At 43.4% G+C, this 144,179-nt stretch overlaps 1 protein-coding gene across 4 annotated transcripts; it reads left to right on the plus strand.

Annotated features, from left to right (window-relative positions):
* Positions 1-4,394: 4,394 nt before the first annotated feature.
* LOC137332320 (prolyl 4-hydroxylase subunit alpha-2-like) lies at positions 4,395-120,982 on the plus strand. 4 transcript variants are annotated; one of them, XM_067996064.1, is made up of 16 exons: positions 4,406-4,570; positions 39,410-39,513; positions 47,610-47,706; positions 48,438-48,589; positions 52,178-52,315; positions 61,697-61,936; positions 69,694-69,878; positions 73,388-73,564; positions 78,536-78,606; positions 88,052-88,151; positions 90,091-90,144; positions 98,714-98,773; positions 98,848-98,913; positions 110,130-110,198; positions 113,462-113,558; positions 116,058-120,982. In XM_067996064.1, the coding sequence occupies exons 2-16, from the start codon at positions 39,432-39,434 to the stop codon at positions 116,126-116,128; spliced, it is 1,659 nt and encodes a 552-aa protein (XP_067852165.1). In that variant the 5' UTR covers positions 4,406-4,570; positions 39,410-39,431; the 3' UTR covers positions 116,129-120,982. The 4 variants fall into 4 exon arrangements, with proteins under 4 accessions (XP_067852163.1, XP_067852162.1, XP_067852165.1 ...); XM_067996062.1 differs by lacking the exons at positions 78,536-78,606; positions 98,714-98,773 and adding an exon at positions 78,290-78,360 and having other exon boundaries at positions 4,395-4,570; XM_067996061.1 differs by lacking the exon at positions 98,714-98,773 and having other exon boundaries at positions 4,395-4,570.
* The last annotated feature ends 23,197 nt before the right edge of the window (positions 120,983-144,179 follow it).

A 144,179-nucleotide genomic window follows, 5' to 3' on the forward strand; every position in this document is an offset into this window, starting at 1 on the left:
ACAGCCATATCACCCAGACATCCTTCAGGACACTCACCGACATACTTCTCACTCTCTTGCAGGAGAAGGTAGCGCATAACAGGAGGCAACAAGTGGGAATGGTATTTAGCCCCACGAGCCTGTTCCGCCATTCGATGAGATCATGTTGATCTGTGACCTAACTCCATATACCCACCTTAGCCCCATATCCTTTAATACCCTTGGTTCACAGAAATCTATCAATCTCAGATTTAAAATTAATAATTGAGCTCGCATCAACTGCTGTTTGCAGAAGAGCGTTCCAAACTTCTGCCACCCTTTGCATGTAGAAGCGTTTCCTAACTTCACTCCTGCAAGTCCTGGTTCTAAATGTTAGGCTATGTCCCCTCGTCCTAATATTCAAGTGTAGGAAACCTCCAAAAACAGGTACAAATGCATTAACAGCCAAAAGCAATAATCCATCAACTAGCCTGCAAATCCTGCATGGTCCCTTTAAATAACGCTGGTGGGGGTCCTCCAGGCCGTCTAAGACATGGTCAGTTGTTCGTGGTTAAGACAATTTGTTGAGTGGAGCGTTAAGTGTCAAAATGGGTCTATCACTTTAAATCAGCTTTGCACACTGATCAAATGCATATTCTCCCTACTTTACATGCTGCCGGCGTTTGTTATCTGTGCAAGTGCAAACCCTTTACTAAGATGGCGTCCGGAGCACGTAATGTTAGAAGCATGCATGCGCATTCCTGTCGCCATTTTGGAACTTCGGGAGGCCACGTAGTGCCGAAACAACGGGCGCTACATGGCCCAATTTCTAGCCCAATGTGTTCACTTATGTAAGTGATGTCAGTGTCAGGATCAAACATTAGTGGGTCATTTGTAGTACATCTAGATTTGAGTTAAACTCCCACTACACTTTTCCAACCTTAGAACATCTTCCTTAACCACACCAGTGTGAATTTTTTGCTTTCCTACACCAGCCTTTCTTGTAGTCCATCTGAGTCAGGTTGATAATTTAGGACCAATTTGGGGTGAATTATGGGCAGATTGCATTGTGGGACTGTGCTCACAATTTGTTGAGTTAGAATTGTCCAAATTCTTTTCATTTAAGACTTTTAGACAAAGTAAAAAGAGGAAATCTCCATCCCTTCACTGTGGGCTGGATTCAAATCCAAATCCCAAAGGATAATGTGCTAACCTATGCCCACTGACTGCCTACTCTCTGACCATAACTTTAACAGTTTTCTTGATTTAAGTACATAAGAACATAAGAAATAGGAGCAGGAGTAGGCCATACGGACCTTCGAGCCTGCTCCGCCATTCAATCAGATCATGGCTGATCTTCGACCTCAACTCCACTTTCCTGCCCGATCCCTGTATCCCTTGATTCCCCTAGAGTCCAAAAATCTATCTATCTGAGCCTTGAATATATGCTAAAAGTAGTTCCACCTCTCATGGCATGACCCAGATCAACCTTTATAAATGCACCTATCCAACAGGTCCAAGTGCAGGTCCAACTTACTGAAAAACCAAATCTGCATTCAAAGAACTTAAAAAGCATGTCTCAAACCATCATGGAATCAAGGTCCCAACCAAACTGCAAGTATACAGGGTTCTTATTATCATCATCCTTCAATATGGATGTGAGTCCTGTACTTGTTACCATTGAAATGTCCTCCAGCTTGAAAAGATCCACCTCCAACACTTGAGCTCTGTCATATGCATCAAGTAGCAGGACAGAATTACAAAATATGAGATCCTTGAGCATATCAAGATCATCAACATTGAGGCAAATCTGTTAAGAATATAGATGTGCTGACCAGGACACATTTGAATACCAAAATGGAACTTGTAGAGAGAGTTGATACAGAACCAGCAGAAGCAGGGAGACAGTAAAAGAGATACGAGGTCATGCTCAAACATATCCTGCATACATCAATGTCAACAGATGCGACTGATTATATGAGTTGCTGAGCAGTGATACACAGCAGTGGTCAAACCGGTACAAACACCAGCTGTTGAGCTCCTGAAGGAGAAGCAACAATCATGGATACATGAAGAGCAGTGGCCTGTTAACCCCAGGTAAGCTGTTTGTGTCCGTGAAGTATGCAGGAGAGCTTCTCTCTCTCTCTTTCACTGGACTTAATTATCATCAGTGCAATCATCATCACAAGGGAGGGAACTTTACTCTGCATTTAACCATACTACACCTGACCAGGAAGAATGCTTGATGCTGATTGCTTAACATGGAAAGTGTTTCATTCCACAGCACGAATATTTTGATGAGAATCGGTATTTTTACCTTGATGAGCACAAAATTCACACAAAAAGTGCAGTATATGTTAAAGAGGTGTTATCACCTTCTGAGAGAACTTTTGAGCAGATTCAATATCTGAAACTGCCAGGAACAGCCTATCTGTAAATCTCAGCTGTAGTACTGCCACATTGGAAGTCACAGTAAGTTCCCAGTGCAGGGGAGGCTATATCTGCATTAAGTGAATAATTCATCACATCAGTGATTGTGTCACAACACCCTCCTCTCTTTCCAATAAACAGTCCTAATAAACAAGACTCTTGTGGAGTGAAATTGTTTTCACCAAATATCATATGACATTCCTATGTCAGCTAATTTGACACATTCATTAAGCCATTTAAAGAAATAGGTTCATTAAAGTGCACAGAAAAAAATCAATTGTAAACAATTTTACAACACCAAGTTATAGTCCAGCAATTTTATTTGAAATTCACAAGCTTTCGGAGGCTTCCTCCTTCCTCAGGTGAATGTGGATATGAAATCATACAAGCATAAATCATACTCAGAAAAAAATCATACAAGCATTTATTATAAATATTGGTCCAAGCAATTTCATCCCCTTGACCTCCTAATCTAGTACCTTTAAGATACTTCACACACTAAAACAACCCAAAGAGGCAAAGAAAGAAAATATTTATTTTTTTGTCCTAAGTTCATTGTTTTTTTTGCCCTCTCATCAGCTGAGACAGCGGACAGACAACCTACACTAAGACATCTCCTACATATGTGAGAGAGAATGGCTGAAGTAAAGGGTTCTCACCTGATAGTAAAGACTTTGGAAAGACCAAGCAGAAACTGTCATTCAGCTTTCTCTTGTGATTGGGGGCGGGGGGAATGCAGACACTAGCCCGTGTCTTAACTTTCCTTAGCAAAGTTCATTAGGACACCACGCTACATGGTCTTAAACTTTACACCCCAGGCTCAGCTGCTTAAGGCAGGCCAGGAAGGTGCCAGGTTCAATCCATGGCCCTTACTTAACTGATCTTAGCTGGTGAGGCAATAGGAGCAACATTTGGCCTCAGGGAGGTGAAAATCAGTCAGGGTTTCTGCTACTGATCGCTTATCAAATGACCTCTGGGTTAACTTGCCAATTATCGCTTTCTAGATTGACGTGGCCAATGTAGCAGAGGGTGATAATTGGCAGGGAAAAAACAAAATTGTTGAAGTTAATAAAAGAAAATTGCTAAAGCTGGAAAACAGAAATAGAAATTGGAAAGACAGAACAGATTGACCAGTATGTAAAAGAGAAAGGTTTACATTTAGGCTGGGACCCTTTAAAAGAACTGAGGGTTCTAATGATGGGTTCCAGACTAAATACGAAACTGTTTTTTCTACTTTAGATGAGGTTTTGCTGTGTAATTCTAGCATTTTCTGTTTTATGTATATATATATATATATATATAGATGGACTGCTGCTGATTAAAATACATTCAGCTGCTAAAGTTGTTGTTTACCTTTAAGAGTAAGTATAATGTAATACTCCAATAAAGATTAACAAGGACGCTGAATATGGACCTGATGCTCTTCCCCCATTGCTAGCCAGTGCTAATGCACGATTCAATGTCAGGATAATGAATGGATCAGCTTACTGGTACCGTAATTTATCAAAACAAACAGATCATGTCACGTAATGCTCTGATTTCTGTGATTGAAAAAACAGTAGTAGAAAAAGAATCGGAAAAGTATCTGGAGAATCTGGAGAAACCTTTTCCTCAATATCAGGATGAGCAATTATAGTTAGCAGTGTTTAATTTTTACTTCTTCTGCATTTTAAGAGGTCTAAGGCAAAATTGGTAGAAAATACATGGGATCTGAGAGATCATTAACAGCCCCGATGTATTTGCTTGTATTTGTCACCAACTGTATTATAGAATATTTTGTTTAATGTGATTGTATGTGAGAGTATAATTTTCTATTAACCTACTTTTTAAAAAAAATACATAAATGCATTATTTCAAATACGTGCTGAGTTGGGTAATGGAATGAATCTGGCAGACTTTATTCTGGTTTCACTTAATTATAAACCCCGGGATGTTTCGTACGTGCCAGGGAGAGGATTGGTCGGTTTCTCTCTCTCTCTCTCTCTGCTTTCCAGCTGAATCCTGAGGCGGTGGTTTTAAGAGGAACGTGGTATTCGGGGGCAGATCACTACGTGGCAGCAGACGGAGATTTCAGAAGATCTGGGAATCAGGAGAAGAAAAGCAAAGGAGAGAGAGAGAGAGAGGAAGGAAGGAACCCAGGACTGCAACGGACCGGCAAGCAGCACACAGCATCCCGTTGGAGGTGAGGTGTTCCCAGGGTTGAGGGAGGGACTGGGGATGTCCTGGAGAGTTTATCCGTGGAGAGAGCCACTGATTGAAGAATCAGCCTGAAATCTCAGCCCAGGCTCCGCCGCAATCAGAAATCAGGGAGAGAGACCGATCGCGGTGGATGGATCCACTCATCCAGCTCTGTCCTCTCTCTCTCTCTCTCTTGCCCTTTGGTCCCGTCTTACGTTCAGTGTGTCTTCAGGAGACCTGCAGCATGCAGAAACCCCCACTCCTCCTCCCTCTCCAAACGTTGCCCGCAGCTCCCACAGAGCTGTGCCTGAAGTTAGATGAGAAGATGTTTTAGTCATCTTGCAGAATGTTCCAGGGATTTCCTTTTTCACCTCTCTGTCGTGTTCAGTTACAAAGTGATAAGTTTGTAAACATTTCTGGCGGTGGAAATCGGCATTTAATGTTTATGTTCTTCCCATTAAATAAAATAATAATTGCAGCAAAACATGTGCCGCAGTATTGGACTGGCGTTTTGACTGTAGCTCTGAGTGTGTGGGTTTTGATCCCCTTGGTATTTCGTGATCCTTTCGGTTTCGAGGAGGCTCGTGTGGAGCGTGAACACCGGCATAGACCAGTTGGGATGACTGGCCTGTTTCCGTGCTGTAATTCTATGTATAGTGAAGACTGCTACCAGGCTTGGAGATGAGGGTTATGTTTCAGCACAAGGGGAGTTAGCGAGTCGGACAGTTACGGGGAGTGGAGTGGAGTGAGGGGGGAACATGGTGTGGTGGAGAGAGCTTCAGAACCCAAAACTTTCAGACAGACCCTGGGTGAGGAAGATTCTAGGCAAAACAGCCCATGAGTTATTGTGGGAGCTAAGGTTGGTGAGGGCAGGAGTTATGGCAATGAGGAGTGGACCAATCCTGTGAGAATCCAAGGGGTTGGGCTGCGAGGTCCCTCACACCTCATAGCAAGGACTGCTGTTGGCAGTAAATTTGAGAACTAACCAATGGGTGAGGACTTGGGTATGTGACAATCAGAAAGTCAAATACCTCAAGCCTCCTCCTGAACATTTGGCGAACTGGTAACACTAAAGCTGTGGAACTTTAGCAGAACGATAGCTCCTTTTCATATACCGGAATGTGACCCTATCCTGGTTTTCTTCCTCTTCCAGTTTTCTCCTTCCTCTTCTCTCAGCTCAGGCTGGAGTACAGGTCCATGGGTGTCAGTGCCTCAACCTTCCTTCATGCGTAAGCCTAGACAGTGAGCACTGATATGCTAAATAACAATAGGGAGCATCGCTGCTGTGCAAGATTCCGCCTGCTTTTCCAGCAGGAGTCAGCAGATAGCGAGCAGGAGTGGGAACGCTGGCCTTCCCTTCCCTATCCTAGGATGCTGCGGGTATCTGTCATGTATTAAACAAGTTTCCTTATAAATTAGGGAGGATTTTGATTTTCAAAGAAATGTTGTTGCCAGGGAGAGGGGGATTAACCGGAAGGAAGGAAATATTTACATTTAATTAGCACCTTTCACGACCTCAGGGCGTCCCAAAACACTTTACAGCCAGTGATGTACTTTTGAAGTGTAGTCACTGTTGTAATGTAGGAAATGCCACAGCCAACTTGCGCACAGCAAGCTTTCACGTACAGCAATGTAATTAATGATCCAATATTCTGTTTTAGGTATTGGTTGAAGGGTAAATATTGGCCAGTACACAAGGGAGAACTCCTCCCATGCTCTTCGTCAGATGCTGCCATTGGATCTTTAATGTACGCCTGTGAGAGCAGTTGGGACCTTGGTTTAACATCTCATTTGAAAGACTGCACCTCTGACAGTGCAGCACTGCACTGGGAATGTCAGCTTAGGTTATGTTCTCAAGTCCCTGGAGTGGAGCTTGAACCCATAACCTTCTGACTCAGAGGCAAGAGTGCTACCCAAAGAGCCATGGTTGACATCTATGAGCGAGAGAGAGGCTGAGAGATTACCCTCAGTCTGCAATGGCTGCAGATTCCCCTTTATTGCCAAACAGTAGGAGCTCCTGCAACATCATGACCATTGCCCCTCAGGCTCTGCTGTCTCCTGTTTTCTTCCCATGTCCCAAGATACTGTACTCATTTCATTCACTTGGCAGGATGCAAAGGTGAAGTTAACCTTATCAGGTTAACTGTCTGGTCTTGTGCCTGGCACGCAACCAAATGAGCTATTTGACCGCAACATCCAGAAGAACTGCGTGCCCTTTTTATTGCCTCAATGGTGCCACCAGACAGTCCCACGCGATGACACGTTTCAGATCTAGCGATGTGTCTTGTTGCAGCTTGTATCAAAGTGGTGCATGTGTGTTTAACAAACAAAATGATTCCTGGAACACTTTTGTAGAAGGACGCCGCTTCTTAAGTAGAATCATATGGTCTGTGGGTGTACGCTGCAGTGAAGTAGACTATTAAAAGAAAAAGTGACCTAATATTTTGAGGCACTTGAAAAGAAATTGCTGCTCATGAAGAAAGCTAAATTGGAGCAATTATAAATGGTTATAATTGTGCCAAATGCTGGTTATGTTGAACTGGGAGGTGTGGCAACTGAAGTGCCATCTGGTTACAAGACAAGACCTAACAGATTGTATGCAGCTGTAGAGCAAACTTGAGACAAAAGTTCCAGTATTCCCAAAACGTAGTCAGGTAGTTTTGTAATCTCGCTGAAACTCTTTTGAGGACTGCGGTAATGTTTTGGCTCAAAACGTGGGCATTTACGAGGTTACATTTCAGTTAAGGGTGTCTGACGAATCTGTAAATAGTTTACGAAGGTCAGCAGAATTCTGAGACTCCTGTGTGAAATTGCAGATTGCAAAATATCCCTTCCTCTCAGTTTATTTCCCTACCTTTCTTGTAAGCACTCTGGTACTTCACAAAAGAAAAGAAAGACTTGCATGTATAGCACCTTTCATGACCTCAGGATGTCCCAAAATGCTTTACTGCCAATGGAGTACTTTTTGAAGCGTAGCCACTGTTGTAGGGGAATGCGACAGCCAATTTACGCACAGCAAGGTCCCACAAACAGCAATGTGATAATGACCAGATCATCTGTTTTTTAGTGATTTTGGTTGAAGGATAAATATTGGCCAGGATAACAGGGAGAACTCCCCATCTCTTCTTCGAAATAGTGCCATGGGATTTTTTACATCCACCTGAGAGGGCGGATGGTATAACGTCTCATCTGAAAGATGGCACCTCCGACTGTGCAGCACTCCCTCAGTACTGCACTGGAGTGTCACATGATTACTAATCCCATGAATCTTACTGATAAAGCAATCAGGAGTCCAAACTCTGGCTGATTTTTTTTGTTTCCCTCCTCCCTAGTCCAGGGGCACTGAGACCAATTGCATTGTCCATGTTGCCCCAGTTAAAGTCTGCAAAATGATCACAATCCAGGGATCAGACTTGGGGCTTTGCTGACACCAGTGGCTCACGGTGGCACCCGGCAAAGCATTTAAACACTGAGCCATCAGAGGAGCTCTCAAAGCTGTGGTGTACACTTGGTAGCTTATGTTTCTCACAAGTAACCATCAGATTCTTTTTAATGGAAACATTGGTGTAGTGTGAGAAGGCAGGCAATGGCAAAGCAGTTTTAAAACAAAATTCAGTTAGGTCATGACTGCATTAACATGGAATATAATTATACCACAGATTAAAGGCAAGTGTGCCTGGAACAAGCCAAAGTAGAATGATTGATTTTCAAATCTCAAGCATTACTTTTTATTCATGTTAATACATAACTAGACGAACATTGTAGATCACTGGTTTGTGGAAATGAAAATATTTGCACCACACTGACACAACCCTCGAGCACCAGAGGGGAAGACGAGTTCTGCATCATGCTGATATATTTTCTGTAAACCTCCAGTCTCTGATGTGTGTCCTTTATGTAACTCTCTCTTCTTGAGCACTTTTTTTAAAAAACAAATACTCACTGCAGCTTCCTCAAAGTCGGTACATTGAGTAACTTGAGTCATACAAACCAGGAAGGTTTCTGAAGTGAATTAGCTGTAATCAGCCGGGGCAGCAGTCATGTAGCTTATTGGAAGGGCGCATCATTGTTGGGTGAAATCGGGGTCAGGCCCAGCTGAGATGACCCTTCATGGTGAATAGTCAAGAATCCCAGAAGGATAGTGGCCACTTGGGTGAGGCTCTGAAGAGCAACTAGTGCCCATGGGACTGTATCCCTTAAGGAGTTGATGGCTTCAGAAGAGAAGAGGCACCGAATTGCTGAGAAGAGAGGGGGGTGAAACAGATACATGCTTATGATTTCAAATGGAGGAAATTTAGTTTTCATAATTTGTACCAATACAGCTGGACTAACAGCGTGAGAATTGTAAAGAGAACATCAGGTGGAACTAGTTGGTGGAACCACTTGCTTGATTTAGATTCCAAAATAATTATACAGTGTGAGTGCAGTATACCCGGCATAGCATTGGGCTATAGTGGGTTGCAGGCTTAGGTATGGTCTGGAGTTAGCTTGGGGCCATGAATGGCCAAGCTGTGAATACAGAAAAAAGCTCCAAACCAATGAGGAGTTAAGGAATCAACAATCACTTCCTGACTGTTGATTGTACAAAGTAAACGGGACTTTTCCTTGTATGTGTGTTTAACCTGTGTATCTTAATTTTCTCCTCTTTCCTCCCCCTGCCCCTTTTAATTGGGCCAGCTCTTTTGTTCTGGGAGGGGATTCTGCTGGGATTTAAACGCAAGCGGCAGGAATTTCCTCTGGGGTTCTCCCGATTGGCTGCCGAAACCATTCAGCACTGTTTTGGGTATTCGTTATTCATCGATAATGAATAATGATGGATGTGTGGTATCACAGGCATCAAAGGGTGAAATGGCAAATGGCGCCTGTGTTTGTTTGGCTTTGAGGAGCTGATTTCCACTGGTGCTTCCAAACCCCAATCATACTTTGTAGGTTTAAATGCTATCGCTAAGATGTTACTGAGTTATAAGGTATGTGTGTGTGTGATAATGTCCCAATGCACTTGCAGGTATTGGGTAAATCCACCAGTAATTCAAATGATTCCCTACATTATCCTAGAAGGACAGCTAATTGTTTAAAGATTTTTGCTTAAATTTGAAAATTTACCTGCCTTGCTGACAAAGCTCTAGCCGTGCTCCACTGTGCATGATTAAATCTAAATTGCAGAAAACGACATTTACAGTACGATCCAGGATGAGGGTTGCCAATCCTATAGGATTGTCCTGGAGTCTCCAGGAATTCAAGATTAATCTCCTGGACACTGCTGTGAGTAACCCACGAGAAAGAAACTTAGTGTTTTTTTTTCATTTTCTTTGAACGCTTCAGTTTATTAGTTAAAATATTAGAGATGGGGGAAAAAAAGGCTGTTTGAGTGGGTGGCACGGTTGGAGGTGGGAGGTCATGTGATGAAGCCTCCAGAAATATGTCCAACTGGAGTTGGCAACCCTATCCAGGATCTGTGGTTCAGGTGTGAAACCAGCAGCTCCTGGGAAGCCCCCGTTTGAGATCACTGGGCTCAATCTCTGTTACATACAAACTTCAGCATTGCAATGCCTTCAGCAAGAATTTTCTTGTGGAGGGTTCTCCCAATCCATTGACACAAACCCCATTAATGCATCTGTCCGAAGTTTCTGTCAAAGTTACGATGGCTGATCGGGAGAACCCTCCAGGAAATTTCTGGTTTAAATCCCAGTAGACTCCCTTGCCAGAACAATTAAAGAGGGCAGGGGGTGGGGGAAGTAAGGGGAAGCATTGGTGGTGGCTCCATAGGGAATCTCACAGATCTGCTTCCTTAACCTTGGATTCCGATTGGGAGCCATCTGTACTGAGGAGATTCAGTAACAGCTGGGGTACGCAGAATATTTTCCCTTGACTAATCCATTTGTTTAAAGTTGGATCTGATCGTTGTTTGCCTGTTACAAGTGTGAATCAGAAGAAAGGCATCAAACTTGGATCATGAACATGTAGTGGGAGGAAGAACAAATCCAATCCAAGAGGTTTGTAGCTCTCTTGTTTCGTGAGATTTTGCTGTACAGGTTTGAGGACGTTCTGCTGTCCTGGGGTTAGAATCTCGGAATTGCTTTTTAAGCTCGGGTGGGTGAGGGAGGAAATACCAAATCCTCAAAGATTGGAGCCTTCTGGTGCTGATGCTTGAAATTTCAATTCAAACAATGCCTGTTTCCACGGCAGCCGGTTTTATCTGATTATGCTTTTGTGAAATGCCTTGGGATGTTAAATGTTACATTCTATGTTAAAAGCACTATATAAATGCAAGCTGTTGATGTTGTATTAATATAACATATTGGTGTGATTTGTAAGTGTTTTGGTCAAGAGCTCCAAGTTCCTGGACATGTTTTAATGATCAAGAGCAATATCCTTGTCTCCGTGCTGAAGTACTGAAAAGGTTTCTTTCTAAGTTGGACATCTTTTGTACCAAAGAAAAAATTCTTGGCAAACGCACAGGGTTAAAATACACTAATAGACAGGTGTGCTGCAGTTCAGAGACTATTGAAAAGAAATGCCACAGTAGTATGGGGGCCTGGGAATTTATCAGCCAGAACCTGGTCTTGTCTTTAAAAGTAGTAATTATAATGTTGGATGCAGCTGGTGGAATCACCTCTGCATATTCATTAGTTATAATGTATGATGCAAGCAGGGTGCTTTGATCCATTCGCACACAGTTGTCCTTAGTCAATGCTGCTCCAATATACTACTGTCGTACACGTGACTCTGTGTACTTCGCTAATGCGCTCTCCTGTTAGTTTGGGAATGTTGGATATTTCTGAAGTGAAAGAATGTGGTAGCTTGTCTGAACTGGATGGACTAACTGTCCAAATATCTTCACTTTTCCATATGTGTTGCTGAAGCAAGATGACCCTAACAAAATGAACCGGGGGGAAAAATAAATCATTAGTTTTGAGACTCTGAGAACTATTTACTCAGTGTAGGAGATGCATTTAAAGTAACTTCATTCCATGCTTTGAGGTAGGTTTCCGCTTTAAAAGTCTGATGTTCCACAATAATATGGCCACATAGGAAAAGTGTCCTGAACACTTCGGGCTGGATACCCCTTGCTAATAAAGGTGGATGAAGGGTTAAATTCCTCAGATGTTGGAGCTACTATTTAATGACATACTTGTTGAGGAATGCGTTGTTATTTCTGCACAAATCCATCAGTTTGGGAACTGAAGTGGACGAGAACTAATTAACAAAACCCTATCTGCAGTACTTTTGGTTGCGCAAACTCAGATTGAGGTTTGCATGCTGTGCCATTCACATAACAAGTGAAGTCCATTCCGTTCATTCAACAAGGTTTGTTTATCCAACCACCGTAACCAAGGATTTGTGTCTTCTGATGGAACGGATGAATGAAGGGGTAGGTAGAAGTTTTAATATTTAAAGAAAAAATTCTTGTTGAATGGGAATGGAAGTTCAGCATTTGAAAAAAAAACATTTTTTGTAAGTCAAAGTTTCTCCTCAGTGGATATAGATTGCATATACTGTGATTTTTAATTTTACTTCTACCCATTCCCTCTCCCGAATAAAAACATTTTCAGATTAAAATTGTGTTTGAAAAATCTTAAAATTGGTGTCGGCCGTGGCTCAGTTGGCAGCACTGTCAGCTCTGAGTCAGAAGATTGTGGGTTCAAGTCCCATTCCAGAGACTTGAGCACAAAATCTCGGCTGGCACTTCAGTGCAGTACTGAGGGAGTGCTGCACTGTCAAAAGTGCCGTCTTTCGGATGAGACATTTAAACCGAGGGCCCACCTGCCCTCTCAGGTAGATGTAAGAGATTCCATGGCACTATTTCTAAGAAGAGCAGGGGAATTCTCCCCGGTGTCCAGGCCAACATTTATCCCTCAACCAACATCACTAAAACAGATTATCTGATCATTATCTCATTACTGTTTGTGGGACCTTGCTGTGCACAAATTGGCTGCTGTGCTTCCTATATTACAACAGCAACTGCACTTCAAAAGTACTTCATTGGCTGTAAAGTGCTTTGTGACGTCCTGAGGTTGTGAAAGGCACTATATAAATGCTAGTTCTTTCTTTAACTAATCAACTATTTAAACTGACTGTGGCTTTTAAATGAGAATCAAATTGTAAGTGAATTAGCTCTAACCCATGCGATCCAGTCAGTTCCCAGTGTCTGCAGTGTGAGGCCTAAAGCATCATGCCCCATACTTAAATAATTATGTGCAACAAGCTGCAGGCCTAGGGTTCACACTGATTTGGCTTGCAATACAGCCAAAATATAAAGGGTTTGACCCAGTTGCATCTAAAATTTTCACTTCTGAAAGTTAGTGAATGGAAACCTGATCTGTTAAATAACAAAGTTAGATACTGTGACTGTTGCTAACAAGTCCGACGCCAGTACAACAGTCAACTCTTAACCAGGTAGTTGTGGGTTTGAGTTGCAGGAACTGCACTACAGTGTCAGCATAGATTATAGGCTCAAGTCCTGAGCTAACGCAGAGTGCTACTCAATGAGGAAGCTGACTTAACACAAAGATCTCTGTTCCACATGGCCCCACCCCATCCTATCATTCCATCTGCAGTACACTGCATGGTACAAACTCACTTTTGGATGGACCTGCAGGAAAAGCATATAAATAAAGTATGATTTTACTTGCACAATAATAACATTTTTATTATTCAGGTGAACGAACAGATATGTAAGCTGCTGAGCAACTGAATCTGGCTTTGTCACTGGAATTGCTAATACTATAATTTCACTGCTGAAGATAAGTACATCTTCAGAATTTATAATTAATTGCAAGCAGTAAAGTACTCCTGCCACCTTGCCAGTGCTGCTGTTTTTGCATGTTGGAGCAGACGGTAGTTGCATATTCCCCACGAGGCCTCAGCTGGATCCGTTTCCCAGGCATTACGTAGTAGGTTACGAACATGATGCTATTACACTTTTTACTTAAGCTGACTAGGAGGCAACAAAGATGTAGAAAGGCATACACAATGTAGGCAATGGTGTATAAATTTATTTCTGCATCTTGTTGGCAATGTGTTGAGGGGCAGAGAAGGGTCCGGACCATTGCTCGCTTGGTATGTTTTGTTCAGAGGACTGAAAGTAGTCTCTACGCTATCTGCAAGGTTGGTCTCTGTGTTTAAGTTCCAAGGACTCTCAACCCGGGGTGGGAGGAGTGAGGAGTACAACGACAACAACTTGCATTTGGATAGCGCCTTTAACATAATAAAACATAGTAAAACGTCCCAAGGCGTTTCACAGGAGCGTTATCAAAAAAAATTGTACAGAACTACAATTTACTAGTTAGGCCCCTGGGAATCGATTCCCTGTTAATTCAATTTTAAAAATATTTTGTAAAGAAGTAGCCTTAGAAAGAATGAGAGTGCATTAATTAAGTTATATTAAAAAAAATCATACACACAAAACACCTTTTTAAAAACAATTTACAACATCACAACTTTAAGGTGTTTGACTGAATTGTTTGTGTGGAGTGAAGTAATAACCTAGCTGAGCCAGACCCATAATTTGTTGGAACAAGTTCAGCTTTAATAGAACCGAGTGCATTCCAGTGTTATTCAGTTTAAGGTTACCATTGGAAATGCAGCCAGTGATTCAGCTGAGGTAATGGTGAAGTTATTCCACATGCCTCAAAGCACCAGGGATCAGCAAAGAACTACTGGGAGCTACTTGTTTTTTTTAAATCTGGCTCACAGGTACTTGGAATACAACCACTTGCAGCCCACTCTTCATATGTGGCTCTTGGCAAATCAGCTATTCCCACGGGCTCGTTTATATGTGAATTCACAGCCCACCAGTTGAGTTCTGGCATTAAAGAGAGGGAGAGCATTTTTTTTTAAACATTAGTGAAAATAAGCACATGGAGTTGTTTTATGGCAAGTCTACAAGAGTGTTCCTCAAATCAATTTACTGCTTAAGATTAAATAAGTTTGTGGCCCTTGAATACAAGTCAGGGAATCCTCCTGGTCCCTGTTTGTTCCAAGGTCAGTGATGCTTCGCCCCGTTTCTGTAACCTCAACCCCTAAATCTGCATGCTTGTTACAGTAACAAATATTACATGTTAAGCCTTTCAGATCAATTAGTGTTAAATATTGTGAGAGTTGTCTGGCTTAATTACGTTCCACGCTACAGTTTTAGAATATTGCAGCACAGTGAGGCCCTGTTCCATCTCGTTCTGAGGAATAGACCGAGTTGTTATGATCTGGAATGCACTGCCTGAAAGGGTGGTGGAAGCAGATTTAATAGCAACTTTCAAAAGGGAATTGGATAAATAGTTGAAGAGGAAAAATTTGCTGGGCTATGGGGAAAGATCAGGGGTGTGGGACTAATTGGATAGCTCGTCCAAAGAGCCAGCATTGGATAGCCATGTGGTGAAGGATAGAATGCTAGAGGCTGGTCTTTAGTTGTTTCCAAGCCTTCTTTCATAGAGATTCCCCTTACACACACACACACACACACACCCTAGATAAGCTCTCCTATAAAAAAGATACGAGAGTCCCCAATTGATAACCACCACCTGAATACAATTTAACACTTATTGAAATAAATCATACAATTAACAACAGGCATGATGGGCTGAACGGCCTCCTTCTGTGCTGTACCATTCTATGATTTATAAAGAAAAAACATTCCAGTTTGTAAACTGAGTAGGTAACAACAGTAACTATTATGGTAAAGAAATGAATCTTTTGTGACCGACTTTACATGTCCAATATCTAGCTTCGGGATCAACACAAAATTCTCATTACTGTATTTTAGTTACTGGATAAATCACGTGCCCTCACGTAATCTTCCTAAACTTCGGAAGTGGCTTTACTGGACTGTAACTTAAGCTATAAACTGCCAAACATATTTATTAACTAGTAATAAATCTGCTGTTTAGTGAACAGAAGTAATGACACAATATAAATCTGTATTGTAAAAGGAGATAGAAAATCACAAACAATTGTGTCTGCTGAGTTAAACTTCAGTGTAAACGGGACCAGGCCCCTGAATCTTGTGGAGGTTTGTTGCTGACTGTGAAGTATGTGGCCTATCTCATGGCTTCGGGCAGACTACCCAACTTTTACAAGACAGGCTGAGACATAGTTGACTGGAAGCAACAGAATTCAGATATGTGTCTCAAAGTCCAGGCGAGCTGTTAATTAAATACACACGCACACACTAAACCCTAGGAGATGCTTGTATTTGAATTGAAGGGCTTAGCTCCTTGCTCAGACACCTGGCCAGACATGATGGGGGGGGGGGGGGGGGTAATTTTTAAGTTTGGAGGGGGTGGAAAGCTGGTGGTACCAAATCTCAATAGCTAGGCAGAGTAGGGTGTGCTACATAGGAACAGGAGTAGGCCATTCAACCCCTCGAGCCTGTTCTGCCATTCATTGAGATCATGGCTGATCTGTATCTTAATAAAATCCACCCACCTTGGTTCCCTAACCCTTAATAACCTTACCCAACAAACAGGTGGTCGATCAGCTACCACCAGATTTCCACCCCAGCTGAAGTTGAAACTTACCCCCAATGTCTATATTTTGGAGCTGCAATATCAAAGCAAGGTGGGCCATTTTCTGTGAGTGAATCTGGTTTTAACCACATTTGACAGCATGACAGAGAGAAAGAAGCCAATGCCATAAAATCATAGCAGTTTAATGCAAAGGAGTAAGTGAGGGTGGGTGGGAGAGGCCATTTGGCCTGTTGAAATCGGCTGCTGAAACCCTCATCCCTGTCTTTGTTACTTCCAGACTCGACTATTCCAATGCTTTCCTGGCCAGCCTCCCACCTTCCAACCTCCATAAAATTCAACTCATCCAAAACTCTGCTACCCATATCCTAATTCACACCAAGTCCCGTTCACTCATCACCCCTGTACTCTCTGACCTACGTTAGTTCCCCGACTGGCAATGCCTTGAACTTAAAGTTCTCATCCTTGTTTTCAAATCCCTCCATGGCCTTGCCTCTGCCTATCTCTTTAACCTCCTACAACCCTCCGAGATCGTTGCGCTCCTCCAATTCTGGCCTCTTGCACATTCCAGATTTCCATCGCCCCACCATGGTCTTCAGCCAAGACCCTAAGTTGTGCAATTCCCTCCCTAATCCCCTCTACCTCTCTCTGTTCCTTTTAAGACGCTCCTTAAAACCATGACTAAACTTTTGGTCACCTGTCCTAATATTTCTTTGTGTGGTTCGGTGTCAAATTTTGTTTGATAATGCTCCTGTGAAGTGCCTTGGGACATTTTACTATGTTAAATGCGCTGTATAAATGCAAGTTGTTGTTGTGTTTCTGCTGGCTTTTTGCTGGAACAATCTGAAACTAATCCCTCTGCCCAGCTCTCTCCCTCTCTCTCTCTATCCCTGTTTCTTCCACTGCTTTCAATATATGTTCCTTTGCATGAAATATCTATCTCTGAATTACAGATAAAAATTGCTTCACTTGTGTCATGGTCTCCAGTAAGTCATTTAATTGTATTGATCTTTTAAGGTACAATATTCAACTATTTAAAATTACTGCTTCCTTTTCCTCCTCAGCATCATGGCCTGAGCCCCCTGGAGGCATTCAGGCAGCTTACTAGTACGAGGCCTAAACTGATCACTAGCTTTACCAAGCTCAGTCTTTGAAGTTTTTATCGTCAGCAATAAATCATTCTGTGAAGTGCCAAGGACACCAACTTCAATCCTTTTCTGTTTGATTTTGATTAGCATTGTACAGCTTGCACATTATCACTAGGCCAGTCAAAATACATATTTTGTATTGATGTAAAGTATCTTTGGCTTTTCATCGATGCAAACACTGCCGTATAACTTGGATGAGAAGCCCATGGAGTTGAATTTTGCCAAGTGGGGCGAGACAAACACTGGTCCAATAGATGAGGATACATTCTTCTGACTTGTGAAGGAGTAAGTTCATGGAAATAGGAGAATGGAAGATGATGGAGGAGTGGGAGTGGGAGTGTTCCTCTGGTCACTATATATAGCCATATTGTAAAGCATGTCTGTTGACTTCAATGTAAAAGAAAATCGGCAGGGTGTAAGATGAGCTGCTGAACTTCTATCACGCTTTTGCTCAACTGCCCAAGACCAATTTCACCTTTTTATGTTTGTCATTTTCCCTAAGTGAATGCCAATATACTCCCACAAAATGAGCAGGAGAGCTTTAACACTGAAGTACTTAAAATATCACAAAATCTTGACTATCCAACATGCACATGGGTAGGTTGCTCCTTTCTTTATGGTTACTGATAAGCTAAAAGGATGTTACAATAGCTTGGCACCAAATTGACAATTTCACTCAGGATGGCAGATGTGGGAAATGGAAAATGTTACTGTTTGCAGTAGAGATTCTCTTCTGTGGCTGGAGCAGGGTGAGAATGAAGAAAGAACTTGCATTTATATAGCGCCTTTCACAACCTCAGGACATCCCAAAGCACTTTACAACCAATTAAGTACTTTTGAATGTACTGTTGTAATGTAGGAAACATGGTAGCCAATTTGCGCACAGCAAGGTCCCATAAACAGCAGTGAGATAATGACCAGGTAATCTGTTTTTAGTGATATTGGTTGAGGGACAAATATTGGCCAGGACAGTACAGATAATGCCATGGGACTTTTTTACAGGGCTTTGGTTTAATGTCACATCTGAAAGACGACATCTCCGACAATGCAGCACTCCCTCAGTACTGCACTGGAGTATCAGCCTGGCTCATGTGCTCAAGTCTCTGGAGTGGGGCTATGAACCCACAACCTTCTGACTCAGGCGAGAGTGCTACCAACTGAGCTACGGCTGACATTAAAGGTCCCTCTACTTTAATCTGTTATCTAAGTGTACTGTCGTTGATCTAGGCATGCTTGATGCTGAGACTTGGTTCCCAATGTATGAACTGTTGCATTCCCCAGCATTGACCTCTCTTGCCTTGATGAGCACAAAATTCACAAAAATTGGAACAACAAACCCTCATAAAGCTGTCATTATCAAGCAAATGTGGAACATTTGCTCCTGACACTGTGCTGGCCGACCCTCCCTGCCAGTTAATGGGCAGGCTGCCACTTTAGAAGTCATTGGGAAAGTTGGAAGTAAAAGCAAATGAAGAGGGAAAAAAATATGTTCATGATTATTGGAACAAAGTGATTTATATTCGGCAGGAGTTCCACTAAATCGAGGTCTAAGAGCATCTTAATTTGGAGAATATCTTACTGTGTAATCCAGCTGATCAGTGGACAATAATGATGAATTGGAGTATTGCACATATCCACTACTAGAGCCTGCTACATAACTGCTTATTTCCTTCAGTAATAGAAATCAAATGCTGCAACTCTACAGCACTGAGCGCGAGTCGGAATATAGTCGACGTCCAGCTCTTAATCAGTCAAACCTTAACAACATGTTCCTATATGACCAGCTGGAAGTGGTTTGATTTGTTTGTGTGGACTGTCTTCACTGGGCGATGTTCTATTTATTGCTGGGTTGCAGTTGTTTTGTAACAGGATTATGAAAGCTTGTCTTGCTGCAGGCTAGGCCATGTGGAACTAATTTATTCAGGAATGCTGTGAGTGGTGGTGACTATGAAACAATTCACTAAACCAAATTGTTTTAATTATTCACAATTATTATTTGCAGTGCAAATAATACTCAGGTGTTAAATAATTGTAATTTGGATGAATTCAATGATTATAAGAGATTAATCACTTCATTGGCTGTAAAGTGTTTTGGATGTCCTGACGTCGTAAAAGGCACTATGTAAATGCAAGTGTTTCTTTCCTTTATGTTCATCCGAACAGGCAGATAAGGGCTTGGTTAATTAATCATCTGACAGATGGCATTTCTGACAGTGTAGCATTCCCTCAGTATTGTACTGAAGAATCAGCCTAGCTTATGCAATTCCTGGAGTGAGGCTTGAACCCAGAATCTTCTGACTCAGAGCCAAGCTGACACAAAAAAATCTCATAGTTGGTAACCTCATTGCATCTGTCCTTTACTTTTAATGATTGCTGTACCTAACGTTCATCGTACTTAGTAGAAATATATTCAATTTTTTTTAAACTTGTGTCGAACCTTAGTTGCACCACACTGGAGTACTGTGCACTGTTCTGGTCTCCATATTGTATAAAGGATATAGAAGCACTGGAGAAGGATGATGCCAGAACTGAGAATATACACTTATCAGGAAAGGCTGAATAGGCTGGGGCTCTTTCCTCTAGAAAAGAAAAGACTAAGGGGTGACCTGATAGATGTCTTTAAAATTATGAAGAGGTTTGATAGGGTAGACTTAGAGTAGATGTTTCCACTTGTGGGGGCGAACAAAACTAGGGGCCATAAATATAAGATAGTCACCAATAAATCCACTAGGGAATTCAGGAGAAACCTCTTTACCCAAAGAGTGGCAAGAATGTGGAACTCGCTACCTCAAGGAGTAGTTGAAGCGAATAGCACAGATGCAGTTAAAGGGGAAGCTTTTTTTTTATTCGTTCACGGGATGTGGGCGTCGCTGGCAAGGCCGGCATTTATTACCCATCCCGAATTGCCCTTGAGAAGGTGGTGGTGAGCCGCCTTCTTGAACCGCTGCAGTCCGTGTGGTGACGGTTCTCCCACAGTGCTGTTAGGAAGGGAGTTCCAGGATTTTGACCCAGCGACAATGAAGGAACGGCGATATATTTCCAAGTCGGGATGGTGTGTGACTTGGAGGGGAACGTGTAGGTGGTGTTGTTCCCATGCGCCTGCTGCCCTTGTCCTTCTAGGTGGTAGAGGTAGTGGGTTTGGGAGGTGCTGTCGAAGAAGCCTTGGCGAGTTGCTGCAGTGCATCCTGTGGATGGTGCACACTGCAGCCACTGTGCGCCGGTGGTGAAGGGAGTGAATGTTTAGGGTGGTGGATGGGGTGCCAATCAAGCGGGCTGCTTTATCTTGGATGGTGTCGAGCTTCTTGAGTGTTGTTGGAGCTGCACTCATCCAGGCAAGTGGGGAGTATTCCATCACACTCCTGACTTGTGCCTTGTAGATGGTGGAAAGGCTTTGGGGAGTCAGGAGGTGAGTCACTCGCCGCAGAATACCCAGCCTCTGACCTGCTCTCGTAGCCACAGTATTTATATAGCTGGTCCAGTTAAGTTTCTGGTCAATGGTGACCCCCAGGATGTTGATAGTGGGGGATTCGGTGATGGTAATGCCGTTGAATGTCAAGGGGAGGTGGTTAGACTCTCTCTTGTTGGAGATGGTCATTGCCTGGCACTTATCTGGCGCGAATGTTACTTGCCACTTGTGAGCCCAAGCCTGGATGTTGTCCAGGTCTTGCTGCATGCGGGCTCGGACTGCTTCATTATCTCAGGGGTTGCGAATGGAACTGAACACTGTGCAGTCATCAGCGAACATCCCCATTTCTGACCTTATGATGGAGGGAAGGTCATTGATGAAGCAGCTGAAGATGGTTGGGCCCAGGACACTGCCCTGAGGAACTCCTGCAGCAATGCCCTGGGACTGAGATGCTTGGCCTCCAACAACCACTACCATCTTCCTTTGTACTAGGTATGACTCCAGCCACTGGAGAGTTTTCCCCCTGATTCCCATTGACTTCAATTTTACTAGGGCTCCTTGGTGCCACACTCGGTCAAATGCTGCCTTGATGTCAAGGGCAGTCACTCTCACCTCACCTCTGGAATTCAGCTCTTTTGTCCATGTTTGGACCAAGGCTGTAATGAGGTCTGGAGCCGAGTGGTCCTGGCGGAACCCAAACTGAACATCGGTGAGCAGGTTATTGGTGAGTAAGTGCCGCTTGATAGCACTGTCGACGACACCTTCCATCACTTTGCTGATGATTGAGAGTAGACTGATGGGGCGGTAATTGGCCGGATTGGATTTGTCCTGCTTTTTGTGGACAGGACATACCTGGGCAATTTTCCACATTGTCGGGTGGATGCCAGTGTTGTAGCTGTACTGGAACAGCTTGGCTAGAGGCGCAGCTAGTTCTGGAGCACAAGTCTTCAGCACTACAGCTGGGATGTTGTCGGGGCCCATAGCCTTTGCTGTATCCAGTGCACTCAGCCGTTTCTTGATATCACGTGGAGTGAATCGAATTGGCCGAAGACTGGCTTCCGTGATGGTGGGGATATCGGGAGGAGGCTGAGATGGATTATCCACTCGGCACTTCTGGCTTAAGATGGTTGCAAACGCTTCAGCCTTGTCTTTTGCACTCACGTGCTGGACTCCGCCATCATTGAGAATGGGGATGTTTGCAGAGCCTCCTCCTCCCGTTAGTTGTTTAATTGTCCACCACCATTCATGACTGGATGTGGCAGGACTGCAGAGCTTTGATCTGATCCGTTGGTTGTGGAATCGCTTAGCTCTGTCTATAGCATGTTGCTTCCGCTGTTTAGCATGCATGTAGTCCTGAGTTGTAGCTTCACCAGGTTGGCACCTCATTTTTAGGTACGCCTGGTGCTGCTCCTGGCATGCTCTTCTACACTCCTCATTGAACCAGGGTAGATCCCCTGGCTTGTTGGTAATGGTAGAGTGAGGAATATGCCGGGCCATGAGGTTACAGATTGTGCTGGAATACAATTCTGCTGCTGCTGATGGCCCACAGCGCCTCATGGATGCCCAGTTTTGAGCTGCTAGATCTCTTCTGAATCTATCCCATTTAGCACGGTGGTAGTGCCACACAACACGTTGGATGGTGTCCTCAGTGCGAAGACGGGATTTCATCTCCACGAGGACTGTGCGGTGGTCATTCCTACCAATACTGTCATGGACAGATGCATTTGCGACAGGTAGATTGGTGAGGGTGAGGACGAGGTCAAGTAAGTTTTTCCCTCGTGTTGGTTCGCTCACCACCTGCCGCAGGCCCAGTCTAGCAGCTATGTCCTTCAGGACTCGGCCAGCTCGGTCAGCAGTGGTGCTACCGAGCCACTCTTGGTGATGGACATTGAAGTCTCCCACCCAGAGTACATTTCGTGCCCTTGCTACCCTCAGTGCTTCCTCCAAGTGGTGTTCAACATGGAGGAGGACTGATTCATCAGCTGAGGGAGGACGGTAGGTGGTAATCAGCAGGAGGTTTCCTTGCCCATGTTTGACCTGATGCCATGAGATTTCATGGGGTCCAGAGTCAATGTTGAGGACTCCCAGGGCTACTCCCTCCTGACTGTATATCACTGTACCGCTACCTCTGGTGGGTCTATCCTGCCGGTGGGACAGGACATATCCAGGGATGGTGATGGAAGAGTCTGGGACGTTGGCTGAAAGATATGATTCTGTGAGTATGGCTATGTCAGGCTGTTGCTTGACTAGTCTGTGGGACAGCTCTCCCAATTTTGGCACAAGTCCCCAGATGTTAGTAAGGAGGACCTTGCAGGGTCGACTGGGCTTGGTGTTTTGCCATTGTCGTGTCCGGTGCCTAGTGGTCCGATGCCGGGTGGTCCGTCCGGTTTTATTCTTCTTATGACTTTTCGTCGCGAGATTTTACAACTGAGTGGCTTGCTAGGCCATTTCAGAGGGCAATTAAGAATCAACCACATTGCTGTGGGTCTGGAGTCACACATAGGCCAGACCGGGTAAGGGCGGCAGGCTTCCTTCCCTAAAGGACATTAGTGAACCAGATGGGTTTTTACGACAATCCGGTAGTTTCATGGCCATCATTACTGATACTAGTATTTTAATTCCAGATTTTTAAAAATTTAATTAATTGAATTTAAATTCGCCAGCTGCCGTGGCGGGATTTGAACTCATGACTCTGGATTTTAGTCCAGGCCTCTGGATTACTAGCCCAGTAACATAACCACTATGCTACCGTACCCGAAGATAAGCACATGAGGGAGAAAGGAATAGAAGGTTATGTTTATAGGTTTGATGAAGAGGGGTGGGAGGAGCATCATGTGGAGCATAGACCAGTTGGGCCGAATGGTCTCCACCATTCTTTGATTCTATGTAATACTCTGTTTTCCTGCACCATGACAAATTCAAAAGTACACAGCTTATTCCTCCAACATAAGCAGGCAGCCACTGGGAGTTATATTAAGGATGAGCAAAGTTATATTGGTGATGAGCAAATGGCCTGTCATCAAATCCTAAATGTAATAAAATTGGTATTCTCGTGGGAAAATTGGCCGAGCTCCCAAGCTTCCGTTACACAACTGCAAGAAATAGTGTCAGCCACGAGCTTGTTGGAGCCACACTCTTAACAAAGTTCAAGCTTGTTTCTTCAGAATGACTCAAGTTTGTAGAAGCTAAGATTAAAACTCCAGATTTATATCCAATTCGAATCACACTGGCAGTTGTCCCATCAATTCTCAAACTCAACAGGTTCCTGTAAGCACAGCGGCAATGGAACGGTAAACAAAGAAAAGCCAAATCAAAACGCTATCAACAGCAAAGTATGTTTAAAAACAATCATGAGAAATAAATTACCACATGCTTGGAATTACATCTGTCTGTAATTCTATACTGAGTAAAATTACAGGACGCTGATGTAAATTTAGCTCTGCAGTCCTGATCTCTAGTCTGCTTTTTAGATAGCCAATATATGGCAAGAAGTTCAAGGGGAACTATTAAGCCAAAAATAGGGTCAATTTTGTGCCCTACAAGATGAAGGACAGGGAGTGGAACACATAGAATCATATAGCACAAAAGGAGGCCATTTGTCCCATCGTGTCTGCCGGCTCTTTGAAAGATCTATCCAATTAGTCCCACTCCCCTGCTCTTTCCCCACAGCCCTACAATTTTTTTCTTTTTCAAGTATTTATCCAATTCCCTCTTGAAAGTTACTATTGAATCCCCTTCGATCACCCTTTCAGGCAGTGCATTCCAGATCATAACAACTCACTACGTAAAAACATTTCTCTTCATCTCCCCCTCCTTTTTTGTCTTCTTTTATCACACAGTGTTAGGATACATCACTCCCAGGCCACATATAGGAGATCTTGAAACATTTGCCTGAGGAAGGAGAAAATCTCCGAAAGCTTGTGAATTTAAAATAAAATTGCTGGACTATAACTTGGTGTTGTAAAATTGTTTACAATTGTCAACCCCAGTCCATCACCGGCATCTCCACATCACATATAGCACAGCCAGCTACAGAGTAAAACTTATAGATCATAATACTACAGATGCTCGAAATCGAAAAGAAAAAAACAAGAATTCTGCAAACACTCAGCAAGTCGGACAGCATCTGTGGATAGAATAGACGGGTTGACTTTTTAGGCTTGGACTAAGTGTTTTGACAAAGGATCCGAACTCGAAGCATCAACTTGTCTGCCCACTCCGATACTGCCTGATCTGCTGAGTGTTTCTAATATTCTGGTGATGGTTACAGAGTAAAACTGTATTGATGCCAATTCCCAACAATATACCTCAGTCCCAACAGTGTACCTCAGAAGGGCGCTTCCTATTGTAACAGTGGGGTAAAATTTTCATCCGGTGGAGGGGGGTCTAATTATCACCCGCTGTTTCTCCGAGGTTTATCGGGGGAAACCCAGCAGAAATTTTACCTCTGTGAGTATTCTCACCTTTCCACACTGATTATTCTTTCAGAGTTTTGGAAAGCTCATGCCCACCGTAAAGTGGACTCAAACCTCCCAAATTTATTTCACATAGAGCTCTTAAAGTCAATAGATAGAGAAGACCTTAATTCAATTGGCTGGGGCTGGCTTATAACCCAAATTCCAGAAATAAAAGGACAATGTCTAACCCACTGTGCCACCTGAAATTACTGAACTGGAAAATTAAAATGTCAGTTTTGTAGGTTGACCTCAAGGTACATGTTTCTATCCCAATTCAACAGTGATAATGTAACACAATAATGTGGATAAGGAAAGCTGTGGTGCTTTCTTGACGTGACTGTAAAATAGCTATCTAGATACAGGGTCTGATTTTCCAGGCCTGCCCTCTGTGTGCTTGTATTTTCCATCCCAGGCCAGTTTCAGAACTGTTCAACTTTCCTTCCTCAATCATCAGGATGCTAAAACTGAAGTTTGGTTAGCCTAATTGCCAGTTCCTGAGTTTACCTTGTCGTTTGCTATTTTCAGCATTTTAATGTGCGATGAGTTTTGCGTCTTCATCTCAGTTTTTCTTTTATTCCTTTGTTACCTTTTAACGGGTAAGTTCCAGAGGGTCTGGAAATAAAAGCAGTCAGTTTCAATTTCAGTGTTTATTTGGACGTAACAGTGGCGATAAGAATAAATGACAATGCATTGAAAAAAGGATTGACTGTCGGACATCCTTGTTACTTAGGCTGTGGTCTACCTCGTCATTCAATTTTATTTTGTCATGTCGGCGTTCCTTGTAAAAATTGATGAGTACCAAATGGGGTCGAGCTGGAGTGAGTGTGTAGAAAGACTTAATTTTTATTTTGCGGCAAATGAGCTTGCAACAGACGTCAAAAAGAGAGGAGTGTTGCTCATTATCTGCAAAATATACATTGATTAAGAAATTGATCACTCCTGGTCCAAGTGGTCAAAGAACGTCTGAGCACGAAGCCGCTCGTTATTACGGAACAGTTCATGTTTAACCAGAGGAGGCAGAGACGCTGAACATGTTTCTCGGTTTATGGCAAAACTGAGGAAACTGTCTGAAACATGTGACTTTGGTGGGTATCTCGACGATGCAGTAAGAGTGCCTGTGGTTAGAAGGAAATGTCGATACAAAGGAAACTGTAGGGTGAAGATAGACTCCCATCTGTCAGAGCTCTCAAAATAGCACTTGGGATGGAGGCTGCAACCAGGCAAGCTAGCAAGTTACAGGTCACAGTGTCCAACAGCTCAGAGTGAACAAAGTCACTCAGCCATGTTGGAGGTGTGGAAAAAAATAATCATTCAGACTGATGTTTTTGTCAGAAATTAGAAGAATGTAGGACCCCATGTCATACCACAGCACTGTGAGGAATCAACAGAAGAAAAGACAAAAATCCCATTATATCGATACCAACGAGGCACCTGAGAAAGAAACTCTATCACAAGGTGAGATGGATGAAGTAGAGTCGCGTCTTCATGTATATTCCATAATGGAAAAGGAGCAACGTGAAATTGTACATCCCATCTGGATAGAAGGTATTAAATGTGAAGTTGAATTGGACACTGGGGCTGCGATAACTATTATGTCATCAAAAGTATATGAGGAAAAATTTGGGAAAATTGCCCTTTTTTTAAAAAAAACATTTTACTGAAACGTTATTCTGGACACCCATTGCCAGTCCATGGGAAAATAAGCATCCAAGTAAGATATGAAAATCAGTCGAATCGATTGTCAGTAATTGTAGTTAAGGGCAAACTACATTGATGGGTCGAGATTGGTTTCATAGCCTGAAGTTAAACTGGGCCAATACTAAGATGATCACCTCTCAAAGACCGGTGGATGTACAACTCCTTATTCAGTCTGAAACTTGCTACAGCAAAGGATGTCCAGGTGGTACTTAATGTGAAGGAGGGGTTGAAGCCGAATTTGTTACGCTCAGTGTGGGAACCTATGCTCTAAAGGAAAGGCTTATCAGTGGAATTAGATTTCATGGAACACGGGGGCATAATTAAGAATATCGACCACAGCGGTTGGGCAAGCCTGACTCTGCCTGTAGTAAAACCTGACAGTGGTATAAGAATTTGTGGTGACTATCGAATAGTTTGGATGTTGATTAATGTCCTCTGCTCAGGGCTGAAGAGTTGTTTGCTACTCTTGGTGGTGGCCAACAATTTTCTAAGTTGGATCTTTCCCAGGCTTACTTGCAATTAGAGATTACTTCTCCATCTGGACACTTGTGGTCAAATGGGGAAATTGAGCGGGTTGTACGCACGTTCAAAACTTCCCTAAAGAAGGTGTCACAAGATCCTGGCGCCACACATCAGGAATTAGCAGTATTTCTTTTGCGTTATCGTATGACACCTCGCATCTGCTGAGTTATTCACTGGAAGGAGGTTACAAAGTCGTTTTGTTATTTTTACACACAGAATCATATAGCACAGATTCGACTCTGGCGCTAAATTGGGTCATGTAGCGCCCGTTGTTTCCGCGCTACACGGCCTCTCCGACATCCAAGATGGCGTCTTGGATGCTCACGCACGTTTCCTGCGTGACGTGTGGCCGACGCCATCTTGGTATAGGAGTTAGCGCAGGCGCAGATAACAAACGCTGGAATCGTATAAAGTAGGGAGGAAATGGCTTCAATCAGTGTGCAACGCTGATTTAAAGTGATAAGTCCCAAAATGGTATCTAACGCTCAATTCAATGCACATTCTTAACCCCAACCATCTGAGCGTGTCTTGGAGTGCCTGGAGGACCCCCACCCCCCCCCCCCCCCCCGCCACCAGCGCTATTTAAAGGGACCATGCAGGATTTACAGGTTAGTGGCTGGATTATTGCCTCTGGCTGCTGAGACATTTGTAACTGTTTTGGGAGGTCTCCTAGAATTCAATACTAGGACACGGGGAAACAGCCTAACATTTAGAGCCAGGACGTGCGGGAGTGAAGTTAGGAAATGCTTCTACACACAAAGGGTGGGAGACGTTTGGAACGCTTTTCTGCAGACAGCAGTTGATGCTAGCTCACTTGTGAATGTTAAATCTGAAATTGATAGATTTCTGTGAACCGAGGGTATTGAGGGATATGGGGCTAAGACAGGAATATGGTGTTAGGTCACAGGTCCACCATGATCTCATTGAATGGTGGAACAGGCTCGAGGGGCTAAATGCCACTGCCACTTGCTGTCTCCTGAAATGCGCCACCTTCTCCTGCAAGAAAGCGGGACTTGTGCCTGGGTGATGTGCCTGTCATGGTTGAATAGCTGCCAGTGTGTGTGGCCTGTGAGTTGTGGGTGGGCGGCTTGAAACAGTGATAATGTGTAAGGGTGAGAGGAAGCATTTGATTGGAAGAGTTGCATATTGATGGAAAGAGTTTATTGGTATGGAGGGTGTAGTGTGTGGTGCATTTGGTAGGAGATGCCACTTGACAGTTGACCTCACTCACCTTGACCACTCATGTCAAAGCATTGAACTTCTTCCTGCACTGCATCCATGTTCATGATGCTGTGCACCTGGCATTGACTTCATCCCCCCCCCCCCCCCCCCCCCTGCTGCCTCCCACTGCCTTTTAAGTGTATGTCTGGAGGGCTTCTTTCCCCCCAATGCGGATATAGGATGTCCCTCCTTCTGTTCACCTCTTGCACCCAAAGTCTCCAGTGCATTAGCAGAGAACCTTGGTGCATGCACTCTCGCAGGCCTGGTACCTACTCTGATCGGCACATTGGTGAGGTCTGGCGTGCACATTGGAGGATGTGGGATTTAGTAGTGCGCAACCTTTATTCAATGTTTTAACATAACACATCTGTGTATAAACATAGGGATGGGATCGTGTGCGATGTCTGATCGCTGTTCGGACTCTATGCAGACTGTTATTTTCAGCAAATAACAGGTACCAGCTACCTTAAGAGATTTCTAAGAAACATCCTCCCTTCAAGAGATTGCGCTCCATCTGGTGGTTGAAAGTGCAAATTGCATTGATTCCACATGCAAGGCCTGGAAAGGAACGTCGATTGCAGGTAAGAGTGCTCCCTTTGGTCCAAACTTGCGTCTTGCCTGCCCAGGTCCGTCGGGCGCGGGCACTACCATCGCCCAGAACGGACCCTCATCCAATTTTCCCCCCATCGTATCCGCGCCGGCTCTTTGAAAAAGCTATCCAATTAGTCTCATTTCCCCTGCTATAGAATCATACAGCGCAGAAGGACTTAGACTGGACTTGACTTGGAAACTTGAGTGTTGAGAAGGAAATTTCATAATGCTGGGTCGGCAACTTTGAAGCAAGATCGCGTGGGAGAAAAAGCATTATGTCTTGATTTCAGTGGGAATGTGAGAAAATAGAGTGTTGGTGTTACTGAACAGAAGATTGGAGCTGTTATCATTTTAGTTTTGGTGGGTGATTCTGTTGTGGAGGTGTTGTGAGAATCAATTACGAGACCTGTATCGATTGACTGTCCTTAATATACCAAATGATGATGATGATGTGCGTGACCTACCACCAATGCCTATTCCATCTAAGGAAGTAGCTGCTACTGCTCATGTGTGGCGAACTAACCACCTCCCAGATCATTGTTCATACTCCAAATTCTGGTGTGAACTCCCCCAAGACCATCTCCGGAGAAAGTTGTGAACCCTGACAGTGTTGAAACCGAACCTAAAGAAGTTACCTTCTACCGCTCGTGTTATTAATCCCAGCTCACCCATTGTCAATCCTATCAAAGGTATCCACAAAGGCCAAAGAAACATCCATATCACTTGGAATTATAGATGAGTGTAGTGGTTTTCATAATGGTTCTAGTGTTGACATAACCCATCTTTCCTGCTTAATACCAAGAGAGTGCTATAGTTATTTGTTTTATCCCGTTGCTTTAAGACGTAGTTGCTGAATTTCTTTACTTAATGTTCTTTGCACTTGTTAACCAGGCTCCTTTTTAGAGATGATTGTTCTCACCTTGTAATTCTGAGGTGTGTGGGGGGTGGTGCAGTGATATGTGTGATACTTGCATATTGTTAATTGAACACTGGAAGGTCTCCTGATGGGAGTAAGCACATTGTTGCAGTTACACTTCTCTTGTATTCCTTGTTATTCTTTGATGAATGTAAGGAATCTTACAACACCAGGTTATAGTCCAACTGTTTTATTTGAAAATCACAAGCTTTCGGAGGCTTTCTCCTTCGTCAGGTGAGTGTGGGATTCGGATTCCATGGAAGGTTACCGCATTTATAGTCAGAGAACAATACCTGGTGATTACGGATAATCTTTCCAACTGCCCGTTGTCAAGGCAATCAAAGTGTTCAGACAGAGAGATGTTACCTACAGGACCACCGAATACACAAACGGCCAGAACAAAAGACAGAGAGAGAAACATCCGAAAGGAAGAGACTGAACCGTTGTATTAAAAACAGCTAACTTTTTTTCGCTGGTGGGGTTCTTTGATGAGAAAGTCCTAGAGGATTTAGAAAGAAAAGCAATTAGTTATTCCCACCAATTTGAATGTTTATTTGGACATAAAAGATAGTACCCCACCCTCTTCCTACCAGCACTATAATCATGAGGCTGAAAAGGACTAAATTCAGACTTCTACTCTAGCTATAATCTGGTTCGTAAAGCGACATTGTGTGTGGTTTGAAAACTCTAAACTTAGCGCTGAAAGGGTTTAATTGGATATGTGGTTTTCATTGTTTCATAATCTGTTTGGAGCCTGAGCAGTTAACACCATCCCTGTTTATATGTTGAGATGCGAGGTAGTGATATGTGGCAATGGTTGTGGCCCAAGTCTCATTGTGGTTTGCCAATACCGATGTGGTGTTTAGCTCTAGTCAATGTTACAGCTGGGATTCTAAAACTAGCATTGCCTTAGGACTCTCTCATTTGTCAAAAATGCAATCACAAAGGCATCTGGATGGAGAAAATTCTGCACTGCTGGTTCTCCACCACTAGATGTCAATAGCAGGCTTTGTAAATGTAGCAGAGAACTTACAATGTGCTGCTGAGATGGAGTCTATATTTTCCTCCCCTTTCCTAATTTTAGCAAAAAAAATTAGAATTTGGGGAATGACGCCTTACATTTACATCTAAAGGTAAATTCTCTGATCCTGTGCTCCCAGTGCAGATCCACCTCCGAAGGGAGCATAGGTTAGAGATAGGACTAAACACTGCAGCACTGATTGTCCAACCCACACTGCCTTTAGATATCAGCTCCCTATTGGGAGCATGGGACCAATTAATGTGCCCTTTACTTTCCGCGATAAATATATCTCTTCATAAGAAATAGAAGCAAGAGTAAGCTGTATGGCTCCTTGAGCCTGCTCTGCCATTTAATGAGATCATGGCTGATCTGATTTTTACCTCAACTCCACTTTCCCGCCTTTCCCCATATCCTTTGACTCCCATGCTAATCAAAAATTTGTCTAACTCAGCCTTGAATGTATTCAATGACTCAGCCTCCACAGCTTTTTGGGATAAAGAATTCCAAAGATTCATGACCCTCTGGGAGAAGAAATTCCTCCTCATTTCCATCTTAAAGGGGTGACCCCTTATTCTGAGACTATGCTCCCTAGTTTTAGATTTCCCCCATGAGTGGTAACATCCTCTCAGCATCTACCCTATCGAGTCCCCTCAGAATCTTGTATGTTTCAATAAGATCTCCGCTCATTCTTCAATGAGTATAGACCCAACCAGTTCAATCTTTCCTCATAAGACAACCCTTCCATACCCGGAATCAACCTAGTGAACCTTCTCTGAACTGCCTCCAATGCAAGTATGTCCTTCCTTAAATAAGAGCACCAGAACTGTACGCAGTACTCCAGGTATGGTCTCACCAGCACCCTGTACAGTTGTAGCATGACTTCCCTGCTTTTATACTCCATCCCCCTAGAAATAAAGGCCAATATTTCATTTGCCTTCAGGATTACCTGCTGCACCTGTATGTTGACTTTTTGTGTTTCATGTATAAGGACACCCAGATCACTCTGTACCGCAGAATTTTGTAGTATTTCTCCATTCAAATAATATTTTGCTTTTTTATTTTTCCTCCCAACGTGGATGACATCACATTTTCCCACATTATATTCCATCTGCCAAATTTTTGCCCATTCGCTTAACCTGTCAATATCCCTTTGCACTCACTTTGCGTCCTCATCGTAACTTGCTTTTCCACCTATCTTTGTATCATCAGCATATTTGGCCACAAGGCACTCTGTTCCTTCATCCAAGTCATTGATATATATTGTAAATAGTTGAGGCCCCAGCACTGATCCCTGCGGCACCCCACTAGTTACAGATTGCCATTCTGAAAAAGACCCTTTTATCCCGACTCTTTGTTTTCTATTAGTTAGCCAATCCTCTATCCATGCCAGTATATTACCCCCAACACCATGGGCTCTTATCTGTGCAGTAATCTTTTATGTGGCACCTTATCAAATGTCTTTTGGAAATCCAAATATACTGCATCCATTGGTTCCCCTTTATCCACCCTGCCCATTACTTCCTCAAAAAACTTTAATAAATTTGTCAGACTTGATTTTCCCTTCATAAAACCATGTTGACTCTCCTTGATTGTATTATGAGTCTCCAAATATCCTGCTACTACTTCCTTAATGATGGATTCTAGCATTTTCCCAATGACTGAACTTCTACCTCAACTCCACTTTCCTGCCCTATCCCCAAATCCCTTAGTGTCCAAATATCCAACGATCCCAGTCTTGAATAGACACAACGACTGAGCATCCACAGCCCTCTGGGGTAGAGAATTCCAAAGAATATGTGAGAACCACCATTTATAAATTGTGTGTGTTGTTTTAAACATTTAAGCTACTTTGTTCCTCATTGATTTTTTCTTAAATAACATGTTTTAGTTGTGCTCATCCATTAGATGATAGGTGCCAAAAATCAGTGGGAAACCTATTGCTGTTTTTCTAACACTGACTTTTGGAATGTCAGTTTTCACTGTCTCTCATTGGAGCCATAAATAATTCTTAGTGTTGCACAATACTATTAATCACAGTGGTGTCTGTTCCCTGAACTTAAAAAAAAATGTTAAAGTCTGGCCAAAAAAAACTACTCTCAAATACAGCAACGGACTTTATAACATAGAAAATAGGAGCAAGAGTAGGCCATTCGGCCCTTCAGGCCTGCTCCGCCATTCAAAATGATCATGGCTGATCGTCTAACTCAGCACCCTGTTCCTGCTTTTTCCCCATATCCCTTGATCCCTTTAGCATTAAGAAATATATCTATCTCCTTCTCGAATACATCTAATGACTTGGCCTCCACTGCCTTCTGTGGTAGAGAATTCCACAGGTTCACCACCCTCTGATTGAAGAAATTTCTCCTCATCTCGGTTCTAAATGGCATACCCCATATCCTGAGACTGACCCCTGGTTCTGGACTCCCCAGCCATCGGGAACATCCTCCCTGCATCTAGTCTGTCTAGTCCTGTTAGAATTTTATATGTTTCAATGAGATCACCTCTCATTCTTCTAAACTCTAGTCGACCCAATCTCTCCTCATAAGTCAGCCATGCCATCCCAGGAATCAGTCTGGTAAACCTTTGTTGCACTCCCTCCATGGCAAGGACATCCTTCCTCAGATAAGGAGACCAAAACTGCACACAAGACTCCAGATGTGGTCTCACCAAGGCCCTGTAAAACTGCAGTAAGACATCCCTGCTCCTGTACTCAAATCCTCTTGCAATGAAAGCCAACATACCATTCGCCTTCCTAACTGCTTGCTGCACCTGACTGCTCGCTTTCAGCAACTGGTGTACAAGGACACCCAGGCCTCGTTGCACCTCCCCTTTTCCCAATCTATCACCATTCAGATAATCTGTCTTTCTGTTTTTACAACCAAAGTGGATAACCTCACATTTATCCACGTTATACTGCATTTGCCATGCTCTTGCCCACTCACCCAACTTGTCTAAATCACATTGGAACCTCTTTGCATCCTCCTCACAGCTCACATTTCACCCCAGCTTTGTGCCGTCTGCAAACTTGGAAATGTTACATTTAGTTCCCTCATCCAAATCATTGATGTATGTATTGTGAATAGCTGGGGCCCAGTCATTGATCCCTGCGGTACCCCACTAGTCACTGCCTGCCACCTGGAAAAAGAACTGTTTATTCCTACTGTCTGTTTCCTGTCTGTCAACCAATTCTCAATCCATGTCAGTATATTCCCCCCAATCCCATTTGCTTTAATTTTATGCACTAACCTCTTATGTGGGACCTTATCAAAAGCCTTCTGAAAATCTAAATCCATAACATCCACTGGTTCTCCCCTATCTATCCTAGTAGTTATCTCCTCAAAAAAACTCCAGTAGATTTGTTAAGCATGATTTCCCTTTCATAAACCCAGACTTTGCTGCTGGCTCAGTGACTAAGGTTGTGGGTTCAAGTCCCACTCCAGAGACTTGAGTCCAATATCTCAGCTGACACTCCAGTGCAGTACTGAGAGAGTGCTGCACTGATGGAGGTACCGTCTTTTGGATGAGACGTTAAACCGTGGCCTCGTCTACCCTCTCGGTTAGATGTGAAAGATTCGAAGGCAATATTTCGAAGAAGAGCAGGGGAATTCTCTCTAGTGTCCTGGCCAATATCTATATCCTCAACCAACATCACTAGAACAGATTATCTGGTCATTTTTTCATTGCTGTTTGTGGGACCTTGCTGTGTGTAAATTAGCTGCTGTGTTTCTTACATTACAACAGTGACTACACTTCAGAAGTGCTTCATTGGCTGTAAAGTGTTTTGGGATGTCTTGAGGTCATGAAAGGCACTATTTAAATGCAAGTCTTTTTTTTAAATACACCACCTGCTATAATACTGAGCCTTACAGAATTGGAAGCTCCAAGGTTTGATCCATGGTCTGTGCTGAGGAGCACTGCAATTTACCTCCGTGTGATTGGGTTACAGATGGAGGAATCAGCTATCGTTCCCACCTTTTGGAGGATTGTCTAGTGACTCTGACTGGAAAGTGCACGTTTGTTTTTATTAGGCAAGAATAGGATTGGGCTCGACTGTCGAGCCTACCTCACTGTGGCAACACTCACTGTATAGCTTATGTATGAGGAATGGCCACTTGAACAAGTTACTGGAGGGCTGATGGAAACCTTGGAAAAGGGGGGAAAATTTGAGCAAAGAAGAAATAGAGTGCCAACTGAATTATCTGTTCAGCCCCCCCCCCCCCCAAAAAAAGCTTCAGCAGATGGTTAACTACACTGGTGGATTCCAAGCGACTTATTCAAAAACATTTAAGCAGGAGAAATACTTTCAGCACATTTTTGGGCACAGGATCTTTAACTAACATATTTCCCATTTTAAGCAGCTCCATGCAAAGCCAGCAGAAGCAATATAAAATATTTGTTAGATTCTGGATTTCTGCTTTCAGTTCATACACCGCACCTCGGGAAGGATATATTGGCCTGGGAGGGGGTGCAGCGCAGATTCACCAAAATGATACCAGGGTTAAATGGATTAAATTATGAGGACCAGTTGCATAGACTAGGCTTGTATTCCCTTGAGTGTCGAAGATTATGGGGTGATCTAATTGAGGTGTTTAAGATGATTAAAGGACTTGATAGAGTCGAGAGGGAGAAATTATTTCCTCTGGCGTGTGAATCCAGAACAAGGGGGCATAACCTTAAAATTAGAGCTAGGCTGTTCAAGGGGGATGTCAGGAAGTACTTCTTCATACAAAGGGTAGTGGAAATCTGGAACTCTTTTCCCCCAAAAAGCCACTGAGGGTAGGTCAATGGAATATTTCAAAAGTGAGATTGATAGATTTTTGTTCGATAAGGGTATTAAAGATATGGAACCAAGGTGGGTAAATGGAGTTAAGATACAGATCAGCCATTATCTAATTGAATGTTTTGTTAATGATCTTAAATTTATGCTCTCTAGTTACTGAGTCATCGATCCATGGATGGTATGGTTTTTCCCTATTTCCCTTATCAAAACCCTTTTTATAATTTTGAATACTGTATCAGATCTCGACTTTGACTGTGGTCTTATGAAAGACTCTCAATATCTGTGAGCTCATAGAATGATAGAAAGGTTACAGCATTGAAGGAGGCCATTCGGTCCATCGAGTCCATGCCGGCTCTATGCAAGAGCAATCCAGCTCCCTCTCCCACTCCCTCGCCCTATCCCCGTAGCCCTGCAAATTTTTTCCTTTCAAGTACTTATCCAGTTCCCTTTTGAAAGCTACAATTGAATGTGCCTCCACCACTTCCTCAGGCAGTGCATTCCAGATCGTTACCACTCGGGTAAAAAAAAGTTTTTCCTCACGTCACCTTTGGTTCGTTTGCCAATCAACTTAAATCTATGTCCTCTGGTTCTTGACCCTTCCGTCAATGGGATCATTTTCTCTCTATCTATTCTGTCTAGACCCTTCATGATTTTAAATACCTCTATCAAATGTCCTCTCAATCTTCTCTGCTCCAAGGAGAACAATCCGCTTCTCCATTCAATCCACTTAACTGAAGTCCCTCATCCCTGTATTCATTCTAGTAAATATTTTCTGCACCGTCTCTAAGGCCTTCACATCTTTCGTAAAGTGCAGTACCCAGAACTCCAGTTGTGGCCGAACCAGTGTTTTATAAAGGTTCATCCTGATTTCCTTGCTTTTGTACTCCATGCCTCTATTTATAATGCCCAGGATCCCGTATGCTTTTTTAACCGCTTTCTCAACCTGCCCTGCCACCTTCAACAATTTGTGCACATATACCAGGTGTCTCTGTACCCCTCTTAGAATTGTGCCCTCTAGTTTATATTGCCTCTCCTCGTTCTTCCTACTAAAATGTATCACTTCACACTTTCCTGCATTAAATTTCATCTGCCACGTGTCTGCTCATTTTACCAGCCTGTCTATAAGGCAACACGATTTGCCTTTAACAAATCCATGCCAGCTTTCCCTAATCAATGCACACTTGTCCAAGTGACTGTTAATTCTGTTCCAGATTATTGTTTTTAAAAGTTTCCCCACTACTGAGGTTAAACTGACTGGCCTATAGTTGCTGGGTTTAACCTTACACCCTTTTTTTGAACAAGGGTGTAACATTTGCAATTCTCCAGTCCTCTGACACCGCCCCCGTACCTAAGGATGTTTGGAAGATTATGACTCCGCAATTTCCACCCTTACTTCCCTCAGCAACCTAGGATGCATCCCATCCAGACCAGTGACTTAGCTGCTTTAAGTACTGTTAGCCTTTCTAGTACCTCCTCTATCAATTTTTAGCCCATCCAGATCTCAACTACATCTTCATTTACTGAGACTCTGGCAGCATCTTCTCCCTTGGTACATACAAGTGCAAAGTACTCATTTAGTACCTCAGCCATTCCCTCTGCCTCCATGAGTAGATCTCCTTTTTGGTCCCTGATTGGCCCTACCCCTCCTCTTACTACCTGTTTACTGTTTACATGCCTATAAGGCTTTTGGATTCCCTTTTTATGTTTGCTACCAGTCTATTCTCATACTCCTCTCTTTGCCCCTCTTATTTCCTTTTTCACTTCTGCTCTGAACTTTCTATATTCAGCCTAGTTCTCAACCTGACATCTATCATACGCCGTTTTTTTCTGCTTCATCTTACTCTCTATCTCTTTTGTCATCCAGGGAGCTCTCGCTTTAGTTGCCCTACCTTTCTCCCAAGTGGGAATGTACCTAGAGTGTACCTGAACCATCTCCTCTCTAAAGGAAGCCCATTGTTCAATTACAGTTTTGCCTGCCAGTCTTTGATTCCAATTTACCCGGGCCAGATCTGTTCTCATTCCACTGAAATCGGCCCTCCAATTGAGTATTTTTACTTTAGAGGGGCCCATGTCCATTTCCATAGCTATTCTAAACCTTATGATGCTATGATCGCTGTTCCCTAAATGTTCCCCCACTGACACTTGCTCCACTTGGCCCACCTTATTCCCTAGAACCAAATCCAGCAATACCTCCTTCCTCGTTGGGCCAGAAACATACTGGTCAAGAAAGTTCTCCTGAACACACTTCAAAAGTTCCTCCTCCTCTTTGCCCCTTATGTTATTACTATCCCAGTCTATATTATGGCAGTTGAAGTTCCCCCTTATCACACTCTATGGCCTTTGCACCTCTCTGTAATTTCCCTGCAAATTTGCTCTTCTATCTTCTTCCCACTAGTTGGTGGCCTATAGAATACATCCAGTAGTGTAATGGCACTTCTGTTGTTTAAGTTTAACCAAATAGGATGTCCTGGAGGGGTCAAGGACAGAATCTATCCCTCCAACACTGCAATATTCTCCTTAATCAATACCACCCCTCCTCCTTTCTTTCTTTCCCTATCTTTCCTGAACACCATGTATCCAGGAATATTTAGTACCCAATCCTGCCCTTTTTTGAGCCAGGTCTCTGTTATTGTCACATCATATTCCCACAAGGCTATTTGTACCTGCAGCTCTCCAACCTTGTTTACTACGCTTTGTGCGTTTACACACATGCACTGTAAACCTACCTTAGACTTTCTTGTACTCTTAGTCTGGTCCCATCTACTACCACAACCAACTAAAGCATCTCATCTCTGGTCTTAGAGAGGGTGGAATGAAGGTTCACTTGATATGTTCCTGGGATGAGAGGATTGTCCTATGAGGAGAGATTGAATAGAATGGGCCTATATTCTCTGGAGTTTAGAAGAATGTGAGGTGATCTCATTGAAATGTATAGAATTTTTTTAGAGGGCTTGACAGGGTAGATGCTGAGAGGCTGTTTCCCCTGGTTGGAGTCTAGAACTAGGGGTCATAATCTCAAGATAAGAGGTCAGCCATTTAAGACTGAGATGAGGAGGAATTTCTTCACTGAGTTATGAATCTTTGGAATTCTCTACCCCAGAGGGCTGCGGATGCTCAGCCATTCAGTATATTCAAAACTTCGGTCGATAGATTAAGGAACCAAGGGATATGGGGATAAGATGGGAAATTGGAATTGAGGTAGAAGATCAGCCATGATCTTATTGACTGGCGGAGCAGGCTCGAGGGGCTGAATGGCCTAATCCTGTTGGCAGCCAATTTGCGCTCAGCAAGGTCCCACAAACAGCAATGCGATAATGACCAGATAATCTCTTAGTGTTTTTGGCTGAGGGATAAATATTAGCGAGGAGAATGTTTGCTTATTGAAACAGCCTGGGGTATTTCCAAAAAAAAACTGACTACCTCCAGACCAGAATGCTACTGCTAATAGTTCTGGATCTGGAACCCATGCCCTTCCAGTTGGAAGCACACCATTTTGTTGCCAGAACTACCAGGCTTGCCCCATCATCTGATTTTAAAAGTGTCACTTCGATCTACATGTAGATATCTGGGTATTTGCCGAGTTTAATGGCAATTGCCTAATGATGCTGTGTTTTAATTCTTTAGGTCTCTTCCATACTCCTTGAACATGAAGCACTGGGCTCTCTTTCTTCTGTTGGCAAACTGGTGCTATGTCCAGGAAACACAGGCTGAATTCTTCACATCCATAGGTAAGACTTGTTGGAATGTTTATCTTTTTGGAGTAAAACAGAAAACTATTCATAACCCATGATACTGTGGCTAATTTCTGGAGCCTCTTCTGATGCGGACTCAAACCAGGAATGGTGGAAGCAATAAGCCTCAATGGTAAGATGTATCAATACTGGACCCTTGCCAGTCTTAATTACAACTCATTGTTTTAGTTGGCTTATTTTTGTTGATGGTTATAGACTCCTCTAGGTGAAGTACCTACCTTTGGCCTTCTCTTCTGCTGATTTAAAGAGAAGTGTTCTGGGTTTTGGAATCCCTGCCAGGTGTTCTCGAGAGGATCTCTCTAATTTGTTCCTCGGGCTTTACCATGAAACCGATGTGCTGTGGGCTCCAATCTGGCGCTCTCATGTAGGTCCTGGGAGGAAAATGGGAGGTGGGGGGGGGGGGGGGGTCAAGTGTGGGTCGGTAGCGGCCTGTAGTTTTACTGTGGAACCAGGCTGAGCACTCAAAGTGTACTTACCTTGTCTTCAATGGTCTCTACCAGTCCCTTTAAGGATCGCCGGTTAGGCCTTTTTAGAGCCTGAAAAACTAATTGGAGCTTGCACAGCCCAAGTTCTCCCTAGTTTTTAACCAATTTCAAAGCAGGGTCCAAAAACAGGCATTAGGCTTCTCAGTAGCATATGCAAGGGGCTGAATGCCTGTTTAAGGTGGCCACCAGGGACACCGGAATATCGCCCTAGTTAATATGGCACGAACCTATTTCTGGCGCCCTTGTGTGGGATATAACCCCATGAAATTAGTCATTATTGCCCCATATTATGCCCATAAAATGGGCAAAATAGGGTCCAATTTTCCTCTGCCTCTGTATCTCTCTCTCTTCTGCTGGTAACATTAGGCTCTATAGAGTGTTGCATCATGAGTAATGTGAAGTTGCTCTGCTGTTTTTCCGACTGCAATGAGACTAATGGGTACTGTGCCAAGTTCTAAAATAGCGTGCAGTGATAACGGTATTGACCTCGCACAGACCTGTCGATCTTGTTTGAGTTGCCCTTTTGGCCACTTTGTTAGAGAAAGCAGAGACTAATTCTTTCTCTTCCCCCCCCCCCCACCCCCCCCCCCCTCTCCCTCCCCAATTACTGCTTAGTACAGCAGTTCTGAAATGATGACCAGAATCTCTTCAGGGAGGCCGTTTGCCAAGAAAAGTCCAAAAACAAGATTGTTAAATGTGAGGACTTGGAAGTTTTTTTAATTGCTTTCAGAATCTGAGGAATAATCCTTTTGAAGGCATTTTGTTCTGCTAACCGAGTTGAAGCTGTCTGCCAGAACTTTCATTATCTAGGCAGTTATGTTTATTTCCAGATCTCCTTCATGAAAGAGTAACTGGTAACAACAAAAAGTGAATCATATTTGTCCATTTGTCAATGCTCTTATTTTCCAGCCAATAAAATTAGTGAGTTACTGCCACCTCCAGCTGTGGTGGAGGACACATTAATGAACACATGTGCCTTTTAACTATCGGAGATAATGAAAGCATGGATGAGGGTTTCAGTGATGGGAGAAGATGAAGTAGGTGCAGAGCTGGGCAATGCTGCAGAGGTGGAAGTTAAGAGATTGTGATTAGGATTGGGGGTTGAAACTTGCCTCCAAATTGAACAATGCATTGAGGTTGTGCGTCGTCTGGTTCAGCCTGACTGAACAGCAGGGAGGGAGATGGTATTGTGGGCAAGGGTACAGAGTTTTCGGGGAGAGCTGAATAAGATGGCTTTGGTCATTTGGAAGGAAATTCTGTCTCGTTCTTGACTTGATGCCAAGGAGTGGAGGATACTGGTGGAGAGGTAGACGAAGAGTTGTCAGCATACATGTGAAAACTGACCCAGTGCCTAACAAATCATGTCACTGAGGAGCAACATTTAAAGGAAGGGGACCAATGATGGAATTTTGGAGTATTCTGCGAGCAACCATGAGAGGGTGGGAGGAGAAACCTTCACTACAAATGTGCTGGATGCATTGCGACAAGTAGAAGTGGAACCACGCTAGGGCAGTCCTATGGAAGTGGACCACGGGAAAGGTAGTGGTGGAGGATGGAGGTGTCAGCTGCCATCAAAGGCTTTGCAAAAGTCAAGGAGGGATAAAAGCTTCACAGTCACAGTATGTCATTGGTGACTTTAAGCAGAATGGGCTCAGTGTTGTGAACACGACAGAAGCTGGACTGAAGGGATTAAAACAGGCAATTGTGGGTAGTGATGACTTGCTTGTGGACCTTTTAGAAAATGAAGACAGGTTATTTTTTGTGAAGGCAAAGTGAGTTTTTTTTGAGGTGATGAAGGCAGTTTCGAAGGGGAAACAAATAGTGCAAAGGGAGCCATTTACAAAGTTTTCAATACTCACGCAAGGAACTGTTCTCTTCCTCTTACCAAATTGCCTTGCAGCTTGTTGAAAGAGGGACAAGGTACATTGAGAGGATCAACTCCTAGCAAACCATAGCCAATATGTAGTTACTAGAGATCTCAGCCTAGAAATTCGATAGCGCCATGCCTGTTTATTGGGCACTAAGCACGCGCCTAAGCCTGCATTATGGCAGGCAGCAACCCATGCCCCTATTACAAGCTGAAAATGCATCATCCACTATATTGGTATAGGTTTAAAAAAAAGGCATCCAGGGCCCATGCCTGAAACTGGCATTAGGTCCTTTTGTACATGCAAAATTGGGTTGCTCTGAATGCAGTCGGCACCGGACTGGCTGTGTTCAGGAAAACCAAGTGTACATCCGGCCATAACCGGCAGTCCTTAAAGGGACCGTTGCAAGGTGCCACCAAAAAGGTAAGTTTGTAGAAAATACTTACCTCATGTACAGTTGGGAGGAGCGGGAGTGCTCTTCTTCTTGACCCCCCACATTAAAAACCACGAGCCGTTGTCACCACTTCAATCACCCCTCCTCCTAATTGGCGCCTCGACCACCTCCCAATCGCCACCTTGACCCCGTCTGGGTTTCCCGATCACCCCGGTGTCCCGGTCGCACCTCCTTCCCCTTGAAAGACCTACCTGAGGGCCGTTGCTGACGAGGCAGCAGCCCGAAATTCAAAGCCTCTTCACTCACGAGCTGCATATCGACTCCCATCAGGTGTCCGCAGCTCGCCGGTCCCACTTAAATAAAGCCCGAGGCCCAATATAGGGTGCATGTTGGGCCTACCTATTCAGGCGCAGGGATAATTGAAAACAGGGACCTCTCTAGCATTGTGAAAATCTGATGAATGCAATGATATTCTGGTGGGTTGATTTAATTTCTTACCTATCCCAAAGCACCACTTGTTGAAAAGATCCCTTGGGGGAAAATAACTGAAACCAGTCCAGATTCTTGGATAGATCATTCTTTATCTCATATCCGACAAACCTGGAGATTTTTTTTTAAATGAGAGGTATTTTTAGTCAAGCTAGGTTGTGGATCCAAACAAAATTTCTGCAGTCCCACTTAGAATCATAGAATGGTTACAGCAGGGAAGAAGGCCATTTGGCCCATCCAGCCCATGCCAGCCCTTTGTAAGAGCAATGCAGTTAGTCCCATTCCCCCGCTCTTTCCCCGTAGCCCTGCAAATTTTTTCTCCATGTGTTTATCCAGTTCGTTTTTGAAAGCCACGATTAAGTCCACCTCCACCACCCTTTCAGGCAGTGCATTCCAGATCATAACTACTCACTGCGTTTATAAAAAAAAGTTTTTCCTCAACGTCGCCTTTGGCAAAAGAACTAATCACAAATCTGTGTCCTCCGGTTCTCGACCCTTCCGCCAAGGGGAACAGTTTCTCTTTATTTACTTTATCTAAACTCTTCATGATTTTGAACACTTCTATCAAATCTCCACTCAACCTTCTCTGCTCTAAGGAGAACAACCCCAGCTTTTTCAGTCTATCCACGTAACTGAAGTCCCTCATCCCAGGAACCATTCTAGTAAATCTTTTCTGCACCCTCTCTAAAGCCTTAAGACATAATGGGAATAAATCCTAGTTTGCTGTAGACCTGTGGTTATTTTTCAGCTGAACCTTTTATTTCATTACTGAGGCAGGTATTGAATAGTTTCTGACGACAGCTCAGGCCCCTTCAATCCAGGATTAGAAGTTTTTAAAATTCTAGTGAGACCAATGTTGCCAGGGAAACAGTGGCCCATTGCATTGTGTTGTGCATTTCAAAAGCTGTGGGTAGTCAGAAAAGGATTTTGAACTTAGATCTTTTCTTCTTTATTATCTTGCAGTAGCATTAATTTGTAAAATCTCTCATTCTAAAGAATGTTAGGAATCCTCACCAATTTCCTACAAGATTCCACTGTCAAATTTCGTCCATTAAAAAGATCACAGTTAATCTCTCCTTCAGGCATTTTATTCTGGCATCAGTGTTCAAGATACAAGGCACTTTTACCTGGTGGGATAGGTTGTCCAACTTAGCACTCCAGATACTGAGCTTCACGCGGCAGTAGCACATATTGGGAATTTGGGTGGGGAGCTGAGCGCCCTCCCATGATTTCTCCATTCATCTTAATGGTCAGAAAATTGTCAAGCTGAACTCTAGATTTGTGCTCCTCATGCAGACATTGTATGACAGGAGCACTCATTCATAAAATCTGCCCGTGTATGGATGCTCCCAATGGAAGAAGATCGGAGCCTAGAAATTCGGGAGTGTCTCTTTTTGGGTTCTTGCCCTGCACATGAATGGTAAGGTCCAAGAAGCCCCGGGTATTGGGCCTCAGATCCCATTCCCATATGGAGGGTGCTGTGGGAGGAGGCCACGCAGGTAAGTGATGGAAGATCGGCCCACAGGTAGGTGATTGGTGGCCGGGGAGAGGTGGGGGGGTTCCCGGGCCTTGCAGGGGGTGGGGGGATTCACCTAAAAAGCAGGCGCTACGTGGCCCAATTTCTAGGCCCGGGTCTCCTCTGTGAAGCCATTGGTGATCTGGTGGGATAATTTTGGTTATGTCACAACGCAGAGAGCTGGTCATGTGCACGATGGTCGTCAGGACTCGGTACGAAAGTGGATCCCGGCTCCCCCAGTCTGGATGTAAAAGTGAGTGTGCAGCACCACTCCCCTGACATCAGGTGAGATTATGTGCAAATACAAATGCACTTATGCTGACAATAGGAATAAAAGGATGTGAAAAATTAAGTCATCAGCAATTGGAGGTTCCAGGTGAACAGGATTTGCCAGCAGGTTCACTCTACTGCAAGCACGTTTAAGTCTCCTGTTTTTTTTATTGGTGTGGTGTCAAAGCTCAGCATTGTCTAGAGTAATACAGGTCCCTCAGAACCACATTCGAAAATACAGACCTGGAACCCGTCTGGCTGGCAGGCTCTCCTTACTCCCAACAGGGAAATAAAAGAAGCTCATTGGTTTTACTTTTAAAAGCAGTCTGGATCCTTGTTCTTTCCATTAGCTTGGAGGGACGAGACCTTTGCACTGAAACATATTACTGACATTTTCCAGCTACCCCATTCAAGAATAGCTTGTACCATTGTACAGGACACCGACTCAAGAAGGCTGCCCACAGCTGAATGGGTTTCTTTGTGACAATAGAAATTGCTTTTCCGCTATAGAAGCGTGGCTGGCTCCAGATGTATGGGTCTCCCTCACAGCTCACTTATTGCAATGGCAGTGTTGTAGATGCAGTAAAATGTGGGTCTTTGATTCTGCCATGGGAGAATGGAGCTGCTTTTAGTAATGTAAAGTCGCACAAATTTGCTTTCTGTGGATCTCTATGAAATCAGAGTCCAGTACACCTACACAGACCGGTTCATCATTCTGAGTGTACACGAGCGGACGATGCATAGAGTCGTCAACTTTGGTTGGACGTATTCCTGGAGGTTTCAATCATCACGTGACCTCCCACCTCCAATTGTCCAGCCCAGTCAAGCAGCCTTTTTTCTCCCTCTCCAATATTTTTATAACTAATAAATTGAAGTAGTCAAAGAAAATGGAAAAAAAAACACAAATATTTTTAATGTCCCTATGATTATTCTCCTGGGTTGCTCGCAGCAATGTCCAAGAGATTAATCTTTGATTCCTGGAGGGTTGATAACCTTAGTGATTCACTGGCTCTCCTGAAGCTGGATGTAATGTCAAGCACAAGAATAAGATTGTCATTGAAAGGTTGAATTGGTAGTAATCACCCTTTAATTACGGAAAAGAAGCAAGTCACTGCAGCTACTTTCCAATTACTTGATTTTAATTTTTTAGGAACAACTCATGCACAGTTATGGTATATTTCCCTTCCCCCCCCCCCCCCCCCCCCCCCCCTCCTCATCCCCTTACCACTGTCAGGGAAAAATATCTTGCTCAAGTTAGTTCCAATTTGGGAATTGGCCATGAGCCAGAGTGCAATGTTTTCTTTTCCGAAAGTTTGAATTTCACTTCCCCAAGTTCGAACCTACACCAGGAAGGCCTGGTGCTTTGGAACATAGTTGTAGCAGGAATGCTGAGACATTGAGATCGCAGTGGTGTTCATAAGAAAATCAATGTGCTACAGCAGACCATGTGATTGTAACTGTTTAGAAACAATAGCTATTCCACAAGAAGCACTCCACCGCCCGCTAAGCAAGGAATTGGAGGAAAGTAGGGAGTGTCAGTTCAAGTGACCTGACCACACAGACAAGGTGAAGTCTGGTTTTATTTTTAACTTCTATTTGTCATATGACTGGATCTTGTTTTGATTGAAAGAAACATTATGCAGATGGCTGGGACTTGTTCCGAATTCCTCTCTGGTTTAGTTTATGTTCAGTGACCTGTAATGTATTGCAATCAATCTTAATTCTATCATTTCAAAACCACTGTATATATTGTAAAATGTTGAGGAATGTGACTTAGCCTATGATAAGACCTTTGTACTGCAATCCAATGGGCTCTTAATGCTTGAAAAGAAAGAAAGAAACTGATAACTTTTGCTGTGTTGTCACTGTCTCTCCTCCTTTTAAGACCTCCTCCTTAAAACCTACCTCTTGTCCAAGCTTTCGGTTACCTGTCATAATCTCTCCTTATGTGGCTTGGTGTCAAATTTTGTTTGATTTTGCTCCTGTGAAGCACCTTGGCACATTTCACTATGTTAAAGGCATTATGTAAATGCAAGTTGTTGTCATTTAGGAAATACGACAGTTAAAATGTGCACAGCAAGATCCACAAACAGCAGTGAGATAAATGACCAGATAATCTCTGTTTTAGTCATCTTGGTAGAGGGATAAATATTAGTCAGAACACCAGGGAGAACTCCCTTGCTCTTCTTTGAATAGTGCCATGGGATCTTTAACTTACACCTGAGAGGGCAAACTTGATTTAACATCTCCTCTGACAGACTGCACCTCTGACAGTGCAGCACTCCCTTGATATTGCACTTAAGTGTCTGCAACCACTTGTAGGGTTTCTGTTTGTCCAGTACAGAGTACACACTCTTGCCACAGGAACACATCCCATTAACCTAAGTCCAGAGAGCATGGGTGCAGATTGGCAGAGCCAAGTCTTAAGGCCCTAAGTGTTTAATCAGTTAAAACCAGGCCTTCAACACTGCGATTTGTCCAGGTAGGACCACCCCACCTTGAGGCATTAGCTTGCAGGATTATCTGGAGTTGAGTGGGATGAATCCTAGTCCCATAGTGACAGGTCTACCCCTCGATTTCTAGCTGACTGGTCAGTCATCAACAGCGTAATGGAATACTGCGGCGTTATTGGATTACTGAGTCTGACACAAATGCTTGACTTGGTCCTGAGATCCCAGTGTCATCTTGAAGCCACCTGATCTTCAAAGTGCTTCTGTTAAGGCAAATAAATTCTTAAAGGGCTTGTCACAACACTGGATATTAACCATGTGGCGTTCAAACGCAGTAAAGACTATTAGCGACTTTGTGCATGTCCAGGACTGTTCTTCCTTGTACAATTTTGTTAACTTCAAAATTGGTTAATGATCCTGCAAAATAAATAAAAGGAGCCAAAAATGATCTGAGTTTTATGATTGTGCTTTGCAGATGTGGGAAAATCTTGGCTTCTACCATTTAATGTTATCTTTGATAATATACATCCAAGAGTTTAATTGTTAGGGAATAGGCATTCTTGAATTAACTTTGTTTAAAATGTTTCCTCTTTCCTTCAGGTCAAATGACAGACTTAATTTACACAGAAAAAGACCTGGTCAAATCTCTGAAAGAATACATAAAAGCAGAAGAGACTAAATTAACAGCAATTAAAAGGTACTTATTGGCAATATGTTTAAACCCTATTCTAGTCACCTTAATGATTATGTGGCTACTTGCTTCCTTGCTGACGGTGATATCCCTTATTGGCACTCAATGTTATGAGAATAGATCCTGTGCCTCCAGTGGGAAGCCTGTGTGAGGTGAAGATAGGACCCACCATCCCAGTAAGCACTGTTCCTTGCTGGGGGTAAGGGATTGCAGCTTTCACCCTCCAGAACCAACATTTTGATGTATCCATAGCCATAACTTAAAGGCCCACTGAGATAGGTAATTTGAGGTTCAAGCTAGAATGCATTGTTGAAGCAGAGTAGAGGGAGTTTTACCCTGCATCTGAATGTGTCTTCCTCAGTTAGGTGTATTGGAGGTTGACACAAGCTGCCTAAAATGAGAACCTTTTTGTTCTTCAGCACTGTTTTCCCTCTCAATGTCGAGCACGTACTAGTCAACAACAGAAGTGACAATAGGACCAATACCTTACTGTAACTGTGTTACTTGCAAATGCTACTAGTAAATTATCCAGTCAGTGATATAGCGCAATTGATGGGCAGGTATTGAATAGTCCCCACTTTTACAAAGTATGATGATGAATGGCTACTCCAGCACAATGGAGCAACAGGGAGTCCTGTCTCTACTAAGATGTGTCAAAGTGGTCTTTTAGAGGATACAATTTTGGTGGAATTAAAATTTCCCATCCTAATATTAGTATCTTCTGCCACCTTTTATAGCTGGGCTGAAAAGCTGGATCAGCTGACACACACGTCAACCTCTGACCCGGAAGGATATCTGGGCCATCCAGTGAATGCGTACAAACTCATGAAACGGCTGAACACAGATTGGCTAAAACTAGAGAGCTTGGTTCTTCAGCATACTTCTGATGGTAAGTAACAAAAGTGATAGATAGCCACTGGGATTTCCATCTATTTAAAGGGGAAAGTAATGGCTGTATTATTTCTGCTGGCGTTCTCACCTGTGACGTGGAGTAATAACTTATAATTTCTATTGGGAATATGGTATTGGGGATTACTTTATGTAGTCAACCTGGTGTTTAACCCCAGGGCAGATCTTGACTTTGTGCAATAGTGTAAAACAGGTGCTAGCGAGTCACATCTCTCCCGATTTTTATTTCCATTGACATCAATGGGAGGATACTGAGAGGTGTAGAGGAACACAGGGACTTTGGAGTGCACGTCCATAGATCCCTGAAGGTACCAGGACAAGTAGACAAGGTGGTTAAAAAGGAATACGGGATACTTCCCTTTATTAGCCGAGGCATAGAATATCAGAGCAGGGAGGTTATGCTAGAATTGTATGAAACATTGTTAGGCCACAGCTTGAGTACTGTGTACAGCTCTGGTCATCACATTACAGGAAAGATGTGATTGCACTAGAGAGGGTACAGAGGAGATTTACGAGGATGTTGTCAGGGCTGGAGAATTTTAGCTATGAGAGATGATTGGATAGGCTTGGGTTGTTTTCTTTGGAACAAAGGAGGCTGAGGGGAGATTTAATTGAGGTATATAAAATTTATGATGGGACTAGATAGAATGGATAGGGAGGACCTTTTCCCTTGGAAGAGGAGTCAGTGACCAGGGGGCATAGATTTAAAGTAATTGGTAGAAGGATTGGAGGGGAGCTGAGGAGAAATTTTTTCACCCAGAGGGTGGTGGGGGTCTGGAACTCACTGCTTGAAAGGGTGGTAGAGGCAGAAACCCTTAACTCATTTAAAAAGTACTTGGATGTGCACATGAAGTGCCGTAAGCTACAGGGCTACTGATCAAGTGCTGGAAAGTGGGATTAAACTGGATAGCTCTTTTTCAGCCGGCACAGACACGATGGGCCGAATGGCTTCCTTCTGTGCCGTAACTTTCTATGATTCTATGATCAATATTTAAACGTTATGGTCCAACGCCCAGTGACTGATTCGCCAGTGAAACCTGGAGTCAGGCAGAATCATGGTCAGGAGAGGCCCAGGTATCTATGAATTTTTTTTAAAAAATTATTGAAGGTTTTCTTGTGGGCCGGGGGAGCAGAAGTGCTCTTCCAGGCCCCAGACGGAAACCTCGGACCTCCATCTCCCTCAGCTTTCCCTCCCCCTCCCCTGGCCGCAATCGCCTCAGAAAACGCTCCCCTCTCTTACGCAGTTACTGAATGCCTTGGCTCCCTGGCCGTGGCCTCCTCGTTATTCCCGACGGATTTGTTGGGAATCCAATTGAAATCATTTAAATGAGACCCTAGAGTTAAAATCTTCCGGGCCTCACACTGCAGTAGGCCGAATGAGTTGCCACCTGCCTTGGGTCCTCACACACTGCGCTTACACCTTCAGTTAAAATCGGTACTTGTGTGTCTAGGTGCTTTACAGAGAATAGGTGCACAGCCAATCGATTATAGTCATTGAACCAATTGGAGCCTGAATTAGAGATGGAAAAATAGAGAATGAGGAGATAGAGAACAGGAACGAGACAAGGATAGAGATAATGACAGAGCCATGGAGGGAGGGATTAGGACTGGTGACTGAAAGCTTATTTGAAGAGAAAGATTTTGAGAAGATTTTTAAAGCTGGAGAGTGAGAGAGAGGAGTTTCTAAACAATATAACTAATGTTAACATTTGAAAAACTAAATAATGGATGCACCCTATTCATGGTGTGTCATGGAGAAATACTATTATGTACTGGGATTTAAGAACATAAGAAAATAAGAAATAGGAGCAGGAGTAGACCATACGGTCCCTCGAGCCTGCTCCTCCATTCAATAAGATCATGGCTGATCTTCGACCTCAACTCCACTTTCCCACCCGATCCCCATATCCCTTGATTCCCTTAGAGTCCAAAAATGTATCGATCTCAATCTTGAATATACTCTACGACTGAGCACCCACAGCCCTCTGGGGTAGAAAATTCCAAAGATTCACAACTGAGTGAAGACATTTTTCCTCATATCTGTCCTAAATGGCTGACCTCTTATCTTGAGACTATGACCCCTATTCTAGACTCTCCAGCCAGGGGAAACAGCCTCTCAGCATCTACCCTGTCAAGCTCTCTGAAACGTATAAAATTCTTAATGAAATCACTTCTCATTCCTCTAAACTCCAGAGGATATAGGCCCATTCTACTCAATCTCTCGTCATGGGACAACCCTCCCATCCCAGGAATCAATCTAGTGAACCTTCATTGTACCCCCCTCTAAGGCAAAATGAGAGGGTTGGTATTCTGGCAGGTGGGAGTGGGTCCTTGTGGTTTGTAGATGTTTCTGAGGCTGCAGTGTTGTTTATTGGGTAACCCTTTACAAAACAAATGCCAAGTGTTTAACATGTACTTCCATGTCAGGACAGTAATATTTTATACCTTAGCTGAATATTCTCTTCATAATTTGGGTCTAGAACAGATTGATGGTAGCAGTGTGACAGGCGATTGAAGGATGCAGGTCACCACAGGCAAGAGTGTCCTTGTACAAAAGTGCTAATGTACTGTTGCTCTCAGATTGATGCAGAGGCTGCACCCAAGCTCATCAAACTTCTGATTGCATTCCAAGGCCTGGCTCTGTTATACTGAGCCCCAGATGTTCTTAATCGGAGATAATTTACACATCAGGATATTTATTTATGAAGTTCTATAACCTGTTTTTATTTTAAAAAAAGAAAAACATTCTTCCAAAGGTGGAATAACTATTGCAACATGGTGTCTGTGAGGCATTATTCAGTTTTGAATGTTTTTGGTTTCCTGTTAACTACAATATTTCTGACTAATTTTCCAAAAGTGGCAGATATAGATAGAAAGCAGATTGATCTCGTACTGTGCTGCTGGTGTTCCAGGACTAGCTCTGCTATTTATTTTGTCCATTGTTTTGTACACGTGCACAGGGCTTGGATGATGCAGTTTGACGGGAACCTGGATGATAGTTTATATCTTGTTTTTCTTTTCCTCCAAGCACAAAGTCTTGCTGCTGTACCATTGTACCCATACCTCTCAACTGCCCCATTTAATCAGGATGTCCCAAAATTAAATAGTGCGGCTGAGAAAGAACTATTGTGGTACTAAAGAATTCCAGGCTGGCGCAAGCTGCCGATCTCACACTATGTCCACATATGCTCTTTTCATCAGGGGTCACCTGATAGAAGTGAGAAGCAAGATGCTCATTTGAATTTTTTTTTTCTTTTTCTGTTCTCTAGTCCAGGGATACTGGGACCAACAATAGTGCTATAGCAACCCAAGCTGTACCCAAGCAGCAGTCAGTCAATTTAGCACAGACTGGTGATTGAATCTTAGGCCATCTTGGTTATTATGGCTCAATATTCATCAAGTGGTTCGCTCAGCTACCTTTTTGTAACAATTGGACAGCTCCACTTTCCGTTTTGAGGTTTGGCAAGCATTAGGGGGCGGTATTATGATCAATAAGACAATTTATGAAACGTATTGTTCACCCATTTGCAATTTCTCACAATTGCATTTCTTTTCCATTCCTGGGCAGGTTTCATTGCCAACCTCTCAATCCAACGACAGTATTTTCCAACAGATGAAGATGAGAATGGAGCAGCAAAGGCCCTCCTGCGATTGCAGGACACCTACAGACTGGATTCAGAAAGTATTTCCAAGGGCAGACTGCCAGGTACACAGAACAGTGGGATTCCGGCTACTGTTACTAAATTGTGGAAAACACAATGTGTATTGAGTTGCATCACTGCAGCTGCTTGGCTTCAATTTGCCCTTGCATCTGTGAGCTGGTGAAGAAGTGTCCATCTTGGGTAGCCTGGTGCTGCAATGCATTGACGTAACAATCCAAAAAAATGGCGAGCTCCCTGTCTCAGCAGTACCGGGGAGTTGGGAAGAGAACGTCAACAAATAAGGGGCTTTTTTTAGACAGAGAAAGAAAATTAGAAGGCAAGTTAATTTGTACCGCACTCTTAGTGGACCTCGAGCCTGCTCCGCCATTTAATAAGATCATGGCTGATCTTCTACCTCAACTACACTTTCCCGCCCAATCCTCATATCCCTTGATTCCCTTAGTGTCCAAAAATCTATCGATCTCAGTCTTGAATATACTCAACGACTGAGCATCCAGCCGTCTGGGGTAGAGAATTCCAAAGATTCACAATCCTCTGAGTGAAGAACTGTTTCCCCATCTCGGTCCTAAATGACCGACTCCTTAACTTGAGACTATGACCCCTAGTTTTAGACTCTCCAGTCAGGGGAAACAGTCTCTCATTATCTACCCTGTCAAGCCCTAAGAATGTTATTCATTTCAATGAGATCACCTCTCATTCATCTAAACCCATGGAATGTACAACACAGAAACAGGCCATTCGGCCCAACAGTTCCATGCTGGTGTTTATGCTCCACACGAGCCTCCTCCCTCCCTACTTCAGCGAACCCGATCAGCATATCCTTCTTCTATTCCTTTCTCACTCATATGTTTATCTTAGAACCATAAAAAAGATACAGCACAGAAGGGGGCCATTCGGCCCATCGTATCTGCGCCGGCTCGAAGAACAACCAGGTGCCCGTTCTAATCCCACCTTCCAGCACCCGGCCCATAGCCCTGCAGCTTACAGCACTTTAGGTGCAGGTCCAGGTACTTTTTAAAAGAGGCAGGGACCCTCAACTCTATCATCAATTCGGGCAGCGAATTCCATACACCCACCACCCTCTGGGTAAAAAAGTTTGTCCTCATGTCCCCTCTAATCCTTCCACCAATCAGCTTAAATCTATGTCCTCTAGTTCTTGAACTCTCTGCTAGGGGAAACAGATACTTCCTGTCTATTCTATCTGGGCCCCTCATAATTTTGTACACCTCAATCAAGTCACCTCTCAGCCTCCTCTGCTCCAAGGAAAACAACCCCAGCCTATCCAATCTCTCCCCGGAGCTGCAATTTTCAAGCCCTGGCAACATTCTTGTAAATCTTCTCTGCACTCTCTCCAGAGCAAATACGTCCTTCCTGTAATGTGGTGACCAGAACTGCGCACAATACTCCAGCTATGGCCTTACCAGCGTTTTATACAGTTCCATCATTACATCCCTGCTTTTGTATTCTATACCTCGACTAATAACGGAGAACATTCCGTATGCCTTCTGCACAACCTTATCTACCTGTACTGCCACCTTCAGGGACCTGTGCACATGCACTCCAAGATCTCTTACTTCCTCTACCCCTCTCAATATATTCCCGTTTACTGTGTATCCCCTTTTACTGTTTGCCCTCCCTAAGTGCATTACCTCACACTTCTCAAGGTTGAACTCCATTTGCCACTTTTCCGCCCACTCCACCAACCCATTGATATCTTCTTGGAGTCTACAGCTATCCTCTTCACTATCAACTACACGGCCAGTTTTTGTGTCATCTGCAAATTTGCAATCATGCCCCTACATTCAAGTCCAAATCATTTATACCACAAACAACAAGGGACCCAACACAGCCCTGTGGCACACCACTGGAAACAGATTTCCATTTGCAAAGACATCCATTGACTTTTATCCTTTGGTTCCTGTTACTGAGCCAATTTTGGATCCAATTCGCCACATTTCCCTGTATCCCATGGGCTTTTACCTTTCTGACCAGTCTGCCATGTGGGACCTTGTCAGATGCCTTACTAAAATCCATGTAGACAACATCCACTGCACTACCCTCATCAATCCTCCTTGTCACTTCCTTAAAGAATTTAATCAGATTTGTAAGGTATGACCTTCCCTGAACAAATCCATGCTGACTATCCCTGATTAAACCATGCCTTTCCAAGTGACATCTTGCTTTCCCTTAAATGCGTCTATGCTAGTCGCCTCAACTACTCTCTGTGGGGTAGCAAGTTCCACATTCTAAGCACTCACTGGGGGGCCTATACCACCATCAATGCTGCTTTGTTTTGTAATGTCTGGTATTTTTTCAGTTTCTTCAGGCAGTAAGCTAAAATATTAAGGCGATCACTAAGCTACAAGCCCCCAAAACAATTTTCTAACCTGAAATTGAATTAACCTATTTGAACCCATTTAAACTTGTACACAAATTGACCTTGGCTGTTGTATTTTTCCTGATAGGTTTTAAAGGCATGAGGGGGTAAATTTTAACAGAGGCGGGATCTCAGCGGGGATGGGGGGGGTCAATATGTGGGTGGGAAACTGGGAAAATTTTTTTGTGCATTTCCTAGAGCGATCGCGACTCAATTGAAGGCCCTTAATGTGACTTCCGTGTTTCACGTCTCCGAGCTGTGCAGCGGGCGTACTGCGCACCTGAATGATGTGCTGGGGCCTGGATTATTTAAAGGGCCGTTGCAACTTTGGATTTTGAGGGAGAAAGGAGGAATTTAAAGCAAAGGAACAATAAAAGTCAAAGCCAGCACCCCTCTTTACTGATTCCTCACTTGAGTTTCTACTGGCTGGTGTGAGGAGCAGGAGGGATGTCCTATACCCGAGGGATAGGAGGAAGCGCCCTGCCTCAGCCCCCAAGAAGGCCTGGCTCGAGGTGGCAGAGGAGGTGAGCAGCAGGAGCACCGTGACAGGGATATGGGTACAGTGCAGGAAGGACATTGATGAACTAACCAGGTCAGGAAATGTGAGTACAGTTACTGATTCACCTACATCCTGTGGTGCACATTACCCCCCCCCCGTCTCACTCTGTCCTGCCAAGCCTACTCCATCACTTCACTCCTCAAACCCACTTAAGGCTCATTATCAACTTACCTTCACTTTCTGTGCACTTCCTGACCTCTCCATTCGTGAACCCACCGCTCCCACTCACCCCAATCCTGATGCAATGTGATGAATCTGTCTGATACTCACCCTCTGATGCATTTCTTTCATGGGCAGCCTCTCAAAGCAATGCATCCATCAGGCGACTCTGTCACCCTCACTCACGGGAGAGGAGTAGGACTGGAGGGGGGTCACCATAAATAGTGGCCCTGACCGAGGCGGAGGAGGAGGCCTTGGAGCTCAGCCGGACGCAGGAATGCCGAGACTGGCAAATGTCTGGTGACCAGAACTTTAACATCCCTCACAAACAACATGAATTGATGTTATCAATAATTGACCCGTTGCACACCTCAGAATGCTCATCGCAACATCACTTCTGTGATGATTCTTATATCGCTGCATGTTCTCTTCCAGGACCTTCATTGAGTGCTGAAGAGACCAATGACGAGGGTGATTCCTCAGAGGAGCTCCATGTCTCTGAGGGCGCACTGTCACGTCATAGCAAGCCATGCACCAGCGCAGATACTCATACTTCAGTGGGTCCTATTAGACAGTTAGTTGGGTTGTCACCTGATGAGTCACCACACACAAGTGAGCACGAGCCAGCTGTGGAGAGCCCGTGTCGGTGGGTGCAGTCCTCTCCAAGCTCTGCTCAGCTGAACCCTGGAGGCCATCCTTGAAAAGGAGAATGATGGAGGGACAGCATCACGTTTGCGAGGTGCTGGAAGACATACCACGCACACTCTCCAAAAAAGCGCAGAGGATGGAGGAGTCCACCTCCAGCATTAGTGGACTGGTGGCGCAGGTTAAGTGCGGGAATGTCCGTGATGGAGAGAATGGCAGCCTCCATTGCTCTTCAAACACGGCTCACAAATGAGTCCATTCAGGCCGTGTGGACGCAGGGTGACCAGCATTCTGCCACCTTAAACGGGCAGACGGATACATTAGCCATGGCCTTACAAGGCATCACACATGTGCTCCAAGCTGTTGTCCAGCAGAGTGGTGGATGTGATTGGGCCCTGATCCAGCAGAGGGATGATGACGAAAGGGGACGTGGAAGTGGACTTCCATGCGCTTCCGTGTCTCACCTGTTACCCTGCTCTCAACCGGTACCCACAATGCTGCCTCCTCTCCAGATGGCCGAGTCTGCCCCTGCACAGGTACAGGTAAAACAGTCTTTGGCGGGGCCCTCTCCGTCTCCAAAGCCCAAAGGGCGTAGGTCGAGAGCAGCTCAGCAGTCAGGGTAGGGACGTAAGCAACCTGCCACTACCTCTGCTGAAGCCACAAGGGATGCACCACATAGAAGTAGTGGGAAGAGGAAAGCTAAGGTTTTGTAATCACCAAGGATATGCACAAGGGTGTCTGAAGCAATGTCATGTTTTTAATTTATAATTTGTTTTTTCTTACATTCACATTAAATGTTATAATTGTCACCACCACTGCCACGTCTTATCCATTCTTTAGTCCCTTTCGTGAAAGCGCCCTTGCATGTCCCTCATCGTGAACACCGAGACTTGATGCCACCCATTGTGTGCATTTACAATGGGTGTACGTGTGGTTATAGATCTGTTTTGTGCAAACAGATCAGGGTGGGGTTGGTGTTGGTGGTTGTTCCAGGTGGTCTGAGGACTTGACTGTCTTCACTTTGCAGATCTCCTTCTGAGAATCTATCAAATATGAGTAACTTCCTGGCATCACGAGCAGCCAGATGTGCCACTGCTCTGCTGATGGGTTGCCCATCGTCCTCCTCCTCCTCGTCTTCAATGTTGATGGCAGGTGCAGATGCTTCACGAGACCTCATCCACCTGTAACCCTCTCTGTTGAGCGATGTTGCAATGCAACACACGACTATTATTCTGCACACCCTCACTGGTGAGTATTGAAGGGGTCCCCCAGATCGATCCAGGCACCTGAAGTGCACCTTGAGCATTCCTATGGCTTGTTCAATGGCAGACCTGGTCTTGATGTGATTGTCGTTGTACCGCTGCTGTGCCGCATTGGTGGGGTTTCTCAGAGGTGTCATGAGCCATGTCTGCAGGGGTTATCCCTTGTCTCCAAGGAGCCAGCCCTTAAGTCTGTCTTGTGGGTGGAAGAGGGCCGGGATGTTGGATTTGCGCAAAATGAAAGAATCATGGCAGTTCCCAGGGAATCTGGCACATACCTGCAGAAACCTCCTTCGGTGATCGCAAACCAGCTGTGCATTGATGGAGTGATATCACTTTCAGTTGATGAATAGTCCTGGCTCATGTGCAGGTCCTCAGATTGCTACGTGTGTGCAATCAATTGCGCCCTACACCTGTGGGAAGCCAGCCAGAGAGTGGAAACCCACTGACCTCTTGGTCTCGCTGATGTCGTCGATGGGGAAGTTGAGGTAGTGGGATGTCCTAGCAAACAAGCCATCCTTGACCTGTCATATACACTTATGCAGACGACTGAGACACCCGGCGATGTCACCGGTGGCGCCCTGGAAGGATCCGGAGGTGAAGAAATTAAGGGCCGTGGTGACTTTAACTGCAACGGCCAATGCATGGCCACCAGGCCCAGCTGGGAGCAGCTCTGCATGAAGAAGTCTGTAGATGTCTGCAACCACCTGGCAACTCAATCTGACCTTCGTAGACACTGCACCTCAGAGGTCCAGGAGGTTCAGCCTCTGTCTGTAGACCCCTCACCAGGGTAGTGCCTCCTGCAACCTTGGCCCCTCCGTTGGTCCCCACTCTGCTCTTCTACAGGTCCTTGTGGCGCACCTCTGTCTTGTGGAGCTGCAACTCCCACAACTGCACGCCGTGCCTGCTGCGGATGTACCGTTGAATAAATTCATTGCGCCCCCCCACCCCCCCCCCCATCTTGACAGTGTCAGTTTGAGGGGGTCCAAAAAGTTGGTAACTATTTCTGAACACAAGAATTCTGAGTGTGAACAAAGAAATCTCAGTCTAAACACACAGAACTCCCAGCCAAAGATTTGTCTGAGAGAACCGATTGCCCTGCTGCAAAAACTCACCTTTTCTTCACGTGTCAATCACTGGTTTAAAGGGCCAGATGGGTGCTGGCTGGAACTCGCCTCCGTTTCCATGGCGTTTTTCAAAGGCTTCAGGAGATGTGTTCACAAGCAGTTAAAATGGCTGGTGTAACTCAATAAACTACTTAAGGATGTTAAATTTTTGTGTAAACAGCTCAATTGGCCTTTTAAATATTAAGCCGGTGGGACTCGTGGGTTTCGGAATCACGCACACACCCAGATGTGTCTGGGTCAAACCCGGAAGTCGGTGGGTTGAAGCCGGGATGTGGTCCTACTCCCAAAACCGACAATTTTCACTGCCTGCCCGCTCACCCCCCAGCCCACCCGTTCTTCGGGGTTAAAATTTACCCCATGATCTCCCCTGGAGTAATGTTGATTTTTTTGGTATACAAACGTGCAAGGAGTTAATTTAATTCACAATGAAAATAATATTGTGTTGGTTCCATTCAACATCTTGTATCGTGTATCTCTGATTTTTATATTAATCCTCCCTCTGCAAAAGGCAATTATTCCCACTTTAAAGTTTTATTCATTAAACGAATGTTCCACATGTTTTTGCGATTTATTGTTTATATATTTTTAAAACCAGCTGTGATAGTTTACTGTAAAGCAGAAAACAAAAATAAATCAAGGAAAACTTAGTTTTTTTCTCCAAAAACAATCCTGCTCCCCTAATCCTAGGAATCTTACAACACCAGGTTATAGTCCAACAAATTTATTTTAAAATCACAAGCTTTCGGAGATTATCTCCTTCGTCAGATGAATGAATGAAAAGGTTCTCAAATCGCATATCTTATACTATGTTGGGACAGCATCACACCAATCAAAAGGTGTCGTTGTTATTCAAACAGGCCAGTCACGGAGAACAGCACGTCCCAGTACACTTGATATACATTGTGTCTTTTACACAGAAGTTGATAGCCAAGTTCCGCACCCATGAGGACGGCCTCAACCGGGATCTTGGGTTCATGTCACGCGACACGTAAACCCACCAGCAAAAAGGGGGGAAAATTTATATGTTTTTTAAAATTCTCTCTCTCTCTCTCTCTCTCTTCCATTTTGAGTTTCTTTCTGCCTGCCTGTGTAATAGACACAATGTATATCGAGTGTACTGGGACGTGCTGTTCTCCGTGACTGGCCTGTTTGAATAACAACGACACCTTTTGATTGGTGTGATGCTGTCCCAACATAGTATAAGATATGCGATTTGAGAACCTTTTCATTCATTCATCTGACGAAGGAGATAATCTCCGAAAGCTTGTGATTTTAAAATAAAATTGTTGGACTATAACCTGGTGTTGTAAGATTCCTTACATTTGTCCACCCCAGTCCATCACCGGCATCTCCACATCACCCCTAATCCTAGGGATTGGACAACAATACACTGCTGTTATGCTTCTCAGATGTGCCCATGTCAAATTTTTGCCCTAGAAAGATAAATAATGGCACTGGATAGCCATATGAAGAATATAAACCTCAGGAATCATGCCTAAAGAAAAATAGCTGGTAAAGTTAATATGAATAATCAAGAGGCCTATATTCCCTAGCAATTATAAACTCCAGTTTCATTCAGTTGCTTTGGAGTTTTAAGACTGTAAAGTGGGAGTTCAAACTAGAGCTACTGCAATGGGGCTTAAGTAAACCAGAAATTGGTGCCACCTGGTACCAGTTCCAAGCAATTAACTCATTTAAATGCCTAACTAATATCTAGCTGATTTTTATCACCACCTGTAGCATTGTCTTTGACACTGTCTGAAACCCATCCCTTTAGTACTAGATGTTGATCTAGATACAACATCTAGATCAACATCAACACCAAAACTCAAAGCGGATGATTTTAAACCCCAAGAACGGGCGGGTGGGAGTTGAAAATTGTTTTTTTGGGTCGCAACTGCAAAATCTTTGAACTTTGCATTCCTAGCGGGAAGCCTGTGCTTTTACACACTGACGTTAAACCCGGAAATAAAGTCGGGTTGTGGTCGCAACCCAAAAAACAACTATTTTCAACTCCCAACCCCCCCATTCTTGGGATTTAAATCACCCCCAACAGGAGGAGGCCTCGTCTTTTTTTGACAGCACTTTATCATATCTCTCACGTAATTAATTACTTTGGACTGCAGCGACTGCTGTTATGTAGGCAGAGGTGGCAGCCATTTTTGCACAAGTTTTATTGCTAAACTACTTGAACAGGAGACCATACGTGATACAATTTGGGAGGGAAGAAATATTAATGAACGGAATCGTACACCAGTTACACTGTTATAATCCCAGCTGATTTAAATAGTGCAGATATATTTTAATTAAAAATGTCTTGTAAAAAAAAAATGAAAATCTATATTGTTTGACTTTTTTAGGGGGTGCCAAGTAGATACGCTGAGTCCTGTTTGTATTTCTACCTAGAGTAACTGCTGAAGTCAGCAGTTCTATATGTGTGATAGACTTTAACTCATAGTGCAAGTTAGAATATTCTGGTAAAGAAAGCCCCCTTTTTAGAAGGGAGGCAGGCTCTGTATCAGATTCAAGAAACAAATTAGTGGAGTCCAGCACCCACTCTTTCCCTTCCCCCCCACCCCCCCCCAAATAAGTTTCCATCTGTTAATTCATAAAATCTACCACATCATTTCAGCTTTTGCTCTCTTGAAGTTAAGGATATGAATCTAATGCCCCTTTTTAAAGTTGTACTGGGGCCAATTTTCTTTCCACTGCCCCCTCCCCTCCAGCCCCCGCCCCCCCCAAGGGAAACTCCAAAAATCCCAGGGTAACATAAAAGGGGCGGAAACCTGGCAAAAAAGACACCACCCCTTTTTCAGCTCTTTGTACCTGGGGAAATGTATGTTTCCCAGGGCGAAGCTCAGGACACTCAGCCCTATTATCTTTTAGGGCTGTAACTTTCTTGGAAGTAATCTCACCTAAGTTTCCTAAACTTCAGGAGTATCTTTGAAATATTTTCTAGTTTATTAAAAAAAATACATGAGCAGTTCAATGAAACTAGTAAAGAAAGGAACAGAACTGAATCGTACACTAGCTATACTGTTGTAATCCCTGCTGATTTAAACAGTGCAGATATATTTTAATTAAAAATGTCTTGTAAAAAAAAATCTATATCATTCGACTTTTTCTTTTCTTTGGGGGGGGCCAAGTAGGAGGCAAATCTGAACATTAGCTTATCAAAGTGCCTTGGCCTACAGTGTAGTTTCTAGTACACCTAGTCAGAAATAGCAGTCACTTGACATTGTGGCGTTTTATTGACCTATTTGGTACTGGTCTGTACACTTGCCAACATTCTCTTGCAGGTGTGCAGCACGCTGTCTCTCTCACGGTTGAGGACTGCTTTGAGCTGGGGAGGATAGCATACAACGATGGCGATTACTATCACACTGTACTGTGGATGCAGCAAACCATCAAGCAGTTGGACGAAGGGGAGGATAGCGTCATAACAACAGCTGAAGCCCTGGACTACCTCAGCTACTCCGTCTACCAGATGGGCGACCTCAGTCATGCTGTTGATCTGACAAAACAACTAGTCGCTGTCGGTGAGAATACAGAATAACTAACACAAAAACCGGGGTATGGTAGCGTTGTGGTTCTGTTACAGGATTAGTAATCCAGAGGCCCGGATTTATAATCCACAGAACGTAAGTTCAAATCCCACCATAGTAGCTTAAGAATTTGAATTCAGTTTTTTTTTGAAAAAGCTGATATCAGTAGAAGCTGTTGGATTGTCGTTAAAACCCAATTGGTTTATTAATGTCATTTAGGGAAGGAAACCTGCCATCTTTACCCAGTCTGACCTATATGTGACTCCGGTCCCACACCAACATGGTTGACTCTTAACCGACCTCTGTAGTGGCCCAGCAAACCAGTCCGTTGTATCAAATCGCTGCCAGCGGTTCAAGAAGGCAGCCCACCACCACCTTCTCAGGGCAACTAGGGGATGGACAATAAATACCAGTCTTGCCAGTGACGCCCACATCCCGAGAGTGATTTTTTTTTTAAATGCCAAAATTGCTATTTTCTGCTGTAGAGTTACAAATTTGAATTTAGATTTGTGATTAAAACAAAGCTAGGAATGGAAGGAAATAATCCAGTTGAAGGGTTAGGATGCAGTTACAAAGTACAAGAGTAAATCCAGAATAGAAATAAAAAAAGAACTTGGAAAAAATCCATTAGGCCAAACAAGTCCATCCTTTTTTCTTGGATCAACCTAGATCTCACCAGAGGGCAAACATTTATGGATGTGCACAATTTCTGATGGAAATGGGGTGCTGCAGGAGGTCCCGGCGACTTTTAGTGCACAGCAGTTCATGCCAGAAATTTAAGATTTGCGTGAACTTTCTTGTCCCAAGAAGCTTCCAACTGCAAAACAGGCTCCTGTGAGAGTTGGTGCACAATGACGAGGAAAAGAAAGACAGACTTTCATGACATCCCAAAGCACTTTACAGCCAATGAAATACTTCTGAAGTGTTACATTGTTGTAATGTAGGAAACAGGCAGCCAATTTGCACACAGCAAGATCCCACAAACAGCAATGTGATAATGACCAGAAGTTGGTTGAGGGATAAATATTGGTAAGGACATTGGAAGAACCCCCTGCCCTTCTTTGAAATAATGCCATGGGATCTTTTACATCCACCTGAGAGGGCAGGCAGGGCCTCAGTTTAACATCACATCTGAAAGAAGGCACCTCTGACAGTGTAGTACTCCCTCAGTACTGCACTGGAGTGTCAGCCTAGATTTTGTGCTCAGATCTCTGGAGTGGGACTTGAAGCTTTCTGACTTAGAGGCGAGAGTGCTACCAACTAAGCTATGGCAGATACTTTGAATCTGAAAGCACTGCTGTAGCTCTTTAAAGGGTTGCAGCAGCTGTTTGCAGGGCTTCCTTTTCAAAGAACAATAATAATGCTACATAATGACTCCTTATGGTTACTTTACACAGACATCTCTTTTTTTTAAAAAAAGACTGCATTACATGTTAAGCTTTGCAGGTGACTTGTCCCCAGATCCTGCCTTCCTTTCATGAATGGTCAATGTGGGTAGTGTGTGTGTGCATGTTTTGTGAATACTAACTTGTGCCTCAGCACATCAAGTTGGTAACACATTTTTCACTCACACTGCGCTTCTTTCATAAGTAGGAATACTTTGAGCTGTGCTTGTGTGTTCATTAAACATTTTACATCAATGACTTTTGTATTAAAATCCTACATTAAAACTTCAAAAATGATTTGCTTTCCTCAGACACTGGACTTCTATCACATTTAGGAATGCTGCTTTTATTATTGTTTGAAATCTATGACGACAAAAAAACTAAAAGCTCTGATGAACTAGATTTGCCAAAACTGACTTGCTGAGATGTTGCTTTTATAATTTTAAAAAATTGATTAGTGTAAGTATAATAAAAAAAACAAACTTCTGCATATTCACTTTTCACATGGAAACCTTGAGAACTGAGCTGAACCAAAAGAGCAGTCATTAGGGCTGCCATCACATTACTGACCTCTAGCGCTATTTTAAATCGAGGCGCTTAACACTGAGCAGGAATGGGGCAAGAAAATAGGAAAGTCGAGTGCTCCGTGGTTATAAATCTGCCCTCCCTGTCAGAAGCCCACATTGGCAGGTCAGGAATCAGGAAGTCGTAGGCAGCATGTACAAGAATTTTCAATTTACATTTACCAGCAGGCGAGGTTCCCGGAACAGTTTAGACTCGTAAATTACCCCTTTTATGTTGTGTTTGAATAAAACCTGGAAGCCTAATAAAGCTCAGTCACATTCTTTGGGAATTTACTTCGAATTACGTAGAATTAATAGCACAGAAACAGGCCCTTCAGCCCAACTGGTCTGTGCCAGTGTTTATGTTCCATATGAGCCTCCTCCCACCCTACTTCATCTCAGCCTATCAGGATATTCTTCTATTCCTTTCTCCCTCCTGCACTTATCAAGATTCCCCTTAAATGCATCAATGCTATTTGCCTCAACTACTCCTTGTAGTAGCAAATTCTAAATTCTAAACACTCTGAGTAAAGAAATTTCTCCTGAATTCCTTATTGGATTTATTAGTGACTATCTTCTGTTTATGACCACTAATTTTGGATTCCTTTTGAATTGAGGGGAGTAATCCCCCTATTAAAGTGATGTGTACCCAGAGAATTCCCTTCTATCCCCGGTGTGATCAGCCTATGGCCTTTTTGTTTCAGCCTCAGTATTGAGCAAATCATTCCCTTTTTCCAACCATTGGTACTGAGTGGAATCATAGAATGTTACAGCGCACAAGGAGGCCATTCAGACCATCATATCTGTGCTGGCTGTTTGAAAGAGCCAATCATTTAGTCCCGTTTCCCTGCTCTTTCCCCATAGCTCTGCAAATGTTTCCATTTTAGGTATTTATCCAATTCCTTTTTGAAAGTTATTAATGAATCTGCTTCCACCAGACTTTCAGGCAGTGCATTCTAGATCATGATAAGAACTCGCTGCATAAAAAAACTTCTCATCATCTCACCTCTGGTTCTTTTGCCAATTATCTTAAATCTGTGTCCTCTGGTTACCGACCCTGCCACTTAATTTTGCCATTTAATTGGAAAATAGTCAAACAGCCCTCAGGATGGTACAGGTAGCTAGCCTCGTCATCCCAACCCTCCATAACAAGCATCGACACATCCCACCACCCCCCCAACCACCCCCGTAACAGTGCACACATTTGTGTTGACTAGCCCCCATGAAAGCACAGGAATACTGCACTGGCCTGGACCAGTGACGTGTCCAAGTAGAAAAAAATGGCAAAGGAATAGGCAGGAAGTAACCGCAGCAGAAACATATGAAGGTACAAATTATAAAAATTATGCGTAGGAAAAGACCATCTGGTCCATCAAATTGCCCCATATATTGCCTGAAGCATCATGATAAGACCATAAGAGATAGGAGCAGGAGTAGGCCATTCAGCCCCTCGAACCTGCTCCGCCATTCAATGAGATCATGGCTGTTCTGATTTTTACGTCAACTCCACTTTCCTGCCTTTTCCCCACATCCTTTGACTCCCTTGCTGATCAAAAATGTGTCTAACTCAGCCTTGAATGTATTCAATGACTCAGCCTCCACAGCTTTTTGGGGTAAAGAATTCCAAAGATTCACGACCCTCTGGGAGAAGAAATTCCTCCTCGTTTCCGTCTTAAAGGGGCAACCCCTTATTCTGAGACTATGTCCCCTAGTTTTAGACTCCCCAATGAGGGGTTACATCCTCTCCGCATCTACCCTATTGAGTCCCCTCAGAATCTTGTATGTTTCAATAAGATCTCCTCTCATTCTTCTAAACTCCAATGAGTATAGACCCAAACTGTTCAATCTTTCCTCATAAGACAACCCTTCCATACCTGGAATCAACCTAGTGAACCTTCTCTGAACTGCCTCCAATGCAAGTATGTCCTTCCTTAAATAAGGGCACCAGAACTGTATGCAGTACTCCAGGTGTGGTCTCACCAGCACCCTGTACAGTTGTGGCATAGCTTCCCTGCTTTTATACTCCATCCCCCTAGGAATAAAGGCCAATAATCCATTTGCCTTCAGGATTACCTGCTGCACCTATATGTTGACTTTTTGTGTTTCATGTACGAGGACACCCAGATCCCTCTACCGCAGCATTTTGTAGTATTTTTCCATTCAAATGACCTTCTTGACCTGCTCTGCTCAAAGGAGAACAACTCCAGTCTCTCCACATAACTGAAGTCCCTCATCCCTGGTACCATTCCAGTAAATTTCTTCTACACCCTCTTTAAGACCTTGACATCCTTCCTAAAGTGTGGAGCCCAGAATTGAACACAATACTCCAGCTGTGGCCTACCCAGTGTTTTATAAAGGCTTAGCATAACTTTCTTGCTTTTGTACTCTATGCCTCTATTAATAAAGCCAAGGATACCATACACTTTTTTAACAGCCTTCTCAACTGGTCCTGCCACCTTCAAAGATTTGTGTACGTACACCCCCAGGCCTCTCTGCTGCTGCACTCCCTTTAAAATAGTAACATTTAGTTTATATTGCCTCTCCTCATTCTTCCTACCAAAATATATCACTTCACACTTCTTTGCACTAAATTTAATCAGCCATGTGTCTGCCCACTTCACCAGTCTGTCTGTCCCTCCTGAAGTGTGTTACAATCCTCCATGTTGTTTACTACATTTCCGAGTTTTATGCCATCTACAAACTTTGAAATGATACCCTCTATACCCCAGTCCAGCTCAATAATATATATCAAAAAGAGCAGTGGTCCTAATACCGACCCCTGGAGAAACCACTGTATACTTCCCTCCAGTCCGAAAAACAACCATTCACCACTATTCTCTGCCTTCTGCCCCCTAACCAATTTTGTATCCACGCTGCCACTGTCCCATGGGATTTAATTTTGCTAACAAGTCTATTATGTGGTACTTTATCAAATGCCTTTTAAAAGTCCAAATACACAACATCAACCGCACTATCCTCATCGATCCTCTCCGTAACTTAGTCAAAGAACTTGATCAAGTTAATCAAACATGGTTTTCCTCTAACAAATCCATGTTGACTTTCATTTATTAGCCCATACTTTTCCAAGTGCAAGTTAATTTTGTCCCAGATTATTGTCTCTAAAAGTTTCCCCATCACTGACATTAGGCTGACTGGCCTGTAATTGCCAGGTTTATCCCTCTCCCCTTCTTTGAACAGAGGTGTGACTTTGGCAATCCTCTAATCTTTGTAAACGGCAAGTTTAGGACAGATGTCCTGAGGAATTTCTTGAAACAGGGATTGAATGATTGGCATAAGTGTGGTTGAAGCCAGGCCAACTAGCTAATGGTACAGTTGGCATTCTGAAAGGATGAAATGAAATAAGCCAAAAGACTTCTTTATTCACACCTACCTTGTGAACTTAGTAATGCCACTGCTTAATAAATCCCCTGCCTTTGTGTTAGGTGTTTGCAGGATTTAACCAGAATTTTGCAACACTGTAGAAATTTTCTGATGCAGGCATGCGATGCACATTTAATCTAATTTATTATTAAATCATAACACTTGTATGTCTGTCCAAGAGCAATTGCTTAATATAACCTGGTACTGAGTTTATATTTGTATAAAATTTTGATAGTAGACATCTGTGAAGGAATCATGTCCAATTTGGAAATAATCCAGATTGTTCAAGTTTTGTTTAAATGTTCTGCTTGTACTCCCAGGTTTCAACTAAGAAATGTTCCTGTTAAATTCACTGTACTTTGTAGAAAGTCTTTAAATTGTCGGCCAACAACTGTGAAGGGGGAAAGTATCCAGCATTTTAAAGGGATCTAAGCTCTAATAGTGAAATAATTCCTTTAATCTCATTGCTGCCTTTCTTCTTCTCCTTTTAATGACTGCTAATGTTATTCATCTGTTTAGAACATATTCTGTGCTACTTATTTAGGCCACATGGGTTGCCATGGTAGAAACCTGCTGAGAATTCAGGGAATATTATACCTGCAAGGACTCCCATTTCCTGTGTAAAGGCCACCCTTGTTACATTTACTTCATTATATTAAACATAATGGTCTAGAAATTCATTGGTGCCATGTCCATTTTACAAAAGTAGAACGGGCGCCTAAGCGTCCAATATAGCGGGCGGTGTGTGTGTGCTCACACATTCCGCACCAGAGGTGCTCCACTCACCATATTGGTAAAGGCTGAAGTACAGGTGACCATGCATGCATATGCAAATAGGGGGCCTAATGCCTGCTTCAGGACTCCTTTCCAAAATCGGGCTGCCCTGAAGGTAGATGGCACCAGGTATGCTGCATTCAGGATAACAAGGTCTACATGCGGCCTAAACTGGACCGCTGGAGGCTGCCGAAAAGGGTAAGCTTTTTAAAAATACTTACCTGAATGTGGAGCCAGGAGGTGCTCCTCCCGGCTCCATAGCAGTCCCAAAAAATGTTGCTGGCCATTGCTCAGCCCCCTTCCAGTCGCTTCCCCATCATCCTGATGGCCCTCGCCCTCCCAATCGCTTCCCTACCTCTCTATTTCCACCCCCCACCGCCTCAGGACCTACATGAAGGCCGCTGCATCGCCTGAATTTGCATCCACTTTGCCGGCGAGCTGCAGGCATCCGATGAGGTGCCGATCATGTGCATTTTTTTATTATTCGTTCATGGGATGTGGGCGTCGCTGGCGAGGCTGGCATTTATTGCCCATTCCTAATTGCCCTTGAGAAGGTGGTGGTGAGCCGCCTTCTTGAACCGCTGCAGTCCGTGTGGTGAAGGTTCTCCCACAGTGCTGTTAGGAAGGGAGTTCCAGGATTTTGACCCAGCGACGATGAAGGAACGGCGATATATTTCCAAGTTGGGCTGGTGTGTAACTTGGAGGGGGACATGCAGGTGGTGTTGTTCCCATGTGCCTGCTGCTCTTGTCCTTCTAGGTGGTAGAGGTTGTGGGTTTGGGAGGTGCTGTCGAAGAAGCCTTGTCGAGTTGCTGCAGTGCATCCTGTGGATGGTACACACTGCAGCCACTGTGCGTCGGTGGTGAAGGGAGTGAATGTTTAGGGTGGTGGATTGGGTGCCAATCAAGCGGGCTGCTTTGTCCTGGATGGTGTCGAGCTTCTTGAGTGTTGGAGCTGTACTCATCCAGGCAAGTGGAGAGTATTCCATCACACTCCTGACTCGTGCCTTGTAAGTGGTGGAGAGGCTTTGGGGAGTCGGGAGCTGAGTCACTCGCCGCAGAATACCCAGCCATTGACCTGCTCTAGTAGTCACAGTATATGTGGCTGGTCCAGTTGAATTTCTCGTCAATGTTGACCCCCCTCCCAGGATGGTGGTGGTGGGGGATTCGGCAATGGTAATGCCATTGAATGTCAAGGGGAGGTGGTTAGACACTTTTATTGGGGATGGTTATTGCTAGGCAGTTGTGTGGAGTGAATGTTGCTTGCCACTTATCAGCCCCTGGATGTTGCCCAGGTCTTGCTGCATCCAGGCATGGACTGCTTCATTATCTGAGGAATAGCAAATCGAACTGAACACAGTCCTACTACTATTTGGATGTAAAATGTACCTTTTTTTTCCCCCAAAAAAACAAGTCCAACTTTGATAACTTCTCCTCATAATTTAAGTTCTCAGTCATCTTTATTGCTCATGAATGTAACCTCTCAATTAATTTAATACAGTAGGTGATTAACACTGCACGCAGTACTCTGGTTTGACCCCATCTATATTTATTTTTCAAGCTATTTCTTGAAAAGTGCAGTTTAAAAAAAAATCTTTAAATCTTTTTCATTACAAGTTAAGGAGATCTTGCTGCTTTCCTCCATGTTTAGATCCAACACATTCAAGGGCAAAGAGTAACCTCCGTTACTTTGAGAATTTGATGAATGAGGAGAGGCAAGCTGATCAAAGCGCAGGTGAATCTGAATCAAAGGAGAGGGTCTACGAACGACCAGACAGCTATCTACATGAGCGGGATGCCTACGAATCTCTGTGTAGAGGGGAAGGAATTAAAATGGTAAGAACACAAAGGAGGGAAGTCAAAATAGTAAGAATGTACAAGAGGGAAATGTTTAAAATGGCACAGTAGAATCCATTTTGTGGTTTCAGATGACTTCTACCTGAGGGTGATGAAAGAGATGGGACATGTGATTTGCCAGCCCCTTGCCCATATCTTTAACAGCTCAGTACCCTCCAGCGTGGTCCCCTTGGATTGGAGGGATGCTCATGTAATTCTAATTTTCAAAGATGTTGACAAGTCAGATCCAGGAAACTATAGGTCTATTAGTCTGATGTCAATTATGGGTAAGATGCTTGAAGGGTTTATAAGAGATGCTCTTTATGATCATCTTGATAAAGAAGCAGTCATCAGGGACACTTCGTACAGCTTTTGAAAAAGAAGGTGTTGTCTTACTAATTTGCTGGAATTTTTTGATAAAGTTACTAGGTTAGCTGATGAGGGTATCCCAGCAGATATTGCCTATTTGGAATTTTAGAAAGCCTTTGATAAGGTACCTTGAAATCGGTTAATCTACAAAACAGAATCTTGTGTGGAATCAGTGGAAAGTTGCTCCAATGGATTAAGAACTGGCTGCATTCCCCTAGGCAGAATGTTATTATTGATGGCTGTGGATTTGTTTGGAGGTTGGTTACCAGCAGTGTCCCACAGGGATCAGTGTTAGGGCCATTGCTTTTTACTCTCTTCATAAATGACCTAGATATAGGTGTTGGGGGAATTGTCCGCAAGCTCGTGGACGATGCAAAAATTTGTGCAACTGTTAGGACCGTGGAAGAGAACAACTTTCTGCAAGTGGATTTAGATGCGATGGAGAATGGGCCAAACTCTGGCAAATGGTGTTTAAAATGGAAAACGCCGTGTTATACATGTGGGAATGATCAACACCAAGTATACATACATTTTACATGGAACAGAACTGAAATCAGTTGCAAGATAAAGGATCTTTCCGTTATAATTCCTAATTCTCTAAAGGATCATGACCGATGGCGAAAAGCCATAGCCAAATCAAATAGGGTATTAGGTTGTGTTAACAGGGCTATTCAATTTGAAACAAAGTACATTATTTCATACTTACTTAATACCTTGGTTAGATCACATTTAGAATACTGCACCCAGTTTTGGTCCCCTCATGGTGGATGATATAAGTGCTATGGAAAAGGTTCAGAGGAGGGCCACAAGAATGATGCCCAGTTTAAGTAACCTTAGTTACTCAGATAGGCTTAAAAAGCTGGGTCTATTCACTTTAGAGAACGATAGACCTTGATGTGATTTGATTGATGTATATAAAATAGTTCAAGAACTAGATTGCGTTCCCATTGATAAATTATTTCAGTTTGATAGATGGGGACGAACAGGAGTCAAGCATCTTAAGCTACGCAAGGGTTGGGCTAGGTTAGATCTTGGGCAGTTCTTGTTCCGTAGGTCTACTATCTTCTGGGAAAACAAGTTGCCGACACGTGGTGAGTGCTGACTCTCTTTGTACCTGCAAAAGAGAACTGTGTACCTGCAAAAGAGAACTGGACCTGTTCCTGGATGCAGTGGAGATCACATCTTAGAAAAGGTAGAGGAAATACCAGGTAATTGGTAATCTAGGTGGGATTTTAAGTTATGAGGAGGATGCAACGAGGCCTCAAGGCAATTTAGACAAGTTGACTGGGCAAATACATGGCAGATGCAGTATAACGTGGATAAATGTGAAGTTATCCACTCCGGAAGGAAAAACAGAGTATTATATAAATGGTGATAGATTGGGAAATGTTGATGTACAAAGGGACCTGGGTACACCAGTCACTGAAAGCAAACACGCAGGTGCAGCAAGCAGTTCGGAAGGCAAGTGGAATGTTGGCCTTCATTGCAAGAGGATTTGAGTATAGGAGCAAGGATGTCTTACTGCAGTTATATAGGGCCTTTAGTTATATAGAGAGCACACCTGGAATATTGTGTGCCGTTTTGGTCTCCTTACCTAAGAAAGGATATATTTGCCATAGAGGGATTGCAGTGAAGGTTCACCAGACTGATTCCTGGGATAGCAGGACTCTCGTATGAGGAGAGATTGGGTCGACTAGGCCTGTATTCACTAGAGTTTAGAAGAATGAGAGGAGATCTCATTGAAACGTATAAAATTCTGACAGGACCAGACAGACTGTATGCAGGGAGGATGTTTCCCTGGCTGGGGGGGTATAGAAAGAGGGGTCACAGTCTCAGGATAAGGGATAGGACATTTAGGACTGAGATGAGGAGAAATTTAATCACTCAGGGTGGTGAACCTGTGGAAGTCTCTACCACAGAAGGCTGTGGAGGCCAAGTCAATGAATATATTTAAGGAGGAGATAGATAGATTTCTAGACGCAAAGGCATCAAGGGGTATGGGGAGAGAGCGGGAATATGGTATTGAGATAGAGGATCAGCCATGATCATATTGAATGGAGGAGCAGGCTTGAAGGGCATACTCCTGCTCCTATTTTCTATGTTTCTGTGTAATATAAGCATGGCCAACATGGTCTCCTGGAGTGGTTTTGATCGCCTAAAGGGATCGGAGAGCAATGTTCCAGGTTTGTTTCTCCCTAATTGGCCTTGTGTTTTTAACTGTTTTTGGTGCCTCTCCCAGGAGATTACACGTCTGCTGGTGAATAGGGGGTATATAATCATGATGCTTCAGGCAATATATGGGGCAACTTGATGGCCCAGATGGTCTTTTCCTACCCATAATTTTTGTAATTTGTACCTTCGTATGTTTCTGCTGCGATTACTTCCTGCCTATTCTTTTGTCATTTTTCTCTACTTGGACATGTCACTGGTCCAGCCCAGTGCAGTGCTCCTGTGCTGTCATGGGGACTAGTCAACACAAATGTGTGTGCTGTATCTGTGGGTGGCTGGGGGCATGTGTCGATGCTTGTTATGGAGGGTTGGGATGACGGGGCTAGCTACCTGTGCCATCCTGAGGGCTTTTTGACTATTTACCAATTAAATGGCAAAATTGAGTGGCAGAATGGTTGGTACCCAGAGGACACAGATTTAAGATAATTGGCAAAAGAACCAGAAGCGAGATGAGAGGTTTTTTTTACGCAGCGAGTTATTATGATCTAGAATGCACTGCCTGAAAGGCTGGTGGAAGCAGATTCAAAAGTAACTTTCAAAAGGGAATTGGGTAAATAGTTGAAGAGAAAAAAATGCAAGGCTATGGGAAAGAGCAGTGAGAGTGGAATTATTTGGATAGCTCTTTCAAACAGCCGGCACAGGTATGATGAGCCAAATGGCCTCCTTCTATGCTGTATCATTCCAGGATTCTATTCTATGAAACCACCTTGCACTACAGAATTTTCCATAATAAGGATAAATCAGTTTCTAATTGTTGCCATCAACAATTGGTGAACAAAGAATAACCAGGATGAATAGTGAATTTAGGATTTCCCCACGTAACCCGGCAAACACATTTGAAGAGGGAGAGAGTATCGAAGCCACATTTGTTTTAATGGGACTTCATTCATTAACTTCTTACTTTCTTGCAGACCACTCGAAGACAAAGAAGACTGTTCTGCCGTTACCATAACAACAACAACCACCCTCGCTTAATTATCGCCCCGTTCAAAGAGGAGGATGAGTGGGACAGTCCGCACATTGTCCGCTACTATGAGCTGTTATCCAATGCAGAAATCGAACGAATTAAAGAGCTGTCCAAGCCCAGGGTGAGTGAACCCGACTCAATTTCTTAAAGTGCCTCTCAACGCTGCTTTGTATATCTTGTCATGATTTATAGTCTATCACTGCTTGACCTTTTGGGGCTGAATTGTTGAGGGTCTAATCCATGAATAAAATGGGCTCAAGCAACATCAGTGTTTCTGCCTGAATCCATGAAGAACTCTAGCAAGCTGACAGGCTGCGCTATCCCACTTCTCATTTCCAGTGTGCATAATTTATTGTGACATTAGGGCTGACTTGAACCTTTCTGTGCATGATGCTTTCATCACCTATGTAGGCTTATGTGTGCATGAATAACCAACTGTGGAAAATATTATAGTCATGCGGCCATTCGAGCCCTGTGAAACTCACTTAACCAGCTCTGAAGAGATTTATAGAATTGCTGATGTATAAAGCCAACTGCTTTAGTGCACCAAATGTAAAATATCCTAGTTCAACTCAGTGCAAGAATGTTTCTTTCAATAAAAGAACAAAATTTAGATCAAATGCTAAGTAGTCATTTCAGCAGCAAATTCCCTGGCCTTCCTCCAACTCCAGACATTTGTTAGTTAGAGCATTGTGCGATTCTGGCCTTCATGCTGCAAGTCTAAGTCCGTCATTGTTGGCTAAACCAAAACGTTGATCGTTTCTTTGCCAATACTTGGTTGGAGTGGAACGCCTCAAAATCCCCGTGCTTATTTTCAAAGAGTTGTCTTTTTCTGTTTCTTGTGCTTATCAAGCCATCTGCATTGTTAAGGAAATATTGTTGCATTTACTGATATATTGAGAGAGATTTTGTTGCAACTGAGGTCTGATGCAATCTTGGCCATGGTAATCTAAGTGAAATTCTAACATAGCGAGGGGGAAGCTCTCTACTGCAGAGAAACTCTTATTCTTCAAACAACTCCAATTCTCTACCTTCTAAATTGCCACGAATTTTACTATTCAACTATAAATAATAATATATAATTAAAGTATAAATAGAGATCAGGACTGAATATATGACTTTAAAATGGGTCCTGAATTACATCTGTGCATCCTAGTCAAGTTATCTCCCACCCTATAACTCTTAAAGACTACATTTGGTCTTGACTCCCCATGTGCAATGCCACAGGATATCGCCCATTAATATATTAAATATCTTGCCTAGGGCACTTACTTCCTGTAAGTATCACACTTACTTCCTGTGATCTTTCTCCCATCACATGTTATTGATAACACGTCTGTTTTAATAAAACAGTAATTCCTCCAACTCACCAGCAATGCCGTGGGAGATCTGCCATTATATATTAACTTTTAATATTTTTGTGCTGATTTTCTGCCTTCCTCTCCAGCTGACTTTTCCCTCCTTAGCCCAGGGACACCGGGTGAGCATCCTAACTTCCATTAAACCAGAGATCAGATAACTCAACACAGTCCTGGGATCTTTCTTTTCTGCATAACTCAGTACCTCGCCCGGTGATTCATTTATCCACTGAGCTATTGGAAGTTTGTGACCAATTTATAGCGCGCTTCTCATCTGGCAACTGTAGCAGTATTAACCACATAGAAATGTTAACCACATGTTACATAGTCGCAGTACCATTGCTCACCACCAGACAGCCCGCCAGGTAATTGAAGATGTGAGGCCTCCAATTCTTGCCTCTTGCGCATCCCTGATTTTCATCGCTCCACCATTGACGGCCGTGCCTTCAGCTGCCTAGGCCCTAAGCTCTGGAATTCCCTTCCTAAACCTCTCTGCCTCTCTCTCCTTTAAGACTCTCCTTAAAACCCACCTCTTTGACCAAGCTTTTCGTCACCTCTACTAATATATGTGGTTTGGTATCAAATTTTGTTTGATAACGCTCCTGTGAAGCACCCTGGGACATTTTACTACCTTAAGGGTGCTATATAAATGCAAGGTGGTGTTGTGTGTGGCTCTTGTTGGTGAATATAGAGACATGAGAAAAACCAGGGATGAGGAAAGGTCACTCAGCCCATCAAACCTCATCCTTCTAGGGCATAATACTCCTATCATGGCAGAGTTAAGAATAAAATACAGATTGATCCACAAATGGCGCAAATTTTCCAAATGCAAGTCCCTTCAGGATAGCCTCTTGAGAAAAAAAATGGACCCTTCATTATCCACATAACAAAAGATCCAACTTCTCCTGTTCCCCAGGGACACGGCAAACTAAGGGATAACTGAGACTCCCCAAAAGTAAACCAAAGTCCACAATTCTGGCAAAGGGTCTACAGCTAAATCATTAGCCGTAAATCTCTTTTCAGATGCTGATAGACCTAGTTATGTATTTCCAGCATTTTCTGCTTTTATTTCTCATTTATGCCCAAATTGTGCATATTGCACAGACATACCCTAGGTACAAGAATGAAGATAAATACAGCACAAATAGCATAAGAAGCATGGTATAGTTTTATTCACCAAGAAGATGGAATGCCAAATAACAAAATGAGTTGTGCAATGAGGTGATGTCTCGCTCAAAGATTTGTCCTGCGTGGATTCTGTCTGATAATGGAGATTTCATTGTAATGCCAGGAACATGTACATGGTGGCACAATGCATCCTAAAAATGTGCACTGCCATCCTCCATGTACTCATGCCAGCGTCCTCTTTGGGCCACCAGGTGAGCAACTGGCATCTGCGGCTGGCATCGGAATGCCAATGGTTGTTGCTTTAAAGAAATCTTCAACTTTAATTTTGATAGATCGTGGCAGGGTTCTAGGGCAGATTAATGTCTTAGTGTGTTGTCAGTCCTGGGCAGGAGGGACGTGTGATCCTATTATCATTGGCAGTGCTGATGGGAGTATTGGGCGAGCATCATCATCGTTCTCAGGTTATTTGCACAGCTTTGTAAGTTTGTTGATGATTGTACAACACAGTGGTGTCATTTGTGTTGCAAAGATATAATGTTTTTCTCTTCTCTGGATGTGGGTGGTGCAGGTAAGGCTGTATTTAATGCCCGTCCCTAGTTGCCCTGACAAGGTGGTGGAAGGCCCTCTTCTTGAAGGCCCTCTGCTGCTGTCCTTGTAGTGATGGTGCTCCCAAAGTGGTGTTATTTAGGGAATTCCAAGATTTTGACCAAAAAACAAAGATTTGGGTCATTGCCAATTTGTCCATCTGCTTTTTTGTCCCTCCTATTATTAAACATCATTGTGGTTGTTTACAACTGAGTGGCTTTCTAGGCCATTTTAGGGACATTAAGAGTCAACCATGTCGAGTATGGCTGGAGTCATATGTAGTTCAAAGTAAGGGTGGCAAGTCCCTTTCCCTGAAGGACATTAGTGAACCAAAAAGCAAAAAGAGGCTAGGAATCTGAAACAAAAACAGAAAATGTTGGGAAACATTCAGCAGGTCAGTCAGCATCTGTGGAGAGAACAGATGAGTTTAACAGTGGGTCTAGCCCTGAAATATTAACTCATCTGCCTCTCTACAGATACTAACCTGACACCAGTGAGCCAGTTGGGTTTTAATGATAGTTTGGCTGCTTTATTGTAAAGGGGTTGGAGTACAAGAGTAAGGAGGTCTTGCTGCAATTATAGGGCTCTGGTGAGACCACACCTGGAGTTCTGTGTGCAGTTTTGGTCTCCTTACCTAATGAGGTGATGCAACAAAGATTCACTAGATTGATTCCTGGATGAGAGAGGGTTGTCCTATGAGGAGAGATTGAGTAGAATGGGCCTATATTCTCTGGAGTTTAGAAGAATGAGAGGTGATCTCATTGAAACGTATACAATTCTTAGAGGGCTTGACAGGGTAGATGCTGAGAGGCTGTTTCCCCTGGCTGCAGAGTCTAGAACTAGGGGTCATAGTCTCAGGATAAGGGGTTAGGACTGAGATGAGGAAAAATTTCTTCACTCAGAGGGTTGTGAATCTTTGGAATTCTCTACCTCAGAGGGCTGTGGAAGCTCAGTCGTTGAGTATATTCAAAACTGAGACCAATAGATTTTTGGACACTAAGGGAATCAATAGATAGGATGGGAAAGTGGAGTTGAGGTAGAAGATCAGCCATGATCTTATTGAATGGCAGAGCAGACTCAACAGGCCATATGGCCTACTCCTGCTCCTATTTCTTATGTTCTTATTTGATGACCATTTTACTGGTGCATAAATCTAATGTTGTCATGGTGGGACAAAGTTACTGGCTGGTGCAGCAGAATACCAGAAATTCCCTCCCCAAAACACGAGGCAAACTGAATAAAAACAGAAAATGCTGGAAATACTCAGCAAATCAGGCAGCATCTGTGATTGAAGAAACAGAGTTAACATTTCAGGTTGATGACCTCTAGTCCCAAGAAAACTGAATCCTCATTTCTACAAATCACTCTATTCCCCTCCACCCAATGTTAGGTCTTTATTATTATTCCTACAGCAGCTGCTGTTGACAACGTCCTTGAGCCAAGTGGTCAGGATGACTTGGATCTTTGTGTTCTGTACCCTGCTGTTAATGAATGTCATGATCGGCCAACGGTAGAGCAGGGTGTGATCCAATGCCAGTGCCCACAGTTATCTGATTGAGTAGCTGACGGGATATTACTAGCATTATCAGAGCTGCTTCATGAAACGTCTTGGATTAAGCCATTTGTTTGATGACAGTCATTTAATTGAAGGTCGCACAGGTCAAATGACGATTAGGGTAGGGGCTCATCTTAAAATAGTCCAAATGTATTCACGTGTCATTCTATGTTTAATGTACAAAATGGCCAACTTACCTTCTGATCTTTCAATCTCACAGTTGGCCAGAGCCACAGTTAGGAACTCAGTCACAGGGAACCTAGAGACAGCGAACTATAGAATCAGTAAGAGGTAAGATGATTGCTATGGCAACCAAAGCAAACAGGGTTTTTGATTGGCTTCTTAGCCTCTTTTAATCATTATCTGTCAAATCAGATGTCCAATCAAAAAAAAACCTGGAGGCTTTGCTGGTGGTCTTTGTTTGTGCTTGCCCTGTGATTTATCACATCTTATTTTTTTAACACAGCTGGCTCGAGCAACAGTGCGTGACCCTAAAACGGGTGTTCTAACTGTAGCCAATTACAGAGTATCAAAAAGGTAAGCTTTGAACAGAAAGCCATGGGGACGCTGGGCGCCAAAGCATATTCAATTCTTAAAGGCATCTCAGAAAAATAAAAAGAGGAATGGCTTGTAGTATTCAAACAACTGCATGTGATGATGTCGAGGTGGAGATCTTAACATTAGTGCGAAAGCTTCTTGCAAATAACAAATATCTGTTTCAATCTGACACTGTTTCAGTAGCATTCAGGACAGTGTTTTTTCTTTACCATGGTTATGTTGGCTTCACTCTGTCTCACACACACACACACACACACACACACACACACGTTCTTGTAAAATCTGCTGTCTAGGTCACACTTTCATGTATCTTTTAATGTCCTCGATGCCATGAGGTATAGAATGGTCCATTTCTGTGCTGCCATTCAGCCCGATAAGTAGACCAGTGTTTTTCTCCAGACGAGCCTTCTGCTGCTCGATTCCCAAACCCTTTAATGTTCCTCTTTCCCAAGCAACTATCTAAATTCCCTTTTTAAATAATTTATGGACTTGTTTCAACAATGGTTTGTGGCAGAGAGTTCTGCATTCTAAACACCTCTGCTAAAGATTTTTTTTCTAATCCTCCTTTTGTGATTTATCTTAAACTTGTGCCCTCTTGTTACCATTTCACTGACCAGTAGAAACAATCTATTACCATTTACATTATCATAGCCCTTGGTAACCTTGAAGATCTCTACCATGTCACCCTTTAACGTTCTCTGCCATAGTGAAAAAGCCCTAACTTCTCAAACCCCGCTTCATAATCACTCATTCATGCCTTGTTACATCCTAGTGAATCGACGCTGCACCTTTTCCATTGCTTTTATATCCTTCCGATCATGGGGTTCCCAAAACTCTGCACAATACTTCAAGTGCAGCTTTACCTAAGATCTTATATTAGTCCAACCTTACTTCCTTGCTTCGTATTATCCCTCTAGGTGCAAAATCTAGATGTCCATTGCCTTTCAATAGCCTTCTACATTTGCACTCCAACCTTTTAATGAATCATAGAATCATAGAAGTTTACAACATGGAAACAGGCCCTTTGGCCCAACATGTCCATGTCGCCCAGTTTATACCACTAAGCTAGTCCCAATTGCCTGCACTTGGCCCATATCCCTCTATACCCATCTTACCCATATAACTGTCCAAATGCTTTTTAAAAGACAAAATTGTACCCGCCTCTACTACTGCCTCTGGCAGCTCGTTCCAGACACTTACCACCCTTTGAGTGAAAAAATTGCCCCTCTGGACCCTTTTGTATCTCTCCCCTCTCACCTTAAATCTATGCCCCCTCATTATAGACTCCCCTACCTTTGGGAAAAGATTTTGACTATCTGCCTTATCTATGCCCCTCATTATTTTATAGACTTCTATAAGATCACCCCTAAACCTCCTACTCTCCAGGGAAAAAAGTCTCAGTCTATCCAACCTCTCCCTATAAGTCAAACCATCAAGTCCCAGTAGCATCCTAGTAAATCTTTTCTGCATTCTTTCTAGTTTAATAATATCCTTTCTATAATAGGGTGACCAGAACTGTACACAGTATTCCAAGTGTGGCCTTACTAATGTCTTGTACAACTTCAACAAGACATCCCAACTCCTTATTCAATGTTCTGACCAATGAAACCAAGCATGCTGAATGCCTTCTTCACCACCCTATCCACCTGTGACTCCACTTTCAAGGAGCTATGAACCTGTATTCCTAGATCTCTTTGTTCTATAACTCTCCCCAACGCCCTACCATTAACGGAGTAGGTCCTGGCCCGATTCGATCTACCAAAATGAATCACCTCACATTTATCTAAATTAAACTCCATCTGCCATTCATCGGCCCACTGGCCCAATTTATCAAGATCCCGTTGCAATCCTAGATAACCTTCTTCACTGTCCACGATGCCACCAATCTTGGTGTCATCTGCAAACTTACTAACCATGCCTCCTAAATTCTCATCCAAATCATTAATATAAATAACAAATAACAGCGGACCCAGCACCGATCCCTGAGGCACACCGCTGGTCACAGGCCTCCAGTTTGAAAAACAACCCTCTACAACCACCCTCTGTCTTCTGTCGTCAATCCAATTTTGTATCCAATTGGCTACCTCACCTTGGATCCCATGAGATTTAACCTTATGTAACAACCTACCATGCGGTACCTTGTCAAAGGCTTTGCTAAAGTCCATGTAGACCACATCTACTGCACAGCCCTCATCTATCTTCTTGGTTACCCCTTCAAAAAACTCAATCAAATTCGTGAGACATGATTTTCCTCTCACAAAACCATGCTGACTGTTCCTAATCAGTCCCTGCCTCTCCAAATGCCTGTAGATCCTGTCTCTCAGAATACCCTTTAACAACTTACCCACTACAGATGTCAGGCTCACCGGTCTGTAGTTCCCAGGCTTTTCCCTGCTGCCCTTCTTAAACAAAGGCACAACATTTGCTACCCTCCAATCTTCAGGCACCTCACCTGTAGCTGTCGATGATTCAAATATCTCTGCTAGGGGACCCGCAATTTCCTCCCTAACCTCCCATAACGTCCTGGGATACATTTCATCAGGTCCCGGAGATTTATCTACCTTGATGCGCGTTAAGACTTCCAGCACCTCCCTCTCTGTAATATGTACACTCCTCAAGACATCACTATTTATTTCCCCAAGTTCCCTAACATCCATGCCTTTCTCAACCGTAAATACCGATGTGAAATATTCATTTAGGATCTCACCCATCTCTTGTGGTTCCGCACATAGATGACCTTGTTGATCCTTAAGTGGCCCTACTCTCTCCCTAGTTACTCTTTTGCCCTTTATGTACTTGTAGAAGCTCTTTGGATTCTCCTTTGCCTTATCTGCCAAAGCAATCTCATGTCCCCTTTTTGCCCTCCTGATTTCTCTCTTAACTCTACTCCGGCAATCTCTGCACTCTTCAAGGGATCCACTTGATCCCAGCTGCCTATGCATGTCATATGCCTCCTTCTTCTTTCTGACTAGGGCCTCAATCTCCCGAGTCATCCAAGGTTCCCTACTTCTACCAGCCTTGCCCTTCACTTTATAATGACCTGTGTATCTGTACACCAAAGTCCCTCTGTCCTCTACTTCATTTAATATCATACCATTTAACGCATATTTCCCTTCTTCGTTCTTACTTCCAAAATATGTTGTTTCACATTTTTCTATATTGAACTGCATCTGCCTCCTATATGCTTACCCTGCCAGCCGATATGCATCTGCCTGCATTCTTTCACAACCTTCATCACAATTTGACATATAAGTTGGGTCATCAGCAATTCCACCCTTGTTCCCTTCATGGAGCATCATTCAGCACTCCTTTCCATTCTGAGAAACTTCCCTTTACCTCTAGCCTTTGTCTTCTGCCATCCCACCATCTCTTATCCATGTGACCACATTCCCTTTTATTCCATGTGCCGTTTTCTTGTCCGTACGTGACTAATGTGGAACCTTATCAAATGCTTTTTGAAAATCCACATAAACCACACAGAGCAATAGATTTTTTTTCAACAAAGAGGGAAGTCATTTGGCCCATTGTGTCTGAACCAACTCTTTGCTCGAACCACATAGGAGTTTACAACACTGAAACATGTATTTTATTCTGTCCTCTTTGCTATTTCTTCAAGCACAACCTGTCTTTTAGAAATTTGTGCAGACTAGTCCTGATTAACTCATGTTTTTCTCAAGTGCTTCGTCATTTCATGCTGTGTTAAAGACTCTAGTTGTTTACCAACACTGAATTAAGACCAAGTGGCCTACAATTTCCTGGCTTATCCCTGTTTCCCTTTTCAAACAGGCTGTTTTTGTACTGATGCAAAAACATTGTGACGTATACACTGCGTTTCACGTTTATCTCCGTTCACATCGAGAAAGAAGTAGACAATTTATGGGACAGTTTTTTTCAAGCCCAGTAGTAACAAGATTAACACCTACTTGAAAAGTGTGGTAACTCTTCAGCCAAGTAAAGCTATTGCTGTCTGAATGGAAGTTGGTAGCGTTTCCCTACATTACAACAGTGACTACACTTCAAAAGTACTTCATTGGCTGTGAAGCACTTTGAGATGCCCTGAGGCTGCAAAAGAAAGAACAGATTTGCATTTATAGTTATAATGCTACAAAGATCAGAGGTGCCTGTGGCCTAAACTCAGTGATTCCCCAACCGAAGACGGCACAGGGACGATGGGCCAAATGGTCTCCTTCTCTATGCTATATGATTCTGTGTTTTTCGGGTGTGACAAATTATATTTAGCCCAAAAGCTTTTAGCTCTGATTTCCAAAGAGATCTTGTGACGTCTTGGAAAATTCTGAGAAGTGGCCTTTATGATTTACACAGAGAGAAGGTTTGCCAGGTACAAGCTGACCTTTATCATGATCAACAGCAGATGGCAACATAAAGCTGCTCAGATGTCTGAATTTTCTCTTGCACGGGGGCGTGCTGCCTTTCTGCTGTTAAATATTTGATTACTTAATGGATGTAAGTGCCGGTGAGTGGAGTGTAGTTTTCCACATCTTACACCTGGGGACGATTTTCCAATATGTGCTGCCCGGGGTTGAGTTGTATGTGCCACCAGCATAAACTCAGAGAATTGACTCCTCCAGTGTGGATATCCAGCTCGCTCGGGCCAAGTATCACATGCAGGAGTAAATTCTGCCCATTAAGATTCACAGCACTCATACCAACCATTCTGGACTTTCTGTCTGAGATTACCCAGTTAGTGAAGAGTTACAGACTCATGCCCACCGGGAAATGGATTGAAGATTTTTTTTATGGAAGCCATTAGTGAGGAAAGGCTTTTATTCTACTCTCTCTGACATGGATTTGAGCGGATGAAAGAAAAGAATGGTGTTAAGTGCACTCTGCTTCTCTCTCCTCCCCAAATTCAAATTTGATGCCAGTTTTTCTACTTCATAAAAAGCAATAAAAGGTCACCAAGGACACAATCACTTAAAGGACTATTCTGCATTAAAGGGGCACCACCCTATCTGATATTATGTCCAACTTTGTTCAAATTTAGAAACCTATGTAGATGGCCACTGCTCATGAAAGAAAGACAGACTTGCACTTGCAAGTAGTGCCTTTCACGTCCTCAGGACGTCCCAAAACGCTTTACAGCCAATGAATTACTTTTGAAGTGTAGTCACTGTTGTAGTGTAGGAAGCACAGCAGCCAATTTGCACACAGCAAGGCCCCACAAATAGCAAAGTGATAATCTATTTTATTTAGTGATGTTGGTTGAGGGATAAATATTGGCCACAACATCGGGAAGAATTCTTCTTCGAAATAGTGCCATGGGATCTTTGACATCCACCTGAGAGGGCAGACGGGGCCTCGGTGTGACATCTCATCCGAAAGACAGCACTTCCCCTTTGGTGCAGCACTGGGGTGTCAGCCTAGATTTTGTGCTGAAGTCTCTGGAGTGGGAAATGAACCCACAACCTTCTGACCTCAGAGACAAGAGTGCTACCAACTGAGCCACAGCTGACACTCATTGTGCAGGACATCACCAAGGTTGAAACGAGTGGATGAGAAGTTGCAGTAGATCGGGAATTAGTGATTAGTTGACACCAAGCTTGAGTTTTGGTGATAGAAATCCCTGAGGGCTTAAGCCATTGGGTAGCTGATCTATACAGACTAGCAAGGTCTCTGGTCCTTGCTGAGTTAGGGGCAGTACCATTGGTCTCGGCCCCTTGTGTTGGGGAGGTGAAAATTGGCCAGGTTTTCCGTCCGGTGCGGGTGCGGCTGTCTAAACATCTGGCAAGCACAGGATCAGCTGTGATGGCACCCGTAGTCAAGTAGCCCACCTACACTCACTGTGTGGGCTCACATGAAGAGTGACCACTTGGGCAAGGTATAGGTGAGCAAGCAGCTTCCATGGAATTGTACCTTGGCAACAACTTCAGGTGAGGAGGAGTGAAGGGAGAAAATCTTAATAGGAAAAGTCATGAGATCGGAAGAAAAGGGGATAACTGATGGAGGTATGTCATTCCCCAGTGTAGCATTCGTGGAAAAGAATGACTAAATTTCAACATTGAGAATGTGGGGAGAAGGGAGAGCATGTAGAGTGGCATGTTTACAGCATAGAAGGATCAAGAGGTAAAATTTAATGGATTAAAAGGCCACAGGCATATCAATAGAAATACACAAGAAAGATTGGAAACGAGGGATGAGTGAGGGATTTCCTGTCATATGACTAGTTTTTTCCTGTCTCCTGGAGATACCTGGACTTTATGGAGAGTGCTTTGATTGCAGATACACAGGGGAGAATTTTAATCCCCCCTCCTAGGACAGGCGGGACAGTGGCGGGGAGACGGGGGGGTGTTAAATTGTTTAAAAATTAGAAACCCAACCCCAACTTACCGCGGCGGGTTTGGGGGTCGGCGAGTAACCCGCTGTGGAGAGGTGGGTCGGTGATTATAATATTTAAATGAGGCTCTGTGCCTCAGATTCTGTCAGCGATTTGGAATTGACGCTTCCAGTGTGGGTTTCCTGGGACTCTGGAAACCCGGCAGCTGAAGGGAGGTGGGATCTGCCGGACCCAGCAGGTAAATGCTTTTCCAGCACTGCTTGTGGGCCAGGAAGAGTGGGTGTGCTTCCCCCCCCCCCCCCCCCCCCCGGCCCCTTAACCAAACCTGCCGCAATCTGCCTCTTCCCCCCCGTGATCTCTCCCTCTCCCTCCCTCCTCTCCGGTCCCCAGCTGCGGCCTTCTAGAGTAGGTTTTCCCACCCGGCAATGGCCAGCCTCTCAACCTGGCCAACTGCTGGGCGGGAGACGGAATAAGTAAACTCTAGTGAGGTCCTGCCTCATTAAATTCAGCAGGACCTCTGCCTTCCCGGTATTTCTGGGTTTCCCTCCCCGTCTTCCCTTAAATATCGGGGCCATAATATAATGATGTTCGTCAGGGTGAGACAGAATATGTCACTTGCACTTGGCATTTTCATGATGAAAATGACATAGGATATTTCTGTTCCTCCCCCTTTTTTAAAAAAAAAAGTCTCCCCAAATGAAAGTTATATAAAAGCGCAGTGGGGTTGATCAGTGTCTGAAAGAGAGAGATTCATGTTTTGGGAGAGAACCTGCAGCAGCTGATAACAGGGCATAAAACCGTCTTTCTTTTTCAGTTCCCCACTGACCTTCAGTAAATTTCCTGAATTTATCTGTTTATGCTAAACCTTTATAAATCACTGGTTAGGTCTCAGCTCGAGTATTGTTTCTAATTCTGGGCACCACACTTTAGGAAGGATGTCCAGGTCTTTGAGAGGGTGCAGAGGAGATTTACTAGAATGTCACCAAACATGAGGGACTTCAGTTACTTTGAGAGACTCAAGAAGCTGGGATTGCTCTCCTTTAGAGCAAAGAAGGTTAAGGGGAGATTTAATAGAGGTGTTCAAAATCATGAAGGCTTTTGATAGAGTAAATAAGGAGAAACTATTTCCACTGGCAGAAGGGTCAGTAACCAAAGTATACAGATTTAAGGTAATTGGCAAAAGAACCAGAGGTGGGAGGAGAAATTATTTTACGCAGCGAGTTATTATGATCTGGAATGCACTGCCTGAAAGAGCTGTGGAAGCAGATTCAGTAGTAACTTTCAAAAGGGAATTGGATAAATACTTGAAGGTAAGAAAATTGCAGGGCTATAGGACTAATTGGAGAGCTCTTTCAAAAAGCTATCCACAGGCACAATGGGCCGAACTGCCTCCTTCTGTGCTGTATGATTCTACTGAGTTTAGACAGTATCTCAAATATTTTGTTTCCTGAAGACAGTGCCTCTGTAATTATAATATATATAAAATCTGTTATGAAGTGGTGTTGAAGAGAGTAATGCTGACTTTACTGACCAAATGCCGAGGTAACAGCATCCTGTGAGGAAATAAACTGGCCAGCTTGTACAAGTTAATTAACAAAACTGCTGATGATTATTAAGGGATGAGTGGTCAGAACCTGGAAGTATTTATCCTTCTGTCAGCAGTAGTCAACCTCTCAAGTGTTTGCTTGCACCTCCTTTCAATGTGGCACTGGAATCCTGCAGTCTCTGGGCACTGCCGGTACACTGGCGGCTGTATGGTTCTGAAACAACCCCCGGTATCTGGCAAGCCACCTTCTTGCAACCTGCAGCATTACATTGGACTGCCAGAGCAGTCATTTTGACTTTGTGCAAAATGGGTGATAGCATATTGACAGCCCATTGCATGATGAAGTCAATAGAAATAAAACTCGGGAGGTGTAAAACAGGCTGGCGATTCACTATCGCACAAAGTCAAAATTACCCAGAAATACATTTTAATTGAATTTGTTACTTTGCTCAGTTCTCATTTGATAGACTTCGTGGAGGCTTGAATAATGGGGGAGGGGCAGTAAGCTCCAAAGCTGAACTTTCATTTTACACGACATTCCCCTACTCCCCCATTCATTGAATTGAAGGAGAGGTTTCATTCTTGTTTCGGGATTGCTGTGGTGTCATTAAATAGCGGTCGGCTCATTGCCAGGTAACAAAATGGTTGTCAGTTTAGTTTTTGAACACATTTTTACGTTTGCTACTGAAACAATGGGCTCTCAATTCAGTCTGAAACTCTTGCCTCCTCTTTCCTGATCTCCGATGTCCATCTGTCCATGGCTGAGCTTCCTGATATTAAACAAAAGGAACATGAAGTTGGACCAAATAAATTGTTGCATTCAAATTAAAAATGTGTAGTTGTCGGTCACTATCAGTGTGTCACTGTGGCCCAGTCTGTCACTATCAGTATGTCACTGTATGCCAGTTTGTCACTATACCAGTCTCTCCCTTTGTAAGTTCTTTTTGTTTGTGCACTGTTGCATCTTATTCCAACATCACATCCTCAGGATATGGGGTAGGACATTTAGGACTGAGATGAGGAGAAATTTCTTCACTCAGAGGGTGGTGAACCTGTGGAATTTTCTACCACAGAAGGCAGTGGAGGCCAAGTCACTGAATATATTTAAGAAGGAGATAGATAGATTTCTAGACACAAAAGGCATCAAGGGGTACGGGGAGAGAGCGGGAATATGGTATTGAGATAGAGGATCAGCCATGATCATATTGAATGGCGGAGCAGGCTCGGATGGCCGAATAGCCTACTCCTGCACCTATTTTCTATGTTTTCTATGTTTCTATTACCAATCAGGATTCCCTGTATATTTTTTTGAGTGGGAAATCACGATGCCACATGAAGCCTGACATTATGAGGGTGGGAGTGGCGGAGAAATCATCAATCTGTCTGGTCCAACTTTGGAGCCTGAATTCTGGAGAAGAACAGCAGAATGCTGGTTATGCACTGTTGCTATATCAGCATGTCCTTTTATCCCACATTATTGGATCTTGATACATTCCAGTTTTGGCTGTGCACAGTCTCCAAGTTGGATGCATCTCCAAGTTGTTTTGTTAACTTTTGTTTTGTGTGTCACTTCCTGTCTGTAGCGCATGGTTGGAAGATGATGAAGATCCCGTTGTGAATCGAGTCAATCGACGAATAGGGGACATCACGGGCCTGGAAATGGAGACTGCAGAGTTACTTCAGGTACTCAATTAAAATCTCTGAATCTGCAGTGTAAGTTGGGCACGGATTTGGAGACGATGGCCTAGAAAATCGTTTAGGCCCAATAATGGGTCTGAAATGGCCAGCGCACTAGGAGTGCAAGCCAGAAACTGAGGGTCTGAGGCTCGCCCAAAGTTAGGCCTCGGGCCTCATCAGCCTATATCCAGTCAGCTGTGGTCGCCTGTTCCGCCTCCAGAGGCAGCTCGCACGTGTACTGGCCTCCAATTTGGTCCGGCTGCCTCGCTGGCAGTGGTCTCAGGTAAGTCCGGGTTTGGGGGGGTGGGGGGAATGGGAAGGTGGTCCACAGTAGCACGCAGTAGTGCTGTGGACACAGGAGGAGCACTCCTGCCCCAGAAAATGCAGGAAAACCTGAGCGGAGCATGCCTGCTCAGCCCTGATCAATTTAGGAGGGGGTCCTGAAACAGGCGTTAGGCCATCATTAACATATGAAAGGGCCCTAATCCCTGAATTAGGTGGCCGCTGTTATAAATTGGATAGCCAAGTGGTGAAGGATAGAATACTAGAGCCTGGTCTTCAGTTGCTTCCAAGCCTTTATTCACAGAGATCCCCCTTACACACACACACACCACACCCTAGATAAGCTCCCATCTGAAAAGGATACAAGAGAGTCCCCAATTAACACACACCACCTGAATACAATTAACACTAATTGATATAAATCACAATATAATATCACATACAAAATAATAGTCACATGAGTGCCCTGTGGATTAAGATGTTCATTATCATTATCAAGAATCACCAGCTACTCCTACAGAATTTTGTTTGTGACGTTTTGGATGCCAGCTCTGGGTATTTTTGCATGGGAGTTTTATAGGTAGACGTGAAAGTTCTGAGGAAGGCTGAAGAAAATGCTACGGTCTGCTGGCTGCTTTCTTTCCCAAACTTTGTATTTTTCCTTCCACTTTTCCGGAAGGTGGTAACTTATGCCCGGGTATCGTTCCATAAGTTCCACATTCATCTGGCATCTCGCCCAAGTGACCATTCATCACATGTGCATATCACCAAACTGTTCAGTTCAGGAAGGATATCCCGGCCAAGGATGATCCTGTCCCTCGCCTGGCATCCACACATGGCACGCTTTGCACCAGAGAGCACTGGCTAGTGAGCAGAAAACCAAGGAAACCTGGCCGATTATTGTACAGGGGAAAGAAACCTTCAAGATGTGACATTAACAATGAGAGCGAAGCGAATGCATCACTTGAACCTTGAGAACATGTGGTCGCCATTCTCTCGGCCCAAAAGAAATTATTTTATGTGACTGAGGTTGTTTTAATGCTTACAAGTTAAGATGCTGGAAAGCTACTTGTCCTCTGAAGATGTGAAAGGGCTGAAGCAGCACTAGGTGAGGTGAGAGTCAAGACTTCAAGTCTACAGGTAATTGAGCTTGTTCATGCAACCTTGAAAGGGAGTTGTCCCCACCTCAGGAATCACCCTGCAGAGATACATTCCCACAGTTAGAATACATTTCTTGAATCATAGAATCATACAGCACAGAAGGATGTCATTCAGCCCATCCTGTCTGTGCTGGCTCTTTTTGCTGGCTTTGTTGACCTGGGTTGACTTTCTCATTTTATTTTCCAGTATTCAACACATCAAACCAAAAAAAAATTGACTGTAAACCTGTACACCACATTTTTAAATGTTTTTGGTCATCAAAGGGTTAAATGGGGGTGGGGTTGGGGGCACATATGACTGCACCGCGAGTAAAATCAACCACAGAATCGACGAGCGTTGCCCAGAATTAAGTCAGTGATGTTTTGCGGTCGGAAAGGCTGCAGTTTTGTGGTGTAATATTTACACCACGGATGAGATGTGCTACTGTGTAAACTGCCGGCTGCTTCCATTCTGAGCACTCGGAAGCTCTGCTGCTTCTCACGAGTTTGTTTCTTTGTTGCAGGTGGCAAATTATGGAGTAGGAGGACAATACGAGCCTCATTTCGATTTCTCTAGAGTAAGTGGCAATAGTACCCAATCCGAGCTTTGCTCAAAACGTTTTATCAGTTATCTGCTCTGGAATGCAGCAGTTCACAGTCGTAGACCATGGATTGAAGTCACATCACTGCCCAAAATTTATAACTCAGAATTTAATGAATGACCTTTTCAAAAAGCTCAATAATGGAAAAAATGTGGGGGTAAAAGTAAATCTGGCCTCTTTTATACAAGGAGAAGCAATTTGTTGAAACTGGATGCAGCTATTAGTAAAATGGTGAAACCCATTAGGTTCAACCCACATGTAAGCATTGATTCAACTAATGCCTATTATTCTACACACTCCTTTGACCATATTCACATAACATCCATTTATTCTGCATTAACCTCTCGCGAATGTCACTGGTGTTAAGGCCTAAACTTCCGAGTTCTCCTCTTATTAGCCTTGCTTAGGGCTGCCAACCCTCCAGGATTGCCCTGGGGTCTCCAGGAATTGAAGATTAATCTCCAGGACACTGCTGCGAGAAAAATCATAGGGACATATAAAAAAAAAATTTTTTTTCATAATCTCTGAATGCTTTTATTTATTAGTTATAGAAATATTAAAGATGGAGAAAAAGGGATGTTTGACTGGGCGAGGTGGTTGGAGGCGAGAGGTCATGTGATGAAACCTCCAGGAATACACCCTGGTAACCCTAGCCCTGCTAGTACTGCAATATAAATACAACTCTTTCAAGTCTTTCTTTTCGAGTACATGGCTTGTCACTCTGAGCTTTCCTCTCCCTGCCCCACAGCTATGGCCTCTGACTCTGATCTCAGTATATCATTTGATTTTTTTATTCATTGGGAGCTTGGGGAATAGTCCTACACTAACAGGAAGAAAATGAACCCTGTTCCACCTGGATATTATGTGTTAAGAGCTCACATTCCTGATGTAGGGAGCACCTCTTTCACTGTTTGTCTTGTCGTAGTGCCATCTGATTATTTTTTATCCACTTTTATTTCAATAGAATTTATCATTTACTGAAGCATTTCAACAAAATACCTAGCTGTGGTGATCCAAGGATAATTCAAGACCCTCAAATCTTTTCCAACCTCAGCCCTCGCTAGCTGCCCCAACACGCTGCCGCTGTTTCCTGGAAGCTTTCTTCTTTTCTGTTTCTCCAGCCGAGCTTGGCTTCATGAACTTGGACCTTTTTCTTCTGAGCGTGACAGTTGTTGAGTTTGGACATGTTACCGAAAGGTCTTACAGCCAAAACATTCCATTGGTTCCTCCTGTCTGAGGAGTAAGACTTTGAAAAGCTGCTCCGTGTTACCACAGGTGTTCTTGCCACTTTTTACTGGTAGACGTAGTGAATAAGCACAGAGAAAAAAAATATTTGCAGGGGATAAAAATACATTTTTATGAAAGATCCATTGACGATTAAAAATACTGTTTAGATCAAGTTACAGAAGTGAAGTGTGAATATTTTTAGGCACAAAAGTGAGCCGATTGCTAAATATTTAGCAAATGTTCTGTTAGATGGGGGATTTGAATCCCTGTACTCGCACACTGCTTCACATGTTCCTGCAAAATTCCTCTGTGGTGCATTTTACCACATTTAGGAAATAAGAACAAGAGTAGGCCATTTAGCCCCTCAAGCCTGTTCCTCCATTCAGTGAGATCATGACTGTTCTGTGACCTAGTTCCATATACCTGCCTTAGCCCCATATCACTTAATACCTTTGGTTAACAAAAATCTATCAATCTCAGATTTAAAATTAACATCAACTGCCGTTTGCGGAACAGAGTTCCAAACTTCTTCTATCCTTTGCGTGTAGAAGTGTTTCCTAACTTCACTCCTGAAAGTCCTGGCTCTAATTTTTAGGCTATGTCCCCAGTCCTAGATTCCCCAATCCGCGGAAATAGGGTAGATAGAGAGAAACTATCAGTTCCCCTTCATATCTTGAAAACTTTGATCAAATCATTCCTTAATCATCTACATTCCAGGGAATACAACCCTAGTTTGTGTAATCTCTCACCATAATTGAACCCTTGGAGTCCAGGTATCATTCTGGTAAATCTATGCTGCACTCCCTCCAAGGCCAATGCACCCTTTCTAAGGTGCGGTGCCCAGAACGGAACACAGTACTCCAGGTGCGGTCTAACCTGGGTTTTGTATAGCTGCAGCATAACTTCTGCCCCCTTGTACTCTAGTCCTCTAGATATAAAGGCCAGCATTCCATTAGCCTTATTGATTATTTTCTGCACCTGTTCATGACATTTCAGTGATTTATGTACCTGAACCCCTAAGTCCCTTTGGACATCCACAGTTTTTAACTTTTTACCGTTTAGAAAGTACCTTGTTCTATCCTTTTTTGATCCAAAGTGGATGACCTCACATTTGTCTACGTTGAATTCCATTTGCCACAATTTTGCCCATTCACCTAATCTATCAATATCCCTTTGTAATTTTATGTTTTCATCTACACTTCTTACAATGCCACCAATCTTTGTGTCAGCGGCAAACTTAGATATGAGACTTTCTATGCCTTCATCTAAGTCGTTAATAAATATTGTGAATAATTGAGGCCCCAAGACACATCCCTGCGGGATTCCACTAGTCACAGCCTGCCAATGTGAATACTTACCCATTATCCCTACTCTCTGTCGTCTTTCGCTCAGCCAATTTCCTAACCAAGTCCGTACTTTTCCCTGGATTCCATGGGCTTCTATCTTAGCTAACAGACCTTATCAAATGCCTTCTGGAAGTCCATATAAATAACATCCATTGACATTCCCCTGTCCACTACTTTAGTCACCTCTTCAAAAAATTCAATCAGGTTTGTCAGGCACGACCTACCTTTCACAAATCCATGCTGGCTCTCTCTGATTAACTGAAAATTCTCGAGGTGTTCAGTCACCCTATCCTTAATTATAGACTCCAGCAATTTCCCCACAACAGATGTTAGGCTAACTGGTCTATAATTCCCCGGTTTCCCTCTCTCTGTAATTTTATGCTTTCATCTACACTGCTTACAATGCTGCCTATCTTTGCGTCATCGGCAAACTTGGATATGTGGTTCTCGATCATCTAAGTCATTAATAAATACAGTGAATAGTTGAGGCCCCAACACAGATCCCTGTGGGATACCACTAGTAACATTTGTTAAAGACTGTGATAAATGGCATACAAAGAAATTTTACGCAAATGCATTAAATAGTGCCCAGAGGGAATTAAAGACCCATCTTGGCTTTGAATAATGGTGCTTATTATCATCAAGTGCTCAGGAACTGACTGAAACCCTCATTATTCTGACATTAGAACGGCTTCATAAATAAAGTGCATGTTGTGCTCCCAATCAATTTTTTTATGGCAGCGGCACTTGTTAAACAATTAATGTATTTTCCTTCGTGCAACCAATGGCATAGGATTTTAAGATAGCCCAATCACGCTTTACACTTGGAATGAGTACTGGATGCACAAACGTGTCAAACTTGGAAGGTATCCCTTTTCTACTTACTTAAAGTAAAAATCACCTAAAGCTCCTTTACATTGATAGTGGTCTTAACAGTGGGAACCAACAATGCAGTGCAGTGCTGAGAGCAGACATCGGAATCACGGAAACCAAGTGCCTCTTTCTGTTCGCCCTTCAATAGGATGTCAGAGGTACACAAGGACAGTAATGTCTTGAAATTAAACCCTTGAGATGAAGGCTAAAATTCCACTAGCCCTTTTAATTATGTTTTGTACCTGTCCACTAGTTTTTTTTTGTGATTTCTTTACATGGACCCCTAAATCTCTTTGCTCATCCACAGTTCCTAGCCTCTCACGATATAGAAAATTCTCTGATCTAACTTTGTTAGGTCCAAAGTGGATGACCTCACACGTCCCCCCGTTGAATCCCATCTTCCATAGTTTTTCGCACTCACTTAATCTATCAATGCCCCTTTGTAACTTTCTGGTCCCATCTACACTACTTACTGTGTTAACTAACTTAGTGTTGTCATGATACTTGGATGTACGGCCCTCTATTCCTTCATGGGTCGGAGGAGGCAAACCGGCATTCAGCAGTTGGGCCAAATGGCCTGTTTCTGTGCTGTAAATTCTACGTAATTCTATGTAACCTAAAGCACACGGAGGGGTGGTTGAAGGTCACAGGTATCCATTTGACCTCTGCTCCTCTGCCACCCCACCAGCAAAGGAAAAAGTGCCAGTGGTGTCTGAATAAGTCATGGATCCTGAGAGCCCTTGAAGTTTTGAATGACCTTGGTGCTTGATCACTTTGTGAAGCTAGAGTTCACAATGAGTGATCACGTATCTATGGGGTTGATCAATAAGAGTAGACTTCAGAAAAAGAGACCTTTGATTAGTGGGATTTTCAAGAAGAGAATGTGGAGCCACAGGTCCTATAAGAGCAGTGATGATAAGAGAAGCCATTGAATAACTTATCATACGAACAATGAGAGACAAGATAAGACCCTCTGGTCCATCCAACCTGTCCCACACAGCTTGTGCATATATAGACTCCGCACCCCACCCGAAACCATGTGATCTCCTGGGAGATGCGAAAACCCAGATACAAACCCAGGCCAATTTGGGAAGGAAATATATCTGGGACATTCCTCTCCAACACCCCTCCCCCCACCCTTAGGCGATGGAAACTAGTCCAGGAGATCACTTTGGTCCTGGTGATGTTATGCAATACCTGCCTTTTGTACAAGGTGTTCTCCTCCCCAGCCGGGAAGAGGTCCAGCTCTCGCTTGGAAGGAATTCAGCGAATTGGTGTCCACCGCACAAGCCAGCAGCCTGTTGCAGAGGTCCACTATTCTGAGAAATCCATTCATGAGCGGAGTGAGAGGGTGAAATGATGGGGCCTGTGTGAGCAGCATGTGTGAATAGGGTCAGGAGGAGGGGGAGTGAAGGACGTTAGTTGATTCAGTAAGTGTTTACTTGCAGCTCAGCTCTAATGGATTTCACCATCACTTTTAACCAGTTCCAACAACAGCTCCTTTCAGTATAAAAAAAGGATGATCTCATATCTTCACTATTGGGTCTTTCATGAAACCTCTTCATTTGGACTTCCTGCAATGGAAAGAGCTAAAGCAGAAGCTGTGTGTCTGTTAAACACAAGTTATATTTACTCTGGTCAACAGCTGGGCAGGGAGAAAGCTTGGAATTATTGCATTCTTTAAATAATTGGAGAAGAAAGAGACTAAACCACAATATTCTTAAAAAGGCAAATAAAAAGAAAAATGATTGTCACTTTAAATTTGTCCTCTAGTTAGGATTTTGCCTATTTGTACTTTTTAATGCAGCCAGTAGTTCCTAGAGGCAGAAACCTCTCAACTTTCTTACTAAGATCCCTCAGGGAGACATTTTATTGTCCCATTCCTTGCATTTACAGTATCGAAAGTAAGAGACAATAAACATGTATTGTAATCGCTTAAAACCACACACTAGTACCTCATAGCCATAAGGAACAAATCCGATTCTGCTTGGCGTCTTCAAGTCTTAACACCTCTTGATAGTGAATGAAGTGTTCATTGGTCCACAATGAGCTTTGCATCGAGTTTATCAGATTTTCGGACTATCCGGGTCTTCTTTCAGACTGATTATAGTACTTAAAAATGATTGCCATCAAGATGCTTGAATGATGTCAAAATGCAATAATCCCACCACAACAACAGCCCTGCTAGTCCTTTGTGTGGTACTGTTGCAATATTTGGGTGCACTGTGCCTTCAAATATACTTGCAACTTCTGTATTCAATCATACCTAGCTGAAATCTGTTGCTGATTGATTCGGTAGGAACCCAAAGGTTTACAAGTGCTTACTCCTCCAAATTATTTCTGGATGCCTCTTATCAATCTGATCTCTGAATGAATTGAGAATCTCCTGATAGAATGGAGTCTGAATACTGCCGTGTCTGGCCTTTACAAAGCCCCTTTTCAACAGGCTTCTTTGCTGCATCAAATTTCATCTGTTACTGCACACTAAGATGGCAACACAATTTGAGTGTTTCCCACATTGAAATACATCATTTGAGAATTAAATATGGTATTGACTGTTCCAGTTCTCCAGAATATCCAGGAGCCTCATAGAAATATGTTTAATCTCCTAATCTCTCAGATGTCACGAGAAACTGCCAAAGTATTTTTTCTTGATTTAAGATCAGCTCTGTGATGGTTACTCAATGATATTGGGAACTCTAACTAGGTCCATCATGTTTACTTTATCACATGACTATTATAAATCAAGAAAGTCATGGTTCTGTATGTGGCCGAGTCAATAACAAATTCTCGGAAATTCAGCCCACGTAGAGCACCTTAAACCTTACGAGGAATCTCCAGAGATCTGGAAAATGAACTGCTCTTATTTAAGAATGTTATTCCACTGCATCTGTGTCCAGGCGATTATAAGGGGAACAGCTACATTCCTTGGCCTGGTTGCCTTGACAGTCTGTGAATGGAATAACCCTGGAAGGAGTTTTGCAAAAACCTGACTACTGATCAGCTGTCTTCTTCTGTGTCAAAGTATGATTGAATAGTAATTAAAAACAGTATGCTATCATGGAGGAAAGGTCATTGCATTCACAGAGTCAATCTAAAGTATCTTTAGCCTCCTCCAATCTAGCTGCCTATCATTATCTGCAAGATGCTGGCTTATACTTCCTAGTAAATCAAATGCAAAATACTGTGGATGCTGGAAATCTGAAGTAGAAACAAAAAATGCTGGAAATACTCAAAGTAAGTCAGCATCTATGAAGAAAGAAACAGAGTTAATGTTTCAGGTCGATGACCTTTCATCAGAACTGGAAGAAGTTAGAGTTTAGAGTTTTTAAGCAAGTACAGAGCCTGGGAAAGGGGTGGAGGAAGGGGAGGGGAGGAAAGAATAAAAGGGAAGGTCTGTGATAGGGTGGAGGGCAGGAGTGATTAAATGACAAAAGGGATGATGGTGCAAGGCAAGGAGGGTGGTAATGGGACAAGTAAAGAAACAAAAACTGGGTTTAGAGGAACTGTAAATGGCAACAGCAGAACCATTACCAGCACCTGCTGTCCGAAAAAATGGGCATGATGTGGAGATGCCGGTGATGGACTGGGGTGGACAAATCCGAAAGTTTGTGATTTCAAATAAAGCTGTTGGACTATAACCTGGTGTTGTACGACTCCGTACAAAAAAATGGGAGCAGTGGTTCCGATCTGAAGTTATTGAAATCAATGTTGAGTCTGGACGGTTGTAAAGTGCCTAAACGAAAGATGAGGTGCTGTTCCTCGAGCTTCCGTTGAGCTTTGGAAAACCTGACTACTGATCAGCTGTCTTCTCTCGTGTCAAAGTATGATTGAATGGTAATTTAAAAACAGTACGCTATCAGATAGAGGAAAGGTCATTGAAGCTCAATGGAAGCTCGAGGAACAGCACCTCATCTTTCGTTTAGGCACTTTACAACCTTCCAGACTCAACATTGATTTCAATAACTTCAGATCAGAACCACTGCTCCCATTTTTTCGGACAGCAGGTGCTGGTAATGGTTCTGCTGTTGCCATTTACAGCTCCTCTAGACCCAGTTTTTGTTTCTTTACTTGTCCCATTACCACCCTCCTTGTCTTGCACCATCATCCCTTTTGTCATTTAATCACTCCTGCCCTCCACCCTATCACAGACCTTCTCTTTTTTGTTCTTTATTCCCCTCCCCTTCCTCCCACCCTCCCCTCCCACACACACTTTGCCTGGCTCTGTACTTGCTTAAAAACTGTTAAATCTTTACTTCTTCCAGTTCTGATGAAAGGTCATCAATCTTAAACATTTACTCTGTTTCTTTCTCCATCGGTGCTGCTTGACTTGATAAGTATTTCCAGCATTTTCTGTGTTTATACTTCCTAGTAGATGGTTGAATAAAATATGATTGGCTGACATCCATTCATCCATGATATTGATTGACAATTTCGAAATCCTTAACCATTCTGAGTAAATGGAAGAAAAGAAAATCTTTTAAAACACATAAATTCCTGTCAACAAAACAAAGATGTTAACCCAGTATAAATGATTTAGCCCCAATCATCTACTATGGTTCATTGCCATGTCTGAGTGGATCGCACTTTGGAATATGGGACCCTGAAGCCCTCGGCAGTCATCTCACTGGTTCCCTATTGCTGTGCTGCGGCTGCTCAGTCACACAGTGCCTAGTTGCCTAATTCCATTGCCTATTTACATTCATCAATTAACCCTTTCACCGGCACAAATCCATATGAAAGTTGGAATAAAATGTCTCCCTTCAAAGCATCGTTATTTGAGATAATTCGGATTGCACCTATTCAGGTTTCCATTCCCGGTGACCATGAGTTCATTCCTTGTTTTACGTCTAGATATTTCACTTTCTCACAACAATCTCTCGTTTTGTACAAGGTGAAGAATATCTGACTGCATTCTACCAATGTCTGTCACCCAGTCTCAGTTCCACAAAAACAGGCCTGTTCAAAAATAGTAAACCAAAAATTCAAATGCAACTTTTTGATGGGATTTGTGTGGTGAGAGTGGCTGATGAGGGTTTAAAGCCTTAACAGGAAGAAATCTAGGATAAACTTGTTTTTTAAAATAAAATCTGTTGCAGCGCCCATTCGACAGCAATCTTGCGACAGAGGGGAATAGACTAGCCACGTTTCTAAATTATGTAAGTACCCGTGAGTGCTCGCCCATGGTGTGTGCTCTTACTGTGCGTGTATTCATTCTCATTTCATTTTATAGAAAGATGAACCTGATGCTTTCAAAGAATTAGGCACTGGAAATCGTCTTGCTACTTTTTTAAACTATGTAAGTATATGTGACGGTCAGTTGGGTAGGGGATATGCTTAATAACCGAATGGGTCAGCAGGTAAGTTAATCCCCTTCATTCTCGACCCTCCAATATAGGCTTCTTGTACTCTTTAACATGAGAGGAGCCGAAGTTGAAGACAGATTTTCCTGTTATTGCACCTGGGTTTATTGAATCATCTGAATGCAGTGCAAAGAGGAAAATCGGGCGACGAGGGTTGCAAGGCCCATAAGTGTATAGTAGGGGTGTTACATTACTATCTACCGAGCTATCTGAACCCCATCGTGTGACGTGTTCATTTGAATAACTTATATTTATACAGCACTCCTCTCATTTCAGAGTGCTTTCCAAATGGAACAGATAGACACCAAGCAGATCATGACGGTACAAAGGGCATAGAGCCAAGGACATGGCTAAAGGGATAGGTTTCTAGGAAGCTTTTGAAAGCACGAAGAGAGGTAGTACAACTAAGTGGTTTTAGAAGAGAATTCTAGAGGGTATTGGTAGTGGAGCAGAGGGAGCAAAGAATGAGAGTCAGAGGAAGGAAAGGTGCAGGCTGGGACGTAGCATTGGAGAAGATTCCTCACGTAGGATGGAGTGAGGTTGTCCCAACACCATCTATTTTTATAGCCTCTGAGTTGGGGTTTAACAGTGCCAGAGCTTTAGAATTATATTGAGATTATAGGTTGATAGAATTTTCCAGTTCAGAACGGGGCCATTTGGCCCATTGTGCCTGTGCCAGCTTTCTGAAGAAGAGATCCACTTAGTCCCATTTCCTGCTTTTTTCCGATACACTTTTAAAATAGAATCATCTATTTTCTTGGGACCCTCAATGGTGACTTTACCGTGATAATTTGCCACCAGCAGTGCCTTCACAAGTTCACCACTTACAAGCAACCAACGGCATAAAGGATGTGGACTTTACGCCTCCAACAGCATGCGGGACCCGAGTTTTCATGGGTTCTAGGAGCTAACATGGACCTCCATTCCTGTTGGGTCTCCAATTGGTTCAGCAGGGACTGGCAGCACACTGCAAAGGAGAAAAAAGATGGAGAGCAGCACTCAGGTTACTGGACTCCATTCAAGCGCTGCTTCCATTGCTCTAACCAGCAACATAACAACAGTATTATGAGCCCTTCTGTTTGGGCTGAATTTAAGATCAAGCTCCAGAGGTAAAGGGGACCATGTTAATATTGCACTCAATCCCTGGGGATTTTATTACAGTTGTAATGTTAATCAAAGAACTGATTGTGCCGATTAGCATTAAGGCATGGATATATATTGATACTAATAAATAATGAATGATCTGAGTGGTTTACCAGGTTCTAATCATCCATATCAGTGGAAAGGAGGTTAATAATTCAGTAAATCAACTTTGAATCATTCCCCTCTCCCTGTTCTCTGCATTTTTTTACTTTAAGATAGAAACAGTATCCAACCAGAGAAAAAGTACTGTATTAATGTTTAAAAGTGGCTTGCTGATGTTGGAATATTGACTGTTTAGTTGTGATATAAAAATATACACACCTACACTAATGTTTGCTCAAGCTCACCCCTGTCTGTGTAGAGTCCTGTCTGCCACTCAGACTGGCCCAAAGCAGCGTTCCAGGGTATCCCAAAGCACAAGGAGCCACCATCAGTTTACATAACATTTTACTTTCTTTTACTTTTAACAAATGTAGCACTTTTTAATTGAGTTGTCAATGTGCTGCTGCACTGGGCTATATCTGTATATTGTGAGAACCTTATCCATATTGGAAGGCCAATGGAGGAGTGAATTAAAGGGCTACCCCAGTTTTTAATCAGACATATTTGTAATTGACGAATTGGTGTTAGAATGCCAATAGTCATGATTCCACCATCGCTCACTCCCAATCTTTATTCAACGAAACCAGAAACCAGAACTTCCTTTGCATTACTTCCCATCTTTGATTTTTTAAAATTGTACCCATCCTTCGAATACGCGATTAAACTAAACCCCTGTTCCGGTGGCTCGTATGGCGATTAAGGCCTTAGTTTTCCGCTTTGGAACTCGCCAGCCCGTGATTTTCCTTTCCGTTAGTGAATGGGGGTGGGGCAGTCATGGACTGGTGCATGCACTGGCGGTAGTGGATCGGCCTCCCATTGTAAACCCGCTCAATTTTTCTTTCCATTGCATTTATATAGCGCCTTTAACATAGTAAAACGTCCCAGGACGCTTCACAGAAGCGTTACCAAACAAAATTTGACACCGAGCTAAATAAGGAGATATTAGGACAGATGACCATAAGCTTGGTCAAAGAGGGAGGTTTTAAGGAGCGCCTTAAAGGAGGAGAGAGAGGTGGAGACGTTTAGGGAGGGAATTCCAAAGCTTAGGGCCCAGGCAGCTGAAGGCACGGCCGGCAATGGTGGAGTGATGAAAATCGGGGATGCACAAGAGGCCAGAATTGGAGGAGCGCAAAGATCTCGGTGGGTTGTAGGACTGGGGGAGGTTACAGAGATAGGGAGGGATGAGGTCATGGAGGGATTTGAAAACAAGGATGAAAATTTTAATATCAAGGTGTTGCCGGACCGGGAGCCAATGTATAAACCCGCTGCACTTGAATGTTACCCCCTTGGCATCATTAATCCCTACTTCCTAATTCACTCTACCTTCCCTTTCACTCGTTTCCATCCTGGTGGTATCCTGCACTAAAGACCCTGACTGTTCACCTTATTTTCTCAATGAAAAATAACTCTTTCCGTTTGTGCTGTGAACTGTTTTACTGTAGGAGAAGGAGGTGAGAAAGATGGCCAGCACCACTGTACAAAAGGCTTACAAAGCACTTTGGGGAGCAAAGGATTAAGCTGCCCAGTGTAAGCTTTGCATTTAATTGCAGTTACATAGATTTGCAACAAAGATACCATTTCGAGTTGTTTTTCCTGGAAGTTGAATGCAACCACTTGAAAAGGTCCATGTGCTGGTTCACATTCTGCAGAAATATCACAATGACTGTTGTTGCCATGGCTGCTTGTTAAACCTACAATTGGTGAAGATGCTGATAAAATCAAACCGATAAAAGTACACCCAGTCAGCCTGTCCTTTATTTTTAACTTGCGCTTTTCTCTAACTGTGTATAAGGGAACCAAAGTACTCTCCGCAATTGTAGCTTGCTGTGTGGCAATCTCTTAAATAAGGCCTAGCTCATAGAGTAAGTTATTTCCTTTTTCATTTTTTATCATCTTCTCCAGAAGGTTGCTATTCTTCGGCTCCATTGACTCCAGCAACCCTTTGGTACCTTGTCGGAATGGTCATGTGGAAACCTGGATAGTTAGTATCAGTAGTCTGTTCGATCGTGGAAATGGGGCAACTAAGCCTGATACCGTTGTCACCTGATATCCTCATGCGTACTTTCTGTCAGGGGGCAGTGTACAGCAATCATGAATAGAAACTCTGTGTGATTCCCACCCTTCCCAACCAAGGAGTGCTGAGGCCAACTATAGGAAAACCCAACTGTCGCTATGATCAGTTTAAATCAGCTACCTCAGCAAGAAGTCAACATCTTCAACAAGGGAGGAGAGTTTTTTTTTTAAATTAAGTATAAAAATCCATCCAGCAACACAAGCTGCCATTTTATTCAGCGCTGTGATGCAAAGGAACACAATTAATATCCATGCTGAGGCTGATGTAAATACTCTTTTTCTATTAATGATACTGGATTCCAACTCCCTGCAGCTTAACTTTGGGACACCAGAAAATGCCATGGAGCTCCTTATAGGACCACAAAATGCTAATGGTTAATGAGAGTAGACTGTACTCCCGAAGCAGGCTGTTGCCTCATTTCATTGTTTTTGGTGTGATTAATAATAAGGATAGTTTCCCTTCTGTCTTTCTTGAGACTCTACGTCGTTTTTGCACCACACCCTCCAAAGGGGTAAAGCTCGAGTGGAATTTCCCAGAAGTGCTGCCTTTTCCCATGAACGAACACTCTCCCATCTGAAATGAGCAGAATATGGCAGCAAATGACCCTGAGAATGGAATCTGAACAGCTTTCTAGTTTCTTTAGGACAAATCTCACCGGCTCCTTCTGAATGATTTCTTCTCATAAAGGCTTTGCTAGGACTGCTTGGATTCGTTCATTGTCCACTCCTTTAGTATCAACCAATTCTTCTGGCAAATTGAAGGCTAACCAGAGAAAGAAAGAACTTGCATTTATTTAGCACCTTTCAAGATGTCCCAAAGCGCTTTACAGCCAATGAAGTACTTTTGAAGTGTTGTCATTGTTGTAATGTAGGAAAGGAGCCTAACAGTTAAGTAAGTAGAGAAGTGCACAGTTTAAAATAACAAAGTTGAGGCTGGTAACAAAGTGAGTTTAGGCCACTCAATGAAGTGTTGCATTCCTGAGTGGCAGAGTGGGTGCAAGGGGGAGGGTGGTGGTGGGTGGCTGATGGTTAGTGAATTCCATGATGGTGTAAGCGTATCACCCCCCCCGACTTTTCTAGATATGAGAGAGCATTAATGGTGATTGCGATCAAGTCACAATGGCAGGAAGAGGGGGGGGTTGCAAATACCTTGAATGGACGTGGCAGAAATGATTCACATCTGTTGAAGCAAGGGGCGCAAAAGGCATGCGGTAATTGGTATCTGTTGATCAGGAAATTACTACAGATCAGTTGTATGCAGCAGGCACTTGATCTTTGAGACCCCTTCCCTTAATGTTTTTCAAATTCAAATTCTATTTTTGCATGATTTTTGCTGGTGTTTCTGATAACATGCAAGATAACATCTATCATGTAATTTGTCATCTGGACTATCAATTGATTCTATTTTGATCGTCTTTCTCATTGCATGTTTTGTGCATTAGTACTCGCGGCTTCTCATGCCCAACACGTTTAACCCATTTTTAATGTCATTTTGCATCTTATCATCTTTGTGCTGAAATGACACTGCGGCAACGGATGTAAATAGGAAAACGGTAATCGCTGGCGACTGGAAATAAAAACAGAAAATGGACAGCGGACAGTCAGCATCTGAAAGGGAAATATAGATTAGTGTATTGAGTAGCACCCTTCATCTGGTCAGACAGATAGTCCCTGTTAAGGGACTGACCAGGTCATACCCAGAGGGAGGAGGGGGGAGAAGGGCTACAGGTCGAAGTGAAGAGCTGAGTTACATTTTCACAGAGAGGTAGTGTCAGTCGCATTGTGCAACTTCCTTTCTATTCTGAAGCCATGGCTGACTCACACCTTTTGACTTCTCTTTGTATAACCACCACTTGCATTTATACAGCACTTCTAATGTAGGAAAATATCCCAAGGCATTTCACAGGAGCGTAATGGACGAAAATTGACACTGGGCCAAAGGAGGAGATATCATGAGGGATGAGCTTGGTCAAAGAGGTAGATTTTAAGGAGGGTCATAAAGGAGGAGAGAGAGGGACAGAGGGGTTTAGGGAGTGAGTTCCAGAGCTTAGGCCCTAGATGAATGAAGGCACAGCCGCCAATGGTGGGCTAAGGGAGTGAGGAATGCATAAGAGATCAGAGTTGAAGGAACACAGAGTTTTTGGAGGGTGATAGGGTTGGAGGAGGTTACAGAAATAGGAAAGAACAAAGCCATGGAGGCGATGAGAATTTTTAATTCAAGGCATTGGTGGACCAGGAGCCAGTTTAGGTCAGCGAGCTTTGGGGTCATAGAGTCATAGAGTTATACAGCACGGATAGAGGCCCTTCGGCCCATCGTGTCCGCGCCGGCCATCAGCCCTGTCTACTCTAATCCCTGAGTGATGATTGAGCGGGATTTGATGTGGGTTAGGATACGAGCAGCAGAGCTTTGGATGAGCTCAAGTTTATGGAGGGTGGAAATTGGGAGGCTGGCCAGGAGGGCATTGCAATAGTTGAGTCTGGAGGTAGCAAAGGTGTAGATGAGGGTTTCAGCAGCGGATGAGCTGAGGCAGGAGCAGAGGCCGGTGATATTACAGAGGTGGAAGTAGGCAGTCTTGGTGATGGAGAAGATATGTGGTCAGAAGCTCAGCTTGCAGACCTCTGTCCCTTACAGACAGAGACAGGAGAATTTATAATGGGGAATAAGGAAATGACAGAGAAATTAAACAAATACTTTGTGTCTGACTTCATGGAAGAAGACACAAAAAACCTCCCAGAAATACTAGAGAACCAAGGGTCTGGCGAGAATGAGAAACTGAAAGGAGTTAGTATTAGTAAAAAAATAGTAGCAGAGAAATTAATGGGACTGAAAGTCGATAAATCCCAAGGACATGATGATCTACATCACAGGGTTTTGAAAGAGGTGGCTATAGAGATAGTGGATGCATTGGTTGTCATCTTCCAAAATTCTATAGATTCCGGAACAGTTCCTGCAGGTTGGAGGGTAGCAAATGTAACCCCACTATTTAAGAAAGGAAGGAGGGAGAAAACAGGGATCTACAGTCCTGTTAGCTTGACGTCAGTAGTAGGGAAAACACTAGAATCTATTATAAAGGATGTGATAACAGGACACTTAGAAAATAATAATAGGATTTTGCAGAGTCAACATGGATTTATGAAAGAGAAATCATGTTTGACAAGCCTATTGGAGTTCTTTGAGGATGTAACTAGTAGAATAGGTAAGAGAGAACCAGTGGATGTGGTGTATTTGGATTTTCAGAAGGCTTTTGATAAGGTCCCACACAGGAGGTTGGTGAACAAAGTTAGAGCACATGGAATTGGGGTAATATACTGGCATGGATTGAGAATTGGTTAACAGACAGAAAACAGAGAGTAGGAATAAATGGGTATTTTTCAGGTTGGCAGACTGTGACTAGTGGGGTACCGCAGGGATCGGTGCTTGGGCCCCAACTATTCACAATCTATAACAATGATTTCGATGAGGGGATCAAATGTAATATTTCCAAGTTTGCTGATGACACAAAACTAGGTGGGAATGTGAGTTGTGAGGAGGATGCAAAGAGGCTTCAAGGGGATAGAAACAGGCTAAGTGAGTGGGCAAGAACATGGCAGATGGAATATAATGTGGAAAATGTGAAGTTTTTCACTTTGGCAAGAAAAACAGAAATGCAGCGTATTTTTTAAAGGGTGAGAGAATGGGAAATGTTGATGTTCAAAGGGACCTGGGTGTCCTTGTACATGAGTCACTGAAAGCTAACATGCAGGTGCAGCAAGCAATTAGGAAGGCAAATGGTATGTTGGCCTTTATTACAAGAGGATTTGAGTACAGAAGTAAAGATGTCTTACTGCAGTTATATGGGGCCTTGGTGAGACCTCACCTGGAGTATTGTGTAAAAATTTGGTCTCCTTACCTAAGAAAGGATATACTTGCCATAGAGAGAATGCAACAAAGATTCACTGGACTGTTTCCTGGGATGGTGGGATTGTAGTATGAGGAGAGATTGAGTAGACTAAGCCTGTATTCTCTAGAGTTTAGAAGAATGAGAGGTGATCTCATTGAAACATACAAAATTCTTACAGGGCTCGACAGGGTATATGCAAGGCGGATGTTTCCCCTGGCTGGGGAATCTAGAACCAAGGGTCACAGTCTCAGAATAAAGGGTAGGACATTTAGGACTGAGATGAGGAGAAATTTCTTCACTCAGAGGGTGGTGAATCTTTGGAATTCTCTGCCCTAGAGGGCACTTTGGAGGCTCATTGAATACATTCAAAACAGAGATCGATAGATTTCTAGATACTAAAGGCATCAAGGTATATGGGGATGGTGCAGGAAAATGGCGTTGAGGTAGAAGATCAGCCATGATCTTGTTGAATGGCAGAGCAGGCTCGAGGGGCTGGATGGCCTACTCCTGCTCCTATTTCTTATGTTCTTAAACAGTCTGGTTCAGCCTGAGATATTGGTCAGAGAGGGGGATGGAATCGGCGACCAGAGTTTGTGACGGGAGCTTGTCTTCGGTCTTCCCATTGTTTAATTGAATGAATTGCAGTTCATCCAGGACTAGATGTCAGACAAGCAGGCCGACTACACAGGCAGTGGAAGGTGGTGGTGAGGTAGAGCTGGGTGTTCGTCTGTGTACAAGTGGAAGCTGACGTCATGTTTTCAGATGTCGCCGAGAGGCAGCACGTAAATGAAAAATAGGAGGGGAAAGCAAGGAGATAGATCCTTGGGGGATCCCTGAGGTAATAGTGTGGGACGGGGAAAAGAAGCCATTTCAGGAGATTCTCTGGCTACAACTGGATAGGTAAGAATGGAACCAGGCGAGGGCAGTTCCACTCAGCTGGATATCAAAGGAGTTGGAGTAGGATAGCGTGGTCAACCACATCAAAGGCTGGGGCAAGGTCGAGAAGGATAAGGAGGGATAGTGCAGCACAGTCACAGAAGATGTCATTTCTGACTTTGGTTAAACCCATGGCAGGGGCGAAAACCTGGAGAGGTTCAAACATAAAGTTGCTGGAGAATGGGCATTGATTTGGGAGGCGACAACATGATCAAGGATTTTGAAGTGGAAAGGGAGGTAGGAGATGGGGTGGCAGTGTACTATGCTAATATACTGTACACCAGACAATAGGGGCGTCCAAACTGGCTCACCCAAGTCCCATAATTTGGCCTTCAAAGTCCAAACAACTTAGTATTATTGGCCGTTATATTTCTTTGCTGGCGTGTCTTGTTTGAGTTTTGTGGATGTAAAGGTCTGGAAAGGGTTGTTTTAGAGCTGTTGTCTCATTGGTGGATAAATCCTGAATCAGAAACTATCTCTTTTGATCTCTGTCTTTTCCCCTCTCCCCTCCTTGTTCTCTTGGGTATGTCCTGACTTATCCTCATCAGTCCCGTTTGGCCATGCCAATTCTGCTAAAGACTTACAACTGAGCAATTAACTGAAAACATTCTGATGCTGACCATCTCCTGTGCTTTTCTAGTACTTCCTATTTTTGATATGGTGTACTAATTAATTTTTAATATAAAAAGGTTTTTTGCTCATGTGGCAGTTACACACTGACATGGCCTGATCCGTGTTGTAACTGTTGTGTATTCTGAGTAGAGTTCTGCGAGTTTACTTTTTGAAGTGCTGCTGTTTCATTGTAAAATGGACATCATTTTTAATCATGACATGAAACCTTTCAAGACGTCTTTCCCAGCAACTGCTAGTGGAAAATGCACGGAGTAGATGCTAGTTAATTGAGACCTTCATTTAAAGTGGGGCCTTTGCTCAGGCAGTGTAATCATTCCTTGTGCATCTTGACAATGTTTCACTGTGCATTAATGCAAATGGAGATACCCTTATGATGGCTTGTCCAACAGTTGGATATATGGACCGTTTCACCTCGCTGCGTGGAAAGGTCCCATTAAGAGGTGTTGTTACTACAATGTTCTTTCAGCAATCAAAGAGTTACTCTTTAGCTTCTTTGTGTAATGCCTAGAGCTCTGTTTTCCTGTCAGTGTTCAGTGACTGTCCTGTTGGCTGCTGAGTACCGGAATTTGCTATTTCCATTTCATTTCTTTGTTTCATGCCTTTAAAAAAAATGCAGCATATTAGAAATCTTTATCATGTTTAAAATGTCTGATTTCAACATGTCTCAATGTATCACAAAAGTGTTCTCAATACCCATTGAATTTATTTTGAAAGGCTTTTTATTGAATTCAACAAAGTTTACATGGGTCATGGTACATTACAGATGTCATTGCACAGTACTTTCAGATCCATATAATGCAGATCTGGTAGACTTCTGCACATATTGTTAGCATTACTTATTGAAGGGTGACTGGATCAGGATCTTTCTTTTGCAGAGGGAGGTTTGGGTTTGGGGAGGAGGGTGGGTAAGTCTAGGGCTTGGTGAGTATATCATTTGTCTGGGCACTGATGTGAATAATGGGAAGCAGGGTTCTCTCTCTGGTCGTACTGCCCATTGAATTTGACTGAACCAAGCACTGGCCAAAGTCCAACCATGCTTTCTTACAATGGTCTAGCTCATTATGGTTCCACATAATGCACTCAATCTGTTAGTATACATGCAGCCAAAGGTCAGTGTGCTATTTTTAGTGGCAAGGACCATGTAAGTACAGCCAGTATTTGTAAACCTCAGTAACTAAGATCTTATAACCCAGTGAGTTGATGACATTTGTGTGTTTGTGTCTTGGAATCATTGTTAGATACTAAAGACCAAGCATATTTCCATGGAAACTCATACCATGTTGCCATAGCGAGGAGCAAGCACTGCAACACATCACAGTTCTAGATCCATGTCCATAGTTCTGTAATTAAAAATGTATTATTTTTAGGCTAAAGCCCTAGGGTAAGGGAGAGAAAAGTCGATCTGGGTTCACGCTTCTGAACCCAATCTAATGACCCCTGCAGGAGCTCATTTCATGAGAACAGCAGTAGTTGGTTAGTCTGGCCACACTCACTGTCCAGACTTCCATGTGAAGAATAGAGATGAACAAGGTACTGGTCAATGGAACCATCTCCTGCAAGGACTCAATGCCTTAAGGAGACTGATGAAGGGGGAAAAAAATAATTTAGGCTGGCGCCAGACCTTAAGCCACTAATGCACAGTTGTCATTGGCTGTGGGTGATGGTGGTTTATCCTTCTCTCCATTGAGCTTTCAAACCCAACTATGCTGCTATGTGGGTGTGTAGAGTGGAAACCAGGCACCTCCCCACTTTGTGAGCTAATACGAGGTGATAGGATCATTGACGGGCCATTGTTACATGTTTCCCTAATATCCAACTGAAGAATGGCCTTGACAGAACCCCGCCAAGTACTCCTGCTCACCTTCTGAGCCACAGGAGCTGTACCAGGCGAGGCCAAGGAAGACAGGGGGGGAAGGGGAGCAGGGAAGCAGAGGGATTTATACCTACATTGAAAAAGTGTGAGAAATTAAAAACAGAAAAAGCACTGCAGGTCAGTCAACATCTGAAGGAGAAAATTCAGCCGTGACCCTCCATCAGAGAGTCAAACAAACATTAAGGGCCTTTTTAAGATGAGAGATGTAAAGGCAGGAGTTTGTGCTGCATCCGCTGAATCATTTGCTAAGTCATGCTGGGATGTGGCTGCCTTCTATTCACCACTTGTTTTATATATGTTGCACATTGCTTATGGTGACGACGATCGTTTGCCGCTTTAGTCACTGTATCTGCTGGTTTATGTCGCATCAGCTGCATCCACTTAACATAAAAATAATTGTTTCAAAGAGGATTTCCTCAGCTTCAGCTGCATTCATTTAACATGAAAGCAGCCTCTCTAAATAGTCACCTGGCACAATATTTATGAATCTGTTTGCAATTCTATATACCAGATGAGTGATGTCCCAGCAGGAGGAGCTACAGTATTTCCTGACTTTGGGGCTGCCATATACCCAAAAAAGGTAACTATGTACACAAGTTTTTTTTATTGCCAATTATTGTTTGTTTTTCTTTCATGTACTCGATTAAGTGAAAAGTGAATGGGTAAGTGGTGTCCTGTCAAATCTGTAGGATTTTTGACTGACTACAATCATTTTTTTTCTTCCTTTAACAACAAAAGTGAAAATTCTTCTCAGCTTTCATACTAGGCCCAAGCCTGGTAAAGCCCCTATCACTGAATTGGTTCTGTAACAATATCCACCTCCTAATTAACGTCACCCCGTCGAACCTGGATCTCTCCATATTCCTGAGGTTAGCAAGGCCGTGATCTGCAATTTTACTGTTACCTCAGACCATTCGCTGCCATAAATAAAAGCTTGTGTGGAGATCTAGAACAAAAACCAGAAGGAACGGCAAATCTTTAAGTTTCATGTTTTGGCTACTTTAACTTCTAAATTTAGAAAGTGATTAACAAACAATGTTTTGTTTTCACTTCCTAATTGACAGAATCAATGAACATTTTGGAAGGGAAGTTAAAAGATGGCCAATCACTGATTGAGGTGATGGGATTTGATCCTGGTCATTAAGTAGTGGGAACATAACCCTTGAACCAACTGAATGTTGGTATGGTTAGAATTTTTAACTGTTGGGAAGAGGAACATTTCAAATATTTTATAACTAATAATAGCCATTCCCTGCTCATTTAAGCACATCAGATGCAGTGCAGTGTTTCCATCCCTGGGTCTAACATTGTCCTTTAATAGCAGTGAGCAAAGGAGAACACATTGGTCTATACTAGACTTGATCCCAGATCCGACTAGCAAAAGTACAGTATTTGTACAAGTTATCTGAGAGGAGACTTTTAACACTTGTGCTTGGACAAAAAGTAATCAAAAAAGGCTAATGGAATAAGAACATAAGAGATAGGAGCAGGAGTAGGCCAATCGGCCCTTCGAGCCTGCTCTGCCATTTAATCAGATCATGGCTGATCTGATCCTAACCTCAAATCTAAATTCATGTCCAATTTCCTGCCCGCTCCCCGTAACCCCTAATTCCCTTTACTTCTAGGAAACTGTCTATTTCTGCTTTGAATTTATTCAATGATGTAGCTTCCACAGCTTCCTGGGGCAGCAAATTCCACAGACCTACCACCCTCTGAGTGAAGAAGTTTCCCCTCATCTCAGTTTTGAAGGAGCAGCCCCTTATTCTAAGATTATGCCCCCTAGTTCTAGTTTCACCCATCCTTGGGAACATCCTTACCGCATCCACCCGATCAAGCCCCTTCACAATCTTATATGTTTCAATAAGATCGCCTCTCATTCTTCTGAACTCCAATGAGTAGAGTCCCAATCTACTCAACCTCTCCTCATATGTCCGCCCCCTCATTCCCGGGATTAACCGAGTGAACCTTCTTTGTACTGCCTCGAGAGCAAGTATGTCTTTTCTTAAGTATGGAGACCAAAACTGTATGCAGTATTCCAGGTGCGGCCTCACCAATACCTTATATAACTGCAGCAATACCTCCCTGTTTTTATATTCTATCCCCCTTGCAATAAACGCCAACATTCCGTTGGCCTTCTTGATCACCTGCTGCACCTGCATACTAACTTTTTGATTTTCTTGCACTTGGACCCCCAGATCCCTTTGTACTGCAGTACTTTCCAGTTTCTCGCCATTAAGATAATAACTTGCTCTCTGATTTTTCCTGCCAAAGTGCATAACCTCACATTTTCCAATATTGTATTGCATCTGACAAATCTCCGCCCACTCACCCAGCCTGTCTATATCCCCCTGCAGGTTTTTTATGTCCTCCTCACTCTCTTCTTTCCCTCCCATCTTTGTATCATCTGCAAACTTTGATATGTTACACTCGGTCCCCTCCTCCAAATCGTTAAGATAGATTGTAAAGAGTTGGGGACCCAGCACCAACCCCTGTGGAACACCACTGGCCACTGACTGCCAGTCCGAGAATGAACCATTTATCCCAACTCTCTGCTTCCTGTTAGATAACCAATCCTCCACCCATGCCAGAATATAACCCCCAATACAGTGATTTCTTATCTTGAGCAATAATCTTTTATGTGGCACCTTATCGAATGCCTTCTGGAAGTCTAAATACACTATGTCCATTGGTTCCCCTTTATCCACCCTGTACGTTATGTCCTCAAAGAACTCAAGCAAATTTGTCAGACATGACTTCCCCTTCGTAAAGCCATGCTGAATGTTGGCCTTTATCTCAAAGTGGATTGGAATTTAAAAGTAAGGAAGTGATGCTTCAGTTATTCAAAACATTAGTCAGACCCCATCTGGAGTACTGCATTCAGTTTTGGGCACCGAATCTCAGGAAAGACTTACTATCCTTGTAAGGGGCAGATTCACCAGAATGATACCAGAGCTTAAAGGGTTAAATTATGAGAATAGGTTGCATAAACTTGGCTTGTATTCCCTTGAGTTTAGAAGGTTGAGGGGTGATCTAATCGAGATGCTTAAAATGATTAAGGGATTCGATAGAGTCGATATAGAGAAACTATTTCCTCTGGTGGGAAATCCAAAACAAGAGGGCATAATCTTAAAATTAGAGCTAGACCATTCAGGAGTGAAATCAGAAAGCACTTTTTCACATAAAAGGTAGTGGAAATCTGGAATTCTCTCCCCCAAAAGGCTGTGGGTGCTGGGACAATACAAATTTTCAAGACTGAGATCCATAGATTTTTATTAGATAAGGGTATCAAGGGACATGGAACAAAAGAGGGTAAATGGAGTGAGGTACAGATCAGCTACAAATTTAATTGAATGGTGGAACAGGCTCAAGGGGGGAAATGGCCTACTCCTGTTCCTGTGACTAACTCTGAAACCAGCTCATAGATGTAAAGCAAGGCTTTTAGCAGCTTCTGCTATGTAGTGTCTATTCCAGAGAAGACCTTTCATTTTCAATGTCTGGACTGGATTTGAAAACAAACCCAAAAGATGGAAAGAAGGTGTTTCAGCGCATGCTGCTACCCACTGTATATTGTGGAGATCTTTCTCCCCCACCCGTTGCCTGAGCTGGATTTGAATCTAGGCCCGAGTGATGACAAATGAGTTCGTTAGCATTGCAGTATTCCCTTGATCAAAAATTTGTTCCATTTCCATAGCGTACAGGGAATTAGGAACCAATCTAAACCCCTTCATTTAAAAAAATACAGGACTACTTCACCTCTACTCCTAAAAGGTATTTTCTAATTGTATATTCTAATTACAGACTAATTGTAAGGGGACTATTTGAACTTTATTTTGTTATTTGCAGGGCACGGCAGTCTTTTGGTATAACCTTTTCAGAAGTGGAGAAGGCGATTATAGAACGCGACACGCAGCCTGTCCAGTGCTAGTAGGAAGTAAATGGGGTAAGGTCCTTACACTATGTGCTGCTGTTGATAGCCATGTGCCTGTTTGTTTAGTCAGTTAGTGGAGTAAAGTGAGTGAAGATAGAGGTCTGTACCTATTTATGTGTTTATACTGCATCTTAGGTTCTGTCAGAATGTGCATGCCTTTTTTTAAGAAGACCTCTTTTAACTTTATTTGCTGAGGTTTTTTTAATGGTTATATTCAGGTGAGGAATGTCTGTGCACGGTAATGAAATGTTTTTTCCATCTTTGGCACTCAGTGGCAATATCAAGCATTCCCAAATCAGGTGTAGGAAAGTTGAAGGGCAGTGTAAAACTCCCTATACTCAACCCCAACAATGGGCCTGAGCTCCAACCTCAAGAGAACATTCCTGACTGCAATTTTAAAAAAATTCTCACCTCAATATCCTTATGACCTCTCTGAGCAGTTCCCTGCCATATACTCACCAGGACTTTCATTTAGACTGTCCATGTTTATCTTCAGTTGATCCTTGTAGCTGGCAGAAAGAGACTTCCACGTCACCAGCATGGTCTTGATTTTAACCCTGTTCTGAGAAGTGAAAAGCTAGTGTGCTGTCATACAAGGCCACGCTCCCAACAAAGACTAAAGGAATCTAATACCTCTTTTTTTATTCAGTCTTGGGATGTGGTATTGCTGGCAAGGCCAGCATTTATTGCACATCTTGGTTTGATGCAACTAAGTGGCTTGCTAAATCAAAAGCAAAATACTGCAGATGCTGGAAATCTGAAATAACAACAAAAAATGCTGGATATGCTCAGTCAGGCAGCATCTATGGAGAGAGAAACAGAGTTAACGTTTCAGGTCAAAGACCTTTTGTCGTTCTGACGAAGTGGCTTGTTAGGCCACTTAAGAGGGCAGTTAAGAGTCAACCACAAGGGTCACATATAGACCAGTTATCCTTCCCTAAAGGACATTAATGAACCAGATGGGTTTTAACAACAATCTGACAGCTTCATGGTCACTTTTACTGATATCAACTTTTTAATTCCATACTTTTTAAAGACTGAATTCAAATTCTCAAACTGTTATGGTGGGATTTGAACTCATGTTCTGTAGATTATTAGTCCAGTAACATAACCACTACATTACCATAGCCATTTCATCATGTTTCTTCAAGGATCTTTTTGATATATATTAATGACCTGGACTTGGGTATACAGGGTATAATTTCAAAATTTGCAGATGACACGAAACTCAGAAATGTAGGAAACAATGTGGAGGATAGTATCAGACTTCAGGAGGACATAGACAGACTGGTGAAATGGGCAGACACATGGCAGATGAAATTTAACACAGAGAAATGTGAAGTGATATATTTTGGTAGGAAGAATGAGGAGAGGCAATATAAACTGAATGGTACAATTTTAAAGGGGGTGCAAGAACAGAGAGACCTGGGGGTGCATGTACACAAATCTTTGAAAGTGGCAAGACAAGTTGAGAAGGCTGTTAAAAAAGCATATGGGATCCTGGGCTTTATCAATAGAGGCATAGACTACAAAAACAATAAAGTTATACTAAACCTTTATAAAACACTGGTTAGGCCTGAGCTGGAGTATTGTGTTCAATTCTGGGCATCACACTTTAGGATGGATGTCAAGGCCTTAGAGAGGGTGCAAAAGAGATTTTCTAGAATGGTGCCAAGTATGAGGGACTTCAGTTATGTGGAGAGACTAGATTGGCGAAAGAGCCAGAGGCGACATGAGGAAACATTTTTTTATTCAGCGAGTTGTAATGATCTGGAATGCACTGCCTGAAAGGGTGGTGGAAGCCGATTCAATAGTAACTTTCAAAAGGGAATTGGATAAATACTTGAAGGGGAAAAATTTACAGGGCTATGGGGAAAGAGCAGGGGAATGGGACTAATTGGATAGCTCTTTCAAAGACCCAGTACAGGCACAATGGGCCGAACGGCCTCCTTCTATGCTGTACCTACTATGATACTATGATCACTCAGGTGACTAGAGTTAACCTTACAATGAGGATACTTCATTACTTATATGAATCTGTGGCTTTGTTGAGTAAAATGGGGGATCAGTAATAAACGGAGTGCCTCCCAAACAGATTTCATTGTCTTGTAGCAACAAATAAGAAGCATCATGTATGAATCTGGCCTCCATGTTAAGGCTGGATTGTAAAACCAACCCGTTGACATTAGGGCCAGTTTCGCAAATTGACAGGGAATGAAACAGCCACCGATCCTGGCTTCCCATAGCTCACATACTATCCCAGGCAGCATCTTCCTCTCTACTTAATTTGTTCTCTGTGCAACTACTGGCTGAAGACATTCCTCAAAAATAAAAACGCCCACAATGGTGGAATGCAGCACAGAAGCAAGGAAATATAAAGGAGTCGAAATTATTTTATTTTTTTTGGCAGGGATGTACGGAGAAGGATTCTAAGTTACCATACTTGTACTGGACAATGTTGTGTTGCAGATCTTTAATCACTCCTTAACTATTGTTTTGTTTCATTCACAGTTTCCAACAAATGGATCCATGAGAGAGGACAAGAGTTCAAGAGACCGTGTGGATTGACAGAAGTGGATTGAAGTTGTGGACCATGTTGTTATCCCTGTTTATTCCCTTCCCTTCTTTGATCAGGACAAGCAAACAGTCAGGATTTGATTCTTCCCCTTCAATTGCCATTCACCTCATGCATTCCACTTTGATCATTTCATCACTGTGATATTTTCATTCCATTCCATTTTTTCTTTCCCCCCCCTCCCCAAAACAAGACGTACACTGTAATTCATTGAAACAAATCTTTCTTGTGGTATTTTCAGTTGGTGTTCCATTGTGTACATGAAGGTAATTCACAATCAATGACGACAAGTAAAATATTTGATCAGAGTACTCATGCAACGCTGTCTGAGAGAAGACTACAATCCTTTCACTTTGGGGAAAGAAGTGGATGAAAATATCACAGCAGCCACTTCTCGTTCATCCTTTCTGTCCTACTGACTTACGAATTGTAACAGAGAAAAACACGTGCAGTTTGGACCCACCGTTCCTCCAAATAGATGCAGCTCCATGAATCTCCCATTCTTCACTCTCTTTCCTGGGCAAACCCTGCCTTTTTGAGGTCCACAAAGCCTTGTTGAAACACTCCAGTTAAGTAGAAGGCTCACGTGAAAACTGTTTGGCCAGTCCAGCTTAACTTATCTATTTACGTGAGGGGGTTTTCATATTGGCCTAGATTTTGCTGTCAAAGTAACGTTGAGGCTAATGGCACTCGCCGTTATTTCTGCATAAATGGTATAGCAATTTCAGGCGAGGGGCAGATGTTAATCGCAAACATCCAAAAATTGCTGTTCGAGATGCGCCGCTCTGCCGTTAGCTTCACGAAAACAGCATCTCGCCGTCTGCCTCACCATTGAAATCCATTGAATGATGTGAAGTTGCTGTATTTGTGCGGTAGATACGAAGTAAACCCGCTGTAGAAAGTTAAGGCTGACCTGAAGTGATGCAAGGAGCCTGCCTTGGAGCCATTTAAGGTCCGTGCATGTTTAATTAAGCCTGGATTCAGACAAAGTGAGCTTTTTAGCTGTCAGAGATTCTTTTAACAATATGCTAAGAATTAATTACTGCCAATCAACCTCTCTGACACTGAAAATTAACTATTTTTATAAGTGTGGCGTCTCATTCCTTCAGGTTTAATTGTCGGAGATTTTAAAAATGTAAAATTTTTTTTCTTTTCCTCTCTGTCGCTTTTATCTCTCTCTCTCTTAATTCAATCTTTCTTTCCCTCTCTTTACTTCTCTTTCTGTACCTGATTTGATATTGAATTCACCCACTCTAATTTACACTTCCGTCTTAGTCCTTGTGCTGTCCACAATCCTTAAATCTGATTGATTAAGGACACACGCAGTCGCTTGGCCTGTTCACTCAGGTCCTAGATGCCCTGTTTCCCTCACTGCAACGTTATCAGCTCGCACTTCCAGCAACTTGCCACGCAAAAAATTTAAAAGCCTAAACCTGCAAAAGCAAGTCTAACTAACGGCAGATGCCATTAGATGCTTTGCTACAGCAAAATCTAGCCCAGTATCTTTTTATCTGCTTATTTTCACTTGAAGGATCTCTTCAACAGACTTCCAATCCTCTTTTAGCATTTTAATATTATACACTAATCATCTTTTTTGCTAAATTGCAGATGTCGAGTGCTCCCTTTAAGCATCGCAATTAGTCCAAATCTCTACTAACTTGCAATGGGACTAAGGTGCCAACAAAATGTCGAAGCAATTTAAGTTATTTTTAGTGACCATTTTAATTGCTCCTCTGAGGACCACCAATGCATTGAAAATAAGCCGTGGTTCAGAGGTTAATATGTAGCAGCTCAATAAGACATCCCACCACCACCTTCTCAGGGCAACCAGGAATGAGCAATAAATGCTGGCCAGTGTTGCCCAGATCCTGAGAACAAATAAAGAAAAATAATAATTAGGCTCGGCTGAATATAATTTGGTGAAAAAAATTAATGGCCTGGGATATTTACGGGGAGACGGGGAGGATACGAGGGAGGCCTAAAATGGCAGAAGAAACCTGGAAAGGCTGGGGACTTAACGGCAAGACCTCATTATAATTTTTTGGATGCGTTTCTCGCCCTGCAGCCGGCCAAATTGACAGGCTGGCCGGCGGCTGGGAGGGAAAACCAGCGGCAGGAGGCTGCGGCCGGGGACCTTTGGGGACGGTCCCCGGCAATCAGAAGGAGGGATGGTTGGCAATTCAGAATTGGTTGTGGGGGGGGTGGGGTTGGTATAGAGAGGACATCAGGGCAATTGGGAGTGCTGGCGAGAGAGAGGCCGTGATCGGCAGAGTGGAGGCCAAAGGCTTCCTTGACAGGCCAGGGTGAACAATCCTGCTCCTCCTGGTCCACAAGAAGTGCTGAGCCACATCTTGCGGAGCCGCATTTAATGGTTTAACTCCCCCCCCCCCCTCCCCCCCCCCCCCCGGCCCGTGCCCCGTCCCCCAAACCTCTCCTGTCCATTGTGGAGGGGTTAATATTGAGGCCAATACAACCTTATACAAAGTCTAGTTCTGCAACATTCTGTCTTTCCTTGACCACCATCCCCTGGCTGGAAATATAAGCTCATAGGACCTCTTTCAAACCTGCTTTTAATTTAAAAATTAAACATTAACAGAACTAGACGTTTAATTCAAATGGTAAAATGTTTAGTAATGATATCCAGGCCATCTGTTTTATTGACCTGACTTCTCTGTAATGGTGCCAGAATGGCCATTTTAGAATCAAGACCACCAATAGTTAGATTATCCCAAGAGGCTTTTGTTATAGCAACATGACAGGGTCAATTTTAACGGTTCTCACCAGGCGGGAAAAGGGCAGCAGGGGTCAGCCGTCGGTTTTGCACCCCGCCCGATGGCCGTCCCCGTTTACTTCATTCAAACAAGGTGCAAGGCTTAAAGGTTAGCTACTCAGACTGGCAAAAGGTGGGAAGTGGTGTTCCACAAGGATCGATGCTGGAACCACTGTTGTTCACAATTTACATTAACGATTTGGACTCAGGGATCGGAAGCACAATTTCAAAATTTGTGGACGACGCCAAATTGGGGGGGGTGTAATTAATACTGAGGAAGACTACGATGAAATACAAGAAGATACTAATAAACTCACAGAATGGGCATGTAATTGGCAAATGAATTTCAATATAGATAAGTGTGAGGTGTTACATTTTGGTAGGAAGAATAAGGAGGCCACGTACTGCTTGGATAATAAGAGTCTAAATGGGATAGAGGAGCAGAGGGATCAAGGGGTACAGATACACAAATCACCAAAAGAAGTGATGCAGGTTAATCTTACATAGAATTACATTGAATGTACCGCACAGAAACAGACCATTCGACCCAACAGATCCATGCCATGTTTATGCTCCACACGAGCATAATAAGACCATTTTAAAAAAGCAAAGAAAGCACTGGGGTTCATTTCTAAATGGATAGAATTTATATTAATTTATGGATAGAAGTTATGTTAAACTTGTATCGAACCTTGTTAGACCACACTTGGAGTACTGTGCACAGTTCTGGCCTCCATATTGTAAAAAGGATATAGAGGCACGGGAGAAGGTGCAAAAAAAGATTTACAAGGATGATACCAGAACTGAGAGGTTATACTTATCAGGAAAGGCTGAACAGACTGGGGCTCTTTTCTCTAGAAAAGAGGAGACTGAGGGGTGACCTAATAGATGTCTTTAAAATTATGAAGGGATTTGATACGGTAGATGTAAAGAAGATGTTTCCACTTGTGGGGGAATCCAAAACTAAGGGCCATCAATATAAGATAGTCACTAATAAATCCAATAGCGAATTAAGGAGAAACTTCTTTACCCAAAGAGTGGTAAGAATGTGGAACTCACTACCACAAGGAGTAGTTGAGGCGAATAGCACAGATACAGTTAAGGGGAAGCTAGATGAGCATATGAGGGAGAATGGAATAGAAGGATATGCTGATAGGGTTAGGTGAAGAGGGATGGGAAGAGGTTCATGTGGAGCATAAACGCCAGCATAGACCAGTTGGGCCGAATGGCCTGTTTCTGTGCTGTAAATTCTATGTAATTCATTTCCTGCCCGGCGGGAATGATTAAAATTACCTCAATAACTTACAGTTATGCAGAAAAATAAGAATATGCTGAAAACAAAATGGATTCTGCTTCAGCAGATTCTTAAGGATAAAGATTCTGGTGATTCCTTCAGTTAAGAAGGCCTTAGCTTAGCCACATTTTAAGGCTTTAAGCCCGTTAACATTTTGATAAGTCAAATATCTCCTTGCACTCTTGTATAAGAAGCAAGAAAGAAACTAATGCATCATTTCTTGAAGGGCAAGATGCTTAGCCAGAATGTGATGGCGACAATTGGATGACAATTGGAAACTGTAGGAACCAATAAATCTGATGTGACCTATAATTTATATCCTTCAAAAGCTGCATAATGCCTCTTGACCCCTTCATAAGTACAAAACCAACCTCAAATGCTTCTCTAAGTCCCTTCTACTTATCTGTTATGGGATTCGAGCAGATTGTGTTGAAAATCTACAGAACCTGAAAATGCCTGTGTAATTCTCTCTGCTGCTTTTACCATTTTCACTCCAAAGATGGGGGTGGGGGGGTAGGTGGGTGGGGTTTAACCTGAATAATAAATTTGGTTGGGTCGTTGCAAATGCAGAATATTACTGATGTCTTATTTCATTTGCCTTTTTACCTCTGGTGTTTTATGTTGCATATACTTTGTTTAAATATAGATTGGTTTGATTAACTTTTTTTTAAATCTTAATTTTATTAATTTCGTTTTGGTATTTTTGAATGGAGCACAAATGCCACAAAGTGATTGGAGGAAGTCGTGGTCCAACTGTTTACTGTGCTAGAATGAATGAATAAAATAAGAGAATCAGACCATTGGGGGGATTTGTCTCTGTGTTTTCTGTGGTACTTTAAAATTCATTTAGACCAGGTAACTGATGACTTGACCCAAACTCTCTGGCAGTTGAGGACTCCTTTCCAAACCAGAGGCACTGATTTTAAACGGGCAGGGGATGGGAGGTGTGGGGTGGGGGGGACAGTTAAAATGAGACCAATCACTTACCCCCTCTCATCCTGCTGCCTTCCTGCCGTGTCCCGATCTTAAACTGCTCTTTTGAGCAGGCGAGTGGGACATCCGCAGGAAGGAACTTTCACCGGGACCCGACTGCAATTTTAGTTGGAAGCCTGAGCTGAGGGAGCAGTGTCGGCTTCCCCATCAGGCCAAACCTGCTGGGAGAGGGGATCGTGGGCCAGAAGAAGCCCAGGCAGGTAAGCTTAAAAACTTTTACTTTAGGCTACCTTGTGGGCATGGAGGAGCAGGAGTGCTCCTCCGGGCCTTACGAAGAAGCCTTGGACCTCCCTTGCCCCAGGCTCGCTGCCAGCTGCCGATCATGCTCAGAAAGCACCCCTAAATTGCCTCCAAAGCCACCCCAGATCATCTCCAGATCGCCCCCAGAGCCCCGCCCGATTGCCTTCAGAGCCCCCCATCCCAGCTCACCGAGAGAACCCCTCCCAGCTCGCTTCCAGAGCCCCCCCACCAGATCACCACCAGAGCCCCACCTCCCTCAACCATTCCCCGTTCCCACGGTTCCCCGGCTGCGGCCTCTTGCCACTGAACTCCCGCTCTCGCCCGCCAGCCAGGTGGTGGATCTGGCCGGGTTCGGGTGGGAACTCCAGGAGAATTTATTCAAATCCACATCCCTGGGTTCACCACCCCTAATTTTAAAATCAGCCCTGATGGTAGATGTCAGGTAGCCTCTGTTTTCATTTTCCCCCAGTAGTTTCTCAGCTGGGCTGTTGGACAGGAATGCTTCCAGAGTGGATGGGGAGCAAAAAGAAAAACAGGGATTGTCTTTAGAAATTGGGTCTCATGCTGGCCATTCACTTTACAGCCTTAATGGCTTCAGGATGAGGCTGAGGTCCAGCTATCGTACAAAAATGAAGGTTTTTAACTTTCATTGCAAATCCCCTTCCTTTATCAAGATGTGGAGATGCCGGTGATGGACTGGGGTTGACAATTGTAAACAATTTTACAACACCAAGTTATTGCTGGACTATAACTTGGTGTTGTAAAATTGTTTACAATTCCTTTATCAAAGAATAAGTAGCAGAGACTGGAAACTGTCCTTCACCAGGTCTTCCCTGTTTGAGCTGAGAGCTGACAGAGCAGCTCTCTCTCTCCCATTCCCCAAGCCCTCTGTAAGTTCTTCTCAGCAGGTGGTATGGGAACAGGTGCGACCAATCCATTGCCATATCTGGCTCTACCTGATGGGGAGCCAAGAATACGAGCTGTGCTGCGGTTTTGTAAAATAAATCAATAAACCCTAAACAATAAGTGTACTTGCATGGCTCTTTTTACAAGCTGCAGTCCAGTTAGACTTTCCAGTCCCAGCACCAGCACCAGCTCAGTGAGTGAGCTTTGCACTAAAATCAAAACCAGGTATAGTGTTTGGGTCCAGAAGGAGCATGTCATTTAAGGACAGCTAATGTTTACATCTGAGAAATGACCTCAAGGTGGAGCCTTGGAACATGACCAAGGAGGGGATCTGGGGAGGGGGGGTGGGAGGGCTCTAGCTTTATGTTTCAAATAAAGTTTTACAACAGTGCTTGATGGTGCCATCCCAAGATCGCTCCTGCACTCTATCAGCAGTTTCGATTAGCAGAAAGAAGTTTCTATCTGGAAGTTTCAAAAAAGAGAGTTGCTATGGAAACAAATGGCATCTGGCAGCGAATGCATGTTCCAGGCCTGTCTCTGTTCAGCAAGAGTGACCTCGGAACTAGAAAGAGCATAATGGCAGTTTATAACAATGGATGATAGAAATGCATCTATTTAGACCCACGACATACATTTGCTGCAGAATGAACCAAATTTTATTAATTTACTTTTCTCCAATTTTTTCCCATTCCTCTCCTGACCTCATGCTACGACAACAACAACTTGCATTTATACAACGCCTTTAACGTAATAAAACGTCCCAAGACGTTTCACGGGAGCGATTATCAAACAAAATTTGACTCTGAACCACATAAGGAGCTATTAGGACAGGTGAACAAAAGCTTGGTCAAAGAGGTAGGTTTTAAGGAGCGTCTGAAAGGAGGAGAGAGGTAGAGTGTCGGAGAGGTTTAGGGCGGGAACTCCAAAGCTTAGGGCCTAGGCAGCTGAAGGCACGGCTGTCAATGGTGGAGTGATTAAAATCGGGGATGCACAATAGGCCAGAATTGGAGGAGCGTAGAGATCACGACCTCACACTAACGTATGATTCTACAGCAGGTCACCTCCACGAACTCATCTTGATGGTCATTCATTGTGTGTGAACAGAAACTTGAGTTTTGCCAGGTTGTTTAAGAGGGAGGGTCAATCCTGAGATCAACCGACAACTGCAGTTGAATGTTCCAGGAAACATCATGGGGTAGTGTTGAAAAGTGGGAACCTGGCTGATTGTTCGGGAAATTGTGCCCAAAATGCACTTGAAATTGCACTGGTTAGGTAAGAGTTCAAGTTTCTGCTAAAATTCATTTGCAAAATCATAAACGTAAACCATGAACTAACGCAATCGGGCAGCGTAATGGAACATAATTGTCTCTTTATTTTTTCAATTGAGAGGTATTCCTTGATGTATTTAAGAGTTGTAACCTGGTGCAGTTTTATTAATACAGCTGAAAATGGGTTATTGCTAAAAATAAGCGTTTTTTGATAAGCTGTGAGTAACCTCATTTAAAATAATTGAAAATGACTTAAAGAACTGTACTGAACCATTTAACAGTTTCATTGGTGTACGTTAGTCAGTTTCTTAGTAAATTAAATATTTTTTGATATGGAAAATCTTTTAAAACGTGCCTGTTGGTCTAAGAAAATGAGCGTAACTTGAAAAGCCTTCCTGAACCAATGCAATCGGTGGAATATTGCAATTTCGACTTGGAGACTTGGCCAGTTTTCGGGCCTGATTCGGGCAAATTGAAACATGAACCAAGGTAAAAGATTGCGAAAAACACGAGCGTAAGTGGTTTTGGGCATAACTCACCTATGTTTTAAATTCTCCAATCTTTGGCGTTGGTTCAGTGATTCTGTCCGGATTGCGCTGGAATCTGGGCACAAAACAAACAGAAACAGCGGAAACTCTACCCTCAGTCATTCTTACCCTGAACACTTTCTCATGTGATAATTAGTAATCCCACACCAAATATATCATCATCTTCATTAAACAGCAGAGATTCACTGGGATGCTGCCTGGTATGAGGCAGTATATGAAGAAAGACTTGGAAACATTGGGGGAGGGGGGGGTTGATAGAACAGAGGAGATAGGGGTTGCTTAAAATTCTGAAGGGACAAAACAGGGTAGATAGAAGCAGACTGTTTCCAGTCATTGAGGGATCTAGAACAAAGGTACATTGATGTAATATTAAATGTAAGAGGTTCAGGACAGAGAGCAAGAGAAACTCTTCATTGACACACAGGGTTGTGAGGCTATGGAAAGCATTACCAGATTTGGTGATTGAAGCACAGACCATGGGAATGAATTTCCTTGGGTTTTCTCCCACTCTGCTGCTGGACGTTTGTTGGAAACCCCGGTGACACGTGTAAGTCTCGGTGTATGTCAACATTTAAGAATGGGTTAAATAGGTAGTTGAAGGGGGATAAAGGGATATAGAAACAGGACAGGTACTTTGGACTGAGAGTTCTGCTGGTGTGGAGGGTGAACACAAACAGGGACTGGTTGGCCCAAACGGCCTGTTTCCATATCGTAACTTCTATGTGAAAAGGAAAGAAATGAGCTTTTATATTTACATAATGCCTTCCACAGACCGAGTAGTACAGTGAAATGCTGAACTAGATTATATACTTAAGTTAGTGGCTTGCAGCTTGAACCCACAACTTTCTAACACAGAGGCGCGAGTGTTACCATTGAGCCAAGCATGGCACCTAGCGACATCATTACACTACCAGCCCTTATTGTTGTCCCCAGCTTTCTTACGATTCTCCCATTCAAGCTCCCATAAAGAATGATGAATGTATTATAAACAGCAGTGTGTATCTAGGCTTAAATAAAAACAGAAAATGCTGGAAACACTCAGCTGGTCAGGCAGCATCTGTGAAGAGAGAGAAAGAGAATTAACATTTCAGGTCGAGGACCTTTCCCTGAAAACTTAACTTTGTTTCTCTCTCCACAGATGCTGCCTGACCTGCTGAGTGTTTCCAGCATTTTCTGTTTTTATTTCAGATTTCCAGCATCCGCAGTATTTTGCTTTTATATCTAGGCTTATTTAGTTCATGAACAACTGGATTTGCCATTCATAGAATCAGGTCTATGCATAACATAGCCTACTACATGAAGATCATTTGGCTTGAATCCCATTATAGAAATGCAACATAAGCACAAGCTTATAATGAAAGAAAAAGCCATTGAGCCCACGGAAGCTCATTGCGTTCAAAAACAGTGACAAAAATGCAGCAGTGACTTGTGTTTCGCTTAGACGTTACTTTGCAGCAATACCAAAGACTGGGAAATGAATCCCGGTGCAGATGTTTGTGACAGGAAATCATACAGGATGAGATGAAGTAGAGTGGGAGGATGCTCATGTGGAGCATAAACGCCGACGTAGACAGTTGGGCCGAATGGCCTGTTTCTGAGCTGTAGACTCTATGTAATGCTATATAGTACTGGAAATTAGGCACAGAGGGCAGTACGGCCAACCCACAGCCTGCAAGATTTTCTGCCCGTTAAAATCGTAAACTTTTGCCCCTTGCGGAAAGTGTTTGTCAAATCCAAAACCAAATGGAGATTGAACTGGTGCACAGCAGGTTGTAGGAAAACAGCTTTTGTTTAGTTTAGTAGTTTAGTACTAAACTAAAAAGTTTAGTTTTGGTGAAGATGAAAATTCTTAATTATCAATGTCTCCAATGCATAGGGTACACAGTAAGTGTAAAATTTGATTTTATTTAAAAAGAAAGTACTAAGTTAAAAAGCTTCATTTTTGTATGAAAATAAAAGACTTCAGGACATACCAAAGTGCTTCAATGCAGATGAAGTACCTTTTGAAGTGTAGCCACTGTTGTTATGTAGGCAAATGTGGTAACCAATTTGCACGCAGCAAGGTCCCACAAACCACAATAAGACTGCAGAATCTGTTTTAGTGATGTTGTTTGAGGGATAAATGTTGAGCAGGACACCAGGAGAACTCCCTGCTCTTCAAATAGTGCTATGGGACCTTTTACATCCACCTGAGAGGACAGATGGGGCTTCAGTTTAATGCCTCATCCAAAAGACGGCACCTCCAACATTGCAGCACTGAAGTGTCAGCGTAAATTACATGCTTAAATAGCTAGAGTGAGGCTTGAACCCACAACCTTCTGTCTCGGAGGCAAAAGGGGCTACCAGAGAGCCATGCTGACACGTAATAAAAAATTGTTAGATAGCCTACTCCCACCTGAGCCAAAATTGGAAAAGGTAATAACTCTATAAAAGGTGCTAAAATTGCTGTTGCTGTGCTTTATTGGGTATCTCTGGGGTAATTTTGCTGGATATTTTGATTCCCACCACCCCCATCTTTATGAAGGTTAAAGGTAAATGTAGTTATAGGTAAAGCAATACTCTAACATAGAAAGAAAGAACTTGCACTTAGCACCTTTCATAACCTCAGGTTGTCCAAATCAATTTTTTTTTATTCGTTCATGGGATGTGGGCGTCACTGGCGAGGCCGGCATTTATTGCCCATCCCTAATTGCCCTTGAGAAGGTGGTGGTGAGCCGCCTTCTTGAACCGCTGCAGTCCGTGTGGTGACGGTTCTCCCACAGTGCTGTTTGGAAGGGAGATCCAGGATTTTGACCCAGTGACAATGAAGGAATGGCGATATATTTCCAAATCGGGACGGTGTGTGATTTGGAGGGGAACGTGCAGGTGGTGGTGTTCCCATGTGCCTTCTGCCCTCGTCCTTCTAGGTGGTAGAGGTCTCGGGTTTGGGAGGTGCTGTCGAAGAAGCCTTGGCGAGTTGCTGCAGTGCATCCTGTGGACGGTACACACTGCAGCCACTGTACGCCGATGGTGAAGGGAGTGAATGTTTAGGGTGGTGGATGGGGTGCCAATCAAGCGGGCTGCTTTGCCCTGGATGGTGTTGAGCTTCTTGAGTGTTGTTGGAGCTGCACTCATCCAGGCAAGTGGAGAGTATTCCATCACACTCCTGACTTGTGCCTTGTAGATGGTGGAAAGGCTTTGGGGAGTCAGGAGGTGAGTCACTCGTCACAGAATACCCAGCCTCTGACCTGCTCTTGTAGCCACAGTATTTATGTGGCTGGTCCAATTAAGTTTCTGGTCAATGATGACCCCCAGGATGTTGATGGTGGGGGATTCAGTGATGGTAATGCCATTGAATGTCAAGTGGAGGTGGATAGACTCTCTCTTGTTGGAGATAGTCATTGCCTGGCACTTGTCTGGTGTGAATTTTACTTGCCACTTATGAGCCCAAGCCTGGATGATGTCCAGGTCTTGCTGCATGCAGGCACGGACTGCTTCATTATCTGAGGGGCTGCGAATGGAACTGAACACTGTGCAATCATCAGTGAACATCCCCATTTCTGACCTTATGATGGAGGGAAGGTCATTGATGAAGCAGCTGAAGATGGTTGGGCCTAGGACACTGCCCTGAGGAACTCCTGCAGCAATGTCCTGGGGTTGAGAAGATTGGCCTCCAACAACAACTATCATCTTCCTTTGTGCTAGGTATGACTCCAGCCACTGGAGAGTTTTCCCCCTGATTCCCATTGACTTCAATTTTACTAGGACTCCTTGGTGCCACACTCGGTCAAATGCTGCCTTGATGTCAAGGGCAGTCACTCTTACCTCACCATACACCAAGTGAAGTACTTTTGAAGTGTAGCCAGTTTTGCGGACAGCAAATCCCATGAACTGCAATGAGATAACGAACAGATAACCTGATTTTTTTAGTGATGTTGATTGTGGGATAAATAACGGCTAAGACACCGGGACTAACTCCCCTGCTCTTTTTCGAAATAGTGCCATTGGATCTTTTACATTCACCTGAGAGGGCACGCATCTCGGTTTAACATCTGATCTGAAAGGCAGCACCTCCAACAAGTGCAGCACTCCCCCAAAACTGCATTGAAATATCAGCCTAGGTTATGCACTCAAGTATCTTGAGCGCATAACCTATTGCTGGACTATAACTTGGTGTTGTAAAATTGTTTACAATTGTCAACCCCAGTCCATCACCGGCATCTCCACATCAAGTATCTAGAGTGAGACTTCCGACCCATGTTCAGACACTGCGCTGTTCATTTAACAATCCAACAATCTGATTAAGGAGATACACAGTTGCTTGCCCTGTTCACACAGGTCCCAGATGCCCTGTAGAGGGCACCGCATTGTTTCCATCTCCCACTTCCAGCAACTTGCAGTGTAAAATCTCATTGAAATTAAACGGGCAAGGACAAGTCTAACTAACAGCGGGCACGGTTCGTTGACTAGCTACAGCAAATATTGGGCAAATGTCTCCTCTTGTGGCTCAGTGTCAAATTTTGTTTGATAACGCTCCTGTGAACTGCCTTTGGGATGTTTTACTACGTTAAAGACACTATATAAATGCAAGTTGTTGTTGTTGCTGTTGTTGAATGTCAGGTGCTGTACAGTATTGGTTGCAACCAGCAGAGTGTGAATTGAATTCTACTATCAGGGTGCACTCCTCCAGTGTTTTTCCACTAGCTTTGAAACTGCGAAATAAAAAGTGCCCTCGTCACCTCTGTGGTTTTCAAAATGCAGTAGATAATGTCCATTAAGGTAGCCCTTGCAGTGATTTCTTCAGTCTATCACTGTCCATTAACTAGCACTCAGTATTTACTCAGCCTGTCACACCACCCTGGAGCCAAGTGTGGCGTCAGCAATCTGTATTTGCTTGTTTAACCTGATCACCTTTCAGGATAGGCTGACAAGTACTTGTGAGAAATAAAAATAAAAGAACACCGAGCAATATGCCACCCAACATGGAACTTCACAGCACTTTTATTCCTATTTGTTCTCAATTGCAGATTTTCTCATGAAAATGGTCAACATCTTTGAGCAACCTACGGGAACATGAGCTCACACACGTCCTTTGCTGCACTTCCAATGAGCTATTTTAGGTAGCTAGCTTGTAGGTCTCATTTAAGATATGAATACCCACATTTATTTTTAGTCTTTATTTAATATGGGAGATATGGTGATTGACTGTCCAGCAGCCTCTGATTTGACTTGAATCCCTAACATGCTGAATAGATGGGGGGTGAAATTGAGCTGTGTAGCGCCCGTTTTGTAGGCACTATGTGGACACCCTAGCCCCAAAAATGGCATCTGAGGTGCGCGCACACACTTCCGACGTGAAGTGCGCAGGACACCATCTTGGTAAAGGTGTTTATGCGCACGCACCTAACGACTGCCGGCAACATGCAGAGTGGGGAGATGATGACGTAGATCAGTGTGCAATGCTGATTTGAAGCAACCAGTGACATTTTAGAACTTCACGCTCCAGCCAACGGCATGAAGGACCCCCCCACCCCACCAGTGCTATTTAAAGGGATCATGCAGGAGTTACAGGTTGTTTGCTTGATTGGTTATTCTGGCTGCTGCTGCAATTGTACGTGTTTTGGATGTTTCTTATACTTGGCTAAAGTTTCAATAGTCTATAGAGAGTGGTCCGGCTGGTCTTGCAGTACTGTTAGTGGCATTTAAAATAGTGTGCTGAAAAATGTTGCTTCCAGACATGGGGGGCCTGCTAGGACTTCCTCGTGAACATGACTGGGAGAATGAAGAGAGGCCACGCAGAGCAGGACAAGCTGCTAGAAGAGGAAGGAGGAGGAGGAGGACCAGGGCAATCAGCAGGAGGCCACATCCAAGGAGGTTCATCAGGGACCAATTCTCTTACCACAACTTCAGCGACGACCAGTGCATCTGACGGCTGCGGTTCACTAATGAGGTCGTAACTGAGATTGCTGCAGGAGTTCCTCAGGGCAGTGTCCTAGGCCCAACCATCTTCAGCTGCTTCATCAATGACCTTCCCTCCATCATAAGGTCAGAAATGGGGATGTTCGCTGATGATTACACAGCGTTCAGTTCCATTCGCAACCCCTCAAATAATGAAGCAGTCCAAGCCCGCATGCAGCAAGACCTGGACAACATCCAGGCTTGGGCTCATAAGTGGCAAGTAACATTCGTGCCAGACAAGTACCAGGCAATGACCATCTCCAACAAGAGAGAGTCTAACCACCTCCCCTTGACATTCAACGGCATTACTATCGTCGAATCCCCCACCATCAACATCCTGGGGGTCACCATTGACCAGAAACTTAATTGGACCAGCCATATAAATACTGTGGCTACAAGAGCATGTCAGAGGCTGGGTTTTCTGCGATGAGTGACTCACCTCCTGACTCCCCAAAGCCTTTCCACCATCTACAAGGCACAAGTCAGGAGTGTGATGGAATACTCTCCACTTGCCTGGATGAGTGCAGCTCCAACAACACTCAAGAAGCTCGACACCATCCAGGACATAGCAGCCCACTTCATTGGCACCCCATCCACCACCCTAAACATTCACTCCCTTCACCACCGGCGCTGTGGCTGCACTGCAGCAACTCGCCAAGGCTTCTTCGACAGCACCTCCCAAACCCACGACCTTTACCACCTAGAAGGACAAGAGCAGCAGGCACATGGGAACAACACCACCTGCACGTTCCCCTCCAAGTCACACACCATCCCGACTTGGAAATATATCGCCGTTCCTTCATCGTCGCTGGGTCAAAATCCTGGAACTCCCTTCCTAACAGCACTGTGGGAGAACCTTCACCACACGGACTGCAGCGGTTCAAGAAGGCGGCTCACCACCACCTTCTCAAGGGCAAATAGGGATGGGCAATAAATGCCGGCCTCGCCAGTGACGCCCACATCCCATGAATGAATTTTAAAAAATTGTCAACTGTTGCAGCCACAACTACAGCCTCAGAGCAGGGCAAGGACAGCATTGCCTGTGGCTGTCAAGGTAACCATGGCGCTTAATTTTTACGACTCTGGCTCCTTTCAGGCCACTGCTGGAGAAAAAAGCAACATCTCGCAGTTTGCAGTGCACTGCTGTATAAGGGAGGTCTCTGAGGCTCTGTTAACACTGAGAAATGGATTCATTTCTTTCCCTCTTGCCAGAGACAAGTAGCAGGAGCGAGCATGAGGGTTTGCTCACATTGCAGGCTTCCCCATGGTGCAGGGTGCCATTGACTGCAAATATATTGCCATGCATGCTCCATGAATGCGGCAATATTCATGAACAGAAAGGGATCCCACTCTCTCAATGTGCAGCTGGTGTGCGACCACATGCAGCGCATCATGCAGGTCAATACCCGCTATCCTGGCATCAGTCATAACTTCTTCATTCTGTGGCAGTCCTCCGTGCCATCTATATTTCAAATGGCATGGCAAGTCAAAGGGCTATCCCCTCATGAGTGGCTCATGACTCCGGTCAAGAACGCACACACACATGCACAGCAGGCCTACAACGAGAGCCATACTGCCACACGGAACATCATTGAGCACACCATAGGCATCTTCAAGCAATGCTTCCGCTGTCCAGATTGCTCTGGAGGAGCCCTGCAGTACTCAGATGAGCAGGTATCAAGATTTGTCATTGTATGATGCATGCTGCACAACCTCGCCATTATGAGGGGACAGCCCTTGTTACCGCCTATCAGGCGAGAACCTGAGCAACAGGCAGAGGAAGAGGAGGAGGAGGAAGAGATGGAAGAGGAAGTGGAGGAGGATGAGGAGGAAGCGGAGGAAGAGGCAGGGAGGCTACAAGGTAAACAGGCCCAGTCTGCCAGGGCTCTGCGTGATCAGATTATTAATGAGTGATACCAGTAACCTCAGTGACACCTCTCCATTCACCAACAGTCCCACACTCCTTACCTTTCCATGCTCACATGATCATCAAATCGTCCCCTTATGAATTACACATTGCTTCCTCCCTCAGCTCACTGCAGAAATAAAAACCAGCATATAAATCCACATTTAGAAATTAACACATGAAATAATGCAAACAAAATGATGTTTAGTGCCTGCCGTCCGTGTGCCTTTATCTCTCCTAGTGCTCCTACGAGGTGCACCCCTAGTGGCTGGACCTTGGGTGGTGGAAGGCTGCTGACCTTCAATTGAGGAGACTGCAGATGGCCTTGGAGGATGACCTTGAGCAGCTCTAAGCCTAGAGGGCCCAGCTTCAGGCTGCACCATCTCAGCCTGGGCTGCAGCAGTCTGGACCGGCTGGCAGAGGTGAGGGCAGGAATGCTGTCATCCTGAGAGAGGACAGCAGGTTCCTGTTCCATTGCACCATTGCCACTCTCCTGGGGCGACGCCTCAGCAATCGTGGTGATCTGCTGGAGAACAGATTGCTGGTCTGCTGAGATGCCCTGGAACCCCCTTTCAAATGTGGTACCCAGAGCCGCAATAGCTGCAGTCTGAGCTTCCAAGACAGCAGTCAGAGCTCCAAATGCAGCAGTCAGACCTTGGATGGAAGCTGTTTGTGCTGCAATGGAAGCTGTGACATCAGTCATCAGATGTTGTATCATGGTGGGTTCCACAGGTATGCTGATGGAAGTGACCACCCGTTCTATGTGGGAAAGGATGGACTCCAAGCTCTGTGCAATGCCCTGTGCCAAGTTGGAGCTGGACTCCTCTATGCCCCTTGGCATTGTGCACATGCTTTCTGGCAGGCTTTCCAGTGAATCAAGCATTTGGTTGTGTACGTCCATCAGCCTTCTTCTGTAGCCTGGCCCATCGAAGTCATCATCTGACTCCTCTGCAGCAGAACTAGTGTGAGATCTCACCCTTCGGCGAGCTGGCACCTGCAGTATCCGTTCTCCCCGTCACGGCTCCTGGGCACTTGTGCCCAGTGTCTCACCACATGCAGATCCCTCCTCTATCCTACCCTCTAAACTACACGTAGTGTCAGTCTCTGAGCTGGTGGATGCGAGTGTAAGATCAAGTGACAGTGTGACTTCATCATCACTGTCGTCTTCCTCTGCCTCCTCTGACTGGGCAGGTTCCAGGTCTTGCGTACCTGACAAAGGGACACGGGTTGAGTTGTGGTGAGGGGAGAGGAGATAGTAAGAATTGTGTGCTTACACCATCTGCAGCACAAGAGTCAGAAAAGATTGTGGGATGAGGGAGAAGTGGGAAGTGAGAAGAAGGATTATGTTTGCAGAGACCCTCATCATCGATACCTCCAGCACTGCTTGTGGCCACGGCCTCATCCACGATCCATCCAATGATCAACAGCCCTGTCTCCTCCATGGGGGTGAGGACGTGTAGGCGTGCCTGTCCTGCCCCAGTTCTTTCCTGATGCCTACTGTTATGCGCCACCTTCTCCTGCCTGCAAGATAGGGGGAAGTGTGTCAGTGAGTGTCCTGCAAGGTGTTTGGGTGATGTGGCTGTCATGGTTGAATAGCTGCCGTGTGTGTGACCTATGAGTTGTAGGTGTGAGTCTTGCAACAGTGGTAATGTGTGAGGGTGAGATGAAGCATCTGATTTGAAGAGTTGTGTACTGATTGAAAGAGTTTGTTGGTAAGTGGGTGATGGGGGGGTGTAGTGTGTGGAGCAGTGGATGAGGCTAGCAGTTGGTAGCAGTTGGTGGTTGAACTCACTCATCTCGACCATTTGTGTCAAATCATTGAACTTCCTCCTGCACTGCATCCATGTTCTTGGCGCTATGCTCCTGGCATTGACCTCATCCGCTACTGCCTCCCACTGCCTCTTCAACATATGTCTAGAGGCCCTCCTACCCCCCTGCGGATACAGGATGTTCCTCCTTGTGTCCACCTCTTCCACCAAGGCCTCTAGTGCATCATCCGAGAACCTTAGTGCACGCTCTCTCGCAGGCCCGGCCATTCTTCACTATATTCCAGCACAGATTTACTTCCCAAAGCAGTACCAGCACTTCCTGAAGCCACACCGAATGCCATGTGCTGCCTGCAACGCAACGAATGGGCGCGGGTTAATTGTGCACCGCGATCCCAGCGCCCGTTTTCAGGGGTTATCCAATATCACCCCCGTGGAAACTTGCAGCACAGCAACTGGTGCGTGGATATTGCAAGTACTCAAACATAAAAATAGAATCATAGAATCTTACAGCACAGAAAGAGGCCATTCGGCCCATTGTACCTGTGCCGGCTCTTTGAAAGAGCTATCCAATTAGTCCCACACCCCTGCTCTTTCCCTGTAGCTTTGCAATTTTTTCCCCTTCAAGTATTTATCCAATTCCCTTTTGAAAGTTACTATTGAATCGGCTTCCATCGCCCTTTCAAGCAGTGCATTCCAGATCATTACAACACACTAGGTAAAAAAATTCTCCTCATCTCGCATCTGGCTCTTTTGCCAAATCTGTGTTCTCTGGTTACCGCCCTTCTGCCAATGGAAACAGGTTCTCCTTATTTACTCAACAAAACCCTTCATGATTTTGAACACCTCTGTTTAATCTCCCTTTAACCTTCTCTGCTCTAAGGAGAACAACCCCAGCTTCTCCAGTCTCTCCATGTAACTGAAGTCCCGCATCCCTGGTACCATTCTAGTAAAATAAACCTGAAAGTTTTAGACAGTTCGGTGGTTTTGTGCCACAGACCTTGGCCTCTGTTGAGTTATTAATCTCAGTTGGACAGCAATAGGGCAGTTGGGCACGTCTGAAATCATTTAAAAGGTAGTTTGATGCTCTCATGGGAGGACTGTAGGTTTCATTTGAAGAATGGGCTAGACGTACCTAAAGGTGTTGCTCACTGTACTGACCTTTGTACTTCTCAGTGCCTCTGGGCTATAGAGGGGACAAGAATCAGCCAGTGACCTCTGCTAATAAACTTCAGTTGGTAGCACTCTCACCTCTGAGTCAGGAGTTTGTAGGTTCAAGTCCCACTCCAAGAGACTTGAGCACAAAATCTAGGCTTACAATTCACTGCATAACTGAAGTAGTGCTGCACTATTGGAGGTGCCGTCTTTCAGATGAGACATTAAACCAAGGCCCCGTTTGCCATCTCAGGTGGATGTAAAAGATCCCATGGCACTATTCAAAGTAAGAGCAGGGATGTTCTCCCCAGTGTCCTGGCCTTTGTCCCTCAACCAACATCGCTAAAAGAGATTATCTGTCATTATCTCATTATTGTTTGTTGGACTTTGCTGTGTGCAAATTGGCTCCCGCATTTCCCTGCATTACAACAGAGACTGCACTTCAAAAGTACTTAATTGGCTGTAAAGTGCTTTGGAACCTCCTGAGGTTGTGAAAGGCTCTATGTAAATGTAAGTTCTTTCTTTCTCACTTGGTGAGAATGTGGAACTCGCTACCACATGGAGTGATTGAGGCGATCAGCATAGATGCTTTTAAGGGGAAGCTAGATAAACACATGAGGGAAAAAGGAATAGAAGGATATGTTGATAGGGTTCGATGAAGTAAGGTGAGAGGTGGCTCGTGCGGAGCATAAACACCGGTATAGACTGAATGTTGGGCCGAATGTTCTGTTTCTGCGCTCTTAAATTCTATTTAATTCCATGTAATTTAGCTGAGTACAGAATTGAGCTTGGCCGTGGTGTCTCCACGTTGAGCAACCTCCCAACATTATCAATCTCGGTTCTCCATTCTGAATGGCATTCCAGGCAAGGTACTGGAAGGGGGCTGGTGCCTTAAAACCAATATGGTTCAGTGCTTTCAGGAGAGGACCAGAAAAAATTGAGGATTGGTGGGGGGAGTTGCCACTATCCACTAATGACTATCAACTCTGACTAGGCTAACCGTTCTCTGGAAAAAAGAACAAGGGAACTTTGAACCGATTGAACAACTTGGCTCTAAGCATAAAAGAAACCAAGGGCTGCAGGGGCCCTGTATGCTTGGCAGTCTGACTGTGTCCATGCACACTGCCACTAGTGCTGCAGCTATGGTGAGGGGGAATATGGGATGCCATATGATCAGCGCACAGTGGAAAGATGAAGAAATGTGGGTGAAGTGGACATAATCTTCTCCAAGTGGCAACTGCTGATCTTTTCTAGCTTTATTTATTTATCATCTCCCTGTAACATTTCAGTTTGAGTAGGTCCAAACCAATGTCTTTGGGAAATTATGCGGATTGGAAATAAATTGAAATCTACCTGAGGCCATAATATCAAAGAATTGCTTCTCTTTAATATTTGTAAACAATTTTACAACACCAAGTTATAGTCCAACAATTTTATTTTTAATCCCACAAGCTTTCGGGGGCTTTCCCCTTCCTCAGGCGGTGTGGAACACCGCCTGAGGAAGGGGAAAGCCCCCGAAAGCTTGTGGGATTAAAAATAAATTTGTTGGACTATAACTTGGTGTTGTAAAATTGTTTACAATTGTTAACCCCAGTCCATCACCGGCATCTCCACATCATCTCTTTAATATGTAATTAGTAGCTCAGTGGCCTAAGGAATATACACTTAGGAAACTTATCAAATCTTATATAATCCCACGATTGAAATCCTTCGAAACACTAATGATCAGATTGTAAGCTCCCCGATTCTTTGTACCAAGGAAACATATGTTTTAAAAATATTAGAAATCTATGACTTAGTACAGACTGACAGCGTTTGTGGTGAAGTAAAAGACTTAGTTGAAATGGTACAACTGGATAGGGCCACACCTAAGATTAATCTCCCTCAAGACTCACTTATTACTAAAGACTACTCTGGAGCCATTCCCCAAACAACAAAAACTTGCATTTATATCGCACTTTTAACATAGTAAGATATCCCAAGACGCCTCACAGGAGTGTAATCAGACAAAAATGGACACCGAGCCAAAGCAAGAGACAATAGGACAGGTGACCAAATGCTTGGTCAAAAAGGTAGGCTTTAAGGGTCATCTTAAAAGAGGAGAGAGTGGTAAGAGGAAAGATGTTTAGGGAGGGAATTACAGAGCTTAGAACCTAAATGGCTGAAGGCACGGCCACCAATGGTGGGGCGAAGGGAGTGATTGACGCACATGAGGCTAGAGTTGGAGGAATACATAGTTCTCTGAGAGTTATAGAGCTGAAGGAGATTACAAAGGTAGGGAGGGGCGAGGTCATGGAGGGATTTGAACATGAGGATGAGAATTTTAAAATTGAGGCGTTGGTGGGCGGGAGCCAATGTAGGTCACAAAATCTGTTCAACTGCAAAATTCAGCCTCATTGCTGCACATAAATGTTTAGTATTTTCTAGAATCACTCTGTATTTCACCAATGTGTTCTCATCTCCAGTAAGGAATGATTTAAGGTAATACAAAAAATAAGGTACCTGAGTTGGTGTGGAGTCAACAATAAAAGCATGGTTAGAGGCAAAATAGTCAACTCACAGTTTCCATCTGCTCTTTGGCTCTGGGTTCCTGAATATGAAATATAGTTTGTGTGCCTTGGACAGATTGACAATAATAATTATAGCAAAATAGTCAACTCACAGTTTCCATCTGCTCTTTGGCTCTGGGTTCCTGAATATGAAATATAGTCTGTGTGCCTTGGACAGATTGACAATAATAATTATAGCAATTGATTTTAAATGATGGAAGATCAATGTTCCTTAATGCTAATGAATGTCATATTGAATGTGGTTTTCTCTCTGTCCCATTTTCTTCCAGTTTCCTCTCCTTAGAGGCTGCTTCTTTAAAAATTTATTCTCAGGATGTGGGTGTCGCTGGCAAGGTCAGCATTTACTGCACATCCCTAGTTGCCCTGGTTTGATATGATACAATTGAATAGCTCTCTAGGCCACTTCAGAAGGCACTCAATAGTCAACATGTTGGTTGCTCACCTTCTGTCAGTAAGAGCGGGCAGTGTGGGAAGCAGACTTCTTCACAGGTACTGTCAGTGTGTTGGTACACAACAAGTTGACAGAAAAGGATCCCAAAAAGAGAGGAAAGAAGGCAGAAAGGAATTATCTGTTGCCCCCACTCTCCACATTGGGTATAGCCCCCTCAATTTTTCCCTTATGACCCCTTCTCACTTGAAGGTGTTCTTCATGTGTAAGCCTAAGCAATGATTTTCAGCAAGCTTTTCCCCCATGGATAGCATCACAGTCAAGCCCAGTCCAATCTTTTATTATTCTGTAATTTACATAAAATACATGCATGTTCATTGTACAGTTTTGTGGTTTTATCTTTGCTCCTCAGTTAGTGAAAAATAATAAAGACCCAACTCGCTAACTTGCTGATTATGGGCTCACCTTCTTTTGCTTTCTCAAAGTTAAGCTGGTTCAAACTTTTAAAATGCAAACAGCTCTCTATTGCTGTCTGCCTACTAATCTCAAAGCCCACACTGTACCTGGGAGATAAAAAGAGGGGGAGAGAGAGAGTGCCCCCTTATGTCTGTGAGATGATGTCAGTTATCGTGACTACCCTGCAGTGAATGATTACCATTTGATGTGGGAGCAGGTGGATCTCCAGCACCTGATTTAACCAATCCCTCTGCCTTAGAATTGGATTGGATATTTGGGCATTGCAAGGAGTAATCTTCTCACCAATAACCCAAAATATTTGAGATTTATGCATGAAGGTCCTCCCTTAAAATAGCTAATTAACACTTCAAATTACCATAGTAACCAGCCTGGCTCCAGGTCTTTGGTTTATTGTTGAGAACAAATGCTGGATCTAGCATTACAGAAATATTATGTTAAAAACTCAACTGAGGCAATATATATATACATAGTTAAGGATTTGTTTTTCACTATTTTAATTATTTCTCAAAGGGAGAATGAAGAAAAGATGTGTATACAACATAAAGTGTAAGCAAAAAGTACTGGAATAGCACAGCAGGTTAATCAGTATTTGAAAACATGTTAACATTTTGGGTGTGTCCCTTTATCAAAACCTTCACTTCCTTTTTCATTTGTGGGTTCCTTTTGATCGCTACTGTACGTATCACATGACATGACCAAAAGTGGCAATATACCAAATACTCCCCCTGCCCAAATGTTTGGCATGGATTATGTCTGTCTTTCCCAATTCCTGCTCCAAATTCTGGAATTGATGCTAATGTCCTTTATATATGGTTATAAAGGACATTAGCATCCACATGAGTTACATTGTATTCATGTCTAGGTTTATTATGAATGCAACCTACAGAGAAGGACATACCATATATGGTACAGCTACAGCACACTTCTGAATGAAGTCGGAGCCGTTGAGATTGAACCCAAAGAATGAACCCTGACTCTGTGTTATAACCATGGACGCCCTTTTCTTTATGTGTTAGTACATCCAGCCTAATTTTTTTTCATTTCAAAACCAATTCTGCAGTCTTACTATTGATGTTTGATACTTACTTTACTGGTGCCATTTTTTCTTTAATGACATCAACCCCATGTCATTATATCTATTGAGTATGTCAGTGTAGCTTAGTCTCAAATTACAAAATTCAATAGCTATCAAAAAATTACAGTGCTAGACCGGAGGGATCTGCTGAAAAATGAAAAAATAATTTCTTCTCAAGTGATAGGGAGAGTGCTTCATTGAAAAGTAATATTGTTTTACTAGTGACCACATTCCAGTATATACTACAATACAGTAACAGCGCACAGCAGATAGTTGCAGAACATCCCAGTCACTCTTCCCAGCCAACATCCATGTAGAGCACTGGATGGGGATGAAATGTTTCTGAGGAATTCGAAAAGAGTTACTCAGCAGACCTTAACCTCTGGAGCAGATCATTTTTAACCTTCTACCTAAAATATGCTGCATCATCATCATCATCATCATCATCATCTTCAACAACAACAAGAACAACAACGTTGTCAGCTTTTTTAGGGACCATCGCAGCATTTTCTGAAGCTTTTGCTAGTTTCCAGATTGACACATATGCTCCCTGGAATTGTTGACTTTGAAATTGGGAGGGGTGAAGGGCGCTTGTTCCTCCTGGTGCATCATGGCCCACTCAGCTGGTGGTGTTGCACTCAAGAGTTGGTCCTGCTTTCTTCAACAGTATTGTGTTGAGTTCATTAGTTTGCAAGTGGGATCTCTCTGTGCAGCCAGTAAGCAGTACCACATTTTGCAGTATACCCACTCCTCCAATTACTATTAAATAATGTAATACATTCTACTGTGAAATGTTGTACCAAACAAAGTGTTAAAGATGAACATTTTCAGGGAGACCATGCCCCTGCCAGACCCTCCTAGGCGTATAATATACACTCTTGTAAAATACCCATTGCACCAATGCTCAGCACATACCATGGATGGAACCTAGTGCCATAGAACCATAGAACCATAGAAAAGATATAGCACAGAAGGGGGCCATTAGGCCCATCGTGTCCGCGCCGCTGGAAGAACAACCAGGTGCCCATTCTAATCCCACCTTCCAGCACCCGGTCCATAGCCCTGCAGCTTACAGCACTTTAGGTGCAGGTCTAGGTGCTTTTTAAAAAGTGTTGAGGGTCCTTGCCTCAACTACCAATTCGGGCAGCGAATTCCATACACCCACCACCCTCTGGGTAAAAAGGTTTTCCTCATGTCCCCTCTAATCCTTCCGCCAATCAGCTTAAATCTATGTCCTCTATGCCTTCCAAGCTTGTATGGCCCAAGACAATCCACACAGTGTATGTACACATGATGTGGAGATGCCGGTGATGGACTGGGGTGGACAAATGTAAGGAATCTTACAACACCAGGTTATAGTCCAACAATTTTATTTTAAAATCACAAGCTTTCGGAGATTATCCCCTTCGTCACCTGACGAAGGGGATAATCTCCGAAAGCTTGTGATTTTAAAATAAAATTGTTGGACTATAACCTGGTGTTGTAAGATTCCTTACATTTGTATGTACACAGTGAGCTGTCAGAGACCTCTAAGGAAAGATGAAAGACTTATCACATGACCGTGACATATTTTTGATTTCTATTTCCCATTAAAATGAAACCAGAAACATACTTTACATTTATTGTTCTCCATCTTATTTTTTAACTTGTGTTTTGTATTGAATACTCAATGGGCAACTATTGCACATGTAATCTCACTCACAACGAAAGCAACAACCTGAAATGACACTTGCAAAGGATTTAATATGTACGTGTTGGAATACATTTTGCACAGCTCTGTTCCTGATGCAGAGTCTCACTCGACAGAAGAGCAGATGCAAAGGTCAGCACCACTGATTTGAGTAGCTCCTGATTCCCCAGCAAGTTGAATAAAAATAGCACAGAGAGGAACTTAATTCCCCCCATTTGCAAGCTGTTTTAACAGAGGCATTAAACAGTTTAAAATAGCAGACAAAGGATTTTGATAGAAATGCCTTAAAGGCTTGTACAATAATATCTCACAGCATAATTTCCAGGCTCACAAGTTATTTGTGATTTCAAGTCAGGAGTTAGTGGTGGGGTGGGAGAGGAGGTGTTAACATTCCTCTCTGTTCTATTTTTATTTGTGATGTGGAGATGCCGGTGATGGACTGGGGTTGATGGTGATGGACTGTGATGGACTGTGAGACCTTGCAGGTAACACCTGTCTGTCTGCACACTGATTGCCTTGGCAACGGGCAGTTGAAAAAACTGTCTGTACTCACCAAGCATTGTTCTGTGAATTATAAATGCGATTTCATTTCGAGGATTTCATTTCACATCGTTCACCTGACGAAGGGGGAAGCCTCCGAAAGCTTGTGAATTTAAAATAAAATTGCTGGACTATAACTTGGTGTTGTAAAATTGTTTACTATTTTTATTTACGATATTAGCATCAGATATTTTAATAAAGTCATTGAGCCATTTATTTTAATTGTGCGCATGACTTTGTTCAAATAGTGCAGACAGAAATCTGATGGAAATGTGTTGACCAGTGTAGTAAAAGCTTATGGGATAAAATGATATTCTACAGTTACCTACCATCTCTGTCACTCAGTTAGCAAAAAATGGCTGGTTTGCCAAATGGAAATATAAGCTTGGAATTGGAGCAGTGAAGCAAATGAGTTGTAAACATCCTGTGGCACATGATATACTGATGCTAGTAAAAGAGGGACTAGAAGGCATGTGACACAGAGAGAGAGAGAGAGAGAGGTTGGAGACTAAAAGTGAGAGAAGGATTGCCAATCGGACAAGCTTCTTTTCCTGCCACTGAGCTCTCTCTCGATTGGATGAGTTCACAAATCAGAAAATAAGAGTACATTCTGTGGATAGACTTGTCTCCCACAATTAACTGGCCAAATCACTTAGGAAGCATGAAGCAATGAGCACCATAAGTGTATAAAAGTCATATCCCTCTGGCCTTCATAATGTACCCTGTTTACACCACATGCTAAGTGCTAATCTGGTAAAGAGTAAGTTGATTAAGTTACGAGCTATTAAAGACGGTTTCAATGGTGTACTCTGCATTCCTATGTGGTAGTGCGGGTTCTAATTAAACTATTATTGTGTCATGGGTTTGCAATGAAGGCACTTTGAGCCTTCGCTTTAAATCAAATTTCAAAGAAAAAAATAAAGGTGATTTTTTAAAAATTCTTGTGGGTGTCAGCAATGCTGGCAAGACCACATTTATTGGCCATTCCTAGTTGCCCTGAGAAGGGGTGTTGGTTCTTCTTGAACCACGACAGTCCGTGCGGAATGTGACATCACCTCACGGAACCTGAAAAAATATTGAATGGAAGTGATATTGTTACTTACAGTAAATGTACCAGCTCATTAAAGGAAGACTTAAGGCTAAATCCTTAGAATGGACTTATATTCATTTGAAAACATGATACATAAATTTAAAAATGATTTATAATGAGCCCTAAGCTCTGGAATTCCCTCCGTAAACCTCTCCACCTCCTTACCTCTCTCTCCTCCTTTAAGACGCTCCTTAAAACCTACCTCTTTGACCAAGCCTTTGGTCACCTGTCCTAATATCTCCTTATGTGGCTCAGTGTAAAATTTTTGTCTGATTACACTCCTGTGAAGCACCTTGGTATGTTTTACTATGTTAAAGGCGAACTTTACTTTCACTATGAATGCAAGTTATTGTTGTTTTAATTAAAGAACTTATTACATTCTTCCAGTGACCAGTTACTGTATATGTTATACTCAATTATATAGTGGAATTACATCCAGTGGAATGTGACATAGCTCCCCAAGTCCAGAATTTGACTCTTTTACTGCAGGCCAGATTCAGAGGATGTGACAATGTTGATGCACCAGCACATGCAGCAGGTGTGTTTGCAACATTATGTTCCTGGATATCGAGGAAGGTGCACACAGGCCAGCAATGGGAAAGCCATATTACTGGCTTGTATAGATGGCCTGAGAACTCAGAGCAAAATGCCAGCTCTACTGATGGCAATTTGGCCTGAGTGGCAAGGAATGAAGTCATCTCATGAGGTGGTGTTCTGCACTTTCAGAGGTATGTCCATCTCCATGTTTATATTGCAGCACAGCCTTGGAAGGCAAGGCTGCACCATAAGTGGGGTAGTACATATCCCAAAGGAAATGTACAAGTAAAGGAATTTATTTTATGCTGCTGAAAAAAAGAGAAAAAATCTGCATACTGAAATAAAAACACAAAGCTAGTCAACATCTTAAGAGAGAAAAGATGAAACCTTCAGCACCCTGGTCTCCGCAGGTCTCCGCAGGTCTCCTCGTAGATCAGGCCCGAGATCCGCTCGACACCGCCATGGCGATCCAGGTGGCAGAAGGCTGGTTTGGTGATGGCCTGGGTATTCTCATGAAGCACTTTGTAGTGCCGCTTTGCTCTGCCTTTGCCCAGACTTTTTCCTCCCTTACCTCTGCCAGACATGATGGCTCTTCACAGAGACTGCAGCTCCACGAAATCCCGAAAAAACCTGAACTAGCCCGTAGGAGGATCGCCGTGACGACCTTCTCATTATTAGCTCCACAATCAAACCAACTGAGCTAACTATGGAAAAGGTACGGAGTTCTGATGAAGGGTCTGCACCTGAAACGTTGACCTTTTATGTTCTCTTCAGGTACTCACAGACCTACTGTGTATTTCCAGTATTTTCTGTTTTTATTGTCCTGCATACTGTTATTTACATCTGCAAACTGTCAAATGTATTCAACTCTACTTGATAGTAGGAAAAACAAATCAACCACAGCCAAA

This window comes from Heptranchias perlo, chromosome 14, assembly GCF_035084215.1.
Source record: "Heptranchias perlo isolate sHepPer1 chromosome 14, sHepPer1.hap1, whole genome shotgun sequence".
Classification (NCBI taxonomy): Eukaryota; Metazoa; Chordata; class Chondrichthyes; order Hexanchiformes; family Hexanchidae; genus Heptranchias; species Heptranchias perlo.

Excerpts from the sequence above, each read along its gene's own strand:
- LOC137332320 (XM_067996064.1), top strand. The coding sequence starts at position 39,432 with ATGAAGCACTGGGCTCTCTTTCTTCTGTTGGCAAACTGGTGCTATGTC. Across the intron at positions 39,514-47,609 it reads TGAATTCTTCACATCCATAG|GTCAAATGACAGACTTAATT; the intron begins GTAAGACTTGTT and ends TCTTTCCTTCAG. Across the intron at positions 47,707-48,437 it reads AAATTAACAGCAATTAAAAG|CTGGGCTGAAAAGCTGGATC; the intron begins GTACTTATTGGC and ends CACCTTTTATAG.